Here is a 144,179-nt window from a genome sequence, read left to right on the forward strand (position 1 = left end):
ATGAAGAGGGAGAGACAAGGTTCTTGTTTCGATTTCAGTTTTTAACTGAATCTGAGCAACCTCCATTCAAATCAGTATGTGTCGATATATTTATGCTTTTAATTACCCTGCTTCCCCCATTAATAAAATATCCCATTTATGAAAACTTAACAATAACTCTTTCCTAAACCTTTTTGCATAACATTATTCAGTGTTTAACTTGTGTGCGCTCTCAGAGAGTTTTAGCTCAATGCATTCGTTCAACTTTGCAAGAAATTCTTAAGTTTGAAAAATCTGCTTTCACTAGGATTGAAAACACTCACATTTCAAAGAACAACATTTCCAAGATTTGCGTCCTGCCCTAATAAGGAACTAGATCTCATCGAGCAACGAGTAGGAGGTCTGGATAGCAAAGGACCAGTCTGTCTTTAAATCCATTTCTTGTACAAAACAAAAAAAAAGTTTGACATAATTTAGCAATTTTAAAGATTTCACTGAATCCATCTATTTTGATTAAAATATTGCTCAGCAATTAATATTGTATCTTCTAGTGCCCTGCAACAACTCTTCAAGTAATTGTTATGGAAGTGAAAGACAAGCTGTACAAAGAGACAGACAGAATTTATTTGGCATGCTTTAGTTTACAAGCATCAGCCAAAATGGATGTAACTGGATTAATATTTTCTGATGTTTATAAAACATCAAAGGACCGCCAAATATCTATCACACTTTGTTACCAACATACTTGCACTGTCAATGCACAGAATCACTTGAACAGAGATTTAACTTCAGTTAACGGTATTTGCATAATCACATTTGATTACTTGACAATTTTAAACATCAGATACCAGTCAGTTACAAAAGATCTGCAGTCCTATTTGCCAGATGGGAAACTGGAGTGTTTAAGGTTGAGGCTTTCAAAGCATGTAAAAACTCTGCTGCAAGACACACTAGAAGCCCGGGACAGCGTTAGTAGCGCCACAACCACGCCAACCCAGCATTGCAATCCCAGCTCATCCTTCCTTGGGGAAAATCAAATGTCTCAGTGAACCAGTTGTAATACGAAACTTCAAATTATTTTGATCTGTGGCTATAGTATTGCTTGTGAAGTGGCTAAGATACCTTTGAAGGACCATCACTTCTGTACATTTTGTTGCAGAAATCTGCTGCTACTCACAGCATTCCCACGTTCCAAGCGGGAAGGTTTTTTTAATGCTCCCTAGTAGACTATTCTTGTTAGCACTTCTTAGGCGATCTTGGCTAACTCATCTTGTAGGTCACTTAGCTTGTACAAGCTGAAAGGATTGTAAGAGACATAAAACTCTCTTAACTTCATATTCTAACACTATCACTATATTCTAATACAGACCATACAAACAAAGTAGCACTCACTAGCACATGGCACGTCCATCACTCACACAAACAATCTTTTAACATTTAAAACTTTCAACATAGAAGTAGTTTCCCCTATGATCCATCTTACAACACTTACTGTAACTTTAATGAAGAAATGCAAGACTATATTGGCCTCCCCCTGCTCCCCCCTGAGAGTTTCAGTCCAGAGTGAATGCTAAAAGCAGGGTTTGTAATCGTCTTAATTACAAAGGTTTTTCCCCAAACGGAAATGCATTCCCCTGAAGACTTTATTTCCAAACCCTTATCTGTAATAGAATAGGCCTGGTGGAACAGTTGAATAATATATTATGCATGCATTCACTTGCATTATGATCTCCACCTGGATGCTTAAAAAAAAAGCAGGTTTTCTTAAGACAAACTGACAGTAGAAACATTCACCTGTGTTAAAAGGGCAATGCTATTATTCTGCCCTGCATTGCTTTGTATCTCGTGAACTGAATCTATTCCAGGTTCCACTGAAAATGCACAGTAAGTCTCTTGACTGAACTGCTAGAAGTTTAGGTGGCCCCAGTTTACACACATGCTGTCCTCTCACACTATGTTCCTTGTATACTTAGAAAGTTGAAATGTTCAGAGGTCTTTCTTTCCAAAACTCCTTGGAAAGTACTATTATCTCATGGCAAGTGAATAGCTGCCGTGATCCCAAATGTGTAGGTGCGCTCACACCTTTGATGAACTTCGCCCTGCAAGGCTTTTCTTTCAGCCTGTCTTCACTAGGTATGCTGATGATGAGATCCTAAATCATGCCCTATTTATTGCACACTGGCATTTGTTAGACTACCGTCATTGGAAGGGTTTGGAGGTTTAACTGCCTACTTGTTGCTCACCTGGCATAGGCCTTTGGAAGTGTCACACACTCGTATCTGCTGGTGGATTCACCAACTGCCTGCCTGCCAACAGCCTCCCTGCTAGCTTCACATTTCCTTCTTCACTTCTTGCCTCTGGTTTTCAGGCATTTTGTTGGCTCCACTCCATCAACATGAACATTCTTCACGCGCCCCAGAAACAGGTCACAGACCTCAGCACACAGGAATGGACAGAGGTGATGAATCCACCCGGACACTAACACCTCATCTCAGACAACACTGTAACACTTCAAAACCAGAGTATTTCAGCTTCCAGCTGGAACTTCTTTTACATTTCTTTTTTAGTACTCCATCTTCAATCACAACAAAAATGGAAACACTGTGGAAAGCTGTCATTTTTAAATGAAAAGCTGAGTTCAAGTGAAACTCCACATCTTTCGTGCACAGCTTCAGCTGAAAAATTTCAACTAATTCTTCAGCACTGCTAACTTTTGGGATGAAGCTGAGCCGACCTAACAGCTTGCCATCACCCAAAAGGAACATTCATGCCCCTTCTCTCCCTTTCCTTCCCCTCTCTAGGTACTCAGCTGACAGTTAACATGGCAGAAAATTAATATAGCACATGAAAAGAGAAATATGCCTGAACTCATCCACTCCGGATAATTTTGTTGATTGTGTTTAGCTGTTGGTATCACAGTACTTACTATATAGGCAGAGAGTAATATTTAATGTGTATTTCCCACCCTTCCATTGTTTGTTTGATCTCAAGGTTATTAAGACAATTGATACCGCTTTAGTTTCTTCCCAACATTAAATCACACCACTCATTTCAATTTACAAGCAGTCTGTATCTGAACAAACATCATCTCTGTTCACTACCGGTTACAAGAAGCTGAAGAACAGCTAAAGCAAAAAAGTCTTCTACAGCTGTCCTCTCATGAATCAAATGTAGGCTGTGTCAAGCATACATACCGATGTCTACAGGATTGTAACCATGCAGTGGTGCACACTGTACACATATGCCATGTAGTGATACGTGAATTTCGGTGCAAGTTTTGCCAAGGTGAGAAACGCAAGGCTGTGTTCTGTTTTGCTGGCCCAGAACAGAAGTGCAGTCGTTTAGCGTGTAGATGCTTTGATTGCTGCAGGTGACCAAACCAGAGGAGGAAGGTTGTTGCTGTGCTGTTAACTGCTGTATTGCAGTAACCAACATCCTGAAGTACATTGATAATTTAGTGGTTTCCCCAAAAGATGTAGCAGGATAGAGAAATTGTGTATACCTTGTGTGTAAGAACAGAAATAACCTTTAAAAACTCCAGGTTCTCATTCTGATGTACATAAGCATGACATGTCAGAAGAGAAAGCACAAAACAAGAGCTATTTAGGCCAAGTCTGTGATTTGATGCTAGAAATCATTGTGGTAATCTCACTACTTCTTCCAATTGCTCAGCCCCACCACCACCAGGTTCCACTGGCATTAAGGCACATGGGTTTCCTGATCTGATGTAGAGTTTGGTTTGACAGAGAGTCAGATTTACTCAGCTAACGGCACAGAAACCGGAATGAGTGGCTTGGACTGCCTTTGAACTCCACAAATCAGTAGTGTTGCCAATGTCACACGACGGCCTGTTCCATGAGCCACGGTCCGCAGAAGGACCAAAACAGAGTAAGGCAGACCCATGATGAGTATCAGTGCCTCCTTGCCAGAACTGCAGCACCTGTAAGACTGCATGTTTAACTGGCTTTAATACCACTTTAGCCGTATATTGCTTAATGCTTATTATTTGCAAACATGGCCCCAAATGTGCTTTCAGCTGAGTTATGTATTTCCCAGGTATAGAAGCTTGCTGAAGTCCTTAGACTAGAGACGGCTCTTACATATGCCTCGGTGTAGGAGGCCATACAAGCGAATAGATGGTTAGCTCTGGAAATGAAGTTTTGTGCACACAAAAAACCCCAAAACCCAATCATATTTTCAGCCCTGTGAGTACTTCCACATATTATTATGTGCTGTATCTATTCTCAAATACATGCGCATAGACTTCTGAAGACTTGAAACAGATAACCTGCAACATCAAGAATGTGCACCCTATGTACAGGTACAATTTCTATTTAAAATTGCAAATGTGCAAACGGACAAGAAACAACTACGAGAGACAGAACATGTTACGAGACATCTACGCAGGCAACTTGAAGAAATCCTCCATGTGATTTTATCTCTGACAAAAATTAGTGTTATGTCAGTCTAAGAAAACTGACTTCTTATGAGTCAAATACCAATGTTATGACAGCTAAGTCACGTTAAAGGTTTTAAACCTTGTGACTATAGATCACAAGGAGCAAGTACTAGAGTTGGAACATGATTCTCGAGTTTCCTGGCCTATCCAGGTTTCGCCATTCCACTTTTTATTCCCCATTCTTCCTTTGCTCTAAGCTCCCAAATCCTTCAAATACCTTTAGTCTCGTGGATGGCCACTGAAATGACTAGGAAGAAATGAGAGGCCACCCGCCATTTGGTACTCAGCACATGTGAAGTGTGTCGGTGCCTCCACGGCCAGCTCAGTTTGCCCTTCATGCCAATGGAAGCCATTAAGTTTCCCCTGAAAAAAACTAGATCTTAACCCAGGACACATTGTCTAGCAGAATTCCAAGAATAACAAGGCCAAACTGGGAATTAAAAAACAATCCATGTGCTACCTGCTGGCTACCCAGGACATACTAGAAGGGACACAAAGTCACAGGGTCTTGTCTTCTCCTGGATAGATGAGATTAGCTAGACAGAGACCAGAGGAGGAGTAAGGCAACAGTCTTGTTGAAAGCGCTGGCAGTAAGCGAGCGTCTTCTCTCCCTCTCTCTTTCTTTCCTCAGTTCTCAGCCTCTGCTGGCAAGCCCTAGATGCTACACGGTTGGGAAATTGTGAGGGATGGCAGGAGGAACTGAGCAGCCCTTGGAAGCTAGCACAGAGAGCACTCTATGCCTGGTAATACCAGAAATAACCTGGTTTAAAATGTTTAAATGAAGATTGTCTTTTCTCCCATGGGCCCTTCCCTCTCTCATTAAATATTTGTTGCCAGTAAACAGATATGGCCAAATTATTATTTTTAAACATTTAGACAGCTTTACCTACCTCCTGGTATAGGTCTGTCTTTCCACAGCAGTGGCAAGAGACTCTTTAGAAAGCAGGAATTGGAAAGGCTCCTAAAAGCAGACAAAGAAAAGTACACTTGCAGCTAACAACACAGACACGAAAAGAGCAAACGGGCTAATACATCTTCAAACCTTGCATGCTGCAAAGGAACATACGTGATATTCTGCAGTGTCCTGGAAGCTCACAAGTGTAAGAATGGCTCCTACAGCTGAACTATAGAAGTTGAGTGAAGACTAGTTCTCTGTAGCAGCAGCTCATAGTGGCAGTCTCTAAAGAAGTGGCAGTCATGACCCAAACACAGAATAGTATTACTTATTTTTTAATTTTCGCTTTGTTCGCAAGTATCAGTCTTAGATTGGTTTTAAGAACTATTTGAAATAGGTGTAGTATCTACCATAAAGTCATCTCTCCTGTTTAGAAAAATTAGATTTTTATTAACTTTAGCGAAACAGCGCAAAGAAAAAGTACAGGATCCTGTTAAACAGTTCCGAGATGGCTTCTGGGGCCACCTTAGATCTCTCTGAATTTACTAGATACACAGAAGAAAAACAGGACATACTTTATATGGCACTGTCTGTTACACAGCCATCTTCAGATCAATTTCTGCAATTCAACAGTAGCATTAGCAGAATGAGCACTTGAGTAAAAATCACACAGAAAGTCTTCTACTTTTAAAGGAAAAGGCTCTAAAACATTACCCATGAAAGAAATTCGTACTCATAGAAATCTGCACCACTTCCTCTAACACTACGTAGAAGTAAGAAATAACATGTGAACAAATGCTGTAGTACATTTCATCAACACTTCTAAAACTCCAGGCTTGGATGTACAGTTTGTAAAGCTTCCGACAGCCTCTGATCTATAGCTTTATGCTCTGCATTGACCATATCAAGTAGATATTTCTAACAGTATGGTATCCAGGCAGGAGGAGGGTGGGCAGGAAAGCTGTAAGGCAACAGCAGTAAAATATAAAGATTTATTCCCCCATCTTGTGGATAACTACTGAAACTGCAATTTACAGCAGCATTTCATCATTCCTAACCTGGACAAATATTCATCCATCAAATTTCACACACAGATCTCTGCAACACCACAGTGAGTCAAATTTAAAAAAATCTTTGCCATGAACTCAAAGTTAAGTAATATGCTGTGTTTTATTTTTAGAATTTCACAAAAACTCAGAGCATGTCTACCCTTTTGAAGCTTAGCAGCATCAGTAATCCATTACTCAAGGTTGGTGTGCTCTGTCAAAATGTGAAAAGCATCTTACATGTACAAAAAAAAATTTAGCTAACTGAGGCTTAAATTTAAAAGAAAAGTTTCTCCAGGACTGTCCCTGTGACAAGCCTACTGATACTATTCTAATTTAAAAACAATTATACAATTTCTCCCCACTGTGTTTGTCAGAATGTCATCATACTAAACTTCCGTGTTCTCCTGTTATTTGGTTATACACCTCTCAAGACAGAGATGAGGTCTAAAGCTGAGTTGCCTAAGTCTAAGTTACTGACTTCAAGATATTTTCTGTGCTGCTGCTACTGATCGTTAACCTGCAACAATCCTACGGGATCAGCTGCAAAAGTCTTTTTGGACTCTCTCAGAGCATCTTAGCCCAATGTCATGGCTCTTTCCAAGCCAACAGCAAATTTCTTTCTGCAGGGAACTGGAAAGCACAGCCAGAGGTGGAGACAACAGTAAACACAAGAGGAAGCTTTACAAGCACCACACATCAGCTAGGTCAAGGGCAGGTTCAGGGCCACATTTATCAGAGCAGAGACTAGGACCCGCAGAGCTCAGTGATTTACATACAAGGCTTTGATTGTGTGTGAGAGGAATTTATGTTGTACCTGATGGGGAAGCGTTTCAAACCCCTGGAAGTATGCTGCATTATACAGGGCATAAGCACCTTCCCTACATTTCAAGTCTTTGTTTTGGACAAGCATTTTTCAGAATTGTATCTCCTTACTGTGCTTTCCTTTGATGAACAGCAGACTCTAGAAACAATGTGGACACACACACAGGACAAACACTGGAATTTGAGTGTTGTCGGATTACCAGTAAAGATTTTTCAGTGTTCCATCTACTGACTCCAGTAAGTGTCGGGGGAATGGCTTTCTGCCTCCCTGACTGAAATCCAAACAAAAATTTCTTTTCCTTGTTAAAATTCCACGCAATTACTGTTGTCAAGTGCAGCAGTTTGTCTTCCTGACTAGATGAGGTATTTTCCCAGTTACTGATGTAAAAGGAATTTGTAGCGGGACTTCAATATATCAGATTTGCTTTTTACCAATTTTTCACCCGTAAAGGTTAGCCATTTTACAGATTTATCACCACCCTGCTTTCACCTTCCTTCACTCCCAGCGTACCATGCCAATATTACAAGGTTCATCCCACCTCACTTGCCCCCCCCCAACCCCAATGCAATCTGAAGACTAGATCAGGATAGAGGCAATGAACATTCTCACTCTAAAAATAAATAACAAAGAATATAAAATACTTTCAAAGTCGAATTTTACTTGTTGACCTGTAGGAAGGGCAAGGATACAATGAAGTGAACCAAGTTTTAAATTCACCTGTTCCTTTTGACAGGTCAACTCTTTCCCTTTTAGAGTTATTCCTCCTTTCATAATTCAGCTTTTCTCCTTCAGACAAGTCAGCTGACTCGATTAAGCTACCATTTTACTTGCTTACAAACAGCTTGAAAACTCCAACACAGGAGCAAATTGCAGCACAGAGATACTAAATGCTAAAGTAGTCTGGACATCTGTGTATTTGCATCACTGTTACTTAGTGATTATGCAAATGAGATTCATAATCCAAGGAAGGGAATTGCATTAAATCATTAGTAAACAGAACAATATTAATATACCGGGAACAAATTTTCTTTTACATCTAGATGGCTAATAATCTTTTTTTCCTTCAACCTGCCCTTCGTGCGCTGTGCAGCATAGTATGTTTAACTGATAACTGCCCTCTCCCTCAAGAGCATACCTTTGCCCAGGAAATTCTAATAAAGAGACTAAAGCTTTGTTTTTTTATGACAGAACCTGAAGTTGTACACGTTGATTCTCAAATACCTCCACTTTTTTCTTGTATTAAGATTTCTCTTGAAGTGGTCAGTCCACTGGCATCTATTTCAAAGTAAGTCTTCACACTCAGGTTTGAATAAATGTGACCTTGTAAACTGTTGAAAGAATTATTTTATCAAACAGATGCTAGCTAAAGTGGTTTCACAAGTCAGTTTTCACTTTAAAAATTAAATCCTTTTTACTTAAATTTTTAAATATTTTTACATACTCTAAGTGACCCAAATCCCCTTATATAAATAATCCTTGTTGTCAACCAAAGACCAAGATTAGGATTTACCTAGTGTAACCACTGTTACTCTACTACAACAAGACTGTTTACTGCCAGCAATAAAATAAAAATATTGGTACCTTAATTGTTCAAGCTGAATTACTTCATTTATCTCCAACTTCACAGTTAATCCCCTCTAAAACTATTTAATCTCTTACTACTAAAACAATCCCTGTTCAGTGTCTGTAACAAACCAAACATTTCTCCAGACTCCACAACCGCTGAGAAAATGGTTAAACAGGATGGTGAAAAGGTGTCCAGTTATTTCGATGGGTATCATTTCAGTTAACCCAGGAATCACAGAGCCTCCCATCTTTGGGGATTTTCTTCCTTTTGTAGGGCAGAGGAGTGTATTTCGGATTTCTTCTTGTGGAAGAGCCACAGAACAGCTAGAGGTGGAAGTATCTCTTGAGATCGCGCAGTTCAACCGCAGCCAGCTAGAGCAGATTGTCCAGGACCCCGTCAACAACGGTTGTTAATATCTACAGGGATGGAGCTTCCACAACCTGAGCGGTTTTAAGAGTGTTGGGGCTGGGGTGGTATTTGCTGCTTTTGAAAGCTCACTCAAGTAATTTTAAGTGGTTGGTTCACTGTAATTCTGTAGAGAATGACTGATAGTAGTAAATGAATGCAGGGTTCTTTTAAGAGGAAAAAGTCTGCATAAAATCCAGTTAAAACTCCCACTGAAAGACATTCTAAAAATCCCTCTGAACAGTTAACAGAAAAATGGACCAAGTTCATGTAACAAAGTAGTAAAGATGCCAATTGTATTTCAAAATACAACATATCAGCATGTGAAGATTTACTTGTCTCCAGACTGGACAGAAATTCAATGAAAATTATCAAAGGAAAATACTCCCTAAAAAAGCTCATAGTTAAGTGGAATTGATAGCACCACCCTGTGAAGAACCACATACACCTATTATCTATTCCAAAAGTTCTCGTGACTTTCTCTTCTTTTTTATAAGCATTAGATGGTTCTAAAATCATAAGCAAAAGCATATTGACATGTTTTTAAAGGTAACAGTTTGATTTTATTCTCCTTTTCTGCCACTGGCCTTTAAAACGGTTACCAGGCTGAGACAGCGCTCCACAACGGAAGGGCGTACTGCTTCCCACCTAGGAAGCAACCGAGCCTGCTGCGGGAGGGCGGGCGTGACAGGGAGGACCGAGCAAGCTTCAGAAAGGAGGGTACAGCTCAAGTAAGAGACTGCGAAAATGGTTGCAGAGACTAAACAGCCATCCAGACCTCGTAAAAAAACCCCAAAACTAAAAATGCTTCTAAAGAGCCAGAGAAACCTACCATGAGCCAGAAAGCAGTGGAGTAACTCAGACCCAGGCCCGACCAAAATGCTTGGACTTCTAATTACCAAGATAGTATTCCATGTCTTACATTCAGTAAAACTTGGTTTTTGAGACTGCAAAAATTTCCGAGAGCTTATTGTAAGAAAAGGTCTAGGAAGATCTCAACAGTTTGGCCAACTTGTTCAGTAATCCTGGAACTCTAGAGCTTTACAGAAACATATAATCTCCAGTGTATAGGAAATCACTCTGGTGCCAGTTAAAAAAAAGCCAAAAGCTTTGAAAAAGCTCTTTCACTTTGCATCGCAGCACCTGGTTGAAATTGATCACTACAGATTGCCTGAAAATATGCTCTACCCCAACACCACCTCGCTGCTACAGATCATCTGACCAGGCTTTCACTCTGCGGTTGTCCTTACGCTGGACACGTACTTATGGACTAGGCAAGCGACACTTCTTGTGCCTTAACTCCCTCAGGCAGCGCTTCAAGAAGATGCACCAGCTTCAGGAAAAAGGAAGAAAGGGAACAGGAAAAGAAAGTTGCCAAAGTCAGAGAGCAAAGTCTAGGTACAGCCCAAGGCATCTGCAGCTGGAGAGAACACTGCAATGCAAAAGGCTGGATAACAAACCAGAGCAGAGACAGAAGGACACATAGTAAAATGGAACGGAACACTGGAGGAAAGCACAGGACAGGCACTGCAAACATATCAGTCCTGAACATCTGTCTTCATTTAAGCAAGAAATGGAATTCCTTCGCAAACGATCTCTCTCACGTCCTCTCAAGTGCTTGATCCAAGTGGTAAAGCAGGTCATTCATTACTTCCTCAGCTGGAATTTTAGGGCCATCTTCAAGTTAAAACTCAGGTAGCAAACCAAACTGAAAAGACATGCATATCAAAATAAAAAATTGCTGTAGAACCCTACTTCTTCAGACTCTTTGAATAGGAAGCTACTTCATTGTATCTAATCACACATAAAACGAGAAAACAAAATACCCACGGTTCACAACTCCAGCCAGCAGGTTTACAAACAAAAATGAGGCAGTACAGAGCTGAGTCAAGCAGATGAGTGGAGCCAGAAACGTGTCAGACCTGTTTTAAGCTCCAATTCTCCACGTCAAAAAAGGCCCATGATACCATCTAAACACGCACTGAGTAGACCGAAGTGAAATCTATTTTCAACTATGAATTAAGAGACAGTACACATACAACTATCCCTTACATGCCAGACACCAAGCTGAAGGAAACGCTGGGCTGTAGCAAGCTCTCCTGCAGTACACTAGCACTCCACTATTTTTTTCCATATGTGGCAAACCAGCAGCACATAACATATTTTAGAAGCAATGACATTTAAAAATCATAGCACAAGTAATTGCATATAAAAATTTTATTGTCCTTTTTTTAAACATGGGCTTGATATACATACAAGTTCGCTATTTTAGTTAATGTTTGAGCAGAGTTTTCTAGAAAATAGGTGATATCACAGAATTAAAGTTTGTACCACATTTTTTCCAGCATAGCAAACCAGATTAATAGCCATGTGCATACAATAGCAATAAAATCACGTCTGCAGATGTTCTCTAAAAGTTCTCTGTTTGGCAGCTTACTTTCAAGCATCTTAAGCTTTTTCATTTTGAGGAGATCATAGGTACAGGTTAAAAGTACACTTATAGAATCCACCAGCCCTTAATTATGAAGAGAGTTTGAAAATCCAGGGCTAGTTCTCATGATTACTCCACTTACTGAATAGATCTATGCAAGAATATTGCCATTTTTATCCATTGAGTTCGTATCTATAGCTATCATCCAGTGCAAAAATTAAATCTAAAAAAAAACCCAAATCATTCTTTCCAAGGGAAGTTGGAAAGAACAAGTTCTTAACAGCAAGCATTTGCAAGGACACTCTGTATCTTATGCAAGAGCCAAAGATTGACAATAAGAGGTCTTAGTTTACTGAGCACTGAACTAAAATCTGTTTGCTTATATAGCCCTTAACCAAGTACGTGCCTTGTGCTAAAAATGGAAGTTGTCTCAATGACGTTCATGGGATTATTCATACCATTAACAACTAGGCATATACTTTAAATATGCTTAAATATCTTGTTAAACTGAATGCTAACAGTCTTCAAGAAGAGAAACTGCAACAAAAATATTATCTCAGAAGTGACTTTCAGCTTAATGAGCTGGCATCCTTTCGGTGGAATAACATACACTGAAATACGGAAAGCTAATTACTTTGATTTAAGCTTTTGACATACAATGCTGTCTAAAACCAGCGTGCTGTTCCTCCTTGAGGTCTTTAAGCTACAGCGATACAACCAAAACCATACACATGCACATCACAGGTGAATAGTATTTCCCATTTTTAACCGGCAGATTTTCATTTACAGTGGGACAACATTCCAAAGTAAGCATTTCCAGACAACAGTAGCCTATTTCTTTCATACATATTCATTCTTCTGATGCTCCAGTGCAGTGTTTTCTAATACTAAACAGACAGGGATGAAATTATAGTAGTTAAACATGTACACTTCTTTCTTAATTTAAAGAGAATGCTGCTTAAAATGGAAGGAGGTTTTGATTATCTTCAATCAGTAACACCAATACTTTACTTTGCAAAACACTAGGAACAAAATTGCTACAACCTGTCTGTAAACCATAAACTTGAGAGAGCAAATCAGATAACCACTTTATTTTACAATCCATTTACAAGGACTCCTGACTTGAAAAAGGGTAGAAAAGAAAACGTGAGAGTGGGAAAACATTTCAGTAAAAGTTGTAATTTTTAAACTTAAATGTGTATTTTAAAATAACAAAATGCATAGTTTTAGAAGGAGGTACAGCTTCTTAAAGTGTTTATGGCTGTCAACTCTGAAGGTAGACCTCAGATATTCTATCTTTACTTTCCGCACAGTGTTTCCATGTTGCTTCTACTCTATTTTAGGGATAAAAGTGCATACCAAAGGTCAAACCCGACAAATCCTGTCATTATCAAGACAGCGTCTGTGGTTTCTTCAACTGCAATGATGCCTGCTTCACCAACTTCTGTTGTCTTCTTGTTGCCTGGGCTTCCTGAATGGCACAACAAATCCTCTGTAAAGCAACATATTGAAAGAAAGAAAATTAAAGTGCACAATCTGCAGTTTTCTTCTGCAAGATGCTACTAAATATAGCAATAATTCAAGAACGATAATTCCACAAACATTCAAATCACAGAATCACAGAATAGTAGGGGTTGGAAGGGACCTCTGTGGGTCATCTAGTCCAACCCTCCTGCCGAAGCAGGGTCACCTACAGCAGGCTGCACAGGACCTTGTCCAGGCGGGTCTTGAATATCTCCAGAGAAGGAAACTCCACAACCTCCCTGGGCAGCCTGTTCCAGTGCTCCGTCACCCTCAGAGGGAAGAAGTTCTTCCTCATGTTCAGACGGAACTTCCTGTGCCTCAGTTTGTGCCCGTTGCCCCTTGTCCTGTCACTGGGCACCACTGAAAAGAGCTTGGCCCCATCCTCCTGACACCCACCCTGCAGATATTTATAAGCATTTATAAGGTGCCCTCTCAGCCTTCTCTTCTTCAGGCTGAACAAGCCCAGCTCCCTCAGCCTCTCCTCGTAGGGGAGATGTTCCAGTCCCCTCATCATCCTCGTAGCCCTCCGCTGGACTCTCTCCAGTAGCTCTTCATCTTTCTTGAACTGGGGAGCCCAGAACTGGACACAGTACTCCAGATGAGGCCTCACCAGGGCGGTGTAGAGGGGAAGGAGAACCTCCCTCGTCCTGCTGGCCACACTCTTCTTGATGCACCCCAGGATTCCATTGGCTTTCTTGGCAGCCAGGGCACACTGCTGGCTCATGGTTAACCTGTCGTCCACCAGCACTCCCAGGTCCCTCTCCGCAGAGCTGCTCTCCAGCAGGTCTGCCCCAAGCCTGTACTGGTGCATGAGGTTGTTCCTCCCCAGGTGCAGGACCCTGCATTTGCCTTTGTTGAACCTCATCAGGTTCCTCTCTGCCCAGCTTTCCAGCCTATCCAGGTCACGCTGAATGGCAGCACAGCCTTCTGGTGTATCTACCACTCCTCCCAGCTTGGTGTCATCAGCAAACTTGCTGAGGGTACATTCTAACTCTTCATCCAGGTCGTTGATGAAGAAGTTAAACAAGACTGGGCCCAGTACTGACCCCTGGGGGACACCACTTGTTACCAGCCTCCAACTAGACTCAGCGCCGCTGATGACAACCCTCTGAGTTCTGCCATTCAGCCAGTTCTCAATCCACCTCACCGACCACTCATCCAGCCCACACTTCCTCAGCTTCCCTAGGAGGATATCATGGGAGACTGTGTCGAAAGCCTTGCTGAAGTCAAGGTAGACAACATCCACGGCTCTCTCTTCGTCTACCCAGCCAGTTATGTCATCGTAGAAAGCTATTAGATTGGTCAGGCATGATTTCCCCTTGATGAATCCATGCTGACTACTCCTGATAACCTTCTTTTCTTCCACTTGTTTGATGATGGCCTCCAGGATAAGCTGCTCCATCACCTTTCCCGGGATGGAGGTGACGCTGACCGGCCTGTAGTTACCTGGGTCCTCCTTCTTGCCCTTTTTGAAGATTGGAGTGACATTGGCCTTTCTCCAGTCCTCGGGCACCTCTCCTGTCCTCCAGGACCTCTCAAAGATGATGGAGAGTGGCTCAGCAATGACATCCGCCAGCTCCCCCAGCACTCATGGGTGCATTCCATCGGGGCCCATGGATTTGTGGACGTCCAGATCGCTTAAGCGATCCCTCACACAGTCCTCCTCGACCAAGGAAAAGTCATCCTCTTTGTAGGCTTCTTCTCTTACCTCCGGGGCCTGGGATTTCTGAGGGCCAGTCTTAGCACTGAAGACTGAAGCAAAGAAGGCATTCAGTAGCTCTGCCTTCTCTGCATCCTCCGTCACCAGGACACCCGCCTCATTCAGCAGCGGCCCCACATTGTCCCTAGCTTCAGATACACAGCTTCTGATTCACATGCATCATATTCCACCCAGAAAAAGCTTCAGTGGTAGTGTCAATCTACCCCGATTTTTCAGGTAGTATACATTTATGATGTTATTCACACTTTACTAGATAAACGTTCCTCAGGCGGCACCCCAGTACGAGTGATCTAAGTTTAGACAGATAAGCAAATGACATTTCCAACACCATGTGCTCCGAAGGCTTCCAAAGCCAGGCCATTTAAAGATCAAGCATTAAACTCCTGTGCAGGCAGCCTACGCACCTGGGAACTACAGCCTGTGCTATTAACACAGCCACTACAAAGCAGCAGTTGGCATTTCAATAGCCATTTCACAGAAGGGATACTAACCAACACAAATGTAAGGATGCATTCCTTCTGTTTGCTGAATTTCCCATCTTGTGGGATCAAAGGTCTCCAATAAACATACTGGCCAAGCACTGCAACGTACTAGATCCATTAATTGGCATGTGCCAGCTCTCAAAATCCTCTGTTCCTGTTGCTACATATCATTTTTAGCAAAAGCTTAAATGCCTTAAGAATAAGGTCTTTGAGGAAAATTTAGCAGCACATCAAAGCAAGCAATCTTTTCTCTACTAAAATGGATAGAAAAGTATTGAGAGCCTACAGCTGCTAGATTCAGTCAGAGGTAGGAAACCTCAAAAGAGGACTATGTTCAGGCCAAACAACCAAGAGGTGTGCATTACCATTGTCTGGAAATGTAAGAGAACATCCACTATAACTAAAAGATATAAATGACAGCAGGCACTTCTGAGAATATATACAATGAAAAGCACTCTCAAACTGGATAGTTTAAACCCACAAAAGGATACATCAAAATAGAACCTATAATAATTCTAAAATTAAAAACAACTGAACAAAGCAGTGCAACTAAATCAGTCATTTTTACTTAATTGCTGAATCCCAACAATCCAATAGTTAAACCCCTCCACGTCCCAACTGTCTAACATTAAACATATTGTACCTTATGCATAAAAAGTGTATACATAATATTAACGTACTTACAGATCTCTAGTCTGAGAAAATTAATGTCAATGTGATATGTGTAAATGCCTAGTGGAAAAAAACCCCACAACACAAACTAAACCAAAACAACCAAAACGTACCGGGGCAGCTGGGACAGTCAGTCTCATTTTACCTAAGAGATTCCAGCATTCAGTGAAAGCTGCAGTGTTTGAAATGCTTCTAAGGGCTTTTTTACCCATGGTTTCAATGAAAATAAAACTCATTTATACAACAATGAATACTAAAATAAAGAATGTGAAGCCGGATGGACAAACAATCTGCACCAGGCATACCTGAAGTATTCGAAACATTTATGGATTTCTGCTAACTCAGGGAGGCTGGGGTAAGATTCAGAGGACTCCAGAGGGGCAAATTTGAAACGCTTGTTTGTTTTTTAGGGGAGACAGAAAGAACAAGGGAGCTACAGATAACCTTAACCTGATCTTACAGACATTCGTTTCATGCACGTACACAAAGGCTACGACAGAAGCCTTCACAGAAGCGGCAATTACTTGTGACCTGTACTTTTATTGTGTCTTCCTATCAAATTGGTATACATCTACAAGCGAGATCTACACAAAGAAGCGAGATGCAAAATGAAGACTAATAGTGCTAAACTCAAGAAAACAGAAATCCATGGCAGGTAAATGCGTAGTGTTGCACTTCAGGACTGAAAAATTTTCGCTGTATACATACCAGCATAAATGTTACTAAAGGGGCATGCCTATTGTTAGGCAGTAAGAGAAAAAAAACAGAATTAAACACAAAGAAGTATCCTTCTAGTGTGGCCTGTGTGTTGTGTACAATTTTCCAGCTTTGGCGATGACACTAAGACACAGACAAACTAAAAGGATTTAAATTAATTAACCAAAAGTGTGATTTGGAAGACATGCTGTAAGAAAAAGTTGAAGGAACTTTTTCTTTAGACAAGAGAGTGAAGAAATAATATACACTTTTCCACTAAATGAAAAAAGTGCCTCAAAATGACAGCATTTTTTTTTCCCTTCCTGGTCTAACCCACTCTTTCAGAAGGCTTGATCAATTTAATAGAAGCAATTTGGACCATTCTGATTCTAGCTGCTGACTTGCCATTTACTGGAGCTACAATGTCAAGCATGCTTCCAAAATGCTGCAGATCTAATTGCTTTCACTTTTGGTATCAGTAAGAACTCCACCTCTCTCATCATCTGATACAAAACTATAGTAAGACACATGGATTTCCAAAGTAAATTTTTCTATGGTTGCAGTACTCTGGAATTTATACAAATTGTTAGTTCAGCTTATGTGAGTTAGCTACGAGACCCAACCATCCACAGAACAACAGCTCCCAAAACAAAGCAGCCTCTCCAGACACTATAATGAACTTATTACTTCTTTGAATTATTTTCCTTCAGTGAGTTTTAATATACAAAACACAACACTACGCAACTTCAACCTTAAATTATTATTACATATACTCTCTTGAATGCTTTAGACTATCTTGTCTCACCTTCCTCCTGGTTAAACTCATTTTTCAACATGGAAGTATGCTAAACAGTCCTCAGGAACAGCAGCCTATTCTACAACAGGTCCCTCAACGTTACCATCTTTTTTACTAGTCGAGTTTCAACAACTTTTAACAATATCATACGGAAAGAAGATGAAAGAGAAAAAAAAAAAAGAACGTACCCTTGCTGCAGTCTCATCCTGAAGCTGAACTATCTTCACACATTCATGACCTGCGCTGTCCTTCCTTTGGAACATCTTTTGATCCTGTTGCAGAGAGGAATAAAACTGTACTTCAGCTGTCTCGCACAATAAGAACACAGAGTCTGACACTGAAATGGCTTGAATGTCAACTGCGGGTTAGATTTCAGTGTGGCCTCTGTCCAACCCAACCCATACTTTCAAGAAATCTTGAGTAATTCATGTCTCATAGTCCCATGGTTAGCAGTTAGAACCATAAATAAGTTGAGCATGTTTGGACTTTTAGATAGTGTTAAATAAAAAAAAAATTTACATGTTTTTCTTACCAAAACAGTTATTTTTAAAACATTTGCTTCATAGGAAGGACAGCGTGTAAAGTCTTCAAATAAGTAATCCCACTCTGTTGCTAAATGGCCTAAGATTTCCACTTCTTTAACATAGATCAGTCTCCTGTTCAGAAGAGAAAAGTTAATACTCAAGAAAAAAAGATAAAATGCTCAAGGAAAAAAGAGAAAAGAACACTTCCCTCCAGTATGATGACAGAGTCACTGATCTCAGAGTAAACTGTCTTCCTAAATTAGTATCTGTTACTGACGTCATCATCATATTGTATTTTTCATACAGGAAACAAAATAAAACATAAAAAAATGAAGAAGAATATGGATAAGGAAAGTACATATGCAGAGAACAGTAATCAGTTTAGACTTAGCCAGATATCTAATCCACAGGCTGAAACCAAGACAAGCCCTTAGAAACTCTTCAAAGCTTCATACCTATTGGTAACGATAAGGGTTGCTCTCCTGCCTCTCGGAAGTGCACAGTGGTATCGATAGCCCTCTTTTTCCAGTTTCTTGATGTGCAATTTCTGAAACAAACAGAAAATAATTTTTGAGCTGTAAAAAGAAAACTCAAAGCCATGTTTTCAATTCAAAAACCTTTTAGAAAGTTATCTCCTTGAACTGGTTCTTTAAAGGCAGGCTCTCGGTGTTCTTGGTCCTGAAGCTGAGGCACTGAAAGGTCTGATCTGTTGCACTCAAGAGGCAGAAAACTGACACTGCAGTATCAGACTATTTCTTCAGCTTTAACTTCCTTTCTGTGCTAATAACTGTTTAGTAATGTTCATTCTGTTACACCCCACACTGCAGACTTGATTCAAGAGTGAAATCCGCAACAGTACCTTTAAAGACAGCAGCCCATGGCCCAGACCCTCAGAAATAAGCTATCAAGTCCCAAATACTCAGTGCACCTCCAGGTCAGGCTTCTGAAGTGTTGAATGGACGTGCCTATGCAACATCCAAAATAAGAAGGTTTACGAAAGCGTAGATCAAATTACTCACCATGTTTCTGTTCGCCAACTACGACTCAAGTGCTAAAGTCTTGAAATAAAGTACCAAAGTGCTTCCTAGCTTTTTTTCTTTTCAGTTCTTCATTACTTTTCTGAGTACATATTTTTCAGATCTCCCATTCTGTACATGCTGTTTAAATGCAGTATAGTATTTTCTGCAGCATGTCACCAGGTTTACAATATTCCATCAACTCCCAAGAGCAGCACGGAGGACAGTTCCACTGTCACCCCTAAATCAAGCTCACAGTAACACTGGCTTAACGGCAAGAAGATTCACAGAGCAACACATCAACATATTTGTGGGAAACGGATACACATCAAATCAACCTGTAGAAAAAGATAAAACTGTGAAATGAATAATGTACTACCAATGGGAACCCAACGTCAAACTGGGTATGAGAATAGCTCTCTGCCAACTACTGGGTCTTCTGCTACGAATTTGCCAAAAGGCAGGCAATCTGTTTCTGTCCACCCTACTTTGCTGCCTGCTCGATTAATGTAACACATTAACCATGTGTTACAGGTAAATGTAGTTGGGTTACTAGCTTGAATGAATGAAAGTCCCTCAGGACAGGAGTGCTCTGCTAGAACTAAATACATGTTTTCTGTTGCAATCCTGTATGCAGTTAGTAGCTGTAAGGTTGCTAGAATTCATGTTTCGACTGTAATTGTCATTTACATGGTAAATATGTGATCGTTACTAAATAATCTTCTCTGTACACAGGCTGTATTAAATGCAGAGGTCACGAATTCTCTGGGCAGCAAACCTACCATAGTGACAGTGTCATATCACACACATCTTCTCTAAAACCAACCACCAGCTGAACACTCAATGGGAAGCCCCTAAAATATCCATGCCTACTATTCTCTTTGAGGAAGCTGTACATCGTTACATTCAAAGATTAAAACTCTAGCATGAAAAAACTGGAACAAGGAACATACACATCAGGTTTAAACCCAGTTCTGCATTTATTTTGGACTGCAAAGATAAGTATAGCTGTAATACACAATATATACATTCCTATACTTCAATCATGTCTCTGAGCCTGCAAATCAAAGTACTGATGTTGGAATTCTGCAAAGTTATTCATAAACAACTAGACAACATTTAGAAGCCAGTAATACTGGTAATAGCGGAGCAGTTGGATGATATAGTCTCAACCTTAGAAACCAGTGTTGGAAAGAGGTTGTGCATACCCAGGACTTTGCCCTAAGCCTCTAGCCACCAAGAGCATCTGGATCCCATTTATACTCAAGAAGCTTCTAACAAACACAGGGCTCCAGCACAGTAGTCACAAAAGCCTGGTCAGGGTCACTAGCCTAGTTACATTCTCCAACAACCATGAACTCTATACATTTAAAAATTACGATTGTCATTAATAGAGGATTTTATAGAAACTCCAATTACTACAGTCTTCCTAGGTCACAAAATAGAACTTACCATGTATTGCTGAGATCAAAAGCTTTCAACTACCACCACAAAGCAGTCAACTGAGATGCGTGTACCATGGGTCAAATTCCAGCATCTCAAACATTTAATCTACCCTCTACCACTAAGAACGTTACATCAGTGCAAAAAATCTTTACAAAACACACATTCCGCTTGTAAATAATGTTTTATTAGTAAAAATGAACAAAGACAGTTGTATAGCCATGATGTCAATGCACTTTGCCTTTGTGCTCTCTAAGCCAATACAACTGCCTTTTTTATCATACAATCTGTTTTAATGGAACATGTGCCGCTCCTGTGTAGGAATGGGAGGAACCAGAGGGAAGAATGAAGGCCCCACCCGCTTCGCCAGGATGTAGAATGTATGCACCGTAGACCAAAGTTTAGCAAGTGCCTGTAACTGGATGCCCCAAAATTGGCTTGATGTTCTCCACAGCAAAATAAGATGACCTTCAGTTCATTTCACAGCTGTTACTGTCAAATTCAGCCTTTGTATAAGAGTAAATTTCTCAAGCTGTTTCTGAGAACTAGTGAGAACAAATTAAAGAGGGAGGACTACAAATTCAGTATGTTTTTAGTTATTCTCTGTAAAGATACATTTCCTTCTGTATTTCCATGGCTGAATCCGTAAAACTGCAAGGTGACAACAGAAGCTAAACTTGACTCCACATTTATCTGTCTATGGTCAACCACGCAGGCTAAGAACCCTACATAGCTTAAGTGACCAAAATGCAAAGATCTTCTGTCAACTCAGCTTACGTCAGAATCAACTGAAAAAGGCTTCACCATTTATTTTTATTTGCATTTTATTTTCATATATTTAAGAGATCACCAATTGTCTTAAACCATCACCATACATTGCAACCGACCCCAAAAATCCTTTAAGCTCAAAAGTGGATCAATATTCAAGAGTTAAAAGCATAGTGTTTTCCTGGGTTTGTTTCCTAGTGATGTGACATTTGGAAAAACATCTTAATTCAGCATTTTTCAGCAACCAAAAATATAGGGTTCACATCTTCTGTGAAGAAATATCACTTTCTGACCATCTTAAAAATTTCTGAAACAAAACATACCTGAAAGGAAGAAAAATGCCACAAAAGACTTATCTCAAAGTATCTTCAAAACATCAGAAGACCAATGGCAGCCTATGACTAAAATCAAAACATGAACTCACATTTTATACCTGAACCATAGCTATTTTAAAAAGAAGTAAAAAAATCAAATAAATATAAAACCCACCACCACGTAAGACTGCAATTCAAAGGTTGCAAGCCATATTCTGAACCCTTGTGTTGGGTTCATAAGCAGGTTCCTCTACTTAAACTCCAAGCTATGGAGAGAAAGCCTGTTTCTCATAACTTCAGAAACAATCTCGATAATATTTTTAGATTTACATGCAATATATTACTAGAGCAGGAGTTCCCACTGAGCTCTGTGCCCAAGATACAACTTGTTTGTGAGCTACTCTCAGTACACCTGATAGCCATCAGTACAGTGGTGGTGGCATTAAGTAAACAGGGGGTTGCACTTGATGCAAATTACTCCACCATCTGCAGGCTCTTAAAATTCGGGCATGTTTATCAAAAACTTTTATTTTTGTGAGAGTACTAGAGCACTTTAAAGAAGTACAACTCACTGTTACATGGAAACGAAAGAACCAGGGCAAATTTACACAGCAGCACAGTGGCTCAACTGAAAAGTGAATCTGCAGTTGCCTGAAACCTAGCATGGTGTTCTCCCTGCCACACAACACTGTCTCACCACCACACCTCAATTATTCATGAAGTGGTCTGCATTCTTTATAAAGCTCCATGCTTAAACTGGGCAACGACACAAGGTAAGGCCATAGACACTGAATAACATATGAGTCGCACCAGGTCAAACCCGAAGTGCTGGGGTTAGGCCACAGCCTCCTCACCAGAGCAGGCAGCAGATTCAAGGCAAGACATGCACGCTAAAAGGCAAAGACTAACAAAGCCAAAGGCATTCACTACCTGTTCTAGCAAATCTCATGACTACAAACACTCCTCATACGAAGATTAAAACTGATGAGAACTTGCTCCTTGGAAAACAATTCTCCTAAAGCTGCCCTTGATTTCTCCAGCTACACAGACTGTGCATCTGCGTCTAACAAAGCGCATGCTATAATACCAAGCCCCACTGCACACGCTAGAGACGTGCCCTGCGAGAAGTCAAAGCTGACTTTCCAGGCTTCGAACTGACTGAGCAGGTCCCTACACAGCCCATATACACCAGATCCACTAGTTAAAACAGAGGGTGGGCATTCTGCTTAAACTACTTGTAATGCTGGGTCAAAACTGGATCAAAAAATAAACAGTACTTGTAGTTGTAAGTTACTTGCAATTAAGTTTGTAAATGCATATAAAACTGGCTTTGACTCATCTTCCTTACTAAATATCCTATTTCCTGTAAAGACACTGTCGCCCTCTTGCTTGTAACTTACATTAGAAAAGAAAACCTTCCCAACACTAACCTCTAGCATAACAATCCAAACCAGTCAATTCAAAAAAAAAAAAAAAAAAAAACAAACCTGTATTCAAACAACTGTCCTCCAAAAGGAATAAACTGTATTTAGCGAACTATACAGAGGATTAATTCCTGGTTAGTATACAATTCCAATCTACACCATTCAGATCTAAGAAACATAGAAAAATTAGACGTACATGAACTGCATAATATCCACTTTTCATTGTTAATTGTGCTTCCTTTTTAAAAGATGGAAAAAATGCTGCGGAAAAAATAAAATGCAGTGCAAAAAATAAAAATTTTAAAAATATCACTCCATTAAGAAATTTCATTTGCTTAATATATAACAACGAATTAATTTCACTTAATTAGATAAAATAAAAATTCACTAAATGTTTTTAAAAGAATTTTAAACTAAATAAGCTATTGATCACGAAATTCTAAAAGGGCATCATCAGCAGAGAGATATCTCTGCTCCACGTTTTTTTTCCATGTATGATAGGCAACCGATTCACTCTGAGAATAGCTTGTTAATTTATGATATGTTCTATTAGAAATGAAATTTATGGCATCACTGCATTTAGAAATATATATATTTTTATTCTTATATATATATAATGTAAACTCATGTTAACAGCTGGATGTTTACATTTAAGCAGGTTGAACAGCAAAGCCTCAGAAGATCCTGTGAATGAAACCTGAGTCACCTCAGCTGGCTATATTTTTAAACTGAAAATTTCATAAAGAAGTAATAGAAGTAGTAACTTGGAGTGATAGTGGTTCATCCGATGTATAAATGACAAGCCGATGGCATATTACAGAAACCACAAATATAAGTTTTCTTAGCATTTATATGGGAACAGTATTTCTATATCATAAAGTTATACGAATTGTCAGAGAAAAAAAATCCATTCAATATCACTATTTTAAGTTTTGCACAAGTATCAAAACGTTGCTTTCCCCCTTTATCCACAGCCCCAGCTCTAAGAGAAAACTACCAAATGAATGAACCCAGTGTCTACCCTGCTGTGGTTTTTTTTCCAAGTGCCTTCTGCTGTTGCCATTCATTCGGAGCTAAGCACTCTCAGAAAAACAAATATACAGGAAATAAATGCTCCCAGTGTCTCTCATCTTACTCAGTTATCTAATCTTACTGAAGATGCTTATTCAAGTTTCTTTGTCTGTTTTCTCAGCCTAGACAACATGAAACACTGTTTTATTCAACTGCTACACAGAAAAGATACGAATGAAGGGGAGAGGACATATTAAATGCAATCATGCCCTTAGTCTAAATACTTAAGGCTGATGTAAGACCGTGATGGAAATAGAGAAGAAACATGGAAAATGTTCACTCCGTTATTCCAGTTCTTGCTGCGTATGCCAGGAGAGAAAGAGAAAGAGAAGAAGCATTAGACATACAATAGGAAATCAGGATTAAAAGAACATCTAGATGGAAATAGCAAACATGGAAGTTTTGGTCTTAGAATGTTAATGCAGAGAGTTATTTTACTCTAACTTTTTACCAACAAAATAAGCATTTTAAGATAGGTTTTAAGAAGGTGAAGACTGACATACAAGTTAATTGGATTCCAATTATTTCGGACTGCAAAACAATTGTGATTCATCCTCCATGTGTTAGCCACATCCAGATGTGGAAGCAGGCTGAATGTCCACATAATGCCTGTAGCTATGACATATGCTGCTATTAAGAACAATGTAAGGAAATACCAAAAGGTGGTATTTTGAGAATTCATGCAGTTTTTTCAAATGTTGATACCACAAAAAAAAAAAAAAAAAAAAGAATTTCAGTGGTTGTAGTATATGCCAAACAATTCAAGCTCTACTCATCCTATTGAGAAGTTGCTTAGTTTGTAAACCAGCCTCAGCTTTCTTATTAAGCAAAACCTTAGAACTGAGTATCAAAAGGTTTTTCGTGTTTCCACATATTCACACCTTAACCGAACCCTGTAGGTTAGACAATTTTAACGTTATTTACAGCGCAAGTCCTACCTCAAATAAATCGTAACCCTCGGCTTCCACCCTATCGTATGGCCGGATGATGCCATCTTCATGGATGAAACGTGGAGGACGGAGATTAGACACTTCTTCAGTTGATTCTGCCACCCTGCCACAGACAGTGGAACAGTGTGCTGGTAAGCCTACTACAATTCTGAGCTTCACCAATAATCTTTAAAAAGTCTACCTTTCACTTGCCACATATCCCACTTACCCTTGCTGGGTGCCCTACTGATGTCAAGACACCCTGCTAGCAACAGACCTAAAGTAACATCACCAGTCAGGCAGCTACAGAGTAACTTGGAGAAGCTTACTCCCAGCCACGGATAATTCACTAAGGGTTCTCATGTTTATTAACACACTTTCCAAAGGTCCCCTTCAAACACAAGAAGCCCCTGCTGTGCACTGCTAACCAAATTTCAAATTGACAAGTTTTTCTCCAAAAATGTGAATGGTCAATTTTTTACAGTAAGTTTAAATGACATTTAGCTCTTTGCATTCAGCAGTACACAAATCCAGCTCAAAAGTAAAACTGACACACATGAAAGTAATCTTCTGATTACTTTCCAATGAGGGGAGGAAGGGAAAGGAGAAAATGGACTAGCTGTCATCTACCTGAACTACACCACCCCAAGATGTATTCTGAAGCAGCAGTTTCCAGAAATCATCATAAAATACATTCATCACAGGCTACTGCACATCGCTCAGCCCCATATATCCTACTGCATATTGTATTTAACACGAATAATTGCGTGTCCCTACTGGACCACTTGACCCCCTGATATCCAGCCTACGCAGAGCATCCAGAGCTTCCTGTGAGAGCGTACCTCTGAATCCCCTGGAAGGTACTGCTCGCCATGTCCACAATCCCACCTGTTGGGCGGGCTACCACTCCTACGAGCCCCTTCCCAATTCCTTTAAAGAAGCCAGCTGCACCTTCTTTTTTAGCCCCTTTAAAAGAAAGGGAACAGAAAAAGAAATAGTTTTAATGACCTACTTGAAGACATTAACCACAGAATTAAACCACGTTGCTGTGCACTTAACACCGTACCACCCTCCAAGGCCAGCACAACTGAGATGTTAACTAGATTCTCCTCACACTTTCAGTCTGGACTGTAGGTCAGTATATCAGTTTTCATAGGCTGATAGTAATAACAAAATAATCTGAAGATTGCAAGGTGAACAAGTATAATGGAAGTTAACTATTTCTATCTCAAAATTTTATGGTGTTGGTGATATGGAAGAATCAAAACACTATTTAGAAAGCATTTGTGTTCATCCACCAATGAGAGAAGGACTACACCTCAAAGTCTGTGCCAATAACCTATAAAATAACAAAACAACAAGTTACTTCTAACATTTAAATCACTTAGACATGAATTTTAATAAGAAGCATTTTCTATTTGATTTTTTCATCATCTATCACACTGATAAAGTGTAAGTCTTCACAAAAACAAATACTGATCTCTGGCATAAACCCAAATTTGCTTATTAAGATTTTTCCAACTTTTGGAGTCCCAAAAAACTTTCTCAATTAGTGCATTTTGATTTATTATTTTTAGTATCTTTATTCTGGCTTTAAGCAATAAATTAGGTACCACAGCAGGCTGAACAAAATACATCACAAAGACAATCATTCCTTAATTCACACATAGGCTAAAAAGGTGGTAAGGCAGTAAAAGCTGAAAAGGTATTTGAGTAAATCATCGCATAAGATTATATTTCTAAGTAAAATGTGACCTTGCTATGCCTTAGCATCACTACACTTAGACTAGTATTTCTTAAAACTACAAAATAAACTGTAAAGTACTGGGAAACCACTTACACAGTGCAGTGCAACCTGCGTGCTTACCTTCTACAGGTTTAGTGATTATGCCCGTCACACCTCCAACAACACCCTGAAACAAAGAAGATGATTAAGTTCCTACCTAGAAGCAGGAACGCTATAGTCCAACCGGGCAACCAGCTGTCTCTCATCCTTCATTTTAAAACTTCATTATGAAGTTCAATATTGGAAATGTTGTTTGACTTGGGTTTTTCAGGTATTTGTTTTCTAGGTTTTTTTACTTTAAATATTTAAGAAAATTATAACTGAGGGAAAGAAAAGAGAGGGAAACGAAAATGGCTGAAGAAACATATTCGTTGGCAAGAAAGACTAACATATCTTCTGTACAGTAATCAGTCTTGCAATAATTAAGAAAGTTGCTGTTTCACTTCGACCACTAGCAGGAAGCTGCCAGAAATCCCAGTCATGAGTGAGTGATACCAAATATTCAAGATAAATTAACATCAAATAACTGTCTGGAAGACCTCTGCATATAGAAAGCCATTTCTACTGTGCAGCACATGCCCAGAGCCCCTAATTCACAGCCAACTGACTTTAATGACAGAATCGACTGCAAGGCAAAATAAGGGCTCAGTTACTTAAATTAGATAACACATTTGTTGACCATGAGTAACTATTTATATAACTCAGAGGAGAAACTGGTGTGACTTCCTACACTTTATCTTTCCAAGACCCTACCTTCAATTCCTCAAGCTGGTCAAAAACATGACCTGAAACACATGACACTGAGTCTCCTATAAACTGACTGCCTGTTTGGCTCTTCTGTTCAGTTCCTGAACTGATAAAGTCAACATTATCAACCTTACTTGCCCATAATTTTCAAGCATGGATTAAGAGTTGGCACGTCATAGCCTCAACTTCACATTCTTACCCGTAACAATCCCTTTCCTCCTTTGGCCAGGCTGTCACCAAAGTCTTTTGGCTGCCGACCCATTTCCTCCCTCCGTTTCTGCTGAAATTCTTTATCCATAGTAATAGCAGCCAAGCCTTTTCCAACAGAACCAGTGATCCTAGACACCACCCCTGCTGCACCACCTGATGGAACAGGGCAGAAAGCCAAAGTTACTGTCCTTTCACAGTTTAACAGTGGACAACACACAAGAAGCCACAGAGTTCACAGCAATTTCCCTTCATATTCAGTTTGGATATTGCCAATTTACACAGAGTGACTACCACTTTGTCCATAAGAAGACTCCAGAATCTGGCCTGAAATGCACAAATACAATAAAAGAGAACTCTTAAATCACTTCAGTACATGTTATATAGCATACTAGATGTAATAATATTTTCTCTAATTATTGTAACACATAGCTAAATAAAAATCTAAGGTAACTGTAACAGTAGCTGAACCTAAGAACAATTCTCAGTCTTCTCCAGACATTTCAGTACCACTAGAATTATTTTCCTTATTCACCCACAGCATGCTACAAGTTCAGTTATACATGCAGTGTTCCTCAGTTTGCTTGCTCAGTCTACAAAAACAGATTTAGATGATCTCCAGTAAGTTATGTACCAACAATCTGCATCACGAATACTGGCAATAGTATCTGACAAACTTAAACACTCGTCAAAAAATCACCATGTAGGTATTTTAAAAATATAACTTTCCCTTCATAATAATAAGAAAAAAAAATCTATATGCAATCCATGAGTTAACCTAACTTAGCAAAACAGTGACGATATGATACCTACCCACTGTGTGACCAAGAAGACTTTTAACACCAATTACAAAGCCTTCAGCAAATTCTTCAGGTCCCTGAACAGCACCCTAAAAATGAAGCTTATTATGAATAGCAGAAAACTATATATTTATGCATCTATTTCAAGAAAAACAATTCCTTCACACTGATTAAAGGCCACTTGAGTATGTTATGTCTTTAAAGGTAACATCAAAACTTACTGCTTTCTTAACTGTTCAGGGTGGAGAGTACAACGCCACCAAAACTACAACCCTACCAATATATTCAACCAGCCTGTTGTTCATCCACTGTTGAAGAATCAGGAAGTCATACCTGGAACGGCTCATAGAAGAAAGCTTCCACTCCCTCAGACAAGCCTCTGATTAAGCCAAATGGATTTCCAAGAACATCTAACCCAAGCACAAGAACATACATCTGTTTCAGGAGCTAAACAACGAAGTGGGGGAAAAAAGCAACAACAAGAGCAGTGTTACTAGCTGTTGTTACACATAGTTCCATGTTAGAATCCAAAGCAGCTAAATTTTTTAATTTACTACCTAAGGTGTTAGAGTACTCAAATAAGTCTTCCTACTAGAATGAAGACAGGCTTAGGCAAAACATGCAGTATATGGATGGATAACCATTAGTATACTTTGGTGAAGAAAAGTATAAATAAAAAAACCAGAAGCAATCACTTAAAATTCTTAAACACACTTTCAGGACACTTTTGTACCTACATTTTTGTAATGTGCCATCAAATTCCTACTTCAGCACCATGAAATAAAAAATCCGTAGCTTTTAGAGGTATTTACCTTTCCTTTCCTACTTTCTGCATTCTGCAAGATACTTACTCAAAATTTTGGACAAAAGCTTGACTAAACAAACTTACTTGTTCACTATAATGTCTAGCAACTCTCTTCATCAGTTGGTCTCTCTTATAGAACTGATATGTGATTTCAAAGAAAGCAAGTCTGAAAGACAAGTAATTACATCTTAGTTACACTCTTTCTCCTTCTGAGTAGTTCTCTTTTTTCCTTCAAATAATCCTCAAGCCCTGCTCGCTTAAGAAGGAGCCCAAACCCCATCTTCCCTCCATTCCTTCCTTTCCTCAAAAGGCTGTGTACATTTATACTAGTCAAAGTTTACCACAGACCCAATTATTAAATGTATAGTGGCTTTATTCAAAATACATATTAAAAAAAAAAAAGTTATGAGCTTACTTGAAAATAAGATCATCCACATCTGTTAGTGTAGCTCCGATACTTTTCAACAGCAAATTCAGAGAATGGATGGCTATCATTTCTCCCCCCTTATCTGATGCTTCTCCACCAGAAGCCAGAGACAAACTCAAATGTAACTGTCCAGAAAGAAACAGTAAAACAAGACAAATCAAGACAAAAAAGACACACAGCAGACAGGTTGTGTGGCGCACATGTAACAAACCAGCCCTGAAACAGCGCTAAGTGTATCTTTACTCACTTAAAGAAAATGTAAAATTTCAAACAAACATGTTTGAACTCACAATGGTATTACTTTGGTAACATGTGTATTTCTTTATATTTCCGTATAGAGAACTGTCGCTTTTTGGGGGAAATGCATGAACTTTGAAGAACTGTCTTTAAGAACGTAAAATGGGATTGCTTGGTGTCGATAAGACACTTTTTTTAAAGTAAATCCACACACTTTTCTTCAAGGTGGAGGAGGAAACAGAAAATTATTATATTTTTCCCTTGTTCATCACCATAATTAATATTGCTCCCCTCTACTCCCTTAAAAGAGGGCATAACAGTTAGCCTGTAAGATTTGACTATTTCAAGATTCCCCTTTTCAGTTTTTTTTTCCAAAAGGCCACACAGCCATTTTCATCGTCTTCCCACTATCCAGTGGTTTTGAATATTTGGATGGGTCACTGAAGTAAAGGGGAAAAGAAGAAGAGAAAAAGAAGCCCCTTCCTGCACTTAACAGGCAGCACGTCTACACATTTCAATTAAATATGCAAAAGAGACTTAAAATTATAACTGTTTCTTCAACAACTTTAACCAGACTAGCCAGAAGATAACATTAAAATATCACAGTAGTGCCTTGTTCCTCTAGTGTTCTCCCTGGCTCCACATTCCGGTAAGTTTATAAGCACAATCATATCAGAAAAATATCCAAAAATCTAAGTGCACCCTAACAGATATCTAGTGCAATAAGCAAAAAGTTGAAAAGAGTGCCAGAATTTAATCATCTGTATTGGGGGTTATGTCTGTCTTTTATATGTTCAGTTGACAGAAAAAGAAAGTAATTTTTTTCCCCTCTAAATTTTTATCCAATCTGATAGCCTTAGAGGAGCATTCTGTAGATTCAGAATAATGTATAATTACTGACGATGTTTCTTTTCTCGCTCTGAAAAATCTAACTGGTTCAAGGGAGACACGAAGACAAGCCCATGAAAGTGTATTTTATTACAATTTATTATACGTTACTCAGATACCTTCAGGCCAGCATTCATTCAGCTTTCCTCATTATTATACCCATTGACTCTTCCCACTTTGCAATGGTTAAGTGTCTGTTTGTACTCATGGGCAACTAAGAAAGTTTTCCAACAAAATACTAAGTTCTAGAGAACACAAAAAAATCCCCATTAGGAAGGCAGCATGAAGACCTCACTTACCCAGCAGGCTGATCTGAGGATGTATTTACTCTAAGGAATGAAGAGATCATGGATATCAAGCGTTTTATTAACCAAAAGTACCTCTGCTACATACCTTGATTGGAGAAATATGGAAATGCTCAAAGAAGCTGAGCATTGACAGGTCTGTTAGGGATGACTCCATTAGCTCAGTGTTAAGGGCATCTACATCTTGCTGAATTAATTTAGACTGGTTTTATTTTTAAAAAAAGGGAAAAAATAGAACAGAAGTTTATCTCACGAACCTACAAATCAGCATAATTACATGTATATGTAATATAACATTATATATAAATATATGTAAAAATATACACACATAATAGAAATAAACAGCAAAAATAATAATCACAGCCAAATATAATAAAACAGTTAAATAGTTACATAGCCAACACCTCCACAACTGGAAACAGACTAGTTACTTCCGTATACCAGATTATAACTGTACGAATACTTTTCTTTAATCCATGGTTAAAAAAAAACAAAACAAAAAAAAACCCGAAACAAAACATGAAAACAAACAACCCCAAAACCCAACAAACTCCAAAATACCCTATAACAATTTCTGAGTGACTCTTCCAATTTATGTTCTATCACTTGATATTCCCTAAAATTTCCCCACCACTTTAGGTATCACTTCTAAATTAGTTTAGAAATGTTAGGAAAACAACTAACTTCCCGAGGTTCTTTGTCATTTTTTATTTCCTCACAAAATTAGAATTTTTATACAGTACATCTGAAGATATAATTTCTAAGAAAAAAACCTTGTAAGACACTGCTACGCACATTAGAACCAAACATGACCTTTCTGAACACTATTCACCTACGTCAGACAATGCAGAGCCATGAAAATCTGTTCCTTTTTCTCTCTAAAGACAAAAGACACTGCAGACTAACAATTAGAAGCCACCACGTAAACCCTAACCTTATTTCATCTACCACCCTTAACACTTCATAGCCACAATTCAAATAACTGTATCATCAATAAATGAAACCTTAGAAATGCAGAACAGTTACACACAGCCAAGTATCAGTTACTCCAGCTTGCCGATTAGCAATACTTACAGCCAACGTTTAGCAGAAATCCCAATGCTTCACGAAACACTATCTTACCATGTCGCTTTATTCACTGTTGTCAAAAGCAATATTCACTCATCTAAACTGAACTATTGAGAAAATTGCAGCACTGTTACCATAAAAGCCCCATTCTAGCAAAAATCAGTTTCTCTCATATGTTACCTTTTGTCTTTCAGCTTCTGGGTCTGTAGATGGAGTGAACAGTTCACCAAGTGCTCCTAAAAATCCTTGATCAATTTTCAGTGCCATTTCCTGGATAAGAACCATGAAGTACCTAAAATGGGAAAAAAAAGCAGTGTACACTCGTAGAAGTTTAACTTAAACATCACAAGCTTACCGCACGTAACTGAAGTTTTGTTATGCAATGTTGCATATTAAGACTTACAGTCTACAATATCCACTGCCTATTTACAGTTAGGAGGGCTTACCAGCCTCATAAAGCTATACCTTACTGTAGATTATTCATATCTCAACTCTTTCAAAATTTACCTAAACACACTAACCATCACCAAATACTGCTTATGTTCATACATTATGATTCTATGTGCTCCACGGATAACAGCACCTAAACAGTGTACTTCTCCCTCCTATCCAGCCATCTCTCTCCAAAAGTCATATTACTGAATATTTATTTTATTAAAATATACCACCCTCAAGTATTATATCCACACTAGTTAGGTACGGATACTTGCATAGAAACCCTTACTATAACATTTTTGTCTCATTTTCAGTAGAAAATCCAGAGATGCAAATCTATTAACTAAAGCACACACATTTCACCACAGAACAGGCTGTACTGGGCTACTTCAGAGACTGTGAGCGGTCTGTCATTAGCATGCCAAATGAAGCCAGCACTGTACAGCAGAGAGGCAGGCACACAACTCTGGTGCTGTAGTACGAGAGGGAAACCGTTCTGGGTACCAGAGAATCTGCACAACGGTGCCTCCACGTGGGCAGTCATCACTTCCTGAAAGTAAGTTTCTTATAGAAGGATATTTTCTCGCTAGAGATGTTTAAAAACTCCATCAGAAGTCGAGTTGTTTGGGTAGGAGAACATGAACTTTAAATCAAGGTTCACTTCTAAAACGTGCTAAATCTCCAAATTGTATTACAATACACTGTTAAACTCACTTGAACTGCAGTACTTTGCTGTATTCGTTGAATCTAGTGATGATGCTGATGTCAATGAAGGGTTTTGGTTCTAAATAAATAAATAAATAAATTGAAGTTTATGTAAAAAATAAATTGCCAAGTGACTGCTTTCAAGGCTGAATAAATCTGACAGTACCAAAGGTTTTCTCTTACCTGAATCCAAAGCAATTGACTTGGGAGGGGCTACAGGATGAAAGACCACAGGAAACATTGATCCTGGCAATTGATTATCAACCTAAAAATTATTGCACAATTACAGGAATATTTTAATGACATGATAATCAAAGAACATTTCTATTTTAGAAGGTCTGAGAAACTTGTTTATAGATTACGTTCAAGAAGAATGCCATTCTTTTTTTGGGAGAAGGAGAAAAGACGACTGAAACGCAGCAAATGGAGATGAAGATGACAATGATGATTTCTCACCATTATTTTCCTGTAGTACTAAATGCTTCTCACCAGTAACCTGCTCAAGCACTCTGTTGGTTAATTAAGCAACACTGTTAGCACTGATTGGAGTACACTCATCAGGTGCAAGTGTTGCACGTTAATTCACTGTCAAACTTACATGCAGATATATTATTGCACACTATTATTGAGCATTCAAATGTCTATCATCTACTTTTCACTAGACAGCAGATCTCTGAACCTCCAGACACACTCTCTAGAACAGGGTGTTACAAGACTATATGTAAACTGCGATAAACAAATTTTGAAAAAGGTTCAGGGTTTTGTTTGGTTTAAAACACCTCTCTTTAGAAGTAAACTTTCCATCACAACACTCTGCTTTACATAAAACCACAATTTTGGGGAAGTTTTCCCATACCGCTTGCACAACCCTGGGATGGCAGTTCTGATGTACTCTTCCACCAGTGAGCATGCACAGCACTTCTGTTACTCTGATGTAGTGAACACAGCAATACAAATGTAAGATTCTGAGATACTTCTTCGTATAAATGAATAAAATAAAAGCCTTAAAGTGTCCGTTCAGTCTATAGAACAAGATGAAAGACAGTACCTGCAGCCAATACAACTGAGCCCGTAAGCTTCTTTGGTGAGGCGACTGTTTGAATTCAATCTGAATTCCTGAGAGGAAGTTCCGTCGGATCCTGCATCTGACTGGGAGACGCATTGCCATTGGAACTTTACTAAAATTCACCTAGAAATACAAGAAAACAGAGCTAACACACAGTTTAATTGTAGAACTAATAAAATGTTATGTTGCTAGTAAACAGACCAGCAAATAAAACCTGCACTTTTCCTTATTTCACGATCACGTGGCTGCTGAATTACACAGTCCAATTACATGCATGAAAGCAACACAAACCACAAGTTAGTCTCCTAAGCACATCACATTGCAACTTTAGTTGCCCCAGGCAGGAACCTCTGTGTCATCTCAGTAACTATTTCTTCATGAGTTTTATGTTACACTGGCATAATTAAAGAGGCTTACATGCAGCTCACTACTTTCCCAGCTGACTTCTACCCTGATCCTGAAACATTTAAGTTACAAGAAGCAAAAGAAAAAAGCTCTCCTTTATTCCACGTCAAATGTAATGACACACAGATACAAGTTTTTGACACCATGTAGTTTAAATGCACTACTGCAAGGTACAAAACTTAAGTACTCATACAGCTGAGGGCCTATATGTCTTTCAAATGAAAGCATGATACAGAAAAGAAGCCTGATTATGGTACTATAAATTGCCTGTATTTTACTTAGTCATTTCAACACATTAAATTTATGAGTGGAATACAGGTATGCATAATTAATGTCTAAAAAAGTTCAGGTAAGTGAATTAATATCAATTATCTTTGAACGCTACAGGCTCCTTTATCATAACAAGTCATGGGCATCGCAGCTTACTAAAAAGCTAAAACCAAGATTTCTGTAAAGAATTTAAGTTACATCAGGGTATAGTTTTATAACTAACATGTACATACCAAGCAATCTTTTCTACCACACAAAAGTAAAATTCTTAGAGATTCTTACTTCATAATACAAGTCTGGAAAATACCTCAATACCGCCTCAGTATTGCCTCCATACAAAATATTCTACTGTATAAAATGTGAAACTGTTCCAAAAAAAGCTTGCTTTTTGTTTGTGTTTCTCTTAATACATCTACATTCACTTAGCAAAATCCAAGTCTCTTTCCACTGTTGCACATGTTCTGCAATCATTTAAACACTGAAATGTCAAAACATACCTCAGTATTGCTGTCTAGCTTATGCCAGCCTGGAGCTTGGAAATCACTCTTACAAAGATACTTTTGATAGGCTTGTTCCAACAGGTTTATTTGCTTTTGATTAAACGGTTTCCACTTTTGCCTTGGTTTCAGTTCCCAGACAACACCAGAACTGCAAGACAAATAACAAGGTTCAAAATTTAAAAGTACTTATAAACCTTTCTTATGCATGCAAACCAAGGAAAAATATATTATCTTAATTTCTTCCTATTGTTTCCTTTTTTTTAATAGAAGCTAAGAAAGGAGGCAGTTAAATCCTATTTATTCAAGTTGCACAACGGGAATAAAGGCATAACTTAAATTCACTTTAAAAGGTTTCACTTATATTAATTTCATTTGAAGACATCCCCGTCAACTCAACTGTATTGCTAAAATTAAAATATGCTGTCAAATTTTGATTATTCAAAGGAATATTCAGGCTTCCACGTGCAGTACCTAGTAATTCCTATATAAGAGATTTCTTTTTTGTTTTCGTTGTTAACAAGAGAAAGTCCAAGACTGTGGATTGACAGGTTTATTTCTTGGTCAGGTTGCTCCAGCTCCTCTGCTTGCCGTGCTTTAGAAACCAATGCAACATCATCTGTGAAAAGCAGCACTCGTTGGCGTCCATCCAAGAAAGACACCCAGTGTATCTGAGTATTTGCATTGTAAGGGAATTGGCCACATTCATCCTGTATTGGGGGAAAAAAAATAATGTATATAATAAGTATATTACAGGAGTAAATCTATGATGTTGCTGTATGTTTATAAGCAAGTTGACTGGCACACATACAAACCAGAACTCAGTATCTTTCTTATTTGTGCCGTTTACTGCGTCATACTGATTTGGTGGCATCTTGTATTCAAAATACTGAAAAGAAGCTGGGGATTGATTTTTTTTTTTTTTTCCTTTTGAAAAGTAGGCATTCCAGCAATATTTGTGGATGAGAATAATATTGGTAATTATTAGGAAACAAAGGCATTCATCGCAAAAGAAAAGACTTAGAATTGTAGGTGATGGGAGAAGGTGGCATTAAATCATACACCACAAAACAGTAAAATCAGACAATGATTCACATCTCTGCTCTTCAAGTGCAGATATTCCTTATTTCTTAATTTGCAAGGCAAAACTGAGATAGTTCAAGCCCTTTTCTCAAAAGTCCAAAATAATCATGAATGCAACCATAATTATATACTAAGGAAATTAGTTTCAAACTAAAAACATTTTTAAATGTAAAAAATTTGACCCAAGAAAGTGTCTATACAGTAAAGCACTCTGCATTTGGTTACCTGTGTGAGTTCAGCTGTGAGGAACTAAATCCATTCCCAGTATAATGGAAACACAAGCTTGTTTTCCTGTCCTTACTTTTAGCTCCTAGTATTCTCATTTTGCTTAACTCTGTGCCTAGTCAACAGAAAAACCAAGCCACCTCTGAAGAACCCAGAGTTTAGCCACAGGTGCAAGAGGGCTGCTAGCTAGAGACAGACACACAGGACTTCATTTAGCCTACGTTCCAGTTAAGTGACAAAAACCTTCCTCCATCAGTGCTTGCTACCCCATTGTTTAACAAAATACTTGCTCAGTCTTATCCTAGACTTACCTCTGCTTCTAGTTGCAGTTTCCCTCTTTCCCTCACTCATTTTCCACGTTGACCGTTGTTATTTTGCCCCCCATTTCACCCCTTCTCCTATTTTAATATTGCATGAGTTACAAACACCAAAACAGCTCTTAGTGAGCAAGCACTTCCCATAGGAAGCAACAGTCACAACAGTCCAGTGTCTTCTCCATCTTTAGGGAGATACTTCAGCCAAATGCAGCACTGCTAGAAAAATGGCAATTCATTCATCCTCTGTACTATTTAGATATTTCCACAGCTCATACACGTTATCCTCCTTCTTTCATATCCAAGAAAACCACACAGAAAATGCAGGTTGGAGCGTGTGTCCAATCCTCCAGTTACACTAATCTAAACATCTAAAAAATCTTGCTACCTGAGAGTAGGCTCATAAAGTCTCTCACGCTACAAGACAGATGCAGTTACTGAAGCAGCTTTCTCCCAGATAACTGTAGACACGTTATAGTTCTAGACTTGTTCAGCATCTACTTCTCCCCTTCTGAAATTTACCTTAAGCAAGTCATTTTCGCCAAAATTTTGGGAGTAGCCCCAAGTCAATTTTCTTGTTTTAGTTGGATCTGTCCATGCAAACAGGCATACGTGCTTTGGTTTCAACTCCATTTCCTCATGTAATCCACTGCAGGTTAAAAGAAAAGGAGTAAAATGACAGCATGCACAGGTTAAGACCACTGACTGACGTGGTGCAAGCGGATCACGATGCTATATATTCCCCCCCTCCAGCCTCCTGGGGTGAGGCGTGCAGGGTCTAGGCTACCCACCCCAAACAAGTCCAGCTGTAGCTAGGCTCTTGGTGAATTAAGAACTATAATCCCACTTGATTCGCTCCAGTTTCTCGAACTATGAAGACTGCTTAAAGGAGACATAAAATACTTCCTTAAAAGAACATGACAAAGAAAAAGGTTTTTTTTTATTTTTCAAGGTACTGCTATGGCAAAGGAGAACCTCTTTCTTCACAAAGGATACCCCCTGGGTAAACAACCAACGGCAAATTTTTCCTTTCACATACCTCTGTTTATATCTGAGAGAGTCCCATGAAGTATGGTTAACAATAAGAGCTGGAGCAGCTCCCTCATGGTAATCCGAGAAGCTTATGAGAGTAGAATGCTCAGAAACATTCACATCTACCAGTAAGCCCCCATTCTGGAAAGAAAGTTAGACAGAAAGTTCAATATTTGTTCTATGCACAAATGCAAGTTAGAACAGACTAAATTGTTCTTTTTACATCAGTCTTTCACCGGCCTCTTAAAAATGAAAAAAGGAAATGTATTCTACATTATCTAGTAACTCTAAGCTCAAACACATTGGTCACTAGCTTAAGACAGACATCAGTAGCACCCACAAACTATTTGTTGATTTAACTTTATTGAAAAACCGTAATATTTTTAAGAATTACTTGATTTGGCTAAGTTCAGTAAAAAGGATAGGCAAGCATTCCCTTCGCTTTTTGTAACAAATCTCACAGTTTAAATTTAAAAACTGCAATTCCCTGCACACTCCTAAAAAAAACTTGAAAGGCTACTCCAGACAAACATATTGAAGTTTTTAAAGGCATGACAAATACAGCAATAGCATATTAACAAATTGAGCACCAAGCAGAAAAGTTCTGTCAGTTAAACCTCTGAACAAATCACTGTTAGCCTTTTTTCTAATGGCTTTCAAGATCCTGCTTTCTTCCAATGTATTTGCAAGATATTTCTGAGATCTGTACAGCACAATTTTTCTCATTTGTTTATACAAAGGAGGTAGCTGATGCCTTCCCTTTCAGATAGTCTCTTCAGATGGCTTTCTCGAATGCTGGTCTAGCAAGACAAATCGATGTTTTTGCTACGCTGCAAGGTCTGGAGCAGAGGTGGGAGGGGACACATCTACCTTCGAAAAGACCATCTATCTTGCAGATTCTCCAGCTCACATTGGACAGGTGTGAGAAATTATGTTTAGTGCTCTGCACACTAGTAGTAAAGCCTCGCTACATACAGGACTAGAAAGATTTTCTTGAAAAGCTGACTCATCTACTGTCTTAGAACAGTGAAGGAAAAATCCTGCTATTCTGAGTGCATCAAGAGAACAGCAGATCATGGATAACATCCATGTCTCAAAATGTTTCAAAAAGATGTTTTCCAACTGCTTCAGCAAACTTGGAGAGCTAGATTATCCTCACAGTCACTTATATTTCAGCTAATTGCGATAAGCATTATATCCAAAGGCTTGTCTGAACATGCTACGCTTATACACATGTTCCCTAATGCTAGATTAGGGTGAGTTCTGAAATAATTATTCTACTAATTGCATCATAATTTTATTTTAGCCATGAACTGTGTGTCTGCAACATATATTAGCTTATCAAGAAAAAAAGATACATTCTACTTTAGGATAACTACTGAAAAAAAACCTGAAGCCACCTAAGAAATACCCTCTGCAAAAGAACAGCCATTAGAGGTGTAGTATACTTTTTTAATTTCATAGAATCATAGAAAGTTTTGGGTTGGAAGGGACCCCTAGAGGTCATCTAGTCCAATCCCCCTGCAGCGAGCAGGGACACCGCTAACTAGATCAGGTTGCTCAGAGCCCTGTCCAACCTGGTCTTGAATGTTTCCAGGGATGGGGCCTCCACCACCTCTCTGGGCAACCCGTTCCAGTGTTTTACCACTCTCATTGTAAAGAATTTCTTCCTTATATCCAGCCTAAACCTACCCTGTTTTAGTTTAAAACCATTACCCCTCATCCTGTCACTGCTGTCTCTACTAAAAAGATTGTCCCCATCTTTCCTATAGGCTCCCTTTAAGTACTGAAAGGCTGCAATCAGGTCTCCCCACAGCCTTCTCTTCTCCAGGCTGAACAAGCCCAATTCTCTCAGCCTCTCCTCAGAGGAGAGGTGCTCCAGCCCTCGGATCATTTTTGTAGCCCTCCTTTGGGCCCGCTCCAACAGTTCCATGTCCTTCTTGTGCTGAGGGCTCCAGAGCTGAACGCAGTACTCCGGGTGAGGTCTCATGAGAGCAGAGTAGAGGGGCAGAATCACCTCTCTCGACCTGCTGGCCACGCTTCTCTTGATGCAGCCCAGGACACGGTTGGCCCTCTGGGCTGCCAGCGCACATTGCCGGCTCATGTCCAGCCTTTCATCTATCAGTACCCCCAAGTCCCTCTTAGCAGGGCTGCTCTCGATCCTTTCATCCCCCAGCCTGTATTGATACCGGGGATTACCCCGATCCAGGTGTAGGACCCTGCACTTGGCCTTGCTGAACCTCATGAGGTTCACACAGGCCCACCTCTCCAGCTTGTCCAGGTCCCTCTGGATGGCATCCCATCCTTCTGGCGTATCAACCGTAGCACTCAGCTTGGTGTCATCTGCAAACTTGCTGAGGGTACACTCGATGTCGCTGTCCATGTCATTGACAAATATATTGAACAGCACTGGTCCCAGTATGGACCCCTAAGGGACTCCACTCGTCTCTGGTCTCCATCCGGGCATTGAGCCGTTGACCACTACCCTTTGGCTGTGACCATCCAACCAATTCGTTATCCACCGAACAGTCCACCCATCAAATCCATGGCTCTTCAATTTAGAGAGAAGGATGTTGTGGGGGACCGTGTCAAAGGCTTTACAAAAATCCAGATAAATGACGTTCATTGGTTTTCCCTTGTCCACTCTTGTTGTTACACCATCATAGAAAGCCACTAGGTTGGTCAGGCAGGACTTGCCCTTGGTGAAGCCATGCTGGCTGTCTCGAATCACCTCCCTGGCCTCCATTTAATAGCAATAGAGCTGTTCAGCTTCCTATAAGCTTGTCAATACTAAAATCAACCTGACCACACAGCTACGAAAACATTAACAACACTGCACACTTGATTCACAACCTTTTTTATGTAACAGAACTGAAGTGCAGTGCACCAACACCTTAAGGCACAAGGTTTCAATCTTGACCATCTTGGGGAGTCAAGCTTTCCTAAAGTGCAATACCATAAGGCTAAATCGGAGAATTAAGAACAGACCACATAAAGCCAGTCTCACCAATTCTTCCAGCTTCAGCAGAGTACCATTATCCTGGACTTTAAACAGGAATGGTTTGGATGAGCTTTCATAGCCAACTACTCTTACACAAAGTTCACCAGACACGTTTTCAGGCCAAAATGGGAGACACTGTAAAACAAGAAATATGCATGACTTTAACAGTTCACATACGTTCAACATAGCAAGCCAGCAGTAAAACAGTCTCGTGTGACCAAAACTATTTCAAATGCCTTAGTTCTTACCCCAGTATCTACTGATGAACATCTCATCTACATCTAGTAAATTCTCTAAACTGAAGGACTTGATTAATTTACCAACATATGCACCCTGTGCTGTTCAAATTACCCTGAGAAGTGTCCATGTCATGCCATCAGAAGTGACAGAGCTTCTGCAAGAGAACTGCTTTTTCCTTACGTGACAGCTAGAGACCAGTTGTTTGTCTACAATAACAAAAGGGGAAAAAAGTGCAAACATTACCTCTGAAGTCGAGATATAAGTCCATTTATTAGTTGGAAAAGAGCCATTAGGACCAATTTCTCCAATTTCTAGTTCCAGAGAAGATTTGTTTGCTATTGTGTAGAATGGAGTGAAGGTAACTATCCTGGTAAGGTTAAAACTACTCATTTTGATGCTAACGCCAACCTGTTGAACAAGGACAATTTGAGGAAACAATCAGCAACAAGCTTAAGCAAAAAGCCAGGATGGAAAACGAGAAAAGCCAACTATATTATAATTACAAAGGCTAGAACACAACACTCCTGTTCCGAACACCTTTAATAAAAGAACTAAACAGTATGCAGTAAAATGCACAATTAAATCAAAGGTGAAGAGACAGTTTTAGCCGTAGCATTTTGTAGCTGTAGCATTTGTTGGGAAAATCTGCAGTAAATCAGGACAATGTAAAATGATCATATCATCAGAGATCAGCTAACGAGCATAAGAAAACACAACGCCCCACATGTCTGCATATTATTATAAAGTGTATTCTTTATTCTGCTTGGCTGTGGAAATGTAGTCTTAGACAAGATTGCTGAGTGAAGATCAAAAAGCTTGCAAACAATTGTGAATTTTGAATGTGAATGCTTTTGCCACTATGCGAGTTCACCACTGTATTTACAACAGCCTAGTACTACAGATTAGTGATATAAACCAACGTTTATGAATTACACTGAAACCTCTGTTGGTGAAACTATTTGTCGCCAGGTGCAGACCTGAATAGCTGGGCCATAAAAGCTATTACCTTAGATGTTGAATATTTCCATGATTTAAAAGCAGCATTAGTACTGAAACCAAGGTCTTAAAGACATAAAGAAGTGAAGCTAAAAGAATCCCAAGAGAGCTCCACAAAACACAGAAACTTATCTTACCAGATAGTCCATGTTATTTGCTGGACACCTGACACATCCATAGCTTCCTACAGTGTCAAGGGAAAAGCTACTGGACCAAGTGCTAGTTGAAATACATAACTGGATCTACATACAAAAAAACAACATAGAGAGTACTTCAATAAATTCATTTTAATTGTATAGTTCATGCATTATAAAATACAATTATATCACACATAGCTGTCTACAGATGACACAAGTGCTTTTAAAACCTTCTATAAGTTAAGATAAGCTGAAGCATGTAGTATCACTAATCGTATTCTAATTTATTAGTCTGTGCCTGAGCTCTGGGAAAGATCTTACAGTAAAAGGGAGCAAAACAGAGGAATCCTCACTGACTCTTACATTCATGACAGCACATGCATAGATGGGAAAAAAGCTACTATTTCGTGGTGCTTCACAAACTTGAAGAAGGGGGAGGAAATAATCAAAAGAACACCTTGTCAAAATTGTTTCTTCAACTATTTCTTCAGCTATTGTCGGGTGAAAAATGGCATTTAGAAAGAAAGAAGGGCCACTTCACAAAAATCCTCTACTACAGTACTCTTCACTTGACCATGCAAATATCATGTCAAAATAAAATCCAAACAAAAATACATTTTACATAGGACAGAATATTTAGTTTCTGCATTTTAAATGTCAAGCACCTAGGCTGAGTAAACTACAAGCCTGTGACTCGTCTTTATTCAGGAAAATGCCCCCACAAGAAGATTCAGAGCAGCTTTCCTTTTGACTATAAAGGGAGCCCAGACTCAAAATTTACGTATCTACATTAAATTCCCAGGGAAACAGTTTTCTGGCAGGGTACCCACAGTTTTCAGGACCTAACCAGCCAGCTTCTGACCTGGGTGAGAGTTAGCCAATGGCATGCAGTGCAAGACCTGGAAAAAGTTGCAATAGACTCCCTGTCTACCTGCCTTCCCTTCTACTTAGTCCAAAAATTACAATTAACAAGAAGAAAGCAGCAGCCAAATGGAAGCCTATAGATTTAAATACTACAAAAAAAAAAAAAAAAAATCAACAACCTCAAAGTGAGTGAGTGTGAGAGTGTGAGAGTGTGAGAGTGTGAGTTTTTCCCCCCCTCAGAGCAGGATTTTACACCACCACCACCACAACCACCACCTAAAATAAACATACCTTGTTTTTACTAAAAATATTTTTCTTTTTAAAGGAGAACAAAACAGTATCTCTGTAGTCTGCTGGATGCTTCACATGAGTGTCTTCAGCTCGGTACTGGAGAACACGAGAAGTCTTGTTGATTATCCAATAAGGACTGAACACAGACAAGATCATACGACTTCCAATTCTCCTAGTATGTATGTAAATATCCACTGTCATCACCGTCGCAGAGTGGGATGTGAAACACACGGAAAAAAATTCAGGCATCGCATCACAAATTTTAAGATGCCCATTCCAGTCTTTGCCTTGGTATTTTATCAACACAAGCTCCATTATTTCTCCACTGATTCTTGAATGGAAAACATCTGCAACACTCCCTTCCACCAGCTCGCGGGCTTCTGCTGTTCCCTGTAGCAAAATTAGAAGGGGGAAATTAAGTTTTTAATATGTGAAATTAGGTATTCAGAAAATATCATTTTGTTCCTCTCTGGCAGGATGCACCTGTTTCAGGTAGTTCAGTACCACATATCCAAAGCTTTAATCATTTTCTTTTGAACCTGAGCCTATGAATAATTTGAGATCAATCGCACTTTTTTGCAGGACAGTAAAGACTGCTTAATTCTGGATTTCATGAAGGCAGACTAGTTTCCCATCTCTGCCCCTTCCCTCCCCCCCTCCTCCATGATTCCCAGTGGATTTTGGCCATGAGTTCTTATCCATGTACTTACAATACTGGGTGCAACACTGAACTGGACTGTGCTGCAGCTGTACAGCCAGGACTTTTCACATTCAAGAACACCCAAGGCAGAAACCCAGCAGCTGTGCCATACTGTCTGGTAGCACAGCTTTGCTCAGGCAGAGGCATCCCACAACAGCTTTCCTAATTTTTACTGACAAACAATATCTTTCACTGTACTGAACAGTGGCCAGTCTTGATTAGTCGAGGGATGTGAAGACAATAAGCACATACCCATCTACAGGTACAGTGACTTCAGAAATAGGTTTGCATTACTAGTTACTAGCTCCTCAGTCAAGACAGTGGCACTCCGTCCTACATTCTGTGACAAAGTACTGAAGTACAGTGAAGGTGAGGAAAACTGGAAATAGTGTCATTAGGATGTCAGATCGAAGTTAAAGAAAGATCCAAATGAATGCCACAGCCAGTTACACCAGTAGGACAAAACAGAACAAACTAGTATGACGGTTCTAAATCCTCACCCCTTTTCCATTTACTAAAATCAGTCAGCTTTCATGCAGAAATACTTGATACTGAAAATACTGAAAGAGGAAAAAAAAACTCTGCGTAGCATCCCACAAAGAAATCTTGCAAGTTGTGCAAGGGAGACCTTGCTATAGTCCTCGGTAAAGAATCCGTGTCAGAATGGAGAGAAGTCGTGTTTTCTACATAGAAGAAAAGCTCCAGAAATTTCAGATGCTTTTTCTTATGCCTCTTATCACACAAAAGGTTTCTTGCAAAACACAAACAGTATCTCAGAAGAACATAAAAGTGAAAAAACAATCCAGCACAGGATTCATATTTGAGAGGCAACATGGAAACTACTCCCCAAAACTTCCAGAATCAATCCATCAGCTGACTTGTTCATTTACCATAGAAAATACAAAAAAGAACATTCAGCATCTTCCACATAACATTCACCTCAACTTCTAGGTGAATGTAATCTTACTTAAAATCAAGTAAAGGATTTACAAATAAAAACCATAAAATAGCTTACCTCAAGTAAGTATCTCACGGAGTACGGTAAAAGATTCCTCACAGTCAGCGCAGGGTGAAGGTGGATTATGTAGGCAGGATCCCACTCCTCTCCGTAAGCTGAAATAAAGTTTAGTTCATCAGGTAGAGCTGTTGAGCTGATTATTAGCGGCCGGAAGTTTGTCTCGGTGGCTGGGCACTGTAACAAGCACTTCACTTCATTGCTCCTGTGTAGCTCTTCCCTCCAGGCAATGTAAGTCGTGGACTCGTTAAACTGACCCTCGAACACTCCTGTTGGCCGAACATATAGATGACACCTATGGGAAGAAGCAAGTAAAGGCACACAATAGCTCTGCACGGCCAGCTAGCTTCACCCACTTTAAAGTAACTGCTAACATTCCGCAGGGCTTTTGCAGCACACCAATTACCTAAGTAAGGTAGCATTTTGGTTTTTCAGCCCAGCCAGGAAGAGTTCCAAGCACAGATTTAAGCTTCCACACTAATGCTGTATTTGTACAGCAGTCTGACAAAGACTAGCCCTATAGAACAGAAAAAGCGTACCTGTACGAATGCAGAGGAACATGAAATTCCTCTTCTGGCTTGGATGTGCCTATTGGCTCCAGCCACTTTGAGTCTTTAGCCAGCTTATAGATGATAAATGGGATTGAGAAATGGTTCTTGATCTAGGATCAAATTACATAATTTTAATTACATTTCTATGGTGTAAATTTCTAAAGGAAAAAGTATGAATGGCAACAAGGAAAAACAACATTAGCAGATCTACTTAAAGTTCTCTGGAAAACAGACTTCTCTGTGTCTTAGTAAGAAATAAAATTCTGGAGGAGAACAACATGCAAGCAGATGAGAAAACTACGCTACTTTTAAGGCCCATGAACTATAAAACATACTTAAAATGCCGAGTCACCTAAGTCCATATTCCAACCTCAATGTTGAGGATATTAGAAAGCCAAAAGTTAAAAGGAAAACCCATATTTTTCATTAATCAGCAACACCCGCACATACAGAATACAGATAAGAATTCAGGTAACAAATACAGTAAAATACTTAATAATCTGCCTGTAACTAACTTTCTGAAAAATTATCATCTCAAAAAAATGCATTAAGGAAGAAAAGCAAAGTCACGCAGAGAAGAGCACCGTTTTCAGGCTTCTGCTTTCTTTGGCTGTTTTTATTACCTGCAGAGGAGATCGTACAGTAATAACCTTATTTCCTTCTGCAGCATCTATCTGTACGATGATCGAGTCTGAACGATCAACGAGAAGGTTTCTTACGTTGTACAGTCGTCGACCTGGTTTGCCTATAGGAATGTTCACCACTTCTTTATATCCTTGAATCTCTAATCCATAAAAACATAGAAAAGTATTAATTAGGCAAAACAAACCACATGACCATTTTTTATTTGAACAATACTTCTCATTCTCTAAACTCAGCAACAACCAAGATCAAAGCACACTCTGGTAAAAGCACCTTGAAATAGTATTTGAGCTCAGCTGAAGGAGAGCTTTAAGGTCAGATTACTCTTAAAGACTGTAACTTTAGATGATGATTTACACAGCACGATACATACAAACAGTAAACAAAGGTATTTGTCGGGCGAGTTAATGAAATGCAACACAGAACAATCTTTGTATCATAGCCAGGTACCTTCATATGGGATACGATGGAAAGGAAAAAAAAAGATTATGTAATAGTAGTTATTATATCCTGTTCTCCTAGGAGTACATTCTGGCAAATTTAAAACCACAAAAAAATCGTAACTGCTCTCAAGTAACTGGGTTACAGAAAGCCAAATGGTAGCAGGAATATGAGAAATGAAGATCCTGTTTAACAGGAGTTAGAACCCATAGGCCTACGTCCCAGGGGTCTGAAAGATGGTCTATCAACTACTACACTAGAACGTCTCCACTTCTCCTGAAGTTGAGAAAAAATATTGTACTCTCCACTCTCCAAAAAACTGGAGAGAAGGAATTTTACACCTTTTTAAGAGGACCAGTAGCTAGCTAGCTTCATTTTTTTAAATTGTCATCAGTACTCAAAAGTAGTTTCAACACAATGTGCTTCACCTGAATTTTGATCACATTGAATTTAACCATGTTGACTCCCTCATCTTCCCATTCTCAACATATGTTATGACACATACAGTGTTCCCTAGCATAATACCTAAATTTAAAGAGAAGACGGAGCTTTCTTGGCGGTGCAACGCAGACAACTTTCCTTGTTGGGGTGCTTCAAACACAGAGTATTCCAGTTCCATGTTCTGTCCAATTTCTACATCGTTCATGTTTTCTTTTTCAGCTGAACCAACTATCCGAAAATTGGAGCTAGGAAGCACTTTGAGACGAACACCTAGGGCATTTTTCACTATGAAAGGTGCTGTCTCTTTAAAGGAATAGTCAAATGTGGATGCGGTCCCTTCCGAAAATGCCTGTAATAAACAACATACATAATATGTCATACATCAATAGCCACAACAGCATATATATGTGTAGGCTTTAAGAGACTGTTCCTAGCAACTACATTTAAAAAAAAAAAAGAAAAAAAAAAAAATAGCAATCACAGCTTCATAATGGTTTGGGTTGGAAGAGACCTTATAGGTCATCTCGTTCCAATCCCCCCGCCATGGGCAGGGACACCTTCCACTAGACCAAGTTGCTCAAAGTCCCGTCCAGCCTGGCCTTGAACACTGCCAGGGAGGGGGCAGCCATAATTTCAATAATACCAAAGCAATAACTATGTATTGTATAGTAATAGTAGTATTTCAGGAAACTCAAGGTTATTTCCAGAAGATCTCATTGTTCTTCTGTGATTTGCAGCAAATGTTGATGCTACAATAAGCATTCACACTCCTCATAGGGAATTTTTTTTATGGTTGTAGAGTTGTGTAATAGAAAAAGAAGATCTGGGACGCAGAAGTCCCAAGCACATTCACCATGTACCTACTTCTTATTCACCACAACTTCTGCTTAGAAACATTTGTTGGATTACACAAAAGCCAATACAGTCAGTAACTGACTGCCAATACAGACTTACAGTAAAAGCAGGTACTAACTTAGAGAACTGCTGTCCATTTGTAAATAAAAAATCAATGGGTATAATTCACTTTCTGAAAAATAGCTTGATTTAGTAACCAAAATTTCTTCCCCCCATATAAAATGGAAAAAACCCTACGACATTCATAAGCTCACCCACTATGACAAGAAATATAGTGAAAAAATATTTTTAACACACTGGACAGTTTGAAGGCCAATCCTAAAACACACACTTTTCTTAGTATTCCATTAAGGAGAAAAGATGGAAGGGAAGTAAATTTCTCTTCTGCTATTTCAGAGAAAGGATTGTAGGAAACAGTTGTGTTTATTGGAGGGTTTTATTTTCATTCAACCTGCTTGTAAGACTATTCCATAAGTCCTGCATAAGCACGTTCGTTCTAACACAGAAATTGCTTCTTTCAATAACTAGCACCACATTTTGTTAACCCTAAAGGACTCAGAGTAAAACTCCTCAGCCCTGCTAGGTAACATTTGTCAAGGCTGCAGAACAGTCATTTGGCTTCTGATTGCCAGCACAGGAAGTTCTTTAAAAAAAATCAGAACTTCCTACAGAGCCACATAATTCGGCACCTTCTGCCTGTTAGGATTACCTTTGCTAAATTACTGAAAACAGCAAGACAACATTTGGATATCGTTATGTTCATTGTTTCCTTTGAAGAGACATTAACTGCAGTTTGTGGCTCAGGAAGAATAGTGAAATCATCCCCAGGCATCAAACTTCTCTCTTGCACAGGGTTAGTCTTCATCTAAAACAAAAATTCTATTAGGCAATTAGGAACACACAGATGGCTTCCTTCTATGTTAAAACAGGAAAGAGCTTGACCTCCACTTGACAATTTCACCAAGCAAAGGAAAACCTACTGCTTTGTAAATCTCAGACACCCTACACAAACCTGGAAATTCTACACCAACACTGAAGGCACGCAAGTTATTTTCCTTCCTCCCTGTATGTGTGGCTACATGCCACACTCTGCCCATGCACTGGGCAATTAACATTATTGAGGAAAACCTTAAAATGTGTAAAGACTGATGTTTTTTCATGTGAAACTGCATAGCTCCCTCAAAGCAACAGCAGTCAACAGGTCAATGCTCTGTCACACAAAACTTTTAAGAAATAGCTGTCTGTTCAAATTATTTCACGTAGCTCCCAGTATGGTTACATACTTCCAGCTTTAAACTCCATTGTTTCTTCCCTCCTTCAATTCGTTCAATAAGCGGCTCCCACACTGCACAGGTTTCATTGTAGTAATGAATCTAAAGAAAAAAAAAATCAAAATTAAATAAGGCATCTAAAAATTAAGGACTGAGTCCCTTCCAACAGCATCTAGTGTGAAAAACATTAATAAGAAAATCAATCTTCATCTCACATTCTACAGGTCTAGCATTAACTTTTAATGGCTTCAAAAATTAATACACAGAAGAGTACTATATCACCTATTTTTTGTAAGTGACATAATTTTTAAAGAATTTACTACCTGGATTGCTTTTAGAGCAACCAGATAGCCTGGTAACTCTGTATCTTTTTAACACCTTCGCTTAATATAATGCAGTCTCTATCCTCTCTTACACTGTTTGAAAGCATGACTGAGATCAAAAATGTCAACGCCACAAATACTTCAAGGTACTATGAAACAACAATTAGTCTGAGCAAACTTCAGTCTCAATCTGGTCCACTGGAACAATTCATTTAACTCGTAGTTTACACCAAGTTTTTACTTCCCTTCAGCTACTGCAAATCTGAATAGAACTTGTGGACCAAACAGTTCTGGACGCTCCCTTCAGCTATCTCCCTCATCCCTCCATCCTTCTGGAACCACAGCGCCTTCCCCCAGTTGTGTACCATGAGGCATGCATCTGCCATACTCTATGACTATCTGCACATCTAGCAATGACAGAAGGCTACTTGTATACCCAGTAAAGAATGGAATATGAGGCACATGTGGCACACTGACAAAGTAAAACTAAGATGTAGTTATAACCTATTGCACAGAGCAGCTGCACAGATGGTTGTATGAAATTTTAACATGCTGCCTCTGTAAGAAGCTTCTACCATCTCGGAATTTACCATATCTTGTCACCTATTGCAACTCTTTTCCCCTAAACAAATGTGGTGTGATTATGATCCAAGATACAGAGAAGATTTTAAGAGTGCAACTTCTATCTTATCAGTAAACACAATGCTAGAGAAATAAAAAGAAGTGGGCAATACAAATTAAATACGAATATTCAACTAAGCCAAGCTCATTATTCATAGAGCAAAAAGTGAATATGCAAAAATAGCGAAACAGAGAGGACTAGATTATTCCACAGTAGCAACTGCCATTAAAATCTACCAGTGACTGCGAAATTTCTATGAAAAACACATTGTGCTTAGCCATACTTCCCTGACTCCTAAAGAACTCCTAAGAGCATTACAACTTAAACCTATTATTAATTTAGAACATAGAAAGTGTACTAAAAAGTTACTTGAACATTAAAACACTTCTGCACGTTTTGTAAACTGCTAATAATTAGATTCTACATACCTCCAGTGACATATCAGCAGTGACCTCCATCAGCGAGGACCAGTTTTTAAGGATGCCTGAAAACACAGATTCTACTAACAACAAAGGGACAGTACGATGTCCCAGGCCACATTCCAAGGTGATTTGGACTGATTTCACTACAACGTCTAATTTCTCTTGTTTCAGAACATGTTCACGGTCCTTAAAAGTTTCTGTTGCTTCTGTGGCTACATCAACACCCAAAAACCAAGCACTGCACTCATCTACAGGCTTCACTTGCCACAAATTCTCAGAAACTTCAGTTGTTCCTCTAGAATCCTCCTCTGTTGTTTTGGGGTTTATGCCAGTCATAATGGTCATCACAGTATTCAGAATTATTGGCGAGATCTTGAATAAAGAATAAAAAAAATCCTATATAACTCAATTTTAAAACTGATTAACATACAAAATAAATGATAAATGAAAATTACAATTAACTTTTGGGTTCTTCATACAGGTACACAGAGGCCTTTATAAGAGATGCAACTTAAATTCTAAGATAAAGAAACCGAATCCATTCATGGATTCTCTTCTTCTCCTTTCCTACAAAGTTTCCCAATTCCTCCCTCACAATCCCACAGGCTCAAGAACAAAATTCTCAGGTTGGAATTTCATTTTTACTGATATGTGGTACTCCCATAACAGCAGTCAATGCCAACCTTTTTCCCACTACATTGTAAAATGCGCATTTATTTTTAAGATCTTTGAGGTGTTCAAAACAGCATGCTTGCAGAGTTACGTACACCACCTTTTCAACTAGTAGTACATCTGTCAAAAGCTTCATGTTTTAGGAACAATGTACTATTGCTTACAGTTTACAACTTACCATTGACCACCTCTTCAGATCACAAATGCAGTTTTGTGAAGTTTTTATAGGAGAATTAGCTAATTACATTCAGAAAGACCTTTACTATACACACAATTATTAGTTTACCTATTAAGAACAAGGGAGTTCCCATTGTATATCGTTCTGGAAACCACATTAGCAGCCTTAGATGTACACGCACTTGTGCGCATACTCCTGCTTATAAGCCTCCCTGAAGAGAAAAATAGTGGTGGTGGCAGCAGGGGGAAGGGTTGTTGCATAAATCTGGAAGAAACTGGTAGCAGGATTCCTAGTATCTGAAGTATTGAAATTAGTCCTTTTTTGCCAAGAGACTGCCGAATTCAGGAACACGTAATGAGTTTTTCCAACACAGATCAGCTGTAAAAAGGATAAATGCCTATTTCTGGAATAAACTAATGGTGAAAATGGAAATTTTAAATAGCAATATGTAAAGTTTAAAAAATCCCAATCTACAGCTCGAGAAACACACCTATTATTCCAAAGACAACTTTAATAGTCTTACCTTTATAGTAAGTTCTTCTATTGTCACTACCACAGTTTGTAACCCTGAGACATGCATCATATTTTCCATGACCAAAGAACATGGCCGTAACACCTGAGTGAAAAACATCATTTGATTACTAAGGTAACTCCAGCAATCTAACCTTTTCAAACAGTCTGGCACTTTTTAATCCCATAGGCCAAAGGGGACGCTGATCCCACAAAATAATACGTTTCAGAGTCACAGCATTCTTTCCGTAGTGTTAGTGTGCCTCATTCCAACATTCAAATTTGCACAAGAGCAATTTTGTACTAGAAGGTTAAAAGTTAGTGAAATAAAAACTTTTGAAATCAGCCTTAAAAACCAGACAAAACAAAAACCCAACACACAGACAGACTACTCACAGAATCACAGAGTGGTAGGGGTTGGAAGGGACCTCTGTGGGTCATCTAGTCCAACCCCCCTGCCGAAGCAGGGACACCTACAGCAGGCTGCACAGGACCTTGTCCAGGCAGGTCTTGAATATCTCCAGAGAAGGAGACTCCACAACCTCCCTGGGCAGCCTGTTCCACAGTGCTCCGTCACCCTCAGAGGGAAGAAGTTCTTCCTCATGTTCAGACGGAACTTCCTGTGCTTCAGTTTGTGCCCACTGCCTCTTGTCCTGTCGCTGGGCACCACTGAAAAGACTTTGGCCCCATCCTCCTGACACCCACCCTGCAGATATTTATAAGCATTTATAAGGTCCCCTCGCAGCCTTCTCTTCTTCAGGCTGAACAAGCCCAGCACCTTCAGCCTCTCCTCGTAGGAGAGATGCTCCAGTCCCCTCACCGTCCTTGTAGCCCTCCGCTGGGCTCTCTCCAGCAGCTCCTCATCTTTCTTGAATTGGGGAGCCCAGAACTGGACACAGTACTCCAGATGAGGCCTCACCAGGGCAGTGTAGAGGGGAAGGAGAACCTCCCTCGACCTGCTGGCCACACTCTTCTTGATGCACCCCAGGATTCCATTGGCTTTCTTGGCAGCCAGGGCACACTGCTGGCTCATGGTCAACCTGTCATCCACCAGCACTCCCAGGCCCCTCTCCACAGAGCTGCTCTCCAGCAGGTCTGCCCCAAGCCTGTACTGGTGCACAGGGTTGTTCCTCCCCAGGTGCAGGACCCTGCATTTGCCCCTGATGAACTTCATCAGGTTCCCCTCTGCCCAACTTTCCAGCCTGTCCAGGTCACGCTGAATGGCAGCACAGCCTTCTGGTGTGTCCCCCACATCTCCCAGTTTGGTGTCGTCAGCAAACTTGCTGATGGTACATTCCAACTCTTCATCCAGGTCGTTGATGAAGTTAAACAAGACTGGGCCCAGTACTGACCCCTGGGGCACACCACTAGTTACCGGCCTCCAACTAGACTCAGCACCGCTGATGACAACCCTCTGAGTTCTGCCATTCAGCCAGTTCTCAATGCACCTCAAAATGGTATAGTCAAAAAAACCGTGAATCCTTAAAAAACCCAAATGCATCAGGGAAGATTCCATATGCGAGATGAACCACAGAGACCACCTTTGGGGCTCAATGCTCCCTGCCAGGAATGAGCAGATGAAGTTCCAGACAACATCCTGATCAGCATACTCTACTGCAACGAGTCGCAGGCGGTCAACTGCAGAGAGGTATTCTCAGTCTTCAAAACCCCTCACGCAATTTCTTCACTAAAACTTTTAGTATAATTTACAAATGCACTATACAAGTTGTAGATAGAGGACTATGTGATGAAGTCTTGCACCTGCTGATGAAAGCTTCACCTTTAAAAGGCATACCACAGACGCACAGTCCCTTCCCATCTTCATAATAATCAATTATTATTATTATTAGAAAACTACGTTTTCTGAGTGGTATGGGTATGCCAACTAATGGACATGACTGCCAACAATTCTCATTACTCTCTTCATTATGAAAAACAAGTATTCTTACCGTAGTAACACCCTTGTCTTGTTTTTCTTTGAGAAAGGCACAGGCCAACACTTTGAAGTCCTTCACTTGAGCAGTCATCCTTTGTGCAAGCTTTCCAGATGTCAGCGAGAAGTCACATTGGAAGGAAACTTTTAAGGCAGGGGCATTAGCATTGGTCAAATTAGCAACAAATACAATTTCTGGATCCATGATAACAGCTTTTACTGTCATATTTGGCCGTACAGATATTTCTGTGAAAATAAGTTTTAAAAGCCCTTTAAATATAAAAGGTTTGAAAGCATTATTGTGTACATAATACCTAAACCATGCATAAAAATCGGTACACAATTTCAGAAATACAAATTTAACAAATAATGTCTCAATTTTTACAGTAACACTTTCCTGAAACCGAGCATCACACAGTGTCTAGAACCAGCAGCAAACTGGTCAGAAGTTTTGTTTTGAAGAAACTGTTTGTTTCAATATTGTAAAAAGACTGTATCAGCTCTATATGCTGTAGTCAACCTAAGCACTGGCTTTACAAAGCCAAGTTGGAAACAGTCATCTTCCAGCTCAACAACTACAGTAACTAACTTTCTCAGGGTGAAGATATAGTAATTGAAACCGAACTAGCAATACATAATTTCTCGTTTGAATATCCACTCACTCTCCAAACAGAAGGAGAGAATCATATTATATTTATCTCAGTTAAAAGCAAGACTCTCTACCCTAGTGATGGATCAAGTCACTCCTGTTCTCAGTGACAGGCAGTGTAGTGGTGTGCGAGCCTCCTGCACGCTAGGACTCGCTATATGGGTTACTCGCACCTAAGGCTTTTTGGAAATATCGTAATGTCACACTTCTGCAATGGAACAGGTGCCAAGCTGCGGCTTGGTGTGCTACAGGAAAAGCAAAGAAAGCCAGGCATCACTGGTTGCAGGCAGCAACACACTTGGGTAGTCCCAAGTAACCCCTGCAAGTGCCATTTTTCTGGAGCATGTACCACCCCTCACTCATCACAGGACCTGTGCAATCTCCAACTAGTGAGGAGCAGAGGAAGCGAACTGCTGACACCACTAGCACAATTCATAAAAGCTAAGGCTCACTCCTAGCATTCTGCCAAGTTCCCCAAAAGAAAGGAAAGGCTGTTGGGAACCAGCCACACAACACAACCCACAGATTAGGCTTGACCACAACTCAGGCAAGCCTAGCAATCACTTAAAAACAAACAAAAAAACCCTCAGAAGTGGTCTTTCTTGCCCTTGTTTCATCATGCTTTACCTTCTGTCTTCAACCACACAGACGAAAGCTGTCCATCAAAAACTTAAGTCTTCCATAACTGAACTGAAATAGTAACCTCCACTTTCAAAATACACAGAAGAAAGGGTAAGATATTCTTGGCCACATGCCTTAAAACTCTTTTTAAAGAGTAAGGTGTTCCTTTTACTTCCTTAACCACTATCTACATGGCGCTTTTACCGTAAGTATGCTTCCTTTGCGATATTACATGGGTAAAAATCCTGTTTAGAACAAATGATTTCCAATATTTACCTCAGCTGGAGAGCACAACTCCACTATTTAACACAGCAGTTTTAGAACTACTAAACACTAATCTATGGTATCAGTGGCAAATTTACACATTATGAAGAATAAACTAATTTCCTAAGTCTAAGAGACAGCATCTTGAAAACTTTTGGATTATTATTTCCAGTTTGAAGCCTGCAAAGGAGGGGAGCAGGGCATGGAAATCAGTTTTACAGACCTGTTTCTGGCTTGGATTTCCCAGAAGCAACATGTTTTAATTGCAGCTGTGCAGATCTTTCAGTCGAGGATGCCGGCATTGAGTTAATAAAAAAATCTGCTACAGTCAACAAAAACTCCATACTGGCACATATGTACAACTTGTCAAGGACAGCAATGACTTCAGTTCCATTTTCATTCTGCTTGTAGCTTACATCTATCATAGAACTGTCATTTGTGTCATCTTTCTTGTCTATCATTCTGAAAAACAAGTTTAATAAGAAATATTTCAAACACGTACCTAGAAGAATGAGGATGCGTAAGTAGAGTCATTTTTTCTCCTCATACCATTTATAAATACAAATTACAACATAAGCAATCAGTGTTTCCTCCAGAAATAAGAGAACATAGATTTCTCTAACGAAAGAGTAATTTCAATTAAAAATTTGGATACTACAGTTCTGGAACTACGTATGCAGCATGTAAACATCAGACTAAAGTTTCTGTGCATGGAACTCTCTAGCTGAGGCTGGCTGCTCTCTACTCATCTGTTCGACACTGTTTACCGTAGTGCTTCAGCCTCCCAGGTATTCTTTTTGTTTTGGATAACCTGAGAAATCAACATACAAAAGAAGAAACTTGCTTAATATTAATAAAATTACATCATTCATTGCTTTTGTGCACAGTATGACAGGCAACAAATTACAGCCCCACAAATTTTTATCAATCCCACGTGAACACAGAACAAGCAAGAAGTCTTCCTCACAAGCAGCATGGAGTTTTTTTCCTTTCTGATGCAGTCAAACCTACCTTGCAGTCACATTCTGAATTCCTTCTCTGAGATCATCCAGGGTACATGCCTTGAGTTTAACGTCAATATCCATTGAGCCATCTGAAAATATCTTCCCCGATGATGCCATGAGATGCAGTCGGAGTTCACCAAGGCATAATTTGTCACTATGCAGCGAAAGCAGAGATTTCTGCATAGTGAGAAATGGTAGGACTAGTTAGCACAGAACAAAGTAGCAAGCACATTCCCCTTTGCTGGTAGCCATGTGTGTTTTGATCCATGAATTGAAGGATCCGATTAGCCTGTTGCTGTCACCAGTCCTCCAATCATACGAATTAGTCCAAGAAACTCACTGAGAACACAGAAGAAACAAGCTGTGTTGTAGTAAAGCTGTTTCTTCACCACATTTCTAGCAGTTTTTCAGAATGCGTGACCAAAGGATAATCCATCTGAACTGTGAATCTCCTACCAGGGACTCCTCCACTCCCATCACACTAACTCATTTACAACCAGGACCTCAGCAACAAGCAGAAAGGATACAAAGAAGAAATTTAAATAAAATCCCATTACAGAGTGTTTCTTCCCCACGATACTCATTTCACCAGAATTTTTTAAAATTATACACCCTCATACAAAAAACATAATCAGTAAAGCAAGCATCTTCACATCTGGACAAAGCATACTAAGTCCTAAAAACAAAGCAACATTGCACATCTTTCTCTTCTGTTTTCAGCACAGGAAGGATGTTCATTATTGCTCCCACTCAGGGATATGTAAGAGGGAAGTGCAGGTCATGTACACCTTGGATCTGCTTACTCACTATAAAGGCACCATGCGTAGAACTAGCATCATCTAGGCTAGCAATTCCTGCTTTTCAAATTCATTTTTATTTCGGTTAACCGGAATCAAGGCTTGAATGACCAAATCAAATGGTGGATGGTTTTGGTTGGTTGGTTTATTATTTCTGTAGTGTGATTTTTAGAAATGCACTTACATCCTTCAAATTAAGGGCATTCTCTGTCCATAAAACCTCAAAGTTCCAGAATAAATTGCATAAGCTTAATAATGCAAGTATTACAAAACCAACACAACTGACAGAACTCTTTGTTTTACTATCCTGAGTTCTGTCCACGTGAGAAGCCTAAGTTCCCCACCACATCCATATGGTAAAAGCTTTGTCACAAACCTGATGCATATCACTAGTGTAGAGAGTTACTGAAAGTGACTCAAAATTAAAGTCAAATTTAAGCGCTGTATAACATTCCGCAGAAGACTCAACTGTAGGAACATTTTTTTGTCCAAAAGCAAGAACAGGACCTGTCAGTGAAAAGAAAATATTTTTATATTTCTTTAGAACATTTGGGCTTCGGGGTGGTTTTCTGGGTTTGGGATGGGTTTTTTTGTTGGGGTTTGTATTGCTTTTGTTTGGGTTTTTTTAAATTAAGATCCGAAAGTCATAAAAAGAGGAAACCTCTATAATCAGGAAGACTACTTGGAACAATTTGCATTTTTATTTACTCAGTATCACTTTGTTCTTTTCAATGTACACTAAAATTACCTAGCATGGAGTGGTTAAGAACATTAAAAAAAAGCTGTCATAAGTTTACTGCAGTTCTTCGTTTGTTTTAATGAATAACTACCGGAAGTGCCAAGACTGCTCAAGGAGTTTGCACTACTCTTCCATCCAGGCTCTTCTCATAGTACAGCAATTCAACTATTGGTTAAACAGTAATTTTTTGACATTGAGAGTGTGAAGTCTTGGACAAAAAAAGCTATTGGCGAAGTGCTAAAAATACTTCATCCAGAGACATATGCCATTTACATTAATATATTATTTAAATACTAATTATATCCTTGATTGTTATAATTCTGCATTAACATTCTGGGGTGTTTGGTTTGGCTTTTTTCTTTTGTAAACCACCTGCAACTTATAAGAGTCATTCATATAGACTGAAGAATACCATCCTATAAAAGATGAATTGCAAAAAATACGCTACAAAATCTTTTGGCCATCAACAACTCACACTCCAACATTTTTGGTGTGTGTATACATTCTTATTTATAACTTTTCATGTACACATGTGACTATCAAGAAAAACAATTTATATACACACATTGAAGTGCTTCAGATAAATACGAAGTCTGAATTTGCAAGCAGTCCTCTGTCTAAACATCATCAACTTATGAATTAAACATACCTTCATAGAAATCGGATTCACTTGGAACTTTCCATTTTTTAAGCATCTGCATATCTTCAATGTGCTCTTGCACAGTATTTGGCTGGAAAGAAGCCCCTCCAAGGTTTTCAAGTAAAATTTTCATGACAACAGTTAGATCATCTTCACTGAGTGCAATCTGTAAAGTGATACAACCACAACTTCATTTTTGGTGACAGTATTTCTTTCCAACACAGAACCCTATCTTTATCAAGAGTATGCAAATGTTGAGGAAAGACAACATGCTGCTTCCACCATAAACAAGCTGTCTAGTCAAAATGATCTTGGCCAAAACATCGTAAATCATTTGCACATTTTTCCTAAATTATCATTTGTTATTTGTTATGAACACAAGTTACAACAAGAATTAACACTCTGCATGATAAACACTTGCTAGTCTCCTGAAGGTTCTTTGTCTGCTAAAAATAGAAGTAATTAATGATCATAAGCACTTCTTAACAATTCAGTAATCCAGAAACATAATCAGATAACATTAAAGCCAAGATTTACATTTGTACAAAAAAGCAACTGTCATTCAGCAGGGCTTTAAAGAGTTAACGAATATAAATCCAATTATAACATAACATGACTGTGAAAAAAAATAAGCAGTAATAAGTGACAAAATGCAGTCACTTAACCCATAATACATAGTGTTAGAATAATTTTTTATGTTTATTTTTTTTTACTGGCAGTCTTACAATATTTTTTCCCTCTTTGCTTTACCAGTGCTCCATTTGGCCATAGCAAAGATACAGGAATGAAACAGGGCTCATGAACAACTAAAAGGCCCCTCCAGTTTGTTTTTACCCACTTATGTCCATATGGTCAATGCAGGAAAAGAGAAAGTAAAACCCTCCCTCTGCAAAGATATAAACCATAGTTTTCAACTGCTGTATATTAGAGATCCACATCCACACTTTTAATTTCTAATTCTAAATGCTCAAATAACCTGAATATTACAGATTAAACAATTTAAAATTTTAAATCTAGATTTTAAATGCTAACTCCACAGTTAACCTCAATAACTTCACTGGCTGTTGAGTCCGAAGAGAGCTCCAATGGATCCCCAGGAAAATAAAACCAGGTTTTATTCCGTTTGTATGCAGCTACACCAAAACTATTCCTTACACAATATAAAAGCTCTAACAGATCTATAAACTGGACACTCAAGCTGTAAGTCTTGTAACATTTTGTAAAGAATAGAAATTGCAACAAGTTTACAAGCTCCTTAACTAGGCTGAGTACTATTCTGAGAATATATGTAACTTTTGATGTAGCTCTGATTTGCCATGATATTACCTGCATTGGTTTTAGGTCTCCTTTGATACTAATTGTTGGGGTTTTACGATACCAAGCTGCTGCTAAATTTCTCTGGACCAATAAAGTCAAACTCACAGGACGCAGAATTTCAGAATCTGGCTGAGAATCTGTGGATATAATGCACCTACAAAAGACAGTGGAAGCAGCAGAGAAAAAATATTCAGTAGACATAGAAGCCCAAACAATACCATACTAATGTAGCAGAACTATGGGTCTACTTATTTTTAAATTAATAATAAGTGCTTACATGCACTAATGCCCAGATAAGCACTTAAGATGAACTCAGTTACTGTCCTATCGCTCCTTTCTTTGCAAGAAGTTTTAGAGATTGTTGATATGTGTCCCTACCTAAAAGCACTTCTAAACTTAGTTGGGGGGAGGGGGGAGGCTTTGTTTGGTTTTAGTATGTTTTCATTGCCCATCATCTTCAAATTGTAGAACAACACTGCATATTGAACATGGACCCCTTTTCTTTACAAACACTTTTCAACTCAGAAGATGACTCCGTGTATACCTTGACAATTTCAAATGAGTTAGCTGCACATCCATGTTGTCAATGACTGGAGGAAGAGAAGATTCATCTGAAGACACCAGCTTGAATTCATTCTGAACTCTGATTAAGCCAAGATCAGCTACCAAAGCATTATATGAAATTGAAGATTCAGGAACAACTATAACTGGAGCTTTCAAGTTGACATCCATTAAGAGGCGGAAGCTCTTTTTAGCAAAGTCTTTCATGCTGGAAGCAGCCATTTCAGCTGCCTGGACAGTGACTGCAGTCAGGGCTTCTTGTGCTGCTTGGAAATTATTTAGGAAGTTCTGTTGATAGGTAGTGAAAAAAAGTAAGAGTTCTGTGAGAGCAAATAAGCCTCGCAAAAAAGTCAAGCCCCAGGTAAAATGCAAATTTAGGAAAAGTATAACCATGGCAGAAATAAGAAACTTCTAATTCAACCATGCAAGTTTCAAAAGAGAAAAAAAGTTAAAATCATGCACAAGCTAAGACACTGCTTACCTATTTGATTTTTAAGATATTATTAAAAGCTTTCAACTCAACTCATTACTTGTTTTGTCATCCTTCTCCGTACTTGTCATTCTTCTACAAAGCAGTGCAACTTAAGTGACACTTCTTGAGAAAAACAGTTCTGCATGCTTGGACACCAGCTCACACAAGGTACAGGTCACAAAGAGCTGATTACATTTTTATTGAAAAACTTTCATGTCAAGAAAAGAACTGAAACTAATGCCTTACCAAGAGAGACATAAAGAATTTATGTAGGTAAATTATTTGGATGCAGCCCACTTTCAGCGACATTTTACCATCCATCCTGGACATATCAGCATAGGCCTCCCCTGCAGTAGCATCTGGATAAAGTGACATGTGAAATCTAAAGACTTCATCTCCCATGATGGAGACAGCCTAGAAGATTAAGTCCACATAGTTAGCACTCCCAGGCAGTCACCTGTGACAAAATTATTGCTTAAGTTATCAAACAACAAAAATTTCCACAAAAAGATCAGCTGCAGCTTAGCAGCAATACTTGGGACACATGCATGCTAGGCACAAAAGGAAACTGAATCAGCTGGGTTATGTCTCTTCTCGCTTGATTAGCTATAGCACATTTTATATTTAACCCATGCTACTCAGAATTAAACACATCAATGCAAACATGATTAAAAATAATTAAATACTGAATGGAAGCATGTCTTGCTTCTCTGAGTTAAAGGAAATTAACCAACGAAATTTTGCCTAATATTTGGTACATTACATCCTACTTCTTACAACACAGCAAATCAACCACACTGCTGGCATTAAATAACTTAAACAAATAGGTCTTTTGTTTGTTTACAATCTACACAACACATCACCTTTTTATGGATTGTTTTTGGATCAACATTTGTAATTACAATGTTCTCAAGTCTGGAAAAGACTTTAATCTTTTTCGTTTTCATAGCCACAGATGCATCCATTCCTGGTTTGAGACAAAAGGAATCAGACAGCAATTCGTTGAAGTGCATTTAAGTGAACATTTTTTAAAAAAGAAACATTACTTATTACTGACTATAAAGAATAAGCATAGCTTCGAACCCAGCATTCTACTATGTAACAACCAATGCTAAGCCCAAGACAGAAGTCGTGACCTTACTACATACAACAAATCTGTCAACTTAAATTGACTCTCAGACTAGAGTAAAAATTCCCAATGCTGTCTAGGGTGTAGCTATTAAAAAACAGAAGCTTGTGTTATTTATAACATAGTGCCTTTATTTCTTTTAATTTTACTCCACTTCTAAATTAATTGCCTTCTTTCCCCAAGTCAAATATTTTCTTCCCTCACAGGCATTTTGGCTATTAAATTACTTAACGGTAACAATATCATACAATCAAAAAGTATTCAAACGTATGCTAGAGATATCTACACTAGCCTATACACACTAGCCTTTCAGAAGTGAATGAATGGAGGGGAATAACATTTCTTGCAACGACCAACTAATCTACTACTTAAATAAAAACCCCTTACCTTGTATTCTAATGTCCGCAATTCTACAAGTCTGATCACACACTGTAATACTGAACGCATTTAGCTTTGCGGTGAGTTTTAATTCACAGATATCATCACTGGCTGCATTACTAGACACTGGATAGAGAACACAAGAGACATAGGAGAACTTCACTACAAGTCATTTTTTTAAACCAAATGTTAGATTATTTGCTTTGTACTTTTACGAACTATTCAAAAAGCAACATGCAGTTATTGCCTAAAAGTTAACTGCTAACTATCAGGCAAGACATGAACTAAGTCTTGTACTAACACAGTTGTTTTCTGGCACAAGAACAGTCACCAACTAACACAGGCAAACAGCAATCAAGCGTATGTTTTTTCTCCTCATTAATATCTAGTTTTCACACAACAGTATCTCACATGAGAAACGTGCCTTTCCATATACAGTACCAAAGTCAATTTAGCCATATTAGCTGAAAAAACTTCCTGCAACAAAATTGAAGGTTCCTGCAGAACACCAAATGTAACAGCCAGCCACTGTAAACTCAGTCCCAGCAGATTTAGGATTAGAAAACCCTGATTTTACCAAACACCACCACAAACACAAGAATCAACCACACAGGACCTGATGAAACGTTCTTAAGGAGCTTCCATACAAGAACTCATACTATTTCAAGGATACCGATTATTAAAATAAGCATAACACCCTTCAGTTCAGAACTTCTCTTTGCTGCCCCAGGGCTCAATAATGTTTATTTTCAGCAATATAAGGACTCTTTAGAGCCTTCAGACTGGCAAGCAACAAAGTTGTGACACTGCTCACTGCATCATCATTTATTTGACTTTTTTATTATAAAAGTCAGACCACTACCTAGGAAGAAGTTATACTGAATAAGGACAATTCGGAAAATGAAGCAACAGCAAAAATATCTGGCTTTTTAAAAATATTAGATTATTTTCTCCTCACATACAGTTACGCATGCCTTGTTTTTCCACCAAATATACTGCAATGCTGTCACCTGAAATGGTATCCTTTGAAACCAAAGGCTGGATGCTGTTAAGCAACAGAAGCTTTCTAATGCCTCATTACCTGGTCTACGAGTACTTCCTTTTTCTTGTTCTTTTATTTGAGGCTTGTGGTCTGAGGCTTTCTCAGTACTGGGAAGACCACTTGATGGAACACTGAATGTGAGAAAACTCATTATGGAAAGCAGAGCCTCTGTGTGAAGTACTATATCCAAACACGAAAAGATGACCTGCAATGATGTCAAGGAGACAAAGTAAAATTGTTATTTCGTAGCAGCTCACTGCATAACAACTCAGAGTTACTGTAATGGAAAAAAGTGTCTTGCTCATTTTCCCAAGTATCTTGCCGTTCTATCTCCATCCCCTTAACACCACACAAGCTCCAAAACAGATGAGAGAGCTATGGAAGGGAAGCTTAAAACAGCTACAGAGGAACTGTGGTGGTCTAATAATTGACGCTTTGTGTCATTATGCTTTCTCAGTAAGCTCTTCGTTCTGCTGCATTTCGTTGTGGACTATTGAGCACTGCTGACATCTGCAGAAGGATGTCTATAGAGATATTTTAGTAGGTATGACACAACAAAACAACAAGATTAAAAATCTGCAATCAGAACAGAAAGTACGCAAACAGCAACTACTGTAGCCAATACTACTTAGTGAAACCTAGCATCAGCTAGCCAAGTGTTCCTAACCCAAAGCAACTCCTGGTAAACGCCAGCCTTACTGATGCATTAAGGGCTACCAGCTTCCTTGACTCTGCAGTAGTCCAGCCGCTTCCAATACCACCTATGGCTGTCGAGAAGCAAGCTCCACCCACCACCACTACTGTAAAGGAAATATTTTGAAAGCAAAATGACCTGCGTACTTCAGAAGTCACTGAAGCCATGGATAACAACATAGGAATAGTTGCTCTTGGGAGAAGCAAAAAAAGGACTGATTGAACAGAAGACCTCTGAGAATGCTTGTTTGACGTTTCACCTCACACCTCAACTTCACTGTTACGAACTTTCAAGCCATGAAACACAAGGCCTTCGTTTCAGATGCTGCTAAGAGTATCGCTTCAGAAACAAAACACATCCTACAGGCCTCAGTTAAAAATATGTCCTTATAAACTATAGCTAGCTAAAAACGTACAGCTTCTAGTTAAAAAAACTAATACACTAACTACTTCTGTAAAAAAACCCCAAACTTTTTTCTTCATGGATTTCTCTCTGAAGTAGTTAAACATAAAGCAGTAGGCTTTAATGATGAGAAAATCAGGGGTTTGGTTACTGGCTTGGGTTGTTTTCTTTTCAACGAGAAGAGAAAAAGTGGGCAACTAACAAGTTCACACAGCTGTTACTGTCAAGAAACTTAAAAAACCTAAATGCATCCAGTACTTACATTGATGTTTTGCTTTGTGCTTCTGTAAGTAGTAACAAAGCCTGGTCCATCAGCATCAGCCTAAAGGAAGAAAACAAAGGCCGAGCACAGAGTCAGTCCCTACTGATTTAACCAAAGCCACAAACTGAATTAATTGAATTTGTGCCCCCCCAGGACTATTCCCATTGCAAAAGAACAAAGGAAAGTGATAAAACCTGAAGAAACAAGTTCTCTAAGTTAAGCACACAATATAAGGCAACCAGAACGGGTACTCACAATGCTCTGTTCAGTGACACTGTACAGCACGTGTTTTGTGAAAGTTCAACTGGCCAGCTGCAAAAATTTCTCTTACTTAGGATCTATTTAAATTGGATCAATGTATGCTTAGTACTTTGTCAGAACAAATTAACTTGGTTTTCTCTATAAAAATTATGTCATTATAGATCAGAGTACAAGTAGCCCACTGGTTCTACAACCTATCAGATTCACAAGTATTCGTGTAGTTTTTGAAGGGTGGGGATTTGTTTTTTTAAATAAAAGCTCAAGAACTCTAGTAACCAACATATCACTCCTCAAATGCTAGTTTTGCCACCTGTAGAGAGCCACCTATCACTTCTGTAGGCAAAGACTGTCTCATCTATTAAGTTTCACACAGGTACTAATCTGCACTGTTTACAGAGAAGAAATTATACAAACATTTGGCTTCACCAGTGGTTTCAGTTGTGTTGACTTATGAAGCAATTGAGAGTGAAACAAAATGGTAAGTTGAAAAATAGGTATTTGGGAGAAGATCTAGTAAAGTTTTACATACAAATCCTACAGGTTTTAAAACAAGATAAAAAAATATCTAACACAGGCCAAGTATGGAAGCTTTATTCTATTCCCCATTTAATCTTAGTTAAAAGGCACTGAAACCTTAATGTATTCCATTTTCAGAAGATGTTCATCTGTCTCATTTGAAGAATCAATAATGCAGAGAGGATCTCCTTTTGAGTCTGCAAATAAAGAAATAAAATGTAAAATATTTCCACTCACGAGCTTTGCTCCACCTATGGAATGCCTCCATGATAATTCTCAGTTATATACTAATTATATACTATTCTTGCTGAAATAGTGCAGGTTAACATCTCTCTTCACTGAGAAGCTGTAGAATAAGAATTACCTATTGAAACGTTGTATTTGCTTTTTTTTTTTTAATTAAACTAATCAAACTTAACTTCTCTTTGTCCTGAAAGAAGATTCAAAATTGGAAAGTCATTTGCATTCCTAGAATTAGTTTGGCGTTCCTATCTTTAGGTTTTTATACTCCAAATCATACTTTTCTACTTTGAACACACAGCTATGTGAGTTACTACTTCAATATTACTTTGAATTGTTACCTGAGCAATCAAGCAAGCATGCTGGATTTCCAGTGCTGTGAGAACTGGTCAAAGCCCAGATTCAGAAGCTCATCAAAACACTCTGAACAGACAGAATACTTCTCAGGAATGACCACTCCCACTTAAAGTAGATGACTAACTCAAATTAACTCAAGCTATCTCTAGCAACAGGAGTAAAACTTGCTATCTTTTTTCTGCTAATTATTATTATGTTTGACAGGCTGTCCTCTTGCTACAAAATCTGAGTGCACACAGTATACTGGCTGCATATCTGTTTTCTAGAAGACTTACCATTTATTTCAATGCATCTCATAACAATTTTTTTCAGATATGCTGCTGCGGTCAATTCATGATTTCTAATTTTTGTTTCGGTTCCAAGCTGTAGCACAGTCAGAATATGTAACGGATATCTCTCCTTCTGAACCTGCTTCATTAAGGTTATTACAACCTCGAATACAGAAAGGGAAATAGTTCACTATTTCAGTAAAGCTGTCCAGATATTATGGCATGCAGTTCTAACTGGGCATTATCTCCTCAGGTAAGCTTCAAAAGTAGTAATAACATAGACCTTTGGCCTTCTTACAATACCTGTTTGTTAAAGATTTTTCTCCCCTTCCCCTTCTGTTCCTCTTGGCCAAGCAACCAATCACTTCTTAACTCCAGCAACAACAAAACAAAAATCCCAAATCTACTAGAGTTTAGTTTTGTTGGGCTAGCAATGTATCCTTACCTTGTCAAGCTATTGTTTAGTTTTGTCATCAGACACTACACAGTGCTACCTACAGAGTCTGAATACGGAAAAAACAGTTGCTACAAACCACATTGGTCTGGAAGGAAGGGCAGCAGAGAAAAGATAGCAACATGAATCCATCTTTGAATATCTGATGCTATGCAAATAATAATTACAGACACATCTTCATTTACAGAAGATTTTAATCATTACACTGATTAGAAAGTTGAAAATGAGACAAAAACTTGTGTTTCTAAATGTAGCTGAAAAATCAAGTAGAAGAACTAGATAATAGTTATTGACGAAAAATGTTAATTTCAATGCAATTATTTCATGAGGCAACTATCTTCCATTCTTGGGAACGAAAAAATAGTGCCTCAACCTAACAATTAACCACACAAGAAATTTAAAGAATTCAAGCTTGTCAATACTATGTCCGCATCATTATGTGGCATACTCTTTGTACACTAACAAATTAGCATTAATCACCCAATATACACAGTCCACAGAATGTGGACACTACCTTCGTAAAAATTTCCATGGGAAACCTGGATAAAATTGTATTAAACAAGACAGATTTGTTCATAAGACATATTAAATAAGACAACATGGAGCACTACAGGCTAGTCTGTAACATGCCTCAGTCCTAACATTAAAACACTTCTTCACAGTCTAGATGGCAAATCTGAAAGTTACCAGCTGCCAGAGATACTAGTGATACAGGTTGGATAACTACGTGCTCTTTGTTGACAAGTACCTCATCAGTCAATTGCAACTGTAATTCTGCAAAAACTGAGAAAACCTAAAACCTGGAATGGTATCCACTTGCTACCTGTCTACACTTCAGCTGCAGAACAAATATTTCTAATGCCCTTAAAACGAAATTTTCTTATATGATTTCATATCACTCACACATATGTTTCCCTGGTGGCTGGGGATTGGAGGAAGTTTCTAGTCTTTGAATGAAATCCTTACTCAGCAACAGAATAGTCTGGGATTTGAAGGTGGTTTTTTTCCTGTCTAAAAAAATAGGAACCCAGATTTTGTATTGGACAAAAACATCCACAGAGATTTAGCAAAACAAAAACTACACACCAAAAAAAAACCACCCCAAAAAATCCTGACAGTTACTTAAAGTAACCTGCGTACCTAAGCCATTTCGCCTGACTCTTGAAAAAAGGCCATGCTGAGCTCTTCACATCTAAGTATCACAGATATCTTCAGATAAAAAACATGCTTGGATGGTTTCTCATGCATAGGTATCTTTGTTAATTGATGTTATGCATTTTCCCAGTACTTCACCTACAACCTCACCTTCAGAGTTAGTATCTTTAAGGGAAAAAAACCCCTCTAGCTTAAGTATTTCAGCTGGTTTTTTACTAAGAAAATCATACGCAGCGTTATGAAGGATTAAGGCTAGATGAATGCAGCACATCTAAAAGAAGTCTGGTTTTCCCTGTTAGATATATGGTGTATGTTAAATATTCTATAAATACAATCTCACATGAAATAGACAAAAGAAAATAGCTAGAGAAACAGCTGAAGAATCTGGGTTCTGGGGTTCTTACTGCTTGTTTTCTTTTTGTTGCTGTGTACCCTCTTCTTTAAACAGTTAAAATGGACTTTATAGCCCACCACTTCTAAGAAACAGGCTTGAGTACTGGATTCAGTAACAATAATTTTTACAAATGGATATATACCTCTTTGATTACAAAATTAAGTAGCATATTGATTACATCTTCGTTTAATGTTCTTTTCCTCTTTCCAGGCAGCACTCCTTCTGCAGCATTCTTATCCTGCACCAAAAGTGATTTCTCCATTTCTTCGGTTTTATCTGAGGCATTCAATAAACTGGTTAACTTTTGAAATTTCCACGATTTGTTTAGCTCAAGAAACATATTCAAATATCTTATTCATTTAGATGGCTTACATTCACCTAAGATAAGCTAGCAACAGTTCCACAAGCAAAGCCTTTAACCTCAGAGCAGGCAAAGGAAACAGAAATGTGTTCAGGCAACAACATGTCTCTGACACCTCAATACCTTGCTAGTTCCGTGACAGTTTAGCTAACATGATTACCAAATTTTGTCTTATAATGTTTCCACTTTTTTGAAGTATTCAAGTATGAACACTGTCCTTGCAAAATTAAAAAGAGAACAATCTATCACTTACACATCATACTTTCAGATCTAAGCTTGCTTTCCAAATAAACGCTTTTCACTATTTCTGAAAGCTAACACACTTAATATTCATGACAAACAAATTCCATCTCTGACCTTCCTTTTGCAGTCCTGATTTTGCATGAGTCTGTTTCTCTTCTGCTTCACCAAGGTTTTCTGTCAACACTTTGAGAAAGACATTCAAATCCTCTTGACTTAACACAACCTACAAAATTGCAAATCACAGTTCTCAAGAAAAACACATTGTTCTTTAAACTTACCACTAGCTAGCAAAGCAGAACAACATTTTCTGTCAAGAGCAGCACTTATTTACAGGTGTTTTGTCACCAGCATGAGAGACTCACTCAGAGAACTGGTCACAAAAACATTTTATTTAAGTTGGTTCTGTCCTATGGCAGGGAATAAACAAGACTCCTTGACATCCCTTTCTCTCTTCTTTCTCTCAGTTCAATAAAACATACACAGCAGTTTGGGTGTTATATGTGAAACTTTCAAACTTCTACACTCACACACTTAGGTTAAACCCTCTTGACAACCCTGAAACCCACTCCATAGGTACTAAAAATTTGCAGCCTGTCACACCTTTTTGTCCAGAAATAACATAAAAATTAGTCTTACATTAAGTATTATCACGAGCTTCTCACCACCTTCTTTTCACAAGACTTACGTTCATTGTATCCAGATAACCTGCAATCTCCAATACTGGCAATTTGTGAAACCAAGCTGCAGATAGATTCCGTTTCACAGACAGGCTTAAATTAATAGGGTGAAGTATCTGAATGTCTGCATGTGACAAACCCATCTCCACAGTGGTCCTTAAAACAAAGGGTGAAAAAAAAAAACAAAACACACCAGGGGGAAGTTAGAAGTTAAGTCATATGTTACATATTCAAAGTAACATCTTAAAATCTCAAATGTAGTATCTCTTTCAGCTTAAATGGCTTCCTAAGCAGAAGAGTATCTTCCTTAACTACTAATTTATTTGCCCTTAATATAACAGGCTAGTATTTTACAACCAAATATTTGACACTGTCACCAACCATGGTTTCTAAGCAAGTAGACTAATATCCTGTAAAGTATTAATATTACCAGTTAGCTAAGGCATTACTTAGTAAAGTGCACTTTACCTAGACAGTTTCAGCTTTGTCAGCTGCACATCCATTTTGTCAATAACTGGAGGGAGTGAACTGTCTTCTGGCGACACCAAGCTAAACTGGTTCTGAACCTTAAGCAAGCCAAGATCTATTACTATAGCATTGGGGGAAACTGAAGACTGAGGAATGACTATGACGGGTGCTTTCAAGTGAATGTCCATTGCAAGTCGAAAACTCCTTTGAGCCAGGTCTTTTACACTGGTAGCAGCCTTTTCTGCAGCTTGGACTGTAGCAGCACTCAGTGCCTTCTTCGCTGTCTGAAAGTTGTTCAAGAAAGTCTAGAATAAGCCATAGAAGAGAAAGGAGAAATGTCTGTAAGAAGATTTTTAACGTAAATTACTCTCACATTTCACAACTTCAACCACAGCTAACATCAACTGCCACTTCTGCTGACCTCTGTGTTAAACCTTCCTTGGGAAAGACAACTCAGTGCCTCCTGTCATGACCTCTATTAGAGGGTCAAAAAATGTACTAACCAGTACAATCATCTCTACTTTTTCTTTCTTCAGTATCTACAAGATTCCTTTACCTCATTAGCTTTTGGGGACACACACTATTTTTAGAGCCCCTCTTTGCCCCCAGTGAATACTAATTTCTACTAAAGCCAGTACCAAATGACAGAAAGCCCACTAGTGCTTTATTGAAAAAGCCAACATTAAGATACTTCACAAAGGTACCAATATTTATGGCAATTAATTTTCAGTCCTCATAGCATCTAACCTTGCAGAAAGTTTTGCTTACAATGTTAGCTCAGATATGTTTGCAATGAACTCAGGTTTTTGCCAGAGTGGAGGGCAGGGAACACAAAACCCCCAAAATCCCTTAACAGCACCAAGCTTTTCTATGTTTCCCAAGCAGAGGATGGGAAGTGACCCACTTGCACTGTGTCAGCTTTTTGAAACTCAAACCAGTTAAAGCCTACTTATCAAAGTTTTTTAATTCCACACATGAAAAATTAAGCCTATCCTTTCTATTTCAGAAACTAAGTTACCACTTGTACCGAGGACACAGACAAGGAAGACTAATCTCAAAACGCAGCAGAAACATGCAAAGGAAAAAAAGACTTACCAGAAGAGACATGAGAAATTTGTGAAGGTAGACTATCTGAATACAGCCTACTTTCAAAGATACGGTACCATCCACTTTTGACATGTCAGTGTAGGCTTCTCCCTCAGTAGCATATGGCTCTAAAGTCAGATTGAAACTGAAAACTTCATCTCCTACTATAGACACAGCCTAGAAAGAGAGAAACAGTACCTACCAGCCATCAGCAGCTTCTAAAAACGTACTTAACACAACGAACGAAATATATTGTCAACCTATCAGATGTCAAGTTAGATTTCCACCCCCCACCCCCCCCAAATCTTTTTGGACATCCATTCTTCCAGTATGAAAACCGCACTTTACCATGTATCTTATTTTAAAAGAGGTTTTCACTACAAATCAAATATTTTTAAAACAGTGGAATAAGAACGTGTATTACGTTTCACTTTTACACACACAGAACTAACCAAGAATCAAGTAAAAATTTAAACGTGTAGTTGTGTACTTTTTTATGCAGGGTCCTTGAGTCAACATCTGTGACAACTATGTCTTTAAGTCGGGCAAAGAATACAGTGTGACTTGGCTGCAGGAGAAGGGATGAGTCAAGACCTGTAAAGTGAAAAGAGTGAAACAGTACTATTGAACAATAGAAGTAATACTGATTTTCAGGGTGGGGACACACAACACCAGGAGGGAAAGTGAGAAAATTACATAAATTATACATTGCAAACAATTATTTTGTTAATAGTTTGCTAGATTCATCAAAAAATTCCAAAAAACCCACAAAAAATACCTAAACACACTTGATTCTCTCCTCTGCTTCCAAACAAAGTCAGTTACCACATCCCTTGCTGAAGGGACTGTAAATAAAAGAGCTCCATTCAGTCCAAGGCATTTTAGTCTCCCTGTATCCAAACCAGAATATTTAGAACTACATTCCCCAACTACCATAACTTCTCCCAAATCAAAAAACAAAAATCAGGTTCTTCCAGAGGTCCCTTCCAACCCCTACCATTCTGTGATTCATACTAATAGAGCACTATTAGGATGGTAGCTATAGCCTAACTTGGGACATGAAATTTCCCTTCTCTCTTTTTCACACAGAATTACTGATAGCTCACCCCCACACCCCGAGGGGTAAAAAAGAATCAAGAAAACAATCCAAAACAAGCAACCCAAACAAACCTAAGAGTTCAAAACCAATGAAAACAATTTTAAAGTGTTTTATCCTAGATAATTCAGGTACACCAGAAAAATATCTGGAGCTTAGTACAACATGAAAGCCACCCATAACCAAACTCCTTCAAAACATGAACCTAATTATCTGAAGAATAAGATATCATGCTTTTCTAGCTGGACCCCAAAATATTATGACAAACTAGAAGACTGACTTTGGAAACAATACCACAAGTCATGTTTACACAGAGAACAATAAAAAAATATGTCAGGTGCTGAAAATTTACACCTTAAATATCTTCTAGTCCAATTATTAGCAGAAACTAAACTATTAGATCAGTTACTACTAACAAAGAATTTAATACCTTGTATCTTGATCTCTGCGATGTTCTTTTTTTCATCACAAATATTTAAACAGAAGGTATCCAGCTTGGCAAAAAGCTTGAAATCAAAGACATCCTTATCCTTGGAAGGTCTAACCACTAGAAGTGAGAAAGGAGGGATTTTCAAGGTACATATAATTAATATTTTCACTTAAACTCCTGAGAGTATTTGAGGATTGTTTCAGCCTACAGGGTTTTTTTGGCATTCAGATGACTTAATTTTGTTTCGTATAGTTTCATTCATCACCACTTTCATGATTAAGTCTGTAACATCCCATCTTAGAGCAACAAGCCTTCCTCTGAAAGCAACTCTACTGATAAGAGTAAAACATGTCAGTACTTGCCTGTAATTCTATGTCTGATACTACTCCTATCTAGTGATGAGTCTCTATGGGAACAATTTTACTTTTTTTAAAAAGAAGGGTAATTGCTGGGTTAAAGGGAAATAAATTGCACGGTATATTTACTTTTAACATTAAGTCAATAACTCAAAAAACAACTCACAAACACAGCAGTGTTTTTCTCAGGTTATCTAATATTTCCTATTCCAAGATCCTAATGTAGGAAGTTTTCTCTTAAACTTCAAGCTTCTAACAAATGGCAAACCTCAGAAGCCTATTTCAGGCAGCCAACACACAGGTTTTATGAAAGCAAGTGTTACGGCTGGGCAGAATAAGGTAAAGTCACGTACAAGTATCAAAAATAATCTATGGGGAAAGACCAGAAGCTATCAGACCTCACTGATGGTCTGCACCTTCGCTAACCAAGAGTAGCAAAGTGTTAATCCAAGAGCTCAAATGTTCACCAGCTTTGTTAAACTGCACACAGCAACAGCTTCTTTTTCGGCCTGCACATTCAAACCCAGGCCATTTAAAATTATAAGTGATTCTGAACATTCTTCACTAGACATCTCATTTTCAGCTCACCTGATGCTTCAGTTTTGCACTTGGTATTAAAGAGAGCACAACTGCTCCCCTCTGTGACTATTATGACATAAATTAATTTTTTGTTTCAGTGCTACAGGAACAGCAAGAGTTAATGCCATCCAAGGACTCAACCACATAGCATAATCAAAGTACTATTTATCTGCTTTGTTTCACCATGAACACTAAGATCACACTGGTGTTTGAGTCCTCTACGCTTGCAGAAATCTCAATTTACTCAAATCCAAATCTATTTGTGAATGAATGCAATGAAACACAAGAACAGAAAGCTCACCTGAAGATGTCATTTATGATCATAATCATTGTTTCATTTATTGTTTTTTGAAATCAGTTCTCCAGACTGCTGAGCCAGTCACGTGAGCTTTGACCTTCACCCCACACTACCAAGCTAATGAGGTCTCTCTGGATTTGATCCTTTTGCCAGCACACAACGCATCCTTTCAGAACCATTATTTTGACAAACACAACTGTACCTTTCTTCAAACTAGTGTCATCTTCTTGCTTTTCTTCTTTAGTTGGTGTGTCTTCACTGCTTCCATCGCCTGATGGACTAACAGCTGTTAGAAAACTGACAGCAGATATAAGGGCCTCTGTATGCAGTAGAAGGTTCAATGATGAAAAAGCTACCTGTTGCAAACACAAGATGCCAAATGACAAAAAAGTAACCTACAAATTTAAAGCTTGGACTCAATGGAATATAACTATTTCTTAGAAACACAAAAGCTGCATGTGTTACTAGGAACAGATCATAAAGGAAAAAAGCTTTCTGTAAAGCAGAAAAGTGGTGAGCTTAGAAAACAAGAAAACCTAACAACCACCCGACACGTGTAACTGTTAACCTATAACCTCCTCAGTGCAAGCAACCTATAACCTCCTCAGTACAAGCAGAGTGATACAAAATCAATTTAGAAGCATTAAATGAGCGAAAAACTTATTGTGGAAAACTGCATTAAATAAGTTGAAAACTTAAAAGACCTGCAGTAAAGCCGTCTAACCTAAACCAGGATTCAGTCTTACCAAGCAATGTGCTCTGCCAAACACAGACCCATTCCTGCATGCTCCTGCCGTAACACAGGACTACATGAATGGATAACTGACAGGTGGCTGCCATGCAGACACTCAGTATACAGGTATTTCTCAACAAACCCACTAAGGGAGTCCAAAAGATAAAAAAGTGCACGCCATGCAGTTTAGTAAAAGTTATCCACTTGAATGAGCTTGCAATTGGAGCAAACACAATTCCTCCAGACACAGAAGTCCCACTGAAGAGCTGCAAGGCAACACCTGACGATGTACAGAATGTTGAGTTCTCTTAATATCAGCACTACCCCATAGTGTGAAGTCAGTCATCCCGGTGTATATATCCACCTCAGCAGCACTGGAGTAGTAGAACTCTCATTCCCTGCTGTGGCTTCAGGAACCTTTTCTTGGCAAAAAGATTCCATTTGAAATTCGTGATCTCATACGCGTGGGAAGATGCATTCTTACGTCATTTTGAATTTTATCCACATTCGCTAGCTAGACAGTTTTTCATCATAGTTAAGAAACAGACTAACATATTGCTCTTATATTAAGCTGTATAAGAATTTCCAAGTATGTTTTAACTCTTTATATTTCCCTGCTGCAAGTGGAGGGCAAAAGGAAAGCCAAAAAACCCTTATTGATTCCTCCCTTCTAAGCAAGCAAACTAGAAGAAAATGAGCAATAAAATGTGGAAGCACTCACTTGAATCATATGTTCAGTATTGTCAAAAGTTGTCTGAAAGAGTGGCCCATTTCTGTCGGCCTGAAAATAATGATTCACAAGAAGGTTACTGTGCTCTTCAGAAGACACAAAACAATCCAGTAGCTCTGAAGAGTAGGCTTAAGACTTTATAAAACATAAAAGTGTTCCAAAAATAAATCTTTTAAATTTTGTGTATACCTTGATATACTCCACCTTCAGAAGGTCTAAACCAGGTTTATCTGAGGAACTAATTAGATGAATGGGTGCCTTTTTACCTGTAACAGACCACATGAAACACACAAGAATTTGGCTAACTTCTGTTCTTTCAGAGAACCAAAGAATTTGTGCCTTGAAAGACAGGGATTACCTTCCAATATCGTTTGTTAAAACACACTGCACAACCAAATATGAATCAATGGTTTCTCCTTGCTAAGTCCAAAAGGGCAAGCCTGTACCCCTTCTCCACCCAAAGACTGAGCACTAAGCTACTTATTTATCTATGAAGCATGCTGGTGGGAGTCCAAAGCACATCACTGTATCAATGGGACAAGCACTGCTAAGGGACAGTTGCATACTAGGTATTATAACTGGAAAACTAGAACAACATTTGGATTTCAGCGAGCACAAGAAAGAGGAGAGCCACCGTTTCAGACTAAGTGCTACATATACACACACACACACTCGTATACTTCGCTTCCACTGCTTTTTACCTCCAGTTTCACAGTAATCCAAGCTTATTTTCTTTAAATAAGATACAGCTGCTAAATTATAGGTTCTGACAGTTGCTTCTGTCCCAAGATGCATTACATCAAAGACAAGTACCGTTTCCTCAGTTTTCTTTTGCCTGGTGAGTTCTATCAAAACCTGGATGAGCAAGAAACACACAGTTACAAAGTCTTTTCACATGTATTCTCACCATTCAAACCAACAATGAAACAAAGCATAAAGCTAATGCCTCACCTGCTTTACTGGAAGTATTATTTTTATTACAGAGATAAAGTGTAAGAACAGAAGAAATAAAAAGTGATTGTTTGATGGTAAAAGACAAAAACTACAGAAATATTTCGGGATTTGCTCTTTGCAAGTGACCTGCCTGGGTATTTACTTAGTTTTTCCAGTGTGTATTTCCCACCTGCAAACTATGACTTGGTACTATTATTTTCTACCAAAAATACTTCATTAAGGGGCTTTTTCGCTGACATTTTTTTGAATACATACACGCAGATGAAGTATGTGTGAGTTTTATTTATATACATACCGTATATAAAAAAACCCTCATATGCATACCACAGAAGTGTGTGTATATTTTTTTTTGTTGGGTGGCTGGTATTGCGTCCACTAGTTCTGGAGAACACTGGTAATAGAATATTGTAGGGGTTTTTTTTAAGTATTCTTTATGTAGAAGACATACCTCTTTAATTTCAAACTTCAGCTGAAGATCTGTCAGTTCCTCTTTAGTAGGCTCCTTATTTCTTATTTCTTCTCCTTTAATTAGTGAACTGTCAGTTGGTTCAGAATTCTCCTCAAAATCAAAATATTCCTCTTCAGAGTCTACAGAAGAGAAGTGACTTCCTCCTTAGCAAACTTCTTCCAGAAACAGGTAAAAATCCCACCCTCTCTTTCTCATTCCAATGGGATTTTAAACTGTTTGAGCAGTTTAAACGTAATCTGAGAAAGCATGCTTTTTAGGTCTATACTGCTTTCTTACCCATTGGAAGCAAACTGAAGAAAATTCAAGCCATATTATGCAAAGCACTAGAGTTTAGCTGTATGATTAGATGATCAGAACACATATGAGGAAAGTCAGTTATAAAGTAAGCTCCAGGAAATAAGTTTCCCAGGTTCCACGACAGGAAAGTTCTTCTCTAGAACAGCCATGGAAGTAAATGCTCAAATCCACAATGTCAATACAGTAATTTGCCGTTTGTTATTCTAGCTCTGCATTTTTCAGAAAAACGAGAGCTTTGCCAATGTAAAACAGTCAGGACAGTACACGTGATGTTCTTAACAGTCTACTTTTGCCACGTGTTGGCTGCTTAATGCAAGTGTACACAGCCTTTAGACAGGCTACTCAACTTTTTTATGTGCCCACCCAAAAGTATGTGTCCTGAAGCGGCAGCAGCAGCAGATTAGTATTTGGCGAAATCCAGTTTTAGATTTCAGTCATTTCTGAAATAACAGGTTCCTCAATACTCTGTGATGAAAAGACGTCTCATGACATCTGAATAATTAAATTTGTTTGCTAATAACATCTTAATACAATTGTCATTAATAGCTCACAGTTGAAGAAGTTGCTTATACATAATATTAATTAATCCCCAAAAAAGATTTTCTTGCGTTGTAAAAAAGCACATTTATTATTCTGAGGTAACACCAGCATCTTAATTGAATCTTCTTATGCACTTGAATTTAGGGATGATCAATCATACTCATTTCTGCTGTCCTTCTAACATGTTTTAAGATCAACAGCAGCCTGAAAATGTTAGCTATTCCCTAAGTTATGGCCTTCTACTTTTACAAAGGTATATCCGTAGCTTCTTACCTGACACTACTTCTGCTAACAACTGGGGTGTATTAAGTAACCCTTTACTAACAACAGGAATTGTGGGAATAGCCGGTATCTAGAGGGAGGGAAGAAAAATTAAAAAAATCACTATTTTCAAGTTTGCATAACTTGGTACTTTCAGTCATATTTTCTGCTGATGATGCATGTTTTACCTTGCCTCCCCCATATTACTTAGAAAGGTCATTTTTGCCAATACTTCTAATGAAACCAGCAGGAGAATGACAAAGGCTAAGCTAGCCTTGCTTGAATAAGCCCAGCATGTTCTGATGGCAAGTCATAAAGAAGACACTTTGCCTAACTCAGCTTAGCAACATCTCTCTTATTTTAAGTGAAAACATCAGCAGGAATTCACACTTGCAATGACCACTTCAGTGACGTAATTGTTTTTATTTCAGTTTTCTGAGTCATAGTCAGCTTACCTTCGTGCTTGGAATTAACACAGATGACTTCTGAGGCAATGGAATGCTGTCAATCAGATCAAAAATCGCCTTGATTTTCTGGTCAGAGAGTCTGACATGCACCAAAGGAAGTCCTCCTGACACCTTAAACCTTTTAAAAAAAAAAAAAAAAATTAAGACAATAAACTACACACTAATTCTTGATTTAAATCTCACCAATACTCATACATAAATATACTTCTATATAAATACCACATCACAGTAAAGCTAATGATTCCGCATTAAAAACAGGTGTTGGACTCAGTTTAAACAGTCTAGTTAGTAACCAGTGAAGGTGACCAGGGAACTACTAGCCAAAAAAGCTTTTGTAAAAAGTAGTAAGCTACTTCTATTTCTTCAGTAAATACCTTCAAATTATAAAGTGTAACTGAACCTTTGGGGAAAATACAGTTTTCTTTTCTGTAAGTACACAGTAATTAAGAAGAAATCCTCTCAACATTAATATATTACTTTGCCATCCTGGTATCTCTTTCCACCATCGATTTTGCCAGCTGTACATGAATATCCATAGGCTTTAATATGTGCAAAGTTGATGGATGTTGAAAACGGGCCTTCTTCCAGTCTTCACCTGTAAACGTTCAGTCAATTTACATGAAAAAATATCGTTTGCTAATTGTTTTATTTAAGGTATCATTAAAGTAATCAAATTGCAAAAGATTGAAGAACCCACTCACAAACTAGAGAAACGTAGAACAACTTGTGTAAAGTATTTTAAGGGCTTTTGAATCCATTTCCAATAGTTCTTAACACTATATTGCCTTTGCAGCCTTAAGGCCAATTCTACGATAAAAGATGTATCTGAACATACAACCCTTCAAAAAAAATAGATAGATATAAAACAATAACCTAGCATTCTGTTGACTGCATAAACTTAAGTCCAAATGAAATATTAACGCCATTTTTAGCTGTATTTTCCTACATACTACAGAAAACATAATAGCTCTATGCATTTATGTTGCTTGCTGGCATCATAGTAGAGAGGTGCCACATAAGTCCAAACAGAAAGCAATCAGTTGTTTGAAGAGAAAGTAAGAAAGAATTTTTTCACAGTTTAATACCAGAGTTGTGTATTATAATCTATCAGTTAGATAACTATTGGTTTTAGTTTGCCTTTTTTCTTTAAAATCCATATTTATTACAGGTAGGTAGCCCTCCTTAATCTTTTGAATAAACAGTAACTATGTTGTTTTGTTACCTGTTCTTCCAAAAAGAAGTTGCATATTTTTTATTTCCACATCAAACTTGTCATAAGCTTTGTCCATAATCTCCTCTAAAGATGAAAAGCTAGAAGCTTGACTACTGCCTTGATTTATGCTGTTCAGCTAAACACATAAAAGACAAGATAAAGTTAAATCTAAAACTTACATACAAATGCTATTAATTCTAGCAAAGATGAAAAAGGTGATCCATAGAAGTTTATGACTGAAACTTGGACTCTTACAGAGATCTTAATTCATTTCACATTTCACGTATCAAGAATAAGTATAAATTTTGTTCCTTCTGTCCATCCACTTAATTCAAGTTATACAAAAAGATTTTTCGTATTAGTTTACAAATTTACGGCTGGAGTACAACTAAAACAAACTATTTAGCTAAAATCAAGTTGAACTATTGTCATCTTTTAATTTTACAGGAACAAGGAAATCAACTTTCAAACTCCAAGAGAAAAATTGTATTCTCTTCTATTAATAAAAGGCTATCATCTTAGAAAAAAGGAAACAAAAGTTCATGTGTTTTGCTGAAGAAGTGAAAATTATAAGCTACTACAATCACAACTACAAAATGAAAACATTTCCTGGGGAGATTAACTAGTACAAGTTGATCAAAGACACATTAACAGCTCTGAACATTGCTCAAGTTACTGACTCAAATTTATTTGGCAAGAAATACTGTAAGTTAAGACACATTCGCACAGATGATCACCTTTTCCTTCCAAAACCAAGACAGTTTCAGATGACAGCTGTTAAGAGAAAAGAGTATTTTCTTTCTCTGAGCTTCTAAGAGAGGTCATTTATATACCTGAAATGTACCAAAGTCCAAAATCAGCAGATCTGATTTTTCATGGTAGAAACCCGTCTGTGGAACCACAAGGTAGGAAGGTTTCAGATTAATCTTCAAGTCGAGGACTTTCCGCATTTCGATAATATGAACTAATCCTTAAATAAAAAGAAAGTGGCATGAAAACTGAAATACTATTCAGAAGTGAAATGTTTGTGCCAGTCCACATCTAAAGAGATGCTATCTATCTGAAAGATATCATATCTTGAGTAAAGACTTACTTTTGTAATGCTCTACTGATTTCTCACTGAAGTCAATGCTTCTCCCCACAAAACAACCACTAATCCTCCAAGTCCAAAACTCAAGGAAAAAACCCAATCGTACTATTTGGCCAGCAATCAAAATATAAGCTAGGTGGTTAGAAAAACCATATTGAAACTTTTAAAGACATTCAAGGGATCACCTCGGGTGAGATTTGTTATTAGCTCACCTGTAGCGGTTCTTTCCTTGATTTCTTCCAGCTTCATTAATGTGGCTGATGTTAATCTTTCAAGATCTATTCCCTTACTTGTCTGAAAGAATTCTACCATTGCATTTATTGTTTTCTTTTCAAAAAAAAGACAGACAAGAATTATCAATATACACAGAAATCACTCAGTAAAAAATAGATCTTGATAGAGCAAAGAGATAACAGCAGAGAAAGAATCCGAAAAAGAGCCAAGAGTTTTGGTTACTACTCACTGCATCATATTTTATTTCCACAGGCTGTGATTCAATAGTAAGACTCTGGTCAGCAGTACTATCCTCTGGGTTAACATTAAACTCTATCTTAAGTAGAGAAGACTTGCTATCTCCTATGGAAGTCACAAGAGATGGTACAATGTTTTCTTGTCTCAGGCCTGTAACATACCAGTTTTCAAGCTTTGCTTCAATCCTAAAGAAGATGAATAGTTAAATATATTTAATGAGAATACAGAACACCATTCAATCTAAGACAGTCAAGCAAGATCAGAAAGCCTTTGATAAAGCCAAACATGACTAGTTTCACAGGACTAACATACCACATGGTTAAGAAATTGTTACATTAATAAACTGGAAAAATACATAAGAGGCAAGTTGTACACAGAAACACAAAGGTGCTATTTTCTTTTTACCTTCTGCTATTTGCAAGGTGGACTGAATACAACTTACAGCCCGTGTTTATTAAGAGAATCAGTTGCAAGAGAAAAGGCAGGCAGAATATTTATGCTACAGGTGAAAAAGAGTAGGCATGTTAACTGTTACATATTAATTTCAAAACCAGTTATGAACTTGTTTTGGTGCAAATGGGTATGTTTTACTGACAGCTTCTCTGGCAATAGTGTTAAGTGAAGTAGAAAAATGCCTCCGAGAAAGCTGTGTGAACACCACCAAACCACACAAGCTTCATTTGTCCTTAGAAGTACCTACTAGATATGAAACTGATTTTGAGGTCCTGGTTCTCCACCACCAGAATCCCTGACTTCGGGAGGCAACACAGTTTGAGCATAAGAAGTGTCACAAGCCTGGCACCTAATCACATTTTTCTAGAAACTTAAAAAACAACAAAAGTATCTGTTCTACTGTTTCAGTCTTGCCAACTAAATTATATGACATGCATTTATGTAAAATATTCTTAGAACTCTTTTCATTTTGTGCAGCATTCAGGCTGCACCTTGAGTATTACCCAAAACATTTTTCAGCAAGTATATTTCAAGAGTCAGCAGCTGAGCTGCTGATCTTATGTATAAAGTCAAAGATGAAGGAACTGCAAATGAAAGCACGAAAAATGCACAGACTCATTTTCCAGATGCTGAAAATCTACTCATTGACTATAATCCAACAAATTGTGTTCAATATTTCTGGTGTACCCTCTCTTAAAATACCAGCAGGACTCCGTTTCCTACGGGCTGGTTAATCTACCCACAACACACAGACATAGTTTTGTTTCTGTAGAAAGCAAGCAACACATTCAGTAGCTTGGCTGAAGTGTGTTAACCAGACCATTTCACACTGCACAGGTAAAGCTTCCCAAAAGTAATTCTGAGCACTTCAACACCTGGACTCAAGAAAGAGTTTATTGTTGTTTATGAAGACTAACAAACAGAACAGAATGAAGAAAGGAATGCTATGTTATTCACCAAATTAAGCGACTAACTTTTCAACTGAGTGCAATTGCAGAATGCCCATAAATTTAAAAGTCAACATATAACACAATGCACTACCCAACTACCCAAGAAAAGATGCAAGAAGTCAGGGGCAGGGGGCAGAAGATGTTTCTACAAAAAGTAAATACTAATCCAATTACTTAATGGCTTGTGCTCCTGGGCGCTGTGATATTTTGGTACTCAGATCAATTATCTGTACTTTAAGAGTTTCTGCCACATTGTTGTCTTCTTTAATTGTAAGAGAAGTGCTTAAGAGCTTCAGTGTCACAACGTGGGCAACATACTAGTGAGAAGAACAGAGAAAATTGAAATTAGTCATCTTGATACGAATAATATTTCAGAACTCCTAATTTAAACAAATCTAATGAAATGTGGTATTTAAAGCTATTCCAGTTCACTAAGGTAAGAAACATATCCCGAAGCAGGTGTAGCAAGGTAGCTGTCGGTCTCTTCTCCCAAGTAACAACTGATAGGACAAGAGGAAACAACCTCAACTTGCACCAGGGGCAGTTTAGATTGGGATATTAGGAAAAATTTATTCACCGAAAGGGTTGTCAAGCATTGGAAAAGGCTTCCCAGGGAAGTGGTGGAGTCACCATCCCTGGAGGTATTTAAAAGACGTGTAGATGTGGCGCTGAAGGACATGGTCTAGTGGTGGACTTGGCAGTGCTGGACTTGGTCTTCAAGGCCCTTTCCAACATAAACAATTCCATGTAGGAAGTGAAGTATAGAGTCTTTAGTTTCTTTCAACCCTTATCAGTCATTTCTTTAACATAAAATAGTGCAATTCAACAAATGCAGAGCAGATATAGTCTGTATCTCTTTTCATGTTTCAGGGAAGTCTTTTAAGCCATGAAAGCAAGCGTAGTTAAACTACACTCAGTAAAGAGCTAGTAAGATCAACACACACAATCATCATAATCCCATTAAATAACTACATTTTAGAAGACACTGAATTTGCTGTTCTTGCTGCTAAGTTTCATGTCTCAACATTGACAAGAAAGGGTTTTGGCTTCCTGAAACATGTACCATTTTATGACTGTCCATCTGCAACTTAAGAAGAATCAAGTAATACGTCCTATCTGAATTTGGAGCTTGCCTCTTTCTTCAGAGTACTGAGAGAGACGACAGCACCGTTACACTTAATGTGTCTGAATTAAAAATGGAAATTTAGTTTCTAGACAGGTAAACAAGGAATGTGAAACAGAGGGAAAAAAAAGCACCAGTACAGGGCACTGTTTGGGCTGTGTCTCCTCTTCGTTGGTAACAGATGCTTGCTGCTGCTCTGCTCTTTTTAATTTGACAGAAACACAAGTTCATACAACAGCACACAGGCCTCCATGTTGCCACTCAAACAATTCTGAACTTGCCCATGTGAGGCACATGTAAGCTTATGATAATTAAATTTAACAAAAATAAACAAGGTTGGAAAGTTGGAGGGTTGGGTTGGGGAGTGGAAGGGTCTGCTGGGAGAAGAGACAACATCTTCCTCGAAAGAAAGTCTTAATGCACAGAGCACTTCTGTAAGTGATGAGCAACTTGAAGTAGAACCACCAGTTATGTTAAGATTTAAGACAACAATGTAATAGTGCTCACAGAAAATAAGTATACCAAGAGAAACCTTACCATTTCACACTCTTAGTTGCCTACTTTCTCGCTTTTTTCCTATAAGCCCTTTCAATGATACTGTACCTGTAAAGCTTTGTCTTTCATTCCTTTGCTTAACAAGCCAAAAAATATCTGTCACAAAAATGTTTTTTTTAATTTTATGCTTTCCTTTGTGTAGCAGAAAAAAGTGTTACAACTGAAATCTGATATTAATCATTACAACAAACATTTTAATAGAAACATAACATGATCCTTCTAACAAAAGCATTCCTGAAAGTTATAAACATTGGGTCAAACAGGAAATAACCACACGCTAACATTCATCTTTATATAAACAATGATCCATTTATCAGAATCAAACAGACTTTGGACTTTTTAAAGAAAACAAAACAAGACCACTATACAGACTAATTCAGTTTTCTCCACAACAGGTAGCAAGAAAAAGATGAAATGATAAAGCTACCATGGAATCCTTTTTCATTTCTTTTCTGTTCTCCCCAAGCTGCAAATAGGTATCTATCATCCAGCTTCTGTCACTTCTAAATCACTCCAGATTAGGATTATGCACAAGCCAGAAGAGCACCAAAGAAAAGATTAGCCATTCTTCGTGTTTTCCTGAATAGTTTTTTTTAATCTTATTTGTACATTCAGCATGGTTTTGACTTGCACTGACACACATTCTACTGCTTATCTTAAGGATAACATGCATCAGAAAAGGATTTTTTGTTTGGTTCGTTTTGTTCAAGTGTTTTTTGTTGTTTTGCTTTTTTTTAAGCAATCCCCATAAGAATTTGCTTACCTGCTTTGGTAAGGAAAGGTGATGGGAGCTGTCACTATATCCAATAGCAGTAAAAAGCTTAGCTTTCTCTTCTGGTGTCATTAGTTCATCAATAGCTAAAAACCAAAAACCCACAAGAACTTGCACTTTAATTAGTAACAATAAGCATTTTTCCACCCATTTGTTTTCTACTGTACTTAAGTTCTGCTGACACATTAAGCTTATCTCCTTTGATCCTTCATATTGCACTAAGTTCCATGTTGCACAAAAGCACACAAAAGCAGTCTTTGTATATGGCATTACAAACATAGCACACAAATGAATATAATTTGTATTACAGGAGTACCCATAATTCCCAGAATTTATGTCCATACAGCAAATCATCACAACACAGTATTCCAGTCGTCACCTATTACACTACAGCTATAAACTTGATACTCTTCTCCTTACCAGGGCTCTGAAATGCTTACAGCCATTTCAGAAGTATGCCTTATTTGCCGACTCAATATTCATTAAACAGTAAGTAATACTATAAAACAGATCAATAGTGCATTGTACTTTTTATGCCATACTCTCTCCTGCATAGTAGGAAGCAAAACATACTACAACTTCCTTCTTAATGTATATAAAAAAAAACATAAAGTCTCTGTAGAAGTTAGTGCATTACAGTCTACACCTACTTTCAGGAACCGGTGATTCTTCATCTTCCTTCTTTCTAGATTCTCTTCTACCCCAGAAACCACCAAACCATCCTCCACCTTTTTTTTCTACTTCAGTGGTTTTCTTCTTTGGTAGTTTTTGTCCGGATCTGATTGTCTACAAACCAGACATTAAAATACATAATTGACAGAATTACTATATATTTTATTTTTCTGTAAATAATGCATGTATGTATGCATACTGAACAGACATTTAAACGACGGACAGCACCACCACCCCGTAAGGGATTAATAGCACTTTGACTCAATAGACAGAAGCAAAAAGAGGATGGGAGGGGGAAGCAGAGGGCGTGCAGGGGGGAAATAAGCATGTGTTAGGTTGGACGGCCTTTCTCTACGCATTTCACTAGCATTTAGACTACAAAAAGGCAGGAAACACATGAAAAGATAGTATTTAAGAGTATGCAAAGCAGCAGTTACATTCCTTAAACCCAGTAGTAATAAACCTGGAGGCTGATCCTGTACCACTGCACGTATTTAAAAATTTTAATTTGTATTCAACTCAGACTTCGCTTTGCATTTTAAAAATCAAGGTCTGACCACAAACATCTCAAAAACCAGTTACATCATTATTAATTTTTCATCTTTATTTTACACACATTCCAGATGTCTAGACAAATGCTGAGGCTGCACTGGCATGAACAGTAATTACATGATGCAACTACAGAGGTTAATTTTCCTTTTAGGAAAACAGCCACCCGCAGCACACTTCTCACGAGACAACCATTCTGAGCTTGCCTGCAGTGTGCTAGATGTTTTTGATCTTAACTGCAGATGCAACACTTCTTGTGATGTTATAACTTGCAACTCCTTGTTAACTGTCACAAATGATTTCCAAAATAAAATGCAGCTAAAGACTTCATCTACCTTGTAACAAGTCTTTCAGAGTTGTTTTTTAATTACATCAGCTGTCCCCTACAAAGAGAGTATCTAAAGGCATAGGTAGGATAGGACCACTGTACATGTTTGATCTTGAACGGCTGCAGAACCAGTCTTGAAATAACAGAAGTCACAGGAAGAAAAGAATCGTTAAATCATTACCTTTAGACAATTGCCTGAGTGGTACAAAGTGGGTAGCAGTAAAACTGTGCGCACACACACTGGCAGGTTTTTGGAACTGGTTTCCCATTTGGAAATTGATTTACTCGTGTCCTGGAAGGACAGGAATGCCTTCCCACCTCCCCATTCTATCATACTCGTCAGCACAGATTTTTTCAAGATATTATCGTGACAGAACCATCCTACCTGAAGTGTTACAATTTCTTTGAACAAAAATTATTTCTTACCTCAACTTGTGCTTGTTGTCTTGCTAAGATTATATTGAAGACATCAAGCTTTCTTTCTAGGTCCTGTAAAAATGTATGAAGAAATCATTTGCCTCTCAAACACATTTAGGAAAGGTTCACCACTACAAATTCTCTACCAGCTCCTTCACATTTACATTCCAACTTCTTTCTAGACCTGCTTCTTTCTTTCAAAGGTACACCTCCCACAGAAGGTCACTACAAGATCAAACCTCATGTTAGGAAGTCCAATTTATATTTTTAAATAGATCAATTTTTCACTGCATTAAATCCATCAAAGTTCATTAATCTGCAAGCAAAAAGGGTTTATTTAAATGGCACTCTACTAGTATTTTCTTTCCACAACAGGATGCACTGAACTTCAGATTAAAACAGTATTTCCACAGAACTCTTGTGCTGCCATAAAACCACCAACCTTGATTACCACCATATATATTTAAAGACTTATTTAGTAAAGGGATCAAAATATATTTTATCCAAAGAGGAAAAACACATACCTGAATTTGCCTCTGTGTTTCTTCCGACAATTTACTCTGTGTCAACTTGCTCTTGTACACATTTTTGTAACTCTTCAGAAGCTGCCTATGTTGTTTTATGTTACTCCACGACCACATACGAGTGTATCTTCTGATGTGAACTTCAAGGACACTGTTACCCGCATATTTCCACCTACAAGAATTCCACGCTTGTGAGCAACTTCACATTTCATTTATGCAGATGTAGCTTATTAATATGCAAACACTTTGTTTACCACTTGTCATTTGAGTAACTTTCCTTATAAAAAAGTTAATGGCTTCAACACCACTTCTGAAAACTGGACTGAGGGTTTACATTTAATGTCTGAAGTACTGTAAGTCTACATCCTCTATTGACTTCAGCATGTTTGCAGATTTGGCCTGTAATAGCACTAGGTACACTTAAGAACTTTGATAATCAGCATCAGTGAGTACTTAGAAAATAATACACAGAAATGAGCATCAGCTCAAAACTTTAAGAAATAAAAATTACAGTCAACATACATGGTTCCCTTGTAATACACTTGCTAACTTTTTTCTTTAGTCTTTCTAAAATTATACGCTAACCTCTACAGAGAACATTGGCATTTTTTTAAGAGATTCTGGGGACCAGGGTTAGCTTTGCAAGTCAGATTTTCATCACTTCTTTCTTTCACATGTTCTCTTCTGCAAGTCTTTTTTACTTGGCTAAGCAAAGCTCTGTGGAAGTCCTAATGATACATGTGATCTGGTTTTAAAACTACATTTAACCACAAAGGAGAATGAAGAGACTGGAGAGGACTCCAGCATCTCCCCAAGAATGCACTAACATACACAGCTTACCATTGTCTGGCATTTTTATGGAGAGATACGTCTGGCCTAAATCTCCTGTATGGTGCATTGCGAACCATGTAATCTACGGACTCCAGAAGGTCTATCATGCTGAGGTACTAAACACACAAAAACAAGCTTCTTAGCAGAGGTCCAGATTTTGTTGCATGCAGTGTTTAAAGTACATGTACACCACGGTCCTCAGTATTCCCCAAACTATACAGAAATTTAAGCCTACACATTTTCATTAGTGTGTAAAAGTGGACCAACTTTACCCAGCCCTCAAAGGACACCACCATATCAACTTCTGGTTTCCTTCAAGCACAAAACCAACTGGTACTTTTGTTAGCCCACTCAGCACGAAGTCCCAAGCCTTCTCAAACCAACTGTATTCTCTTCATTTCCAACACACATTTTCCCCAATTTTAGAACTGCCTTTGCATTAGTTAACTTTACTGGTACTGTTCCAAACTCAGATTTGCACTCTGACATCAATAAGCACTAAAAAGCTGTCTAGCAAGCTAATTGTAAATTAGCACTGAATAAATGAAAACACTAACATTGCTGGGGAGCTGTCTAAATTCGTTCCTTGATACCTCAGCAGGCTTTGTTGCCAAATCCAGCACACTCCATTCACTCCCACCCTTGCTTGCATCTTGGCATCTCTGCAGTTATAATGTTGGCTTCTAGTTTTATAAGATAAGGGCTACTCATAAGAATGATTCCATTCTCTGTGCAAAAGGAATGCTATTGGAAGGGCTGAATACAGATCAGCTGGTCCCTAGAGGGTCCACAGATAACAGGGTCAATGTCAGGATCCAGCACCAGGAAGCAACTGTTACACAAAGAGAAAATGATCCTACACTTTTCCCACCGTTACTGCTAAACAGTTTAGACAGTCTACTCGCATATAAGCAGAAAATTCTAAAAGAACAATATTTTCCAACAAAAAAAATCCTATAGTTCATCACAAACTCTGAAATAGGTGATAACAGATACCAAGCCAACTTACCTGTGGCTTAGTGAATTCAATGACGATTCTCTGTACTTCTACACTACAATCAAGTTTGGGAGTTTTTAATTCTAGTTCTGCATATGGGTTGATATACAGTCTTGCAGAGGCTGATACTGGTCTAAAAACTTAAAGATAAAAAAATTGAGATTAATTTTGTGTTTACTATTAAAGCAGGGAAAGTGATCTTAAAGTACTTATTTCCACAGCCTGATGTATCAACCACGTTGTACTGATAACGCATACGCTCAAGACCCACAGAATCAGGGTGCAATTCTTACCAAAAATTAAGATAACCCAGCAGTAGTCAAAAAGCATATAAGCTCTAATATTTTCTATTATGTTCAGGTGTTTGTAAAATAAAGTTAGTAAGGGCATGCCTGCACGATCAGGTCAGGCTGTTGTACGCCAGCATGACCAGAACAGTCTATATTCACTCATTCCTGGCTTACTTACTATACTGGTAGTCTTGCGGCTGGTTGCCACTACATGGAATTCCTCTTTTCAGCTGCTCCTGTAAAGGAATGCGATACTGTCTAGCAACTGCTGAAGAGTATAACTTGCTTACAGTTCTCTAAGTTTTGAGTAGATGAATTTAAGTTCACAAGTATTTTGCAAGGGCTCCTCCCCCTAAATGAGAAAGGTAATACAGCACAAGTACTTAAGCACAAAGTGTTTAAATACACCAGATTAAAAAGAATTCTAAGTTTCTCCTATCAAGTGGAAGGTTAGTACAGTTTTGATTCAGCTTCTGTCTAAATCTTGCAGTAACAACTGATGTGTGTTAAATTAGAAACATATAGCTCATATGTACACTCCAACATGCAGCATAATAGATGCAGCATTTGCTTTTAAACTCCTTCAAGGTACCAAGAGCATCCACGCACATTCTACTCGTCCTCATTTTTAGCACATAAGGAGGCCACTTGAGCCTTCTGGTATTGTGCAGGCACGAGAGGAATGTAAGACAGAAAGTAGTCAGGAAAATAACAGAACAGCCCGAGAGGCCTGAGAATTATGATGCTAGAACCAAGTCTTAATTCAGAATGAGGTCTGTCTGATGCTATCATAGTTCGGCAATTTATTGAGAATGTTACATTCATGCCCAAATGTTTTATCCAGTTTCACACTTGCAATGGCACAAATCAGTTGAAGGAGGCCTGCTTTTAAGAAGATGTACATATTAGCTATCAACATGAAGGCAGATGAAGTGCTTGTTCCCAGTGGTAGTCTTTATAAAGACTATCAATATTCAGAGCTGTTTTTAGAAGGAAAATATTTCATAACTACAAATTTCTTCAACCTAATCCTTCTCCCAGTTCCTTATTTAAAAACTGGTTTGTCTTTTATAAAAGGTACACTTTCTCATTAAAAAATTCCCTGTCAGCTGATCTATATCAATAAAAGCTAAATTTCAATGCAATTAAGCATAAAACAGCAAATCTCACAACCAGTCATATACTTATGTTATTCAAATATGGACTGCTGTATGAAAGTAACAGATTGCTTCAGATTAAACAGCTTATTCTTACTACAACAGAAACTAATTAGCTACTATGATAAATCTGATTTCCTGATAATGCTGCTTAAAAATAACACCAAAACAGTCTGCCTGGATGGAAGGCCTAGCTTTCCAGGAAACAAGCTACACTAAAAATTACATATGAAATTTATTCAGATATTTAATACCGATGACGTTCCTAAACAAGACACGGTATTTGCTATTTGTTCAGTTCCTGTATTGGTTTCGAAATTCTGAAGCAGAGAGGACTTAACAAGTGGGAGAGAAGATTTAAACAAGTAATCTTATGCCCATGATGAATTCCACTCTTTCCCTGTGCTTCTTTAATTCTTCTCAGACATGCTCTGAGCTTATTCCTGCTCTCCCTCTCTTCCCCTTTCAGGCACAAGGACACAAACACGACTAATCACAATTGAGAAAATTAAACTAACAGAAGTCACCAAACAGTCAAAAGGTGCAAAAAATCCAAATAGAGATGATGCCAATATGCAAAGTGATACTAGTACACAGCACCCAAATTGCTGAGGATTTCAAGAACTGGAAAAACTGCAAGTGGTGAGATGCTTGAAACTAACAGGTAGTCAGAATAGTGGAGACTACTGGCTACACTGGAATTCTCTGCCTCAGCACTCAAAGACAAGTTTACATGCAGGACACGCCACAGGTTTTGGGAACAGGCAACTCCATTTTACAGTTATGGCAGGCAAAGTTCCCAAATCTTTCAGGAAGAACCTGTTAAAAACTTGATTAATGATGGAACAGAAAGTGGTACTTCCCGATACATAAAACTAAAGTTCAACAAGACCACATCAGCATTTTCACCAGCAGCTTAGTCAATAGTAAGTTGAAGTCTCCTTGAAAAGGACTGAGATCTGAGCCACCAGACAGCGCCAGGAAAGCCCACAAAGCCGTCTGCCCACAAGCATGTCAAGGGCTGATTCACAATGGACCTTTCCCAACAGTGCCAAACGACACATTTGAAACACTAAGACTTTTGCTGCTGTCAATTCAAACTGTGTATTGGTCTGTACCTACACTTCACTTCAGGCTGAGATACAACAGAGAAGACATCCATAGACAGTTAATTCTGAAGAGTCCCATAGCTAAAGTAACTTGGCTATTATTAAAATCATGTAAGCATTTCTGCTAATCTAAAAAAGCAGAAGTGGAAGTGCTCTGAGAATATTTAGCTATTTAAAGAACAAAGCAAGTGACTGTAGACAGGAAGAGAAATCAACATATTCATATCATCTTCTACATACAGTGAATTTACACCCCAATTTTGAGATAATAAACAGTGCCCTACAAGAGGAACCAGAACAACAATAAAAGGATATAGGTTTCAAGTTCCACATAACAGACAAGCTTCAAAGAACATTAAATGATTGGCTGGTTTTTAAACGCCTCAAAGTTTTGATTCAACCTTCCATACTAGCACCAGGTTAAGGGTTTATTTTGTTAAGTAGAGAATAAAACGAAAATAAAGATACTTCTAAAAGACAAGCACAAAAGAAAAAAGGAAACACATAGGATTGTACAAGGACACAACACCTGTATAACCTTTATAAACACAATGGGTCAAAAATGTACCTTTTCTGCACAGAGAGCACTTACTCTCAACAGAAACAGAACGCAGATATACACACAACTTACACTGTGTATCTGACCTTCTGCACAGTAACATGAAATGAGATTCAGGCAAACTGACAACAGTAATCAGATGTCTGCTATTCCAAGCAAAGTGACTTTTTTTTTTTCATAGTCCATTCTAAAGTTTACTTTCAGAACCTAACATATTCAGTAATGTACTACTCAACAGCTCACTAGAATAACTAACTGTTTCTCATTATCTAAAAATGAGCTCTTTTAACCACATGAACGAAATGGCCATCTGAAAAACTTCTTCACAGTGATGGTGCTTTTGCAACTCGGAAGTCCTCAGCTGTCAAACAGAAAGAGGATGTGTGCCCTCAGCCACAAATTATGTCTACCTAACTGCTCTGTTCATACTGCCAAAGTTCCCAGTTCCTCTTCTGGGAAAGTAAGACTTAGGGGATAACACAACAATGAAACGGAAGCAAAACAAGTACTTCACACACAATTTTACAAGTTGCAGTATTCCACTATTCATCAAGCTAACAGCAACTCAAAACAGGAATGAATCAGAAAAAAAATAGATATAGCCCTCCAGGAAGCCCCCCTCAAACCTGATTTTTATTCTTTCTCTGTAATTACCATTTTAGGATATCTGCCTCTCGTTCTGTCTTGATTTACCCGCACTGCCCTCATGGTGCCTCTCATCTTCTGCACTGGAGCACCACCATCTATTTCTCTCTCTCACCTGAGTTAGCTTCATCAAGTCGGAAAAAAAGTATTTCCAGCATCATCTTTTCCATACAGTCTGTCTTAATTATGTACTGTTGGGGTCGATGTAGTTTGAGAGTTAACATGTCTAGGCCACTTAAGCAAAACAGTTAGCATAGCTGGACAGGCCGCTGGAAAGGACAGCTAAGAATAAACATGATGTGGGTTAGCAAAAACAAGATGTGTTCAAGGACGTGGAGGCAGTCTGTTGCTATTGGCATTAGTGCATAGTTACCAATCATAAGGGAATATGGGGCGTGTGAACAGTGTGTGATTTATGTCTGTAGCCTATCCGAATAAGCGTGATCACGTGTGCAGATATGAAAAATGTATATAACCACGCAAGCAGACCAATAAAGTGAATCGACTGTGCACTGTATCAATGTGTGAGAGTCATTCCTGTCCCTGCATGGATGCTGAAACTCAGCAATGTACCACGCAACCTCATTTTCAAAAGTCTTCATTATTCAGTCCTACTGTGCGTTCCACATTGATAGCTGTGACCCTCTTCTGCCTGTCAAGCATAGCATCCTCATTCACCCATCCATATAACCTATTCTACTAAAGCTCTTCAAAATTTTGTCAGAGGTACTACCCATAATAAGGGTTGCTATCTTAAAGAACGACTACAGTAGCCCCCCTGCGATTTTTATTTTAAATCTGACAATGGATACCTACGTAAGCTTTGGTTTATTAAAAAGCAAAAAAACCTTTTTGTTTTAACATCTTGTTCTTCCGTCTGATTTCTCTCTATTGGTCAATTTCAGCCATGCAGTTTAAGTAATCTGGGTAACTTGTGATACAAATTCCTGCTCTGATAAATATCTAATATTCTGAATTCTTATTAATTCTATGCTCATTCACTATCTCAGTATTGCCTTTTTCATTACAGTAGCTATGTACTAGCTCATATAGCCCAGATATGTAGTAAACAGTACTGCGTAAACAGCATGAAGTCAAGATGAATATGCCAATAGAACGTGATTCTACAGGCAGTTTCTGACACTTTCTAAAACGTATAGGGACTGGTAACACATGGATTTCACAAAAAAATATTAACTATCAGAGGTGCCATGGATTAACATATGACCCCAGTATCAGAACACAGTTGACCATAGGTATGAGGAGTGGGGAGGAAATTAGTATGGTGCAGTTTCAGACACTAGAACAGCTATAGAATATAGTACTGTTTAATGCATTTTCTCCTACATTACCAGTATTTGTTCGCGGGAGCCATGATAATACATTTTGCTCTGTATGTTCCAATAAGCACTGAGGCTGTCCAGGCACAAAAGCTGCACAGGAAAGAAAACATTCAGCAGATTCCATGTAAAGTATTCAACCCACTCTATGAACTTAGCTTTCCATTTGTTAAAACAGAAAACAAATGAAAGTAGACTAGACAGCAAATCCACCATTAGCATTGAGGTGTATTTAGTCTGATAATACTATTTTTGAAGTGAAAATTGAATTGCTAAAAAGTCAGTTCTTAGACAACATAAGTTCATGCACTTCCGTTAAATACAACTCTGGATTGCAGGGGTGAGGGGGCACAAAACCAACATTTGCTAGTTATTTATAAAGCTAGTTATTTTGGTTCTACTTCTGTTTCAACACACAACAAAATAAAAAATAAAAAAAAAAAACACAGGAGAATTAGCAATCCATACCATTTTTCCACTTTTTATTTAAAACCCCAGATTATTTCTCTCCAAGCTCAGTTGCTTTCTTCACTTGTGTAGGGGGAAAAAAAAACCAACAAACATATTACCTTGTATATTATCTTTGCAGCTTCATTCAGAATAGAAGGTGTCCAGTTCTCATTTGTTGTCTAAAAGTTCAAAGTAATAAAAGTCATTCTGTGCACCTTATTTAACACATTTGCAGTTTTATCCTATACTTCCAAGCACAGAATGCATCATTTCAGTGCTACCTGATTACAGAAGCCAGTTTCTCTAGACTGCATATGCACAGTCAAAAATCCAATATAAAATTTGTCACTTTATTTTGATATTCAACTCCTTACCCTCCCCATAAAATCCTGAACATCTATGGAAAACAGGTTAGCTGAAATTTTCTCCCTCCATTTCTCAAAAGGTGTAGCAAAATACCACGCTCTTTATCACCAGGATGAAATGTTTGCCCTAATTTATTTATTAGGCTTAGAAACAACCTGCCCTATGAAAGTAAACATATTCAGTTTTAAAGACCACTTGAATCATAAGAATAAATCAGTAGTCTCTGAAAGTGCGATGTTTCTCATTAGTCTTCCCTTCTGCTTGCACAAACGTCAAGTACTATTTGCATGAATAAAAGATTGTCTTCACTTCCAGCTGTATGCGTGCTGTCATGAGATCATACTAACACATTACTTCTCCTTTCTGCTACACCAAAGATAAGTAAATTGGAAACATAAGAACACGCATGCACACACACAATACCAGTAAACTAAGCTCGCCCAATGTCATTCCCAAGGAAATCGGACACTGTGGATCTGTGATCTACAAAAATAGAAAAAGAACAGCTATTTACTTCTCTTGCTGCAAACAGAGATGCATCATTTAATTAAAGCTGACTGAAATACTGAGCTGTTTTGAGGGTCTTCCTTTGCTTAATTATTCTATATGAAGCATTCTTGGAAGCCCTTAAGTTGGGTCAAAACTAATATGGCTGTAGTGTAAAGACCTAGGACTTCCATTCAGGCTGAAAATTTCCTTTTGGCTTCTAAAATATTCATACAGGAAAGAACTAAGAACTACAGGTACCACTTCTCAGTCAGCTGTATCAACTTTATGACTTCCATTCTTCCTATCTTTTTAAATGTAATGTCTCTGAAAACAGTCCCAAAATAGGTTTGAGAAATTCTTGATATCCAGTGCTGTTTTTTACATGCAGTTATCCCAACACAAACTGCTTTATCATTTTCCGAAAGGAAGATGGAGGCAGGCTAGAATAATACCAGTTTGGTTCATATAAAGATTCTCATTTATCAGTTAAGTGCTTTCAACTATTTGCCTTCCGACTCATCTGTCACCCTACCAGTTTCTGCCCTTCTGGACTTCACCCAGCACACTGAAAAATCCTCTGTATCAGCTGCACACAGTAACATATGATGAACAGCCACCATCCACATTTAGTGAGCAAGGCACCACTGGACAAGGCACAAGGGAGAACATCTATTTCACATATCCAAAATGTTTCTGGCCTTCTGTCATATCTGAGGTATTTTATTTAAGGTGTACAAGAAACCACAGCAACTTTTTCAAGGTGGCAGGTAACAGTTTATGACTAGACAATCATGACTGCACTGGCGTCCAATTTAAAATGAAGAGAATATCTCCCACATACTTACATCATCTTCGTATTTAACATGAATGCCTGTGATTTTGACTTGCACATTTTTTATAACTTGAGTTGCAAGCTTTTCTAAGAAAGTATCTTTCTTCTCCTCCTTTGGTTTGTCTAAAAAAAAAAAAAAGTTAAAAAGTCACCTGTTGTAGTTTAACCCAGCAGCCAGCAGCTAAGCGCTAAACAGCCACTTGCTCACCCTTCCCCTTCCCCCCACAGTGGGATGAAGAGGAGAAACAGACAAATGGGAAAACTAATGGGTTGATTAAAGACAGTTCAATAAGACAAAGTAAATACTAATACTAATAATGTTAATACACAAAACAAACTATACACAACACAATTTCCTCACCACCTGATGACCGATTCGCAGCCAGTCTCCAAGCAGCGATCATGGAACCCCAAACTCACGAATTTTGCAACTCCCCAAAAAGACCAAAGTCCTTGAAAAGTTCGAACTCCCGGAAACAAGAAAGATCAGATTCCTGGCCCTGGGCAACCCCCATTCATGAACTCAGCAAGACGTCTATGCTATAGAATATTTCCACTGACCAGCATGGGCTAGTTGCCTGGCTGTGCTTCCTCCCAGCTCCTCCACACCTGCTCATTAGCTGAATATGAGAAACTGGAAAAAGTCCTTGATTTCTTAGCGACAACTAAAAACATCAGTGTTATCAGCACTTCTCTGGTACTAAATCCAAAACACAGCAGCTACTGGGAGGAAAATTAACTCCATCCCAGTCGAAACCAGGAGAGTAGCATTCAGCGTAGCAGTTGCATCTTGAGTTTAACTACACCAACAGCTACACTAATGCAAATTAAACGTTTACTCTAGTGTGAATACTTAACATTTAAGTTTCCACTCATTTACATGAGATATTTGCATTTTTTCCTTTTTCTGTACATCCATATTCTGAAGATGTGACATTAGCTGTGTATGCACAACACAATCATGAGCAAACTTATGTCTAAGCTTCAGTCAAAACAGTTTAGCTTACAGCAAGTTCTTGTTTAATATACTTCTCCCCACTCCTTCCAAAGTAAAAGGTTCTCTCTTATGAGTCCCTAAGCAATTAACGAGAGGTTTCAACAAGCAAATAGGTAAGATGGTGCAACTTAGCACAAAATACCCCTGAATAACCAGGTAAAGATGACACTTGCACAAGAGAAGAGCAGTCCATTAGAGCCTTTCATACAACATTGCCTAAGGAAGTTAATAAGCTGGTATACCATAAGTGAAAATGAATAGTTACTCTGTGAAATAATCCATTTCTTCCATACAGGACTTACACTGTCACCATTTAAGCTAGGTCCACACCACACTCTGCTATGCGATGTACTGATACTTGAACTTAAGCTGAACAAGTTAGGGTAGCAGAAGTTTTATACACACAGAAGGCCAGTATTCCACCCAAGACAAATGTATGCATGCTGAGGCGGGAAGGAATATTTACAATCCCTCATTATTTAATGAGGTAGCTCCAAAAATATTATCTCAGGCTGAGCGTCTTAACGTTTTACTGAAACATGGCTAGATGAACTGCTTGTTCTCTGGCTACCTTTACAGCTTACCTTGTCTTCTTCAGTATCCACATTATAAAGGGGCTATCCAGTGAACGCCACTAACATGCCCACCAAGCTTGTACATTTTTGTTGGAAATGCTACAGATGGCTCAAGTTGAAGAAACAGTCATGGCTATCCAAGTAGAGAGAAATAAGGACTACAGATTTTGACTGAGCTTAGGGTTGCACTCCAAGTTTGACTTCTTGGCTTACTTAAACTGTTTGTAACTTTTTAAATATGCAATGCATGTTGAACATCAGATACATAACTTTGTATATCTTGCTACAAAAATTATATTTTTCTTTATTAAAGCTCAGAGAGCTTCAGGAGATTCCATTAAAAATGAAAAGACTTCGCTCTTGAACATGACATAACATTATTTTTAGTCATGAGAGCATTTGATCTGAAGTAAAAACGTTAGCCAGGAACTCAGAAGAAACCAAAACATATCAAATTTACATGCAACTCACATTCCCAACTATTATTTCTTCACAACTGTCACTCCCTATGAACAGAAACCAACACAATACCGATAAAGAAAAAAAGGGCAGAGCTGCTTATCGAAGCTTCATGAAAGCATGCCACCCATTAACATCTTCCCAGCCAGATGCAACTACCAGCAACAAGTGTTTGATACCTTACTAAGCTTATCTAGGGTCCCCACAAAGTTTTTACTCCAATTACAGGTCTATGCTGCAACTTCCTCCAAGATCAAATACGTAACAATACAACAACATGGGATACGGCAATCCATCCTTCATCACATGCTAATACTGAAGAGCTGCATGGTTTAGTACTTCTAGACAATGATTATCCTCTTGGGGAAAAACATCCATCACATTGCTGCCAAAATACAGTCATAACACTATGCTAGCTGTTCAGAACAGAAGCTGTAAGGTGTTGAAAAAGACTATTTACTGCTATGTCATCAGTATAGTATGGGATTTACCTTACATAGCTGTTACTGGAATATGACAAAAATTAGACCAACAGATATCTCTTCCACATGCAGTTTTTCCAACAGTTACAGTGAAGTGCCACTAATCAGTCTACCAAATACATACATTTTTGTTGGAAATGCTACAGATAGCTAAAGTTGAAGACACAGCCACAACTATCCAAGTAGAAACAAGAACTCTTCAGCGTTATTTGATACAGAGAATGAATAAATGACAAAAAAAAGAGCACTCTCTAACTTGCATCCTCTTTTTCAAACAGGAGAAAAAAGCTATCAGTGGATGTATATTCAAGCCTAAGGAAAACTAATCCAAACAGAAAGCAAAAAAATACTCTTCAAAAAAGTTAAAAGCCATAACTTTTACCCACCTTTTTGGCCTTTAAAGTGTCTCTTAAAACGCTTTTTATACTTTCTACGCTTACGTCCTTTTTCAATGAAAGCAATTTTGGGGGAAAAGGATAAAATTCGAGTTAGCAAAGCAGAAACGTAAGAAAGCATAAGAAAAGACGGAAGAAAATTTAGCTTGTCTTAGAGCAGAATGTTTTAGGAAGGTGTCATAAAAGCTTTTAAAGAATCTCAGGTCTGTTATGGCAGCAATCAGCTAATTGTCATAGTGGAGAGCCTTATTCACTTTCAGGGAAGCAACTGAAGCCTTGCGTCTTCCTGTCCACACTGCCCCCCCCCCATTTTTTTTAAAAGTCATTGAAGTTCAAAGCCCAAGTAAACTAAGCAGCCTGTAAAAAAACTTTCGATTAAGTATCAAAAGTTCTACTGGATTAATCGTCCTGTCAATTGTAAGGTCAAGGCATCTAACTCAACATCTATATATTCCTTACGTAATGTCCCAACAAAGAATCACCGGGTTTCTCAGCAAATACATACCCAGACTTCTTCATGGGTGCATTGCATAACTTAATTCCAGATCACTTATGTACAAAAGAGAGCTAAAACCAGCCACAACTACTTATTAGAAACCCTGGTGAATAAGTGTTCCTGTAATCCAAGTGTTTGGTTTTTATTTAATGACCTCAGGCAAAGGCAAAATTATCATAACTGAACAGTTAATAACATACACTTCCTGAAAAAAAACACAGAAGTTTAAATCGAGAATAGGCTTCTAGCATACAAGGGCATAACTTCCAAGTTAAGGTATTAGAGATGTACGTGGAAACCCAAAGAGCACTTTTCAATATGACTGTCATGCTAATCAACTGTATGGTATGAAAGAAATCTGAAAGAACGATACCAGTAACTGCCAAAAAAGGCACACAAAAATGATGACTCTTTAAAAGCTTTATATGAAAGTTGATTACATACACACAAATTACGACCACACAATCACAACCATTTCATGAATTAATGTTCATTTTTCCACGCTTCAAAAGACAAACCAGTTTGGTGAGATGCATTGCTTCTTTCCCCTCTCTGGCCATATAGGGGAAAAGAACTTGGAAATAGGGCTGCCTGTGCTTAACTTAAAGAGGTTGTAGCATGAGCAGAATGTGCCCCAATAAAGCAAGCAGGAAGCAAGCGCAACAGTGTATTTAACTCTGGGGAACTATTACCTCTGGGAACAGCTTTATCACTTGCATGCCTGTTCAAACAAAGGAGGACAAAGTGCCTGCTAAGATTTCAACCTGTCTGGCAGGTAAGGTGATCACACTACAAATAATAGAAAGGAAAAACTACACCAAACAGAAATAATATTTTCTTATAGACAGTTCCTTCTAACAGTACAAGAAATCCTCTACAAATGGTATTTTAAAAAGACAGCTTCCTTCACTTACTGTTGAATTTGAAGTTCTCAGGCTTTCACTCCCATGTATGACAAAACTAAGGCAACATGATTTTCCTCTTGATTACCCGCATCAATTACTATGGAGAAACTAAATGTGCGATTTTAAGCTCATTCCAAACCTGCGCTCAGGTAAAAGCCTACTAAGTAGTTTTGGCTAAGAACAAATTTCTGAAAACCTGGTTCAGGAAGATAAAAACAGCAGGTACAATGTAATAGCAGTTCCTCTGAATTTCAGTGGAACCCATTTCATTGCCTAACTTGAGAGCAATCCAAATAAACAGAACCAGGCTGTCCACAGTTTCAAGACAGCCTGAAATTCTAGTATCTTAAGCCCAGACACTTTAAGTAAGGGTAATTGCCTTCTATTCTCAAAACACCTAAAGACGGTGTTTTAAAGCTACAGTAGAATGCTGCCAGCATTTCATAACATTCTCGAGTTCAACATGGCTGATGGAAGTCTTTCTAAGTGGTCTCTTAGTCTTCCTGAACAGCCACTCAATTAAGACAGGACTAGTCATTGCAAGTTTCCACTTGAATCCATAGTCATTAAAATCTTATTTCTTGAACCACCAATATGTGGATGCTTACCAAACAAGTATCGTTTTTTCATTTCTACATTTGGCTGCTTTGGGGGGGGTGTTTAAAAATGGAAGCTGCATACCCATCATGCATGTGCAAAATGTAACCATGCATACCCACCAGACTTGGTGTCCTTGTAAATCAGACTCTCCAACCCATACAAGGAATCTGGTGAATGAGTGCCTTGGTCCACATGGCAGCAAATAACCAAAAAAATGCATTTTGTTTAAAAGAAGGAAATCAGCTCCTGATTTAATGTTAAGTTCATAAAACTCGTATGACACATTAGTACTTCCATTACAGTATCTGACAGCCAGAGTCACTTCAGACTATCTAGTTTCAAAGATTATCTACACAGGCAAATTTTGCAATTTTCATTGTACTTATAACCATCAAAAGACAAGAGCTGCAAGCTTTGGTCTCCATATATGAGTTTTGATACTGCAGATTTTAATAGCTTAGAAAATGGAAAACAATGTTTCATCAGCTTCTATCAGCAGAGCTTGTTATCACTTCCCCATCGCACTATGCTAACCAAACAGTGACACGACCATTTTACTCAATATTTGAATAGCATGACTAAAGAAAAAGTCCCCAGGACTAAAAGACTCAAATAAATGCAAGTACTGAACCAAGACTCTAAACACACTCAGGTAAGTTGTTTACTAATCCGAAAAGCAAATACATCCAAGAATTCACATAGCCTGACAACTTCCTATTCAATACATTTCCTATATTTTCACCAGCTATTGTGTGCTCTTAGAAGTCTACAGAAAGAACCGAATTTCTTAGAAGTTCATGGTGCAGCAGAGCAACTTGGGCCTTAAGGCTTCTGTATCTAGCAAAAGCAAGCTCTCCGCTCATGCAAGAACTACACGTGTCCTCCTGATTACAATACTCTAGTACAACATCAGAAACAGGAACAGTTACCACTGAGATATGATCATAGAATCTCTCAAGTCAGAAGTGACCCACCTATAAGGACCATGCTGCAGTATGACGGATAGGATAACTCCAGTTTAAAATAATCCGATTTCAACGTTCCTCTAGCTTTTCCTTCACAAGGCTGAGCGTTTAAAACCGCAAAACATGACTAAATCTAATTCTAGCTATTTATATTAGGAGTTGAGCTATTGAGATAGCATTTTTATGGTTGGTTTTTTTTTTTTCCAAAAGCCTTAAAAATGGTGGGTGTAGCAAGTTTCTTGAAAACAGAAAGATGATTGTTGCAGGTGTACAGACTCACTCTTCACTACATGAAGTTCCAGAATTGGGTTTAAATTGTTCCTGTTATACTGTCCCTTTATCCCATTGCTAGCGGTGCAAAGAACAACGGCCGAAACACTGCTGCTTTACAATATCCAAGTCCTACGTAAGCAAGGTTAAACCTCTATGAACACTCCTTTGCCCCAGTGTGACTTAATGGCTGCAAAATTCATTCACTGAAGTTGTCTCAGCTCTCATGCAGTTTCTGGCATGCTAAAGACAAGAAAGCAAGGCTTCTGTCTCCACTGTAAACAGATTGCCAGATTGCTGTTTGAAGGCAACTGCGAATGTACACTTCAAACTAGCAAAACAAGGCAGCAGAGAATCCTGTAACTGGAAAAATTAAATAAGCAAAGAGATTACAACCAAATTATCTTTTTCTAAGTGTTCTCAGCATCATTTCACTTTCAGTAACTTTTCCAAGGCAAATGACTTGCAGCATTACAGGCATCCCACAGATACATCTTGAGAACCATTATACCATCCAACAAACAGCTCTCACTTCAGACAAAAAATTCAGGGATAACTTTTTCCTCTACCATATGTAGTTACCTGTCATTGGTTCTGAGTTTGGCTTCTGTCCAAACAAGCCTAATTTATACCATGTTTGTTAAAGATTTTTGTTACAACAAAACAACAACACAAACAACCCCCAAAACTCACAAATCAGGTTAACTGGACTGAAAAGACTAATTATCTTAACACATAATTGAAAGTTTAAAATTTTGTAATGACCTAGATCAAAAGTTTAAGTAAGGTTTCCTATATTCATGTTCAATTGTTTTCTTGTGTCATGAATTATTTCCTGCACAAGAGAGTCTCATTTCTCAAAGCAGTCAAAACGTAGTACATCATGAAAGGACAGCAGAAATTGAAACAAAATCATTATTATTGAAGTAAAAATTTACAAACCTTACCACTTTCCTTCAAGTTTCCTTCAAGCAAAGAGCAACCTGTCACATGCACCTCTAAAACACACTATTAAAGCATCTATTACTGAAGCTCTAGAGCAAGATAACAACATTAGCCTCACGCAATGTGGTTTCTATCTTTGGTCATGTTCCCCTAGAGCTTGAAGAAAGAAAAAAAAAGAAAAACAAGACATATCACATTATCAAATTCCCATTTCCAACAGAAGCTGACTGGAGATATGAACAGTAAACAAAACAAATAACACTTTTTCCAAGCTTTAGAGGAAAAACGCTTTTCAAAGAACTGTAGTAAGATTAACTTGACACTTGAAAAAACAAAGTTTATCAAATCGATCACAAAACAGGACTTTTCTTTCATAGCACAGTCTACGTCCTCAAATTCCAATTGAGATTTGTATTATTAACTCAGTACCTTTTTCTGCTGATTTCTGCAAGGCTTCCTCAATTCTTGCCAGTTCCTTTTGTTTATTATCCTGTAAATATTTTTCTTCCTTCTCTGCATCATATTTCATACCTGTAACCCAAGTCAGGACAGCTTTAATCCTAAATTTCACATTACATAAATGCATAATCAAGCAATGCACACCATATTCAACATGACGTTGCAAAACACCTTAAGATAAAGGCTATTCTAGGTTTAATTGCTGAAAGCTGCATCTAGCCTCTGAAATTGTTATTTTTACACAGCAAGAGACAAAAGGATCATACCAATGTTTAAGCATTACTTCATAGGAGAACTTATCCATTGAAATTCAGACCCCTAAGTGTGGTCTGTGCAGTATAAGGCAGGTTTGTAAGTTCTTCTACCCATATATTTGACACTGTAGAAACTTACAAGTTTTCTTAACATACCAGAGGTTCTGATTTCAGAGAAAACTAATCAAGTTCTTTGATCCTCTTCCCCCTCTAATTCTAATGGAATTACTACTTCTGATTCTTGTCGGTTAGAAGCAGATGAACTGCATCATGCAACAGCCAAAATATCTAAACCACGACAGAAAAGTGGATTCAGGATAAGCACACTTCAGAGCAAACCTGGCTGTTGAATTTAACTTGGAATGGATACAACCAACGATTTCCATAAAAGCAATGGGTCCTGTTTTCTCCCACCCCCTTCCACTAATTTGCCAGCATTTGTCTAAAAATTTCCCTGAGGGAGCAGCAAGTAAAAATGGCAGCTTACTTGAACTGCTTGCTATTATATACTCAATTACATGGTACCCTTCGATATTTTTCTCTTCCATTATTTAACCGCGTTGTTGAAGATTTTACATACTTGCTCCAGGAACTATTAGAAGATATAAGCCTTCTAGAGTTGCAACAACTGCCTCGCCATAGAGATTCTTCCAAGGAATCTTCAGAGTAAGTTTATCTAAACAAAGGAGATACTGTTACATCAAAACAAAAATCTATGCTGTGCTTCGTCCAGACAACACCTCAGGCATCAAAAAGCATTAGCCCTATATCTTGATGTCCTAAACACCTTAGAAGGTAAGGAGAAATTGTATGGGCCTAAACATTTTATAAAGCCCTTGAAGTGATAAAATACATGCACAGAAAATATAAGCCACAGATTTAAGCAAGAAGATGCAGTTTGAGATCATGACTGGAGTTCAGTTCACTGGGATGAATGCGATTTTCACAGGGAAGCAGAAGAAGAAATACAACACATATTAATCTCCAACAAATGTTTCATGTGAAAAAGCAATGCTTTTTCAGAACCCTTATATCCAAGAGTTCCTATAAAACTCTAAAAAAAGAATCCATATATCTAAGAGTTCCTAAACCCTTGGCATGTTTGCCAGTTTCAGGAACCTTACTTAAAATTCTTTGCATGTCCTTTAAAGAGCCACAAAGATTCCACCTATACTAAACAGTTCCCTTGGTCATCCACGTACCTGGGAAGAACCTCTCAGACATGTTTTTCATACCAGTCTGTAAAGTTACACAAACAGGCTTTGCCAGATAACATTTTGTGATTTATTCAGTGACATTAGACTTCTATGCCTGTTTCAACAGCGAGTACAAATACAGAGATCACTTACGAAAGCTTGATAAAAGAAATTCAAAGGCAGGATTAACCTTAAGGCCTGTACTAAGATTTCCATTTCAATACTTACACTGAAACAAAAACTTACCTATCTGACCAACTTTTATTCTAAAAGGTATATCCAGCTCACTCTATAAACAAAAAAAAAAAAAAAAATAAAGTGTTAAACAGATCCACGTATTTTAAAGATAAGCTGGTTTATAGAGCAAAATTATCTTTACTTCTGTTAAAACTACTTTCCCAGAACTGAAGTTCCAGAACAGAAACAGTTCCCCATATGACAGAGATTTAATTATTTGGCAATACTCACATGAACTCAGGAATCCACGAATATGGTTAGGCTTGCAGAAAGCCTTAAAACCGAAAAACATTTCTGGCAATTCTCTCCTACAAGTATGATAATGCCTCACTCCAAAGGTTACGAGAACGTAAAATTTTATCTATATACAAGAATTTAATTTTACTTTCTCATTAATTCGCAACACAGGTCTTTTCTTTTTGATAATAGCACTTAGTATTTACAAACATATAAAAAGTCTCACTAACTGACAAGTTCTTTATAAAATGCCTGCCAAACATCAAGAACAAGATAGGCTCATAAGGATGAGGAACGTGTGACAAATGAACAACTATTACTATCAATTAAAACCTCATGCCATATTTCTCCTACATAGTGCACACAAGAAAAAGAACTACAGAAGTATCAAAAATAAAAAAAAAAGAGGGTCAAAGTAAAGAGGAAGTAGGAGGAATTACATAAATAAATAAATGGAAAGATCTAAAAGGTAAGTTAAAACATCGAGATTCCAGAACTATCTTCCACTTCAGTATTCTTTTCAAATAAGTCAACCACAATTCAAATACCTCAAGTCTTAATCTCAAAGATTATAAAAAGCATGTACTAGACAACAACCTTGACCACCACTTTTCCAACAGCATAAAAACAGGGCTGTTCCAAAAAAGAACATTCATATTCAAATTAACATCTCTGCCAGATTTCCACAGTTTTTAAAAAGCAGTCTGAGTGGTAATTAGGAGCCCAACATCAACCAACTTTAATTAAGCGATTAAACTAGTGACAGTATTTCCATGGCTTGTTCTTTCTGAGCACCTCAAAGAAACAATAGAAAAGCAAGAGCTATGGAACATTTTAACCCTTTTCTGACCATAAGTGCATAGTTCTAGAACCTTTTCCGTATGCTTTAAATTCTTCCTGGTGACAACTGCTCTTCAGCACCTCCCAAGTATTTCTTCCTGCAGGCTGCTGCATCTTAAAAATCTGAAGCTTAACTGAAAGCTTTCTTCTCAGTTTTTATTTTTCATTGAAATACATCAGGAGAGAAAGAGAAAATACACTCACTTAAAATAGTTCGATCTCCAAATTTTGTTTTTAGTAGTAAGAACTGGGACAAGCAGAGGTTGAAACAAATTGTGAGAGCAAACAAAGATCTCTGCTTTTGACAGAGCCAGGACCAGTCATGTAGAAGCAGATACCAGCAACAAAATCCATCCCATTTAATACTGCATTTACGACCCACATCTGAATTCTAAGAGGGCCCAGCTCAGTGTGGCCTGCTGAAAGGATAGGATCACAAATTTGACCTTGAAAAATGAGTTTTCAGAAGGTTAAATTCCAGAGGGGAAAAAAAAATTAAGGAAAGGCTAGAAATTAAAGATGTTTTAAAGTCGTTGAGTAAAGACAACAGATAAACATCAATTAAAAGCCGCGAGAGCATTGGGGTTTGATGTTAACATGAAAAAAGATGATGTATTGAAAATACATGTAACCAAGAATAAACAGGTAATATTAGCTTTGAAGATTTTAAGAGCAGTGACCAACTGGACACAAATTCACAAGTAAAGAATCTCAGAGTTCAAGCTTTTTGATGGTAATGACTAATAATATATGTTGAGAAACACGTAACAGGTTGCTGATGAGCTTAGGTCATAGTTTGTCATCAGTCACTTTCCATTATGATTGAAGAATAGGATCAAGATGAAGAAATCCATCGGAAAGAATTCACTACTGTCACTACTATAAGTTTTTAACGAAGTAAAAAAGGAACATTAATAGCAACTGCCCCATTATACTTCTGTATTTTTATATCTGAAGTAACACAACAGTCTCAAAAGATAAAAGTTCATATTTCACAGAATAACACTTCAGCACTTTGTGTCAGCAAACTCTCTCTAACATGTTTTGGGAAAAAATGATTACATTTTCAAGGTGCCTAAGAATTAATTTGTAAAATCATTTTGCACAATTTTATTTTGGAAATCTTACACTACTCTTCTTTGATTTGCAGTCAAAATTTAGGCTTCAGCTCATGCAGTCTGACAAACTTCCATTTTAACAAAAAAGTTGTTATTTGCTCTTCTCCCTTTTCCTAGGGACTTTTTTTCTTTTCTTACATTTGAAAAGCACTGCATCTATATACAGAAAGTAAAAGCTAGTTGTTCTCTGGTTGAAAGCCTTAAGATGAAAACAAAAACAACCTAGACAGTAGCAGACCAGCAAACTAGAAAGAAAAAGTTGGACTGTATCACATTGCTTTAATACCTTCTTTTTCAAGAATGTGTAGGCTACTTCTCTAAGAATGGTGTTAAATATCAACTTTCCTTTAACTACTTTTGCACAGAAATCTAACATACTGCAATAGCAAAGCAATCAGAAACATCCCTTGTTTTCAGTTCTTGAATTTGTCTCAGCTCTCTTTCAGTCAGTCACAAAAACGCATAGTCATGTGTGCAAGTCAGACCTGCTAAAACCATAATCAACCTTGCTGTCATCATAAGAAGGAAAAACGTGTACAAAGCAGGTGACACTTTCTTCCTCCATTTTTTAACTACCAGATTACAATGATACAACGTATCAAGAGTTTTAAAGTACAACAAAGTTACCAGCAATGGATGAAATGGGCAGGTAAAATCTGAAGCTTCAGAACAATGAAGGGAAACCAATGATTAGGTCATACAAAGATCTGACATGTTTTTGATTCACATAAGAGTTCTCTTCAGTGAAGTTTGAAGCACACTAAAGACTGCAGTAAGATTTCCTCAGTAGTGCAGGTGTTAATTAGCTCAATTAAAGAACATAAAAGTCCAAGCCAAGTTTTTTTTAGACAAGAATATAAGTACTCAATGCAAGTTATGTGTTGTTTTTCTTCACTCCAGCTTTCCTATTTTAAAAGGAACAGAATTAAGCATTTGAATAATCACATTTACTTTCAGAGAGTACACGTCTCAATGCCTGCCAGTTTTAATAAGCATCAATTTAGACAGCAAGTCATAAACATAAGCTCAATCCCATCAGCTGATGTAGAAGGATGAAATTTACTCCCTTCATCCCCATACCAACCGAGAAAGGAATCACTGTCTTTCAGAAAACTTCAATCAGATCAATCAATTTGCAGGAGTGAGGCCTTAAAAATCCATTTAATCCACCAAAGCTAAAAAAATAAAAACAAAAACAAAAACATAGGCCTATGCAAACCCATTAGATCTAGTAAATCATTTGGAAACATACAAACATCTACTGCGTGGACATACAATTGAGGAAAAAACCCTATGTCTTAGCAGAAATGCAACTATACAGTAGCAGTCACAGCAGAAATTAAACCCTTTAAGCTGTACTGGATGACCAAAATGGTAACATAAACACACCAATATCTTATTCAAAGTTTTATCATTACAAGCCTCAAATACTAGGGCAGGTTGTACATGCATGTATGCATAAAACACTGGGAAACTTACTTCAAAACCCTATCGCTAGCTTCTCGGAAGTTATTTTTCTCTGCTGAAGGAGCATACATAATGTTTTCAACCACAGCTTCTTTTCTTTCTCTGTTCCAGTAACGTGAACAAAATCATAGGCAGCTAACCAAGGACTTACCTCCAATAAGCAGTAAAGAAGGCATACTGTATAACATAAGACCACAGTAAGTAATATTTTATCCTATGACCTGGTCTTTAGACCCATAAAAAAATATTTTAAAATTATTAGAATACTTACTAATGCATTCTCCTTTATCTGTAAGTTGTCTAGTGCCACATTACCTATTTAGAAGAAAAAGAGAAGTACAGAACAAGTGACTTGAACTATTTCCTAAGTTGGAACAAGGAACACAACAGCAACCCTCCCCCAAGTACATGCGGCTAAAATCTCAAAACCTTACTCCAGTTATAGTATAGTGCAATAAACGTCTAATTTGTAAGTGTCATCAAACACTGATTATTCAGAGTTTCATGGTAGAAGAGATTACAACAGCATCACCAACTTAGACACCTGCATGTTTCTACTCTATTAAATACACCTATATTAACAGGGAATCTTTCTTATTATTCACCTTGTTGTGCATGATAATTACAGTTCTACCAAGGAAGCGTAGACTAGGAAAATTCTATCTTGTTGATGATTTTACATAACAGAAAAATCATCAATCATTGAGCCACAACAACGCTTGCTTATTTTCACAAACACATCAACTTTTCCTGACACAGGCAACATAATAGGATTTCCAAAGGGAATGCTGGCACACAGAATTATCATAGAATCGTAGGCTGGAAAAGACCTCTAAATCATCAACTCCAACTGTCAGCCCAACACCACCATGTCTGCTAAACCATGTCCTGAAGTGCCACATCTACACAGTTTTTGAACACCTCCAGGGATGGGGACTCCACCACTTCCCTGGGCAGCCTATTCCAATGCCTGACCACTCTTTCAGTGAAGAAGTCTGTCCTAATATCTAATCTAAACCTCCCCTGACACAACTTGAGGCCATTTCCTCTCATTCTATCACTAGTTACTTGGAAGCAGAGACCAATACCTGCCTCACTACAACCTCCTTTCAGGTAGAGAGTGATAAGGTCCCCCCTCATCCTCCTCTTCTCCAGATTAAACAACCCCAGCTCCCTCAGCCACTCCTCAAGATTTGTGCTCTAGCCCCTTCACCAGCTTCGTTGCCCTTCTCTGGACATGCTCCAGCAACTCAGTGTCCTTCTTGCAGTGCGGGGCCCAAAACTGCACACAATACTCAAGGTATGGCCTCACCAGTGCCGAGGACAGGGTCATGATCACTTCTCTCAATTATATCTGAGGAAAGCACATATAATATACCCCTCGGTGGTTTAATGCCAGGTTCCTTACAGCTGAACTCCATTTTCAATATAGGTATTAATAATTTATGAATATTAAAACACTTACTACCATGGCAAGAGCAAAATTAAGACGACTAGAAAAGACTCATCCCCTACGTACCGAAGGCATCTAAAACAGCCAGAGTTCTCTAGACGGTACTCCAACTGTTGTTTTTTTGCATGCCTGCAGGGCAGCAAACTGAAACGTTTACTGTATTTACTGAGAATAGCTACACCACGCTACGTGCTAATCCCTTCTGCTCAACACATGTTATCCACGCCAATAAATATCAGCAGGTGGAAGACACGGCTCCCCAAGCACCTCACCAGGTGACACCATGGCTCCCCCAACACCCCGCCGGCTCACCCCACGGCTCCCCAAGCACCTCGCCAGGTGACACCATGGCTCCCTGAGCACCCCACCAGCTCACACCACAACTCCCCCAGCACCCCACCGGCCACACCACGGCTCCCCCAGCACCCCACCGGCCACACCACAATCAAGTCCTTCGCTCCTCCCGGGGCCGCCACGTGTGAGCCACCCCACGCTCCTGCGCCCACCCTGCACGCTCTCAGGAAAGAGAGGGAAAAAACAGGGGTTTTTTTCCCCCGCGCCCAGTCTCCTGCCTCAGAGCACCCCGACGCGGCACCGCCGCGCCCGGGCCCCCGCCCCGCCTGGGGGGAGGCCCTGACCGTGCTCCCCCCCCCCAACCCGCCGCCCCGCTGCCCTCACGGGCGGACCCTCGCCTCACGGGGGCCAAGCGGCCGCAGCCCCCGCCCGCCGCCGGGGAGAGCCGCGGCTCCGCGGAGCGGCCCGGCTGCGCCTCACGGGGAGGAAGCGGGGGCCGCAGGCCGAGCACGACCGACGGTCTCTCACGGGGGAAGGCGGGCCGCGGCCCCGCAGCTCGGCCTCAAGCCCACAGCCCGCCTGCTCGCCGCGCTGAGGGGACGGCGCTCCCACCGCCCGCCCCTCACGGCGGGGGCCGCAGCCAGCTGGGCCCGCTCCCCGCCGCGGCGGACCGGGAGAGGGGAGGGGCTCCTTACCCCCCCATATGCCCAGCTTGAGCTGGGACTTGTTCAGGTTCTCCACGTAGCCGCCTAAGAAGCGGTTCAGCAGATCCGCCACCACCGACTCCAGCACCATGGCGGCGGCAGCCGGGGCCCACCGGGACCGGGCGGGGAGGGGGCGGCCGGGCGCGGCGCCGTCGGTCACGTGACGGGGCGGGGCGGGGCGGCCCAGCGCGTGACGGGCGGGCGGGGCGGTGGCGGCAGGCGTGAAGCGGGCTGCGCGCGCGGCTCCTGAGGCGACGGCCGGAGCACGGGTTGGCGGGGTAGGGGATGGTCGCGTCCTGCCTGCGCGGCCGGTCTGCGGGTCATGGAAGCGTCAAGGTGGGAGAAGACCTACGAGACCGCCAAGCCCAGCCGTCGGCCGCACACTCCCATGCCTGAAAACTCGCGGGCGAGGGGAACACAAGGAAGAACGTCGATGGCGGGCCCCCATGTTTCAGGGTTCACAGCGCTGCGGAGAATCACAGCATCACAGAATGGTGGGGGTTGGGAGGGACCTCTGTGGTTCACCCAGTCCAATCCCCTGCCAAAGCAAGGTCACCTACAGCAGGCTGCGCAGGACCGCGTCCAGGCAAGAAGGTCGGTGAGAGCGTGTTGCTCGGGGCAGGGGTCTGTGAATCCCGGGGGCTCATCCCGAACCAGCTGCATAAAGCCCTTCTGAACCCAGAGGGGCTCCGTTATTCCTGGAGGAACAGCGCTTTGAAGCTCAAAATGACATGTTCAGTCTAAATATGCACTCCAGAGAAAGGAAATTAGTATTAGCAATAGGATTCAACCTCAAAAATGTACGAAAATACATCAAGACCACATGAACGTGATCAGTGAGGGACTGTTCACAGGGCGAGACAAGTACTGCTGTAAAGGGCGTGCAAATACATCGTGGAGCTCAGCGAGAGGAGATGTTACAAAACCACAAGCAGTTTAAGGAAGAGATTTAAGTAAACTGATGAAGGAAAGGTCTGTCAGCGGCACTCACCCCTCTGGTTCTGTGGCAGGCCGTTGTTTCAGGCTTGCAAGCTCCGTCTTGCTGTTGCTGAGGTAAATCCAAGGAGCTGCTTGGATCTCTTTTGGCTTGATTTGAATACTGGACACACACATGAGATCACCCTCATTTAAATAATGATGTGTCAAATTCATTCTCAGCTTGTTAAATATGTGATAAGCCATAGCGTCCAGTCCGTGCAAGCAGCACAAGAAGAGTCATTGTTTAGCACCTTTTCAAATTCAAGAGTCATTGTTTAGCACCTTTTCAAATTCATTCCTGACAATTTTTTAAACCTTAAGTAACATATTAATACACCTTATCTTCCATAATGCCTTAAAAGTACTTTGCCACTTAATTGATTTCTGCATATCCTAGAGTTTGAAGTAGAGGAGGGGGTTTTAGTAAAAAATTACTGAATTCTCATTTTTTGGTCTATTTAACTTCAGACGGGAAGGCAAATTGCTAATTAGGTAAACTATGGAAAACAGAAACATATTTTATTTGTCTACTTCATTTGTGCAGTGTTGGCTGTTCAAAGCCGTTCATATCCTAGGGAAGTGGCAAGGCAAGAAGATGTGACAGAAAGTTGTGAACAGAGCTCCTGCTGCCACTCTGTTAGGTAATAAACCTTCATTCGTGATTTTTTTGTTTTAATTACGTTTTAAAAGACTTTAGCTTATTATGCTTTGGTATATACAAACCACAGCTGAATAAGTAAGGTTTGAGCAAAAGCACTGGGTAATCAGTGGCAGCTCATGTTCTCAGTGTATGTAAATATAAGAGCAATTGTGCAAATCAATGGCATTAAATGTTCTCTGTAATAATTATACAATATAGCCAGGATGATATGGTCCTATATGTAGCTGTATAGCCATGATATACATCTAGCATACCTATGTATATATAGCTCTAGCACATAGCATCCTATATATAGCCATGATGAACGGGTCCAGAGGAGGCCACAGCAATGATCCGAGGGCTGGAGCACCTCTGCTGTGATGAAAGGCCAAGAGAGCTGGGGCTGTTCAGCCTGGAGAAGAGAAGGCTCTGGGGAGACCTTAGAGCAGCCTTCCAGTACCTGAAGGGGCCTGCAAGAGAGCTGGAGAGGGGCTTTTCACAAGGGTCTGGAGGGACAGGACAAGGGGTAATGGCTTCAAGCTGAAAGAAGGGAGATTTAGATTAGGTGTAAGGAAGAAATTCTTCACTCTGAGGGTGGTGAGGCTCTGGCCCAGGCTGCCCAGAGGAGCTGTGACTGCCCCCTCCCTGGCAGAGTTCAAGGCCAGGCTGGATGGGGCTTTGAGCACCCTGGGCTGGTGGAAGGTGTCCCCGCCCATGGCAGGGGGGTTGGAACCAGATGATCTTTAAGGTCCCTTCCAACCCAAACCATTCCACCATATATCCATCTTCTACTTTACGTTTCATAACAGTCATGACAATTTCTGCACAGCCAAAACCAAAGATAAGTTAATCACTACTATAAAGGGTGTTGAAAAACATAACAAAATGTGGTTGAATAATTTCCTAATTGACTGAAGTGTTTACTTAAAGAACTTGAAGAACTCCATGAATTTTTAAAATCATCTTGTTACAGCATGTATTTGCATAAATGAAATTTCTGCTGCTCTTTACAAACATGCTTTCCTAACAAACAAAAGTGTATGACCTAATGGATCAAAAAATTTCTCCTGAAGTAATGTGATTTCACCTGGAAAAGAATCGCAGCAAGCCAAATCTGTGTCATGAATCCTGTTTTGGTAAAACCTACATAGATTTTAAAAATAAAAGGAAAATGGAACAGAATTAAGAATGAAAAAACTGTGAATGCAGCAGTTTTAATAGACATTTTATCAACCATATGTGTGGTTACTTTAAGTACCAAGATTTTACTTGAAAATAAAGATACGTATTTTTGCACCTTATTACCAAGCAATCCTTTGTTAGTCTTCCTGAGCCTCCCTTGCAGATAGGATGACACTTAAAAATTACATTAACGCAGCTTCTGTCTGTGGGCAGGTACGATTCTTTGTGTATTCTCAATGAAAAAGGTAAACAGTCCAAAATAAGCGGGGGGAGAACACCAACCCCCCAGAAAACCTGGTACACAGTTACATGACATGTGAGTTCTGTAGCCAGAAGAACAGAGCAGGACAAACAGAAATCTGGGTATTTGCTTACCATTCAGTGAATACACAGATAATGTTTTCACCTCAGGGAAAAACCCATGCATTCTGCCCATTTTTCTAAAGACCAACATTGAATAGGAATGACTGGTTTGATAAATATGAATGGAATCAGTAGTTTCACTCAGCCGAAAGTCATCAAAGCCAACATGTTCTGGTTGATGTACAGAGCCTCCTTGTGTGTTATTGTAGCACTTCATTAAATAAGAGGATTTGATGATTCCATCACTGCATAATAATTTATTAAAAAGAAAACATAAATAGAACACTGTAACACTTAACTTTGTAGTTTTGCTATTTATGTGGCCACATTAGCTCAAACCTCTTAGGGAAGCCCTGACAAAAAATTAAGCCTAAAAAAACCAGGAAATCTGCACTGAAAGTGTTAGTCAAAGCTTCAGTTTTACGAATAGAAATACACACCAGTAACAGTCACAACAAATACCTGTTTAACGTTGCCGTTTACACAATCCTGCATGCATAAATAAATAACAGTCACAGCAATTCTAATGCTAATCTGAGGTGGGTACATGGATTGATAGCTCAATAGCCAGGCTTTCTTCTCCTATTTTACTGCATCAATATTACAAAATCTGCAGCTCCTACTATCTCACTGTTGGCAAGTGAACAGATGGCGAATTTTATCCACTGTACCTCACTAAACAGAGTGTATGCCTGTTAGTAGTTGGGAAGTCAGCCAGATAACGTGGCATCAATGCTCATAACAAAGCCTACAGAGATGCGATGACCATGTGATGAGTGGGATCAGGTGGCCAAGAGCTGCATTTGGGCAAGTTTTGAAAATCTCCGAAACTGGTTATCGCACAGCCCCTCTGGGCAACCTGTTCCTTGTCCACTCAAGGACAAGGGGTGTTTTATTCCTTTCAGGTATTGAGGGGTGTTTTATTCCTTTCAGGTACTGAGAATTTCCCTTGCTGCAATTTTTGATTGTTACAGTCCCAGAAGTTACTATATATTTAAGGCACATATTTTTGGACTCTAACAGATTGAACATACCAGTATTCATTATGTTGTTGTATTGCCTTTTCTAAAGAAAAGTTTGGCATTCTGCAGAAATAATAGTATTTGATATTGGTTTTAATTTTATTTAATTTTTAATTTAAAATCATTACAGTAACTTCATTTTTCACTGTTTTTAAGCTTTTTTTTAAGTAGTGCACAAGAGATTTCATTGATGCTGGATTCATTTGTAGAAAACAAGGAAAAACAAAAAGTGTCTCGGCAATTACGTCAAATGCTAAAATAAACACCCAAATTACAAGAACTAGAATAGCGGAATAGTTAGAATAACTGCTGAGTAATAATTATTAAGATAATTCTTAGAAATTCTTGCAACACTTACCTCCGTTACGTTAGTAACAAGCAAACCCACAGATTAGGATGTATTAAGATGTCTGAAGCACTGAGAAGACACCAACACATAGCAATCCGCTTTCGCTTTTCCCATGTGACAGCTGGAGACTCTCAGTTCTCAGCGGAGAGCCTGGAAGAACTCACATCTGCAAAAAGCGGTGATACTGTTTCAGTGTGTGTCCTCTCTCTCTGTGATGGAACAATAAAATATAAAAGACTTCTCAGGCACGAGTATGTAAGAACTAAGTGATGAGCAAATGGAAGCGTGTCAGTATCTGAAGCCTGTGTTAACTTCCGCTGCTAGCACCGAGGCACAGCCATTTTACAAAGGGGCAACACTGATCTTTATTCAGAAAAATAACTTCAGTCATCTGAAGAAGCCCCAGTCTTGTTACTCAGGATAATTTTAAGCCAGATGTGTTGTCTAAATTCTAACACAGTGATTAGATTTTTCCCCTATTAAAAATGCCACATCTGTTTCTAAATAAATAAATGTGCACCCTTTCCCATTATCTTCCAAGACAAACCTTGCATAAAATTATCCTCACTGGCTACTGCGAACAAATTTTCAGAAAAGTCTAGATAAAAAATGGCATTCCCACAGACTGTTCTTTGTTAAAAGCCTAGACCCAAAGCTTTTCATTGCTTTCATGCGATTACAGAAAACACAGACAGCATAGTGTAGATGCCACATGGTAAGAAATAATGCTGTATCCACAAATGGGGATAGCTCCGTAGACAATCTGACCACGGCAGGTGGTTTTCAAGGGGATCTGAAGAATCATTTCCTTTATCCACTGCACCTTATCTATGTCTAAGGGATTTCTTGATTAGAATATGCATTTCTGCATGAAATTTCTAAGCGAAGAGGCTCATTCTATCTGATCAGTATTGATCACACACATGTCATACCAACTGGGATTTGAAATATAAATTACATTGCTATCTTTTATCCTGAGGCAGGGAATCTTCAAAAAACAGCGACTGTAAAAAGAATCTAACTTAATTTTTCATGAGGGTTTTATTTGATGGTTTATTTGATTTTCTGAGAATCATAGCTTTTTTTCTGCAGTGCTGTGCTGTGAAGAAGAAAAAGCCACTAGCTATATAAGAAAATTGGTTGAAATTAAAATGCACTTGTTTTAATGAATATGTTGCCTTTGAGTGGGGAAGGAAGCAATAATAGTCTGGTTTGGACCAAACACATTTGCTTTTAAATTATAACTGTAATTTCATTTGCTTCATGAGAATTTGAACTTATTTACTGTAAAAGCACATGTGAATACCTATTAATCCAAAGCCAAGCCATTTCATTTGCTAAAAATTTCAGTCATCTGCACATTCACTTGGACATTGGAGTCCTCCAGCAAAACACATGAAGTCATAAAATGATAGAATCATTCAAGTTAAATATTCTGAGTGGTTTTCTGAAGAAATGGGATGCTGAAAGGTAGTACAACCACTTATCCATTATCAGCCAAAGTTTGATTTGGAAATAGTTAAGAACAGTACAATGTTGCACAGTTATTGTTCACTAACAGAGTTAGTGAATTCCCAGATGTGGAGGTCAGTCTTTAAATAATACACTAAAGAAATATTCCATAGGTCCCACTTACTATGAACTCAAAAAAATCAGAAGTAAGAGTTTCTTTCTTCTCACAGAAGTCACCCATACTCCAGACATTGCCGAATGACATGTCATTGCTTTTAGTTAAAAATAAATAATCTAAGGAACAGGAAGTGAAAAATGTTTACTATGACCTACTTTTAACAGTATCTATTTATAAGATGCCCTACAATTTTCAAGATCTTAGTGGAGACTGAAAATATTAATATAGTTGACCTTATTTGCTAATGCATTATGCCAACTGCATAGTCAGCCAGGAGGTCACCTAGCAAAGCCGCCACTTCAGCCGCTGGAAAAACTCTGAAAAAAAAAGATCTCTGAATAAAGATGGGCTAACTATTTCCAAAACAAATCTTAAACAGCAGGTATTATTCCCAAGAGCTGTTGTCTTCAGATGTTTTTTCCTGGCAATATTTATCTCTCATGGCAATACATGTACATTACATAACAAACCAAACACCACACGTGATTGTTTTATCTCTTCTGTAAGTTTAAAACTGTATTAACTCTGTTAGAATCAGTATAGGTACAGTATACAAAGCCAACACGCGTTAAGACTTATTCGCAGCATTTCATGTGTCTTCATGTGTCTTCATTTCATGTGTATTCTTCTCAGCAATTTGTGGCTCAGACCTCTTGACGTTTAGCAAAAAATGTAAGACAAAAAAATACGTCAATTAGGATTTACGAGGCAGGAAGAAACACACACAGCGTGTAACTTTTACTCATTTCATGTTATCCAAAAAAACACAAACAAAGCAAACAAAAACCCTTTCTTGTAGGTTTCTGAATTGTCAGTGGCAACTGAGCTTTGCAGCATTTGCAAGACTCCAGAAAAGGCTTTCAGGACACGTAAAAGTGTCTAGAATATAATGTCTGAAGAGCTAATGAGAAATACCTTTTGTATAAGATAGGGACACCTCACGTCCAGATGGCATGTACGCGATATCTGTGGGAGCAGTATTACCAGAGGTAGCACAAGTACACTTGGGAAATACATAAACAACAGTTCAAGGGTGTCTCAGTTTTTCACAAACTATCACAGTCTGAAATGATTGCCCTGTGGGGCTCTGTTCCTTCCACTGAAAACCTCACCTTCATCTTCTAACATTTACTTTCTGTGCATATTTCATCATCTGTAAAGTATGAAAATGTAAAATTTTGGAAATTCTGACTTTTTCATACTTTGTTGCACAAAATGAATTACATTTATCACACAAAAATCTATGTGCAGTATGCAGGTAACACGAGTCACATACATCTAGGCTTGCTATTAACTTAACTTAAAAAGGAGTAGTCCCATCACAAGGCCCGATCATTTCACTTCTACCCTTTGCATAGGTATATCAGTACTGTTTTATAAAGTCCAAGGAAAAAAAACCAAAACAACCTTTAATATAACCCATGGCAAGTGGCAAGCCCTGGCTTAGAATTGCCAGACATGATAAATTGTTGGAAACAAGGCTAAGGTGGGACTTACAGCACATTCCTGTGGCAGGCAATGCATTCCGCAGAGAAGCAGTTAAGGCTGTGCACTATCAGAAAATATGTTTTTACATTCTTATTCTCTGGAGGCCTGCAGCAGACTTTGAGAGTTGTCCATCATTGCAGCACAAAATGAGATTCTCACAGTAAGACCACCTGGATGCTTACCTCAGTGTTCCTTCCAAGTTGGAAAGGCTCTCCTGCCAGAAGCAGACTCCAAAAGAACTAGAATTAGGCACTATCTAAAAAAATTGTTCATTCGCAACAGCAATGAATAGAGTTCGTTGTATGTTTTGTGTCATTCTAAAAAGCTTTTTAAAAATCAGCATGGCAATCAACAGAAATTAAATGATTGCTACAGTTTTTTGACAGCAACCATCAAATTAGTGTCAGAAGAAAAATTTACAGATGTTCCTCTACATCCCAAGAGAAACCTGTCAAGTGCCCCTCACCACTTCGCTTTACCCGTTCAAAGGAAACTTAGATTCACAGAGTGATTAAAGGTTAGAAAGGATCTCTGGGAACATCTAGTCTTACTTCCCGCTCAGCACGGGATTAACTTCAAAGTGAAATAAGGTTTCTTCAGGGCTTGTCAAGTTCAGTTTCAAAAATCTCTGAGGTCAGAGATTGCACGGTGCCTCTGAGCTACCTGTTGCAGAGCTTGCCCCCTCTCCCTTTGGAAGTTCTCATTATATCCACTTGAAACGTCGCTCCATTCATAAATAATTGAACAAGTTAGATATTATTTGGTTTAGATTTTGCTTATTTACTATCTTGTTGAAATTCACTAACTCTAAAAACCAGATATGGAGATATGTCTCAGTTATGCTTCCTTCCACACCGTTAGTCACCACACTTCATTAGGTAGGGTAACAGGTAATGTCCCTCTGTCCCAGGCTGCAAGGACCTGCCTTTCCCTGGGGACAGTTTTCGCCCTGTACCATAGGAGTGTGCTGACGTGATGCCTGTACAGTCAGCAAGGTTCAGGTCTGGTGAATTTGCTAAAGGAAGGTTTTTCCTGCAAGAGTAGAGATGCAAAAGAGCAATGACATGTAAGTAGTTGACATTATAGTTCCCATTAGGAAAGAACAGGTATTAAGCATTTAGAGCAACAGTAAAAAGTCAGATGTGGTAATACTGGTTGATAGTCAGACTGCTAGATTGTTACTTTAAAGAGATTGCTGGAGGATTTTTTTTCTTCTGCAATTTAATTCAGCAAAGCCTTTTTCAACACAATACATTGATTGTATCCATATGTATTTTATATATATTATTATAACAATGCAACTAGGTTCTTTCATCCTATTTATTATGTTTACTAATCAAGTAGAAATTGGGGCTCCGATACCTGTTTGTTGAAAGTTCCCCAAAAATTTTAATGACTTGCTCATGCAAATATACTGAGCCTAGCCATTATGACAGTCCTAAGAAGGGACTGTTAACTGGAACGCTTGTCTGTTCTTGGAGACAGAGGGGATTCATAGACATATCAAGAAGACTCTGCATTTGTTATTTGTTATTGTATAAAGGGGCACAATTTCACCAAAGTGTCTTCAAAAGTCAGCAAGCATAAGCCAACAACAACAAAGTGCTAGTTACACAACACAATGAGTTCTCAGTTATGTCATTCTACATCAAAAGGGGAAGGATATGACCTGATCTCTCACGTTTCTGTGTGATGGTCTAGTTCTGACAACAGGGAAGGAAGGAAGGACAGGCAGGCAAGAGGGAAGGGGCAGGGTGGGGAAGAGATTTCCATTCAAGGAAAACAAGATTTCCGTATCAGTTGCTCCTGGTGGTTGAACTTTTGCAGTAAAAACAAGAAAGACACAGTCAGAAGTCTGCAAAGAGTGTCAGCTACAGTATAGATTGTAGTAACTTGTTACATCAGCCATTTCAACAAGTTGAGGCACAGGTGCAACATGGGAGGAATCTTATAATACATTCTAATACTATTAGTACCAATAGCGTATTTTACAGGTTTGTTTTTGTGTTTCTTCCATTATTGCAAATCCATGCTTCTTAATGCAAATATGTTCTTTTTCTCCTTTACTTTAAATAATGAAGTTGATCCAGGGTTCCTCTCACACACAGGCTGCATGCTTCAAGGGATGCAAAATCTGCTCTTCAAAGCTGCACTTAGGCAGACTTCTCTCCAGTGGGTCATGAATTCTCCAGACCCTGCAAGGCAATCCATCGCTGCACCGCAAGGGCATACTCATGAGCAAGTAAGTTGCTAGTTTTGGAGATATGTCTTTCCACACATCTCACTAAGAGTGCAAAGGCAAGCCTGAAGGTTACTGTAATCTCTCATTACAGAAGAACACAGTCTTTATTTATATTTCCACTTCATTTTTGAGACTAACTAGTCATATGAGAACAAACCTTTGAGTAGCATTTTTAAAGCTTATCTAATTTCAGAGTTTATCATGTTTAAATATCCATTGAGGATAAATACACTTACCATTCCAGCTTCACTGTTTTATATCCGTAATCTGGGTATTCATTACACCAGGATTCTCACTTAAGAGGTATGTATGTAACTGAATGTAAATGGCAAGTTATCAGTTATCTCACAAGTCAGGAACCTGAAAGTTAGATCTCAACACATAACATATTCAAATACTGTACTTGAACTCAAACACATAATATCTGCCCTTAAATCCTTTATTTTTTAGATCTTCTCAACTGATAAGGGATACTGAGCAGCTCAAGCCTGATTTTAAGAGCAGAAGTCTGCCTGAACTTTCACTTTTAAGTTTGGTCTTCCCCTCTTTTCTACAACTTGGTATTATTCGGTTTCTTCTGACATTCAGATACTTAGTTTTGCCCAAGAATTGCAACTTTTTGCCCCACAGGCAATGCAACAGTCCTGCATTGGCACCACCGAAATAACAGATCCAGATAAATATTGATACTGCTTTAGTGAAATCTAGGCTTCATTTCTATTGGAAACTTTAATAGTGATAGTGCATAAAATTGTTGTAGATGTCAAGTTAAAACCTCAGATTGTGCTAAATCCAAAGTTTTTCCATGCTGTAATGTAACTGTGCCAAATCAGAAAGCTGGACTGGAGTGTCAAGGTTATTACACTATCACCACCTTTCATTTTTCCATAGAACATAAGAGCATCCTTCAAAGAAAGATCATGGAAGAAAAAACATGTGTGAAACGGTACAACAGTTTTCATTTGCAACAGGGACATGATATATTCATATTTGGGGACCTAATATCTGAAGGGTGGGTGTCAGGAGGATGGGGCCAAGCTCTTTTCAGTAGTGCCCAGCAACAGGACAAGGGGCAGTGGGCACAAACTGAAGCACAGGAAGTTCCGTCTGAACATGAGGAACAAATTCTTCCCTCTGAGGGTGACAGAGCACTGGCACAGTCTGCCCAAGGAGGTTGTGGAGTCTCCTTCTCTGGAGATATTCAAGACCCGCCTGGACAAGGTCCTCTACAGCCTACTGTAGGTGACCCTGCTTTGGCAGGAGGGTTGAACTAGATGACCCACAGAGGTCCCTTCCAACCCCGACCATTCTGTGATTCTGTGATATTCTTGCCTTGCATGTATATGTGTTAATAAAATCACTCAATTCCACATGAAAATTTGTAAAATGCTTTTGAATGCCTGCCATGCTCAGAGAGTACTGAGCTTACCTGCTGAAACTCTTGCCTCTTTTTGACATCTAAAGACATGCAACTGAAACCAAATGAGCCTAGAATCACTAATTGTTTTCTGACTGCTGAGGCCATATAATCAGTGAATTTGCAGGTGTGAAGACAGAACACAAAAATTGTAACAGCTTGCAGGAATTTGAAGACAGACATAATTCCACTATCCTTTGTAAGACAGTTCTGCTGTAAAAGCCACGAATGGTCAAGAAGAGGAAAAAAAACTTCATTTGCGGGTCATGGAGTTGGCATGTGCCAGACAAAGTGTCTTCACTTTGTCTTTTGCTTCCCAAAAACTTGTGGAGTTTCTCATATTCCTGCATGTGTTGTTAAGACTGCCTTCACCTCTCCCTCTGTCAGGGAGGCCCTAGGTTAGAGCATAGCCCTGGCTTAGCATGTGGGTGGATAGGAGCTACGGAGGAGCATCTAGGCTGAGGATGCAGTGTAGATATCCAAAGAAATTAAGCCCGAGTCCCCACAGTGGAATAATTTGCCACACAATGTATCAAAAGTAGATCATGTCATACCAGTTGCTATCTTTCTTTGGATGACTAGCTCCACAGAGCAGAAGAACTTAGTAGACCTAATCTAGGTAAGTATCAGCAATGCATTTGATACAGTACCTCGTGGCAAATCACTATCTTTTAAATATTATTTAAAGGTTGACTATACTTTCAAAATACTGAAATTATTTTAAAATCATTGCATTAAAACAGAGAGGACAAGCATACTTATTAAAGTGAATAAAGTGGAGATTGTAACAGGTTGTGATCAAAGGGAAATTGTGAATATAAAAAATATATGGAATATATAAATATGGAAAAAAATTTAAATATTATTTAAAGATTGACTATACTTTCAAAATACTTCAATTATTTTAAAATAATTGCATTAAAATAGAGAGGACGAGCATACTTATTAGTATAAAGTGAATAAAGTGGAGATTTTAACAGATTGTGTTCAAAGGGAAATTTTGAATATGGAAAAAGAATCTGTCACATAAATGATTGTTTTTCATAATAACAGCGTTCCTCGTGGATTGCTGTTGATGTCCACTGTGCGTAATATTTAATAGTAGGGAAAGCTAAAGTTCCACAACAACCTGGGTGCTTGTGAAATTTGCAGATAAGCCAGAGGCAGATGGTATAACCAATACTGGTAATGGCTGCTCTATCATTCAGGAAGGATCAGACAACAACATAATCGAGGCAGACTGATATCTTATCTGTACAGAATCTAATGATCAAACACACTAGTGCCAACCTGGGTGCTCATTACTGATCCCAGTGGTTGTTATGAGAAAGAAGAGCATGCCAAAGGGCAGCATCTCCCCGAGCTCTGCCTCAGCGGTCCCAAAGAAAGCATGCACACAGCAGTCTCTGCTCCCCTGTGTTAACTGCTGCAGTCAGTTCTCTGGTGTGGGGCAAAGCCAGCTGTCATGTTTCTTCTTTATTATGTGCCTTCAGCATCAAACTACAGCGCCCTGGCCAGAGAAAACCCAGGGAAACCATCTCTGCTGCTCTGTTCCCTACCTTCGTCCTTCTCTGCTAGCAGAGGGGCTCCTCACTTGTTACAGCTCCCCTGCAGATTAGTGCCACTCCCTTTCCCTTGTCCTGCATTATGATAGCAGTAAAGAGCTTCCCATAAAAAGAGAGAGAAAGAAACCCCAAAGGATCAAGTTCTTTGACAGCATCCAATTCAAGCTGAATTTTTGGCAGTTCTAGCTGTATTCTAGTTTTTGTGACCTCTTAGGTAAAAAGGGAATTGCCCCGAAAGCCTCTTTCGTCCTGCTTAGGAAGCAGTAAAGGCAACCTGGCTTTGACTATATAATATGCTAGCTACTTGTAGAAAATATTGGGAAACACAAAACCTTCATTTTCAGCATATTCTACAACCCTAAACACCAGCATTCAATAATAAAGCTATTTATAGATTTAGCCTCATTTCATAAGCTTGCCTTTCGCACGAAACTTTAACCCTCTGAACAGTCAGCATACGTGACTTGGAAAGGCTGAAGCTTACGGATATGAATTGTGTTTTAAGTTGTTGCACGTATTGCAAGCTATCCCTTACCAGAAGGAAGTAAAAGCTATTTAATAATACGTAATAAGAATAATAACATAGCAACTACGTTTTACAGGTGATTGTTTTTTTTAAGGGAAAGGTTACACTTGGCAGATGAGAAAGCAATTAAGAGCGTCTGCTTACCGTGCTTCTACATCTTTATTTTTTGACAGCAGTGAACCATATGTACTTTTTTCCTGTTGTTACTGTAAGAAAGAAGCACTCTGTTAAACATTAAACATGTACACGAATTAAGCACTCACATGCTGTGCTGCAGAAGTCTCTGCAAATCAGACTATTTGAATGACAAATCCCTTGGTTTATGTGTTTTAAGAATTCAAATTAGCAATCCTGAACTACAGACACACATCAAGAGCCCTGTTATCTTACACATTATACAAAATCATAGTCATGTCAATGGGTTAACTGCATGGGCACGGGGATCCATCTGAATTCCACTGCTAGATCGAAAACCCCTCATGTTCAAACATTTCTCTATTTTAACCTCAGTTTAACAATAATTTAAAATACCAAACTAAATGTTTTTGCTCCAGCTGAAATCTCTAAACAGTTATCTCCAGTACTTCTTGCAGCCTGCCTGCCCAAGCTGTCCTTGTTCAACTCATTCACCTTTACATAATGGCTTCTTCTGTCCTGTTTAGATATATAAGTGCTTGGTCCCAACATTACATGTCTCCTGTAACTCTCAGAAGCACACAGGCCTTGTCATTTCAAATTTTTTTTATTATTTTCTCTCCTCTAAAATGCACAGGATAAGATCTACACTCGCTTTAAATTAGACACTCATTTGTTTCAAAAGCATACTCCCCATTAAATAGGAAGCAATTAGTAAGACTAGAACAGCCAGTCCTCATTTCAAAAACCAAGGACTGACAAACGTGGGAGATAACTCCTGATCCTCTGAACTGAAGAAAAATGTCTTGTGCTCTCTCCTAGAGAAGCTGGATTCAGCATGGAGACACACAGCTGCCAAGCAAAATTCAGCTTGCGAGCTGGCAGAGTCCCTGGTGACACCATGCTCTCCAGTGAGGATCAAGGCAGCTGAGCACACGTAAGCAGGGTACAATTGCCCACATAACACACATTCTCTGTAGTTTGTCCCTTTTCACTTATTATGAGAAGAGACATTATATGAGCACACCAAATACTTGCTGTTACAGCAACTGGCAGACCAGGTTCTGTATTCAGCGTTTTAGTACAACAGCTCAAGAGTGACATGCCAGCCATTACTGTAGTGTTGAAATTGTCTGATCTGCAATGAGATTTCTTCCCTGTAGAGCCTGTGGGGCCTGTGAAACTGGTGGTTACTATCAGAAAATTCCCAGGGGTAAAACTGGGAGCTTGACATTTTTGTGTACAAAGTACAGAGCCAGTGAGTATACGTAGCTTTGATGAGCTGAATTTTGCTAGAAATGGAACCCGCCTCCAGTCTCCAACAGAGCGTAGAAAGATCCTGCCACTATCCTAGACTTCATATGAACACCGTGTGTATACCTCTGCCATTGAAATATTCAAATCTGAAGACAAGGCTACTTCTTTTGAGAAAAAGAAAAATATTGGATATCAGGAGAGTCATAGTAATTTCCATGACACAATGATTTTGCCTGTAACCACAGCAAATTTTATTTACTTTGAGAATATACAATTTTGAGAAAAGCCATTTTAAATTGAAACATCCTCCAAGGCAGAGCCATCCAGAAGCAAACAGAAATGTTCCTTGGCACTTAGGCACTTAAGGTAGTAGGCAAAGAAGCTTCCTGTTACCCAGATCCTTGAACTCTGGCTGGCATTTGTCAACATAGGTATTGTCTGATAGAACTAACATCATCCGATTTCCGATTCCATTATAACAGGACAATCTGTAGGAACAGATGTATTTCTTGCCTAATGCCCTCAGTCAGCTGCTTTTACCACTGAGGTAAAAGTTATGCAGGAAGGAAAACACTGAGCAGATGGGTATGTTTACTAGGGAGTTAAACTGTGTGCAGAAGCACCACTTGCAATATTTCTGGGAATGGTGTAGTCAAGAAAGGATAAAAGCATATTATAATTAGTTAATGACATCAACTCAATCATAAATTAGGTTTTCAGGCTGCGATTGGAAAAAAGAAATTTTTCCAATTTTTATCTTTCATAGTTAATGCTATTAAGCTGTACAAAAATACATGTTTTCACTTATGAAATATTTTGAAAAACACTTCACTCAATATTTAAGAAGCACTAAGAATATATAATCAGACAGTGTTAGACTTGGATCTAAAATAAGTCAAATTCCAAAATACAATCCATTTACATATTATACAGACAAGAGGTGGCAACTTAGAAAGATACGCTTCCAACATTTTAGAATTTTCATTTTTTTAATGAAAGCAAATGAGTGTTCAGATTACCCAGATATCAGAAAACATCAGTGGATGCAGAAGAATTATCTTGAATAATACATTTGGCACTGAAGTTATTATATGTTCTCAGATGAAAATAAAAAAAACCCCAGAATATTTCCAGTTGTATGATTCTCAGTACCTAACCTAAAAACAATTAGATTATTCCCTTCTGGGATTTTCTTCTTTAGCACAGAGTGATGAAGATCAGCTCTGAACAGGACTAAAGTTTAAAGATTTCCCCCTTGAAGAAGACTGGGCTGCACAGATCATGTCCAAAGTGCACAGCTAACTTGACTGTCAGTCAGTGCAGAAGATTGGGCAGTACTGGTTTGTAGAGAAACTCCATAATTAGCTGGAAAGCAAACCCCAGCTCACAATCCTGTTGTTTAAATTGAGACCAAAAAAGACTCCTCTACAAGTAGGCCATTTTGACCTGCTGTTGTTAGTCCTAAGGCTGGTCCAGAAATTCACCTTGCTGCAAAACCCTTGGCCAGCTTTGTGCTTGTGTGGGTAAAGGCAAGTGATATCTAAGGAGGATAAACAATAGCCCTGCAACTGCAACGCAGTTTTTAGTAGAAAGTGTTGAAGCAGAAAACTGCAGAGGGCCTGCTTAGATCTGTATAGTTCCTAACGGTGAGCTAAACAGGCTTTATTCTCTCTTCCAGGCAATGTCCTCTGTTTGGTGAACCCTGGCACTGGCAGTCCCCAGGTTGCTAAAGTCTCCTGCCACAGACAGGCCTTTACCAAAAGGAAACAACTCCTCTTTCAAACACCTGATGCAAAATTAGCAAATATCAAATCTTCTCTTTGTTGGGCACATGATTTGATTACACACTGTACTAACTTTATGACTTCATAAATGGGTGACCTAAGCCAATTTAATTGGTAACACATGATCTAATCTCAACTGTCATTTTGGTTTGATAACAATATTGTTCATTTTCAGTTTACAGTAGTTGAGCCGATGTGATGCACTTCTGTGATGTTAATATTTACCTTTCTCATTTAAAATAAGAAGAGGAAGCACACAAAACTAGATTATGCTTTCATATTTAATAGCCCTTTGCGGGTCTCACGTAACACAAGTTAGGGCTTTTAAAAACAAAGGCCCTTATTAGACTAGGTCACCCCTTGTCAAGAAAGGTGAGTTAAAATGCATCCACTAGAATGATCAGAGGACAGGTGAGCGTATCTTACAGGAGAAGAATAGAAGAGCTTGGCTGGATTAGCCTAGCAAATCGAAGGATGCTCTGGATACAGATTTTCTTACAGAGGGAGGAGAGCTAGTGAGGCCAAGACTGGCAGAGATTGACCCTGGCTGAAGATGCGGAGCGTACTCATCCAGAGAGTGAGGCTCTGGACAAGCTTTATAATACGACAAGACCTAGAAATCCGCAAAAATAGGAGTGCTCAACAACCCAGTTCCAAATTTTTACATATCTGGTGTTTCTGAAGAGCAGTTTCTCTTTAGCAATGTACTTTTCCTCTATTGATTGTGTCTGTGTTAATTTGCAATTTTTATAGCCATAGATTTCCCTGTAAATACCAGATAAATTGCCATGCTTTTCAATTAACTTGAACTAAAAATAAAAAAATCTTGCTCTGCAACAAAGAAAGATTAAAAACTGTTTCTTTTCCCAGGAAGCAGATCACAGGCCTTTATGAAAGAAAGGGACTGTTTCCTGAATGGTTCAAGTGCACAGCAACACAATGTAATTCAGAAGTGCAACTTGTGAACGTACCTCCTATCCTGAAGCTTGGCGGGAACTGCACTTCCCTGGCAATTGGTAAGAAATATGCAGCTACTACGAATGGAACAAGTTCCTGCAAAAAGAGGCAGTGTTTAAACTAACCAGAGAGTAAGATTTTTCAGTGGCATGACTGACATGAGAAGTCTTGAAAGTAAGATCTTTTTACATGTTTTCAATACAGAAGGATGACCACGAGTGCCAGGTGTGCTGTCTAAATTGTACTTGGCCAAAGAGCACAGGCCCAGAACAGCCATGAGGCGTGACAGAAAATGTAACGTGGTAATTCCAGGCCATCTGCTGTCCAGACTTCCAGCCATGAGCTGAGCACTGAGAATTGTGTGGTCCTGACACTTACATGTAGTTCAGTTCAAAGGTACATTTCAAAAGTTAGTGCCTCCGGACACTACCATTTGAGACAGTTCCTCTCACCGAGTCCCTGTAAAGACAGACCGGCATGCAGGACTCTCCTTGACCACCTCCTCCTCCTCCACTGTGCAGCCTCACCCATTTGTGACGGCTTTTGGTATCACCTTTTACTTTGTGAGCCAGCTTGTATATACCATTTCCTTAGTGAACCCTGTTAACCCTCTGGCAGGTTTTTTACTTTAGATGTATTTAGGGTTTTTTTAACTAGTTCTTGCGGCTTCCTTTTTTGGGGAAGTTAATCCCAAAACCAGAGATTATACTCTTCTCTGTTTTTGTGATTTGGACGTCATTTTTTTGAAGGATGTTTGTTCACTTTGACGAGGCTCCCTTTGCTGTTTAGCCACACCACTTTCTTTGTGATTTGATCCTTTTGGAAGCATGTTAGATAGGGGTGCATACGTCCAAGTCTCTGGTAAGAGTTCTTTAAGCTGTGCAGAGAGCATTTAAATAACATTTCCTTTTAGCAAGCCTCGTCATTTGTCTGCTGTTGTGTATTACTGTATTGAATCTGTTCTTTCCTCCTGTGAGTTGATATTTGAGCACATTTGAATTTATATATCTTGCACACTGGTCAGGAGTATGTCAGGATTGACTTCTCATGCTCTGGTTCTCTGGCTACTTGAAGAACAAAGAAACAATTGCTCTACCCTGTGTCCCAGCACGGCATTTACTCAGTATGCCCAGGCAGTATGAGTTTGCCAGTCTCGCTTCTGCTATCATTTCATGGTCACCATTCAGATTTTATGACAAATTATATTACCTCGACTCCCCTCACTGCAAGCATAGCATTTCAATTCATAGGATTTCAGCGTTGACATACTTAGCGTTAAAAAATAAGACAAACATACACATACAAAAAACCCACCCCAGAAGACTTACCAGTTCTTATAATAAAAATAGAGTTTGAAATACTTGGCATAGACTCTTCTTACATACTCATCAATACCTAACCAGTTTGCAACATCCTCTGATTGCCTTTCCTTCACTGTGAGCTCAGGTTTGTCCCTAAGCTGTAGTGCGTAGCCACAAAAACTTTCTGTTCTCTGCTCCAACAGGAATGCCGGATGTGCACTTTTCTGGAAGATACGTAACTCTTTTGCTAATTCAAACAGAAACAGGGCTGTCTCAATATTTGGCCATCAGTAATGATGCTCCAAAACAGCCTCTGTGCAGTCGTAACTAATCCAAGGTATGGGCTCTTAGCTCTGTGCCGGCACACCAGTGGGGGTCCGTGCCAGATTTCCCAGTCTGACCTGCTCAGGACACAACCACAGAAATGCAGGCTTCACGGCAGTGCCTCCCCTGTTACCTTCCTCCTCTTGACTCAGCTCGCTGTAATCTCAAGCTCTGTTTTGCACAGCACAGGAGCATAATCCTCACTCGGGCTTCTGAGAAAACCGCTACGTTGTGAGAAAGAGCTGTGGGACAGTATGTCAGCTAGAGCTGGACAAGACAGACAGACAGACAGCAGCTCTGAGGGTGAGCCTGCCCCAGGGAACAAGGGAGGCCCACGGTCCTCCTGCCCCCTTGCTGCCCGCTCTAGTTAGCCTGGGAATTTGTTAGTCCCACCTATCAAATACGTGCAGAAGGCAGCAAATAGTCGCTTAGGATCTTGAAGGTGTGTACCTCCTGCTAGCAGCCTCTCTTTGTACGCGCTCAGAGTTGCTAAAGCCAAATGACATACAGAAGGAGGAGGGCACCACCAGCATGCCAAAAACACCAGCGTGGAGAGGCTGCCTGACAAGATGTCTTTCTCTGAATGACGGTTCATACTCTGCATACAAGCAAGGAAAAAAAAACTGTCAGTGTTTTTTTACATGCAGACAGATTGCTGCTAGACGGAAAAAGGGAAATCTGTTCACTTGTAGCAAATGTTGAGGGGAAAGAAAAAAAACAAACAACCAAACCCAAACATCTGATCACTATTCACATCTATTTCTATCCGAGTGTCCAGCTTTCTGACCTACCAGTTTGTTAGGGCCACTGCCAGGAAGACACCCCATCCTCACAGCTGGCGTCACAAGACATGGAAGCACAGCCCAGGAAATGCTAGCAACGCTCAGCAGTCACAAGGTTGTTAGACTGATATCTCCGCTTCTGAAGCAACAAACTTTTTAAAGAGCAGCACTCTTATTTGCTTGCTTTGTCTGTGAGGCTCCTTAGCTTACCTGTCTGGCCTGGAAAGTTTGTTGCATTTATCCATAAGCCAAAAGGAAGTAGAGACTGATCTTTGATGACAGACAGAAGCTGAATCACTGCCTAAACCAACATAAACTGACTACTCTATAATCTCTCAGTAAATTAGTTTTACCTTTCCATGGCATGAAGAAATGCCAATAAGCTTAGAAACAGGAAGTTGAAAATAAGGCACTGGCAAAATGACATCATTTGTTTAACATAGTAGGGGATAAAATCCAAAAAATACTGGCAGCCAAAATGTAATCATTTTTCCTTCTCTTCCTTCCATAATTTCTATTTGACAAGTTGTTAAATCAATGCATGTTACCTGCAGTCATTAACTGCTAACAGGTGGTGTTGTTCAGATTATCTCTGACTCTGAGTGACTTGACGCACACTACCTCCCCCCCACCCCCACCACTTTGAACAGCCATTTCCCTCTCCCAACATCCTTCAGAGATAACTGGGAAAATTCTGCTCCGTAGAAGATCTGGATGCTTCCTGATAGGATAGGAATTCGCTATGGTTAATATTATTCTTTTGAAATAGCTTGTTTTAGAACTTAACTTTCAGAAAACAGCCATTAAAAAAATAAATAAATTCTATTGACCTCGGATGTTATATCCTCAAAACCAGTAAACTGGTTTTGCTGCTTGAGACACTGCTGCTATTGTTTGCGTCCTTACCCTGACCAGTGCAGCTACGGTCCCTCCCAGTTCTCCATTTCTTTGCCTCTTCTCCTAGTTTGACTCTCTTCCCCATTCCTCTTTGCTTGTGTCTTCTCAAGGCCCCGGTTCTCTGAGCTGTTTTCCTGCTGGCTCCTTGGCCAGCCAGGTGGCCGCCCAGCCACCACCACCTCACCAGAATTATCCCCCACCCCTGTACAGGGGCTGCCATGTCCTGCCAGCTCCCCGAGGCGCACCTCACTCCCCTTGGCCCTCCCTCTGCCTGCTTCTCAGATTGCCATGAAGTTCTAGCAGGAGGGTCAGTGCGGACAGAAAAAAGACAAGCTCTGTGCTAGGGCTTTGATATCCCTTTGATTTCCCTATCCCTTTGATAGGGAAAGTCTGACTCTACTTGTATTCGTGGGCTGAATCAGACTTAATTACCCTTTGGAGTTCATGCACACACAGCTTGATCAGAAACAAGAAAAATTAATTTTATCAAGTATGCATAAACTAGGTAAGACATTCCGACATTTTACCAACTAAGATCCAAGTCTGCTTGAATCATGTGCAAGTTACAGCTCATCAAAGCTTTCTAGCTTGCATGAGCACATCAAGAGGTCTATCCCTGCTGCAAGAGCCGTGCTCATGCTCTATTGGAATCATTAAGATTTAAAGAATTAAAAGATTTAAAGAATTAAAAAACAAGATCTCGTTCCTGTACTCAAACCTTAGAGAAAGCCGTTTCTTTTGATCAATGTTTCTCACTAAAATGCAGCCTGAGGTCAACATTCAGGCTAGAAAACATGAAGCCGAACACTTACAATCTGCCAAAGTTACAAATGACTGAAATCCAGCATCGATGACAGGAAGCGTCAAGCAACCGGAATAACTAGTGCCAGGAGCTGCAATTGTAATCAGCCTCCTAATGCTTCTGGTGTCTGCACGTTACCTGTACTGCTCTGGAGCCATTTTTCAAGAAAAGTTATAAAAAGAATCTGTTTTCGTAGGTTATTTTTGCACAGCCATTTAAAGCATTATACGTTCACTTGGTGAAAGGACATTAAATCAGCTTCGCAAATATTTAATCAAGCTGCAGCACGACTGAAGTTTAGCTTCTCTCTCTATAGAGAGCTAATAGCCATGCCTGGTGGTTGCTGTAGTTACCCCTTGCTGGAAAAGCATCCAGGCTGTTCGTCCCTTTGGTCTAGGACTTCCTTCCTGGAGCTCCATGTCAACTAAAATGCCAACTGTAGCATTTTAGAGGGTAAATCTGCTACAGCCATACTATTTCGCTGGCTTTCTGAAAGGTTGGGTTTGGGTTTTGGGGGTTTGAGTGGTGGGGTGTTGTGTTTGGGTTAGGGTTTGGGGGAGGGGTTGTTGTTGGGTTTTTTGTTTGGTTGTTGGGGTGTTTTGGGTTTTTTTTTTCAGAATACCATTCTAGAGTGCTGGAAAAACAACTCTGTGAAGTTCATGTTTATTACACTACATACACCGAAATGAAAGCTTACAGACTTTATGTAATGGGAGATATAGTTGTCCCTTTTATTCTTGTTGTGTAAATTCTGTTACAGATAGTCAGGAACAAATTGGGAGAAATTTAAGCACTGCATGTTGTTCCTGAAAGAGCTTTCCTAGGGCTTTCCCAGAAATGCTGTGGGTTTTGTTTTCATTCCAGCCATGACCACTCAAAGAGGGGTGGTTAGCTGGTTTTCGGGTTGTAGATATCAAGTTTCTTTTCCTGTTCAGGCCTAATTAGGTTATTGAATATGGCTGTCTGGGTATTTGCATTAGTGTGACTGAAGAGGAGCTCTCCCCTCCAACAGAAGGTGGTATTTCAGCACGGAGGCAGTGTTTTGCTACTGGGCAGTGCCAGCCCTGTAACACTGAAAATATGCCAGGCTTAGAAATAAAAGGGACCTTGTTCTGCTTCAACCTCCGCCTTGTCCAGCATCATGCAGTGACACTTGGAGACCTTCCAAGAACTGTATCACGGGCCCTGCGAGAGCAGATACCAGAGCAGCATAAGTACTACACAGCTTTGTGCTGTAACAAGGCTACTCCCATGCACGCATGTTTAGAAAGTTACTACTGAATAATGAAAGGACATTTGAAAACATCTCTACTAATGAAAGGACATTTGAAAACATCTCTACCCAAACACATATGTGAAATGCATGTTGCAGTGTTTTTTTTCCAGTAATAAATTTAAGTGAAGAATATAATAGAAGTAGCAGAAGATGAAATTTGCTGTAGGAGAGTACAAAGGAAGGCATAAAACGTAAACAGTATCTAATAGACATGACATGCTTGTTGAGCTGCTTTAAGGATCTGCTCTACTTTACTAAGCCTAACCATACTTGTTCTTCTACGTCGCTCCAACAGCTACAATCAACATCCCCTAAGTGGTCGCAGGGGGCTGGAGACCCTCTTTGCTGAAATGCAGCCATAAGACTCCAGCTTCAGGGCCAGCATATTACCTGCTGCACAAGTTTATCTGGAAATGACTAAGACAGGTAAGTAAAACATTGATGAGGTAATAGAGGAAAAAGTGACAAAAATAGGTACCAAACTCATTCCGTATCAGAAATAGCATAGAACCCCTCAGGCTGCAAAACACATCAGATGATTGACTTATAAAACTGGTGAAGGACTTATAAAATCACAGGTGACACAAAGACAGTGAACAGGGAACAAGTGTTCACTCTTCCTTCCCATGCAAGGCCTGCAGATCATCAGAAGAACCTAGCAGCAAGTTCAAAAAAGGGGGAGATGCTTTTTCACATAACACACAGCTGAGGTATGAAACACGTTGCTACAGGAATGAATGTTTACATCAATTGCAAAAGCTCTGCAGCAGATTCGCAGAGGAGCAGCCTGTCAGGCTCTATTAAACACGACAAAACGGCCTGCAGGTCAGGAAGCCCCGATGCAGCCTCAGCTCTGTAGCCCGGGCTGTCCCGCCAGAGCTGCTCCCACACTCCTGCTTTGCCAGTTGCTGTTGTGATATCCTGCAACACCGCACCAGAGGAGCTCTGGGTTTCACTGGGCACAGGGCCATCCCTGTTATCCGGCACGGCTGCCTCACCTGCAGGACCGTAACCAGACAGCAGCCTTGGTGGGCCACGCCGCTGTGTCAGTGGGCAGTGTGCTGAGCGCGGCATGGCACCACCGTGCACTCGCGTTCCCTGGACGGTGGAAGTTAGCTTGCCTGTACTTTGAGCCCACTACAGCTGTAGAGAGACAGAGGGCCAAGTTTCACCCTACTGCTGTTTTTTTTTAATAGTAATTTGCTCAAACATGGACTTTCACCATTAAAACGTAACAGTATGACTATGCAAATCCCAGTCAAAAAGTAAATTAGCAAGATTACAGGTACCTTCTCTCTCCTCTTCGGTTACACTGTGACTCATCACAGTTGACATTTCAGTAAGGCTGTAGTAGCAGATCCAGATTTGAACATTCATGAGTAGAAGATGCAATACACCAGCTCTGATGTCAACAGAATGTCAGTCTCTGCCTACTTCGTTCGGAGTGAACTTAATTGCAGGAACCGCATTAATAGTCAACATAAGCCATCTGTTTAAACATGTGTGTTTTGAAAAGAACTGCCATGTACAACAAACGTATGGAACTGTAATGACTCATAGATCTGTTTGTGTGAAATGAGGATTTGGCAATTTCCCCCACAAAAACATTAAATTACAGGTTAAAAGCAGTTTTATAACAAGTTCATTTGTTCACGTGGCAGGTGTCCAGTGGTCTGACAGTTTTGGTGCAGTCTGGGAAGTATGTTCACTGCGGAGCTGCTGAACCAAACAGTTCTGCCAGCCTTCCCCTGAGAGCCTGTTAGGTAAGCCAAAGCTGCACCACAAACCATTGGCAGTTGATGGAATTAAGTGGCTGACAGGCACATAGCTTTGGCAGCCACGTTTAGGCAGGGTGCGCATGGACGCAGGATGCTGTGTCCCCGGTGTGACCCAACGGTTAGTTCCAAAACATCCCAAGCAAGCCTGGCGGTGCTGGCAGTCTGGCTAGGTGGTGCCTGTAACCACCGTGGGCTCGCAGGTGAGACAAGCGTCCACGCTGACTACACATTGTGCTCATCTTCAGCCCCTGGTCTTGCACAGGGGGAAGCTGTACCCTCTCCTTTGCAAGCCAAAGCCACTTCAAGCAGCTGGCAACACCTCAGCAAGTATGGACCGATGTGGGGAAAGTCAGAAATACACAACTTCCCATTTTATCTGTCAGACTGACGCAGAGAAACAGACTTTCATTCCTTTGTTCTTCCTTAAAGGCAGCATCTGATATGCACTTACAAGAGTGAAATACCATGCCATTAGCTGTCACTTGTGGTGTCATTGCTAAATAAGCTTTGTTAAATTAATCCTGACTACGCACTGGGGCCTGGACTTACTCAGCAGCAGGATAAATTCTGAATCTGCTTCCATATGCACTGAGCAGGGATGCAGAGCCTGGCTGCGTGCTTCCCGCTCACATCTACAGAATAAAATTCCGTTACATTTATCAGTCATTAATAAGCAAAATATTTATGGGTGCCAGTACAGAAAGGTTCAGAAACTGGGGGAGTAGGGGGGGTGTGAAGAGGAGAAAAACATATGGTGAAGGCACATCATGAATCAGCAACACCACGACCTTTCCTTTCCTCGCCTGGAAAGTTAGCTTGACATCAGCAGGACCTTGCTGCCCATTCCCATCCTGTCTCTGAAGCATTTTAAATTCATGGGCGATATAAGGACACCTCATTTTATTTCCCAAACTTTTCTGTTGCACAGACTGCTTGTTCCAATGAGGCGCAATGCTTCATTAAATTAAGAGGTCAATAATTGTGCTTTAAGATGTACTTTAATATTACCAGCTTCCTCATTAAATGTTTTCTGCTTCACAGAGCTGAGTGAGTCCTACTCAGTCAGTGGATTTTATTAATGTTTACATTTCCGTGAGTTTGAAGAGGACATGGTACAGAAGAAAGCTGTAGGGCTGGAGTTTCACATGATGTGCTGGATCTCTCTCCTTTCCGTTGACATCTTAGCATCTCTCCTCCTTTCACAGGTTACAGACGTTCTGGTAGCACAGGCCTGCGTTAGTTTAACCGTGTCTATGTACCTAATGATGTATAACCGCTACTCAATGTGTAAGAGTACCGCCAGCAAGCCAAGCTGTAGCGTGTTGCCAGCTCTCTGCAGCAGACACTTGTTACCCACATTTTCAGCATCAGTCTCCAGGACAATGTGAGGCACTTCTATGGCAATTCAGTAGCGTTGCAGCGCCCAAAGCACTCATGTCATTAAACACCAATTAAACTGGGGTTGATGCCCAGCTTTCCTTATGATGTATCCACTAGAAAGTGATCTTTTTCTCATTAGCTGGTTTATGAAATTGTTCCCAAGGACTTTACTTGGAGATATTTTGTGGTTTGTTTCAAGGCCCAAGCCTCCCTTCAGCTGGCCTAGATTTCCGCTGCTGCTGCTATTATACCTACATTTTCTTGCGAGACCTATGGCGTATCCATGCTACTTTCCCTTTTCCTTATGTCTCACAATCTGTAAAACATCAAGATGAAAGTAGTGTAATTTTCCGGTTACTCGGCCGGATTTATCCATTGAAGTCTACAGATGGATGTCAACTTTAGATTCCTCTGTTTCTCTCATGCAGCCCACGCACCTGAAGTGTCCAGCCTCCACAGATAACCCTCGCCTAACGAAATGGGGACGGAGAGGAGGGCGCGCTGAGGCAGACAGAGAAGGCTGTACAGCATCGGAGGAAAGAGGAATGACGGAAAGCAGAGAGAAGGGGGTAAGCTTCCTCTCCTGTCACACACAGCAAGATAGTTCTTACTGCCACTACCAGCTCAGTTCTGCCTTTTCGTTTTGGTTTGTTTTTGGTTTTTTTTTAAATTGTAACTTACATGGTAGCTGTAGGCCTGGTGTGTTTGAGAGCATGGTAAAAAGAATTTTCTCTTCTGATCTATCCTGGGCAAAAGCTTCTCTTCAGACTCCACTGTATCACATGTACGGTATGATAATGTTTGTCTAGAAAATTGCTTTGCAATGAAGGTTCAGAGTCACCCTTCAGAAAAACATTAAACAACTGTCTTCACTTTTAAACTGCTGTCACTCTGGTTTATGCATTTAGAATGACCTTGAAGAAAGAAACTGAGTTTAGGAAAGTGCTGGAGAAAATAAAAAACCAACCACTTTTCTGTTCTTGCATCTGACAGAAAAGAACTGAATTATGGAACCCTCAAATAAAACACAAAATGCACTGACCTATTTAACAGGTTCTGGCTACAGAAGAGCTCAAAAGTCAAGAGAAGGCTTTTTTCCCCCCCGAGTTGTTTGTCAAGGCCTTATTGCAAATTAAATAACCAGGATCATAAACAGCACCATGATTACAAGGAAAACTGTTTTTTCTCCACTGTAATGGAATAAAGAAAACAAGGAAGAGAGATTACAAAAAAAGTGGGTTATCCCCCTCAACCTTTCAAAGAGCAGCCAGTGTTGACCACTTTATATTTAAAAAAAAAGCCAACTTCTCATACCATTCTTTATATAGGTCAGCACTTTTATATCCTTTCTTGCTTTGAAGCCCATTATATTCTATTGATATAACAAGGGTTTCTAAGTGCAGATAAGACCTGGGTTATTTTTTTTTCTATATCCCACTTAAACTGAGGTATGTTTTCATCATGTACTGCAAGTCTTTTCATCCTTAGAGCTCTTAGTCCTGCCGCCTATGCAGTCAAAAACTCTGGTTGATTGAAGTGTAATGAGCAGAGAAACAGACCATTGCTGAATCCCATGCTGTGCAACAGTGGTTTATCAGGGAGGCAAACCTGCAGCCTTGCCAAGTTATTTTCGTCAGTGTACTTTAAGCAGAGGAGATGCCAGACTTGGAGCTGTTGGGAATCAAAGGGTCCGTCAGGAAAGAGTCCATCTCTTATCTTCACAACTAAACACAAAATAAGCTGTAACATCAAAGATGAATGCTCAAGATCTGGAAATATTTAATAGATTCAAAGGTAGCTGAAGGCAGAGGCGAGTAGACATGCGCCCGTGACAGCAGCAGGCTGCCAGCTCTGGCAGCAAGGGGCTTGGAAGGGGAAAGCCCAGTTGTGGGCTGCAGCCTTCCAGGGAGGGCTGAAGAGCCCAGGGAGGGTAACGGCAGCGCCGAAAGCCATCGCCTCTTCTACATCAGCCAGCCCTTTTATTTCGTATTGGGGCTATGTGTAACAACTTACAAGTCCAGAGATATTATGTAAAATAATAGCTGGAAGCAGTCTGCATGATAAAGCATTACTTTTTCAGTTTTTTCATACACAAATGTTCCAGATGCTTGACATAGCTCTTTGTCTGCATTTATTACATATGCCCATCCTTTTCCAGTAAGAATATTTAGGCAAAGTCTTAGGAAACTCACTATTGAATTAGACTTACGCGCAAGTTTTATGCAGACTTGGATAATGTCCAACACTCCTGGTGGGTTAGGAATAGCTCTCAGTTTTACCAGCTTTTCCATACTAATGGTTTTGTTTCAGATTCCTCTGGATGAAGTACACGCCCCAGCAAAGCATCCTGCTGCAAACGCAGCTGTAGAACAGTTGAGGAGCTTTTCTGAAGTCAGAAGTTTTATTTTAGAAATAAAAACACAAAGTGATTTCTCAGGTGCATTGCGTCCTTTGTCAGGGCGCGGGCATAATCGCCCTGTCTGAGGAGATGTTTCTGGAGCCAGCTGCACCTCCTCGGGTATTCTCCTTTGCAGCAGCGCACTTGCCAACGCCTCCACTCCCAAGGCAGCCGCCCTCCCTCGCCGACGGAGCACACACGTGGCACACAAACACCGCTCGCCCTGGACGTGCCAAGCACTTTGCTGACTTCGTTGACAAGAAGATCAGCTTCAGCTGTCGCTCCACAGCTCTTTCATAGGCACAAGAAGACTCTTAGCCCTGGGCAAAGGGAGAGGGAAGAGGTGTTACCTGGAAACCAGGTAAGTAGGAAGCACAATCTAAGTTCTGGTGTATACACAGCCCTTTCTCAGTAATCCCACTGCACATAGCTTCTTGTAAATGAATGCTGTTTCCTAACAGTGTTTCTAACCTTCCCCAGGCTTTGACCTGTACTGCTAAAGAAGATGAATTTCAGAAAGTCGGTTACATAATTCACACTAAGTTCAGGAAACCCCATCATTTCACAGATACAAGCAGAACAAATGCAGCCATTGGGCACATTTGCAGCATAGCAGAGCCCTGTACGTGCCCCTTGCAGCCAGCTTATACTTCACTCTCACCTTGTCTTGAAAACAGGGTTAGTCAGGGTTTGTGCTGGCAAAATGCAGGACACAAATCTTGTGGGTGGCACCTCCTGAGCCCCTCAAAGGCACGCTGCCTGCCGGAGGTGACACTGGCTGCTACCAGCCCCGAGGGGTGCCAGCCTCAGGGACCGCTCGCCTGGGGCATCGCATGAGGCAACCCTACGCTGCTGAGCAACTCGTGCAGAAGCAACACTCCTCACACACAGCAGTAAGCCGACCAGGTCCTATCACTGTGGACATGAGGCTGCAGCCCGCTGCGGGGCAGGGCATATTGCTGGTCCGTGCTTTCTGCTGGCTCAGATCTCCCCCTGCCCTGCTAACCAGGCTTAGGTTGCACCTCTGAAAAGTCTCAGCTATGATTTGAGACAACTTTTCCTACCCATTAAAAGTCATCTGTGGAGGCTTGACTCTCCTCCTTCTCCCACGGCCAACTGATCCAAGACTGCACAGCTGAACTGCTGGCTTTAATCAGCTTTGACAGTTTAGGCAAGCTAATTAGGGGTGTGAAAGTCAGCATTTACCACCGTTGCTTCTTCATCGCTGGTGACATTGCTTTTGCCAACACTCAGCATGAGTCATTTGCCTTTCACAAGCTTTGCTCGGCTGTTTCCCCATGCCTCGACTTCAGCTCCAGGGTTCAGCTTCGGCACAGCAGTCCCCACAGGCTGGGCAGCGGGTTGTGCTGAGCCCATCGTTCGCACCAAGCCTTGTCACACTGTGTAAGTGCCTGCAGGAGCGGCTCTGGGGCCTCCAGCCCGGCTGCCACACTGACACCCAGCCCTGTGAAAGCCCAGTGCCCAGCTCCTCCTGCAAACCCTCACGGCAGGAGGGTTTTGCAGCTCCTGCTGCAAAACCTTGCCCCAGGAGGCAATCCCGGCAGGCACAGCTCTGCTGCGAGCACTCGGCTGCCAGGAGCAGTCAAGCACACGTTCACAGCCAAAGTGTCTTCTGGAATGATAACTGCATCAGTTAGATAATCTGGTCAAATCGGAGAAACCTCAGACAAACTGAAGTTGCCTCTGTTATTGCCATTATATTTACTCGCGTAAGTTCAGGTTTATGGCTCGCTGGAAACAGCTAACAGTTAGCACAGGAAGGTTTGACAAAAAACCCCCACAAACCACCAAAACCAGAGCAAAGATTGAAGTTAAATGGTTTTAGCTTCTGAAACCGTGCACTTTCATAATGGGATGATAAAAATAATAATGAGAATTCAAGCAGTGCCGCTCTGAGCTACCTCATCTCATCCTTTGCCTCTGCACGCGACAAGACGAGCACCGTTAATATAAGCATCTTACCCGAGTGCGTTTATCAGTGTCTTTCTCACCTCCTGTGTCACGACAGGGAAGAATTCTTCCTCACAGGCAGCCGAGTGACACGGTGAGACACAGCCGTATGAAACCCACAGCACGAAGGGCTGCAAACATGGGAAAACCAAATCCGTGTGGCCTCCTGCGCTTCACAGCAAGGGTTTAAACGCACGGCTGGGACTTGCTTCCCTGTCTGCAGCTCCTCAACACCACAACGCGATGGAGACCCGCAGCCTCGGCTGGCCCTTGCACTAAAGAGGAGTAACTGTAAGGTTTTTCAGCCAGCTTTCTCTCTCACCTTGTGCTTCCTGATTTTGCACTGAAGAGGCCGAGAAACACAAGTAAAGGGACCATTAAGATTGAACAGAAAGGAAGCAAGCTGGAAAATCTTGTTCAGTGCTTTCCCGTCTGGTACACACAATGCTTGACAAGGTCGGGTTCTCACTGTACCACTCAGGACAGCCGATTTTGCAGCATTAGAACATTGATAGCCAGAAATAGAAAACTAATAGCAGAAGGAATAACAAAATCAGCAGACAGAGCTCTCTGGCCTCCTGTGGTGGTATCTAGGCAAAAAAGGCTGCTATTTTTTTCCCTCCTGTTTGTTGGACCCTTCCTCTCGCCTCTGGGGCTGCGCTCAGTCCCTGATACCTCACCCCCATTTGCCATGCCGCTCCAGCAGCCCAGGCTGTAGCCATTTCTGTTCCTGACAGGAGCAAAGGACTGTTGGAATCTCTTTTCTGTTCATAAGGATCCCCTAAACGCAAAGAACCAGCAGCGTAACGCACAGGCCTGGCTCATCAATCCTGACGGCGGCACAGCGGGCCGACCCGCGAGCAGAATGCAGCCCTCTCCCCGCACTGCGGGCAGCACGACTCCGCACACGGACCCGGCCGCAGGCCGGCTTGGGGCATCCGCAGCTCTGCCTGTGCCTGCCGCCCGTGTTCTGCACAACCGCCCCGACTCGGAGCGGGCCGGCTCACAGACCCTCAGCAGCGCTCAGCTCCATCGCACTGCTGCCGCGAGGACAGACTGCTCGGCGTCATTTCAGACTTTTCTTCCAAGACGTGATGTTGGAGTACGTCTCCGTGAGAGTCATCAGCATTGTCTGTATTGAAATGCCAC

The 144,179-nt window shown here is 39.4% G+C and overlaps 1 protein-coding gene across 3 annotated transcripts; it reads right to left on the reverse strand.

Moving 5' to 3' along the window:
• Window positions 1–11,379: 11,379 nt before the first annotated feature.
• Window positions 11,380–112,724, reverse strand: VPS13C (vacuolar protein sorting 13 homolog C). Of its 3 annotated transcripts, XM_075432015.1 has the most exons (85): window positions 112,578–112,724; window positions 110,407–110,450; window positions 106,483–106,525; window positions 105,621–105,716; window positions 104,757–104,858; window positions 102,267–102,329; window positions 100,138–100,194; window positions 97,252–97,361; window positions 96,341–96,400; window positions 95,671–95,730; window positions 95,114–95,194; window positions 90,470–90,527; window positions 90,014–90,141; window positions 89,014–89,120; window positions 88,174–88,345; window positions 87,659–87,721; window positions 86,334–86,469; window positions 85,675–85,769; window positions 83,408–83,550; window positions 81,823–82,015; window positions 81,572–81,686; window positions 81,103–81,239; window positions 80,279–80,405; window positions 79,534–79,651; window positions 79,045–79,174; window positions 78,602–78,680; window positions 77,471–77,610; window positions 76,770–76,923; window positions 76,258–76,334; window positions 76,060–76,119; window positions 74,808–74,961; window positions 73,373–73,489; window positions 72,337–72,440; window positions 71,856–72,023; window positions 70,761–71,065; window positions 70,301–70,448; window positions 69,730–69,838; window positions 69,154–69,287; window positions 67,015–67,171; window positions 66,260–66,339; window positions 65,366–65,425; window positions 64,047–64,212; window positions 62,975–63,091; window positions 62,322–62,425; window positions 61,705–61,872; window positions 60,970–61,274; window positions 60,435–60,579; window positions 59,118–59,274; window positions 58,106–58,236; window positions 56,940–57,109; window positions 56,152–56,390; window positions 54,411–54,640; window positions 52,475–52,567; window positions 51,108–51,473; window positions 49,747–49,836; window positions 49,173–49,328; window positions 47,693–47,957; window positions 46,708–46,868; window positions 46,073–46,194; window positions 45,534–45,828; window positions 43,819–44,208; window positions 42,664–42,768; window positions 41,774–41,938; window positions 41,297–41,425; window positions 38,297–38,430; window positions 37,780–37,906; window positions 36,110–36,345; window positions 35,636–35,786; window positions 34,446–34,586; window positions 33,581–33,662; window positions 33,407–33,476; window positions 32,438–32,549; window positions 31,278–31,391; window positions 29,748–29,884; window positions 29,417–29,498; window positions 28,861–28,974; window positions 28,541–28,616; window positions 27,720–27,883; window positions 26,855–26,900; window positions 25,830–25,953; window positions 24,997–25,111; window positions 18,478–18,569; window positions 18,031–18,154; window positions 17,687–17,770; window positions 11,380–13,100 (listed from the first exon to the last, which is right to left on the reverse strand). In XM_075432015.1, exons 1-85 carry the CDS (start codon window positions 112,675–112,677, stop codon window positions 12,999–13,001), a joined length of 11,280 nt encoding a protein of 3,759 aa, XP_075288130.1. In that variant the 5' UTR covers window positions 112,678–112,724; the 3' UTR covers window positions 11,380–12,998. The 3 variants fall into 3 exon arrangements, with proteins under 3 accessions (XP_075288130.1, XP_075288131.1, XP_075288132.1); XM_075432016.1 differs by lacking the exons at window positions 100,138–100,194; window positions 102,267–102,329; XM_075432017.1 differs by lacking the exons at window positions 11,380–13,100; window positions 17,687–17,770; window positions 18,031–18,154; window positions 18,478–18,569 and adding an exon at window positions 23,562–24,357.
• Window positions 112,725–144,179: the final 31,455 nt, after the last annotated feature.

This window comes from Opisthocomus hoazin, chromosome 10 (genome assembly GCF_030867145.1).
Source record: "Opisthocomus hoazin isolate bOpiHoa1 chromosome 10, bOpiHoa1.hap1, whole genome shotgun sequence".
Lineage (NCBI taxonomy): Eukaryota > Metazoa > Chordata > Aves > Opisthocomiformes > Opisthocomidae > Opisthocomus > Opisthocomus hoazin.

What these genes read in the sequence shown, in the direction of transcription:
- VPS13C (XM_075432015.1), bottom strand. Translation starts at nt 112,677, where the DNA reads ATGGTGCTGGAGTCGGTGGTGGCGGATCTGCTGAACCGCTTCTTAGGC. An exon ending in TTGAATTCACTAAGCCACAG is followed by an intron (nt 89,121 to 90,013) that starts GTAAGTTGGCTT and finishes TTGTGTGTTTAG; the next exon opens with TACCTCAGCATGATAGACCT. An exon ending in AGGAAGTACTCGTAGACCAG is followed by an intron (nt 63,092 to 64,046) that starts GTAATGAGGCAT and finishes TTCTCTATCCAG; the next exon opens with TGTCTAGTAATGCAGCCAGT.